Here is a 108,731-nt window from a genome sequence, read left to right as displayed (position 1 = left end):
AAGTTAGGTGTGAATTTAAAGTGGCAACACTCTGGTAAAATAGTTCCATGTGCTCTACTTGTTCCAGAATAACAATAGTCACATGTGGAATTATTTGGTAATGGATATAGCTGAATAGATATTTTGGAATATCTGAATAGATATGCTGGAGTATCTTTGTGTAAAGCAGTTGTTGGTGGTTTAAAGACAGGAAGAAATAGGATAGGACAAGGAAAGAAATCTGTGATGAAGCAGGGAGTGAGTGAAAAGAAATTAAAAATTTGCAAATTGTGGGGAGCTTTGAAGGAGCAGCTGGGGGGCTGCCCCGAGCCTGGGCCAACACTGTCCCTAGGAAATTGTTCTACCCTTGTAAAGCATAGAGACCAAGTGTTTTATAAGATTTTTTGTTCCCAATACAACTATTTTTAAAGTTCTGTGAATGAGAACTGCAACCTCCATGGCTAGGGAACTCCATTTAGTATTGCTGTTAGGGCGTAAGTCATCTTTTTAAAAGAAAGCAGCTTCTTTTTTGACACTTTGTGGCAAAATCCACATTAACAACCCCACTGAATGTCATCAATAATCCCATTCGTGTATCTTGAATCAAAACGATACTTCCAGTGATGTGATAAAAAAACTAAATTATTTCAAAAATTAAACACAGTGTAAAAATACAATAAATATTCCCATGGAAGGAAAGTAACCTTCTTCTGATTTCTCAGAATTAATTTCCATTGAATTCTCAATGCCCACTAGTAGGCATTAGCTGGTGTCATAAAAAATTGTTCTAGTTCCTGCTGACCTTGTTGGGAGCAGAATCAGAGCCTGGATTCGTGGATTTTAAAGAACAGAGCTGGATTCAGAGGTGAAAACTAAATGAACTGCTCCTCTGTATTCTAAGAACATGAAAACATGGTGCAACCCTATTACTCAGTGAGGATCTGTTCACTGGAAAATCACCAAGGGAATAATGAGGGGGGAAGAACAAGAGGAGGAGGAAAAGGTGAGAAGAAAAGAGAAAGAGGGCAAGAGAGAGCAAAAAGGAAAAGGGAATTTGCTTTTGATGTCACAGTTCTGTCAACTCATGCATTTTTCATGGGTACCAACTAGTGCTAAAATAATGCTGTGCTGACAACCCGAGCATGAAAAAAATCAGCCAAGTTCCCAAACATCATGATACTGGCTTAAAAATAATGAGATTTACAAAAATTTGAAACTCAAAGCTTTTCTTTCCCTTCTAATTTGTAAGCCTTTCGAGTTTGCATATTCAAGCTCTTCTCTCAAAGTTGAGATTTAGAAATGTAATTATTTTTAAGGAGACCTGAGGTTCAAATTTAATCACATCTGCTGAAGAGCAAGAGCTTAAAACAAAGCTAAGTGTTGCAAAATCTCACTGTAATCATAAGAGCTGGCAACACTAAATGTCATAACCATGGCATACTGTACAGTTTTGATGCAAAACGAACTAAAAATTACCAGATGTTAGATACAAGTGCATTAACTCAAGTTGCATTTGTGCCCTTTGCTAGAAAGTAATTAAAAACTGAAAGTGAAGCCAGCTGGCAAATGAAAATAAACTGGTAGGACTCAGGAGTTAACCTGTTTTGTAGCACAAGCTTCGTATTTTGTAAACTTAACTAGAAGAAGCGAGCATTAACATTTCTCAGTGCTTTTGATTAAAACCTGATCCCTTTTTAAACAAAGTGATTCATGGATTGGATGTAAACATTCTTTTAGATTTTAGTCACACAGGCTACAGCAGTGCCGATCGCTGCCTTTACTTGCAGAGGTAAAGAAAACAACCTGTGCACAGGTGCAGGAAACAGCACGGGACCTTTATTTGCAGGAACAGCATTTTAAGTCGTAAACCTGAACTATTTCGCTATCAGCCTTCAGACAGTATTCACTTCACTAGTTCTATGGAGTTTCTACAATTATTCTGTAGATTTTTCGTATAAGTGCTGGACCTTGCAATGATGAACTATAGATGTGGACTTTCTGTGGTTTTATGTCTTCAAGCTGGCTAGCACTCTTATGGACACGATTAAATTAACACCCCCGTTTTAATTACCAATGGCACTGTAAATGCATTAGTGTAAAAAAAAAAAAAGTGGTGAAAAATTAATGCACTAGTAAAACCATGTAGTGACATTTTCGGTGAACTGGAAAAAAATGAGGCAATGTTAAGGACATTGCCCACGTACAACCCCTACGCTCATCTTAATGATATATAATCTCACTTTCAGCAAAACATGTCCGTATGCCCCTGTACGCTCTGACAGCAGTATGCTCCTTGGCTTTTGGGCTGTAACTGAGAGAGAAACGTCTCCGGAATTGCACTGTCAAACGCCGAAAACGCGGTGGATCAGCCGAAGGGAATAGCCCTGCAGGAGACGCGCCTGCCCTTGCTCACAGGGCAGGTACTGAGGACAGTGGATCGCCCCGGGACCGAGCGGCTGGCGGTCTCCCAGGGACTGGTGGTCTCCCGGCGGCTCCCCGGCGCCGGTTTCGGAAGCGCTGGTAATACCGGTGGCAGGAGGCGCGGGCGGGCAGCGCCGCACGCCGCAGGCTCGGCGGCCCCTCCGTGCTGTGCTGTACCGTACCGGACCGGACCGGACCGTACGGTACCGCACCGCACCGCACCGCCCGCAACCCAGCCCGGCCCGGCCGGCAGCGCCGCGCGGAAAGAGCCGCCGTCCCCCCTGCGGTCAGCCGGCCTGGGCCCACCCCCCCGCACCGGAGATCTCCGGCTGATAATTCAAAAATGGAGGATGCGCCCTCTCAGCCATTAATTAATAATGTAGCTCGCTGTCTTCCTGTGTGACACACGCTGGAAGGCACCGAGCGGCCAATAAAGATGTAGGGGAGAGCAGGGGAAGGCTCCTCCCCGCAGCTCTTCCTGATTGAGGGCTTGAAGAAGTAGATCAAAAACTTCCCAGGAGCCGGGGGGGGCAGAGGAAAGGGGAGAAACGCGGCGAGGGGCACCGCGCTTCGCACCGGCCGAGCAGCAAGGGCAGCCTGCGGCCGCACCAGGTGGGCAGGAGGGGAGGGAGTCCCTCGCTGCGGCAGGCCGGAGGGCGGGCAGCCCCCCGCGCCGCGGCCGCGCTGTCCCGCGGCGCCCGGGACGAGGCGAGGCGAGGCGCGGGGCTGGAAGGGCGAGGACCCCCATTAGGCAGCGTCCCGGCAGGAAGGGAAGGAGGGAGATAAGTGGTCGGCGCTGCCCCTCCTGCGTGTTTGGTTTGCGGGGAGGAGGAGGAGGAGGAGGCGGCGGGGGAGTGGAAGTTGGTGTCCGGCCCGGCGTGTGTGGGTCGGAGGCGGGGGAAGGGGGTGACCCGGGGGCAGGGGACCCGCAGGAGACAAAGCGCGGCGGCGGCGGCCGGGGTATCCCCGAGCCGAGCACGTTGCGCGGCTGGGGCGGGGGGCGCCGCCTCCGCCCGCCGCTCGGCGTCATGGCCCCATTGTGAGGCAGAGGGAGGCGGAGGCGGGAGGAAGGATCCGCCGCTCGCTCCGCGCGCAGTCCCAGGCAGGCAGCGGCGTGTCAGGCACACAAAAGGCCGCCGTGCCGCCGCCGGCGCTTTCTCCCGCTCCTTCTCCGGCTCCCCCGGGGGGAGGGACACGCCGGGCCCGCTCCCTCCTCCCCGGGCCGGGGGGCGCCGCTGCCCGCACTCGCTCACTCCCTCCCTCCGTATTTTTTGTTTTTGTTTTTTTTTTTTTTTTTTTCCTTCTTCCCCCTCGAAGCGGGTCCCGGGGCAGGAAGAGAGCGCGGAGCGGGGCGATGCCGCTGCTGCACCGAAAGCCCTTCGTGAGGGAGAAGCCCCCCGCCGACCTTCGGCCGGACGAGCGCGTTTTCTACTGCAGGGTCACTAACGAGATCTTCAGGGACTACGAGTAAGAGACAACCTCCGTGTCTGTGTCCGTGTCTCCGTGTCCGTCCGTGTGTCCGTCCTGCCCCCCCCCCCCAGCCCAGGCCCGGCCCTTCGGCGGCGGCGGCGGGCCGGGAGCGGTTTAACCCCCGAACGGCTGACACCTGGGCGGGCGGGGAGGGGAGGGGATTCCCCGGCAGCGCCGCGGGGAGCCCTGCTGGGGGGGGGTGAGGGGGCGCGGCTGGCGCCGAGCCCGTGCCTTCCCTAGGGGGGTGGGGGGAGAGGGCGGATCTCTCGCCGGGGGCAGGGGGAATCCCTGCCCCTCCTCGGCGGGGGTATCCCGCGGCCCCCTCCCCTCGCGGGGAAGGAGGGGAGCCGGCCCCTTCCTCACCCCCCCCCGCACCGCTCCTTCCGCGGTGTCGCCCTCGCCCCTGTCCCCCTGCCCCCGCCGGGGAAGTGAAAGTTGCGCTGTGGGAGGCGGCGGGCGGTAACGAGCGTCTGCCGGGCCCGGGCTCTCCCCCTCCCCTCCGCCCCCGCCGGCAGCCGCGTGTCGGCGGCGGACGGCGCTAGGCCGCCTCGCGGAAGGGGCCTCGCCGGGCCCGGGTGCCGGCGGCGCAGCGGGGCCGCCCGCCCGGCATGTGCCGGCCGCCCTATTGTTGTGGTAGCGGCCGGGCGGGGGGCGCCGCCTGCGGAGCCCGTTGGGCTCGGCTCCCCGGCCGGCTCCCGCCGCGGTTAACCCCTTGTTGCCGGGCCGGGGTGTCGGAGCCGCCGCGCCGCCCAGGGCCGTGCTCGCCCCGCCTCCGCGGGGAGCCGCCGGCTGACCCGGTTGGAAATGGCTGGCGGGCCCTGCCGCCCGGCGGCCCGGCCGGGGCGGGAGCGCGGCCCGGGCGCGGAGGTCGCTGCACCTGTCCGGCGGGGCGCGGGTCCCGCAGCCGCAGCCCTCCCTTCCCGGCCGGGCGGCACCGCCGGAGGTGAAACGCGGCCTGAAACCGAGCGGGCACACCTGTCCCCTCAGGATCTCAGTTTCTCGTGAGGCTTTTCTCCCTCTTTCCGTCCCCCTTTATTTTTTTTCCTTTTTCTTTCCTTCTCCGTGTGTAGAAGGACCAATGGAAATTGTGAAATTGTCGTTAACCGTTGAAGGCATATTGCACGGGTAGTCCCGAACTTGCTGCCGCTTACTTTCTTGCTTGTAGGAACAATGGCCAGAAAGTATTTAGCGAGACGTTTTTCAAAAGCTGATAAATGTATGTGTGTTCACCCCCAGTCCGATCCAGCACCATCCCTGCCTACAAAAAGGCCCCCGCATCGAACTCTTTTTTTTTTTTAAAGACGTGCAGACTAATGAGATTAAATCTGAAATACTTTTCATTTGCAGCATATGAAATTAGAGCACACCTAAATCTTTTTCGTGTTTAGACTTGTTTTTTCTTACTCAAATACACTTCACCTAATAAAATTTTAAAGAAGTTGGATTAGGTAACTTTGGAGGGTAATGCCTTACTGTTTCCTGGACGATATACTCTGGGAGGGAAGTGGGGTGTTGAATATTTTGTTGGAAGCTTTGTAAGGAGTGTTTTCATTATAGGGCATATAAGAACCTAACGAGCAAGAGCTGACAGCCTCCTGTTTCTGTAGGAATTAAGTCCCCCTCCTCCAGCTTCCAGTATTTTGAAAGCTGCATTTCTGGTTACAATTATTATTATCACATAATTAGATGACTCTCATGTATTTGTTGACACTGCACTGAAACACGTTTCAGGTACGTGTAGTTTTGCTAAAATTTCAGCATGAAAAGTATCCTTTTAAAACATCTTTCTGCTTTCAAATGGTTTGGTGAATATTTTAAGTACTCTGACAGGCTTATTTACACTGCAGAGATGTTGTCACTAAGCATGAAAGACCAAATTCCATATTTAACCAAAGTTCGCGAATTAAGGGATAAATTTAGACTTGTGTTCACACAGGCGATCACTAGAAACGTCAGTGGGTGGTTAGCTCAGAGGTCAGGGCTTAGAATATGGTATTTGGGGAAAACTCTGCAGAAAACTCTGCTATGCTTGTTTTTTGTGTATGTGGGGTGTTTTTGCTTTTTGTTTTTGTGTGTGTTTGTTTTTTTAAATTTTCTTCTGGCTTCTTTGTTAGGTTGGGTAAAATTGGTGCTTTGGATTGAGAAGCTTAGTATTTTTTTTACTTCACAAGGTGTACTGGCACAGATGAGTAAATTTAGATTAATGTTAGTTGTTTGTGGCATAATCTACTGGAGAACATAGGGTCATCTTTCAGCAAGTTTTAAAGATGCTGATCTTTGTCTCTGCTGGTTGCAAAGTGATGCTTCAAATAGCTAATGTCTTCTGAAAACAACATTTCCTATTTCTTTGCCTAAGCAAGGGCAATTAGATTAATAGGGATAGGGAGGGCCCACTTTTTAAAAACTGTATTGACTCTTTCATGAAAGAAAACCATTTTCTAAATCAGGCTTCTCTGAGTCTACTTTTGCAATAGCAACTTTAATTTTTTGAAGGGAGAATTTAAAAATTATAGAGTCTGACTAGATTGAGGGCTGTATAGATACATATGGTAACCTGAATTCACCCCCTTCCTCAACTATATGAATGCTTTTAGTTACCACAAATGGTTAAGATTTAAGTTGTTTTCTTGTTTGTTTTTTGTTTGTGTGTTTTTTTTGTTTTGTTGTTTTTATTTTTTTTTTTTTACAGAGCACAGACTTAGTGTTGAAAAGCTTCTTTCACACCCATGGCAGCTTTAGTAGAGATGAATACAAATCATAGATTAGTATTACTCTTTTCTATATAAGAAATCATTATGCTAATGCAAGGAGAATTTGGCAAGACTAGTATTTGGTAAAGTGACTTTCCCGTTAAGAATGTATTTCCCTTTTAATCTGAAATACCATCGCATAATTTTGTAACCCTTTAAAAGGGGGTGCAGTGAGGTGGCAGTGTTCGATTGCATTTATCATGAGTAACAGGAACTGGGGGAACTGATGTTCTTCATGCTTGGTTGTAGTCCTGGTTAGAGGGACAGACCCAGGGACAGACCAACAAGAGTCTCTGGAGCCATAGTAGTAGCTGGAAAAGCAAGTACGGGGATGCATGAGATGCATGAGAAACACGTTAAAGCAGTGGGATGTTACCACCAGTCTTTGACACCTTGTCTGTGAAAGTTAATTGCTGATATAGATGTGCAATTAAAGCTACTATTAAAGTATGGGAAGTCTTGCTTGTGAAGACAGCCTGAAAAAGAAAATGATGAGTAGTATAGATACAGTGGTAGGAACGTTCCTCATTCTAAAACATGGGGGGGAGGGGGGGGAAGCAGTTTTGCATTTTCAAAACTTACTGAAACTTCTGTATAGATTGGCCCGTGGAATTCTTGGTTACAGTCAAAAAGAGATCTGTTCAAAAGGCTTTTTAAAGTGTCCTTAGTTAAATTAGGTGGATTTTTCTCTTTTGTTGAAGAGAAACTCATAACTTGAAATATATTCCTTAATGCATAATTAACTTGTAAATACTAAGGAATAAATGTCTCTTTCTCAGTTTTGTTTCTTTTGTGCATTATTTTGTAATATGTATTATTGACCACTTCTGGAGATGAGGCAGAGTACGAGAACGCTTTTGTGATCCAGAATGGCAGAGTTGGTCTTCTGTGATTACCCTCCTACCATAGACTGAATAGATTTATGTATTAGAGGCCCATAGGGGCTTTGGGATTAAAAATAACAATTATTACAGATTAGCCATGCCATAGATTTTTTCCCTGCCTTTTTTCCCTCTCTCTTCAAATCTTTTTTTCCCCTTTCTCTTCAAATTTCACTTGCTTAACATGACTTTCTCATATTCTACATTCTCTGATATAGAATTCTTCTCTCTTTAAAGAAAGAACACCCCCCAACTTGTTTTTAATAGATGCTAAGAAAATGAATGAAAGTAAATGGTTTGAAACAAACATGTTCTTGAAACACACTAAAAATACAGTAGATCTTGGACTCAATGGAAATACTTGGTTAGTTCAAGCAAAAGGCATCTGTCATTTCTAGGCTGGGTTTTTATATCCATTGCAAGTGCAGTCAGCATAGAGATTTTAAGTAATTTATTTCTAGCTTCTGTTAATGAACTGCCTCCTATCAAATACCTACCAAGTAGCAGTATTAAAATACTCCTCAATGATTAGCTGATAATTTTGCTGTTTACCTTACCTTGCATGGAAAACTAACTATATAATGTAAATGCAAAAAGACATCCAGCTGAGAAGTCAACATTAATTACTACTACAAAGGCAACTCAGTTTTTATTCCCAGCTCCTCGAGTAGTTGAGCTGATGTGGACATCTTCACCAGGGTGCTGCAGGTCTGTTTGAGTTCTTGCAGGCAGATGGGACCATGCAAGCGAGCCTTGTGGACGTGTTTTGTATGAACTTCCCTCTCCATGTTGTCAAGAGTTACAGAGATCTTGAACCAGTGAGGAAACCCCAAAGACTGTAATACCCTAGATAAAAACGTAGATAAGGCTTCAGATGTGACATAGCAGCAGATGCACTTGCTGTTGTGAATTTAAGTTGAATGTAGAATATGGTCAAGTGCATTATTACTCTTTATTTAAAGAGAAAGGGTATTGCTGCTGCTACCGTTCTCTTGGTTTGGTAGCTATTGTGTCTGCTCTTTGTAAATCTTTTTGTGATAACTGATGTGTACCAGAGAGAGACAGGGACAGAAAGAGTACTACAAACAACATCTACTGCTATACTGTTGGGATTTGGTTTTCTCCTCTCTCTCAAACCAAGTTAAAGTGAGATCATTAAAACATTGCAATAAAACTGTGTTAACAGACTAAGCCACAGATGGTTTTGATGTGCTATAGGTAATGACTAGCTAAAGACAAATAATGCTTTCAAAATTGAGTGTAACTTTTTTCACACGATTCTTTTGTCTTCCCTGTGGGTTCAGAGGGGAAAAATCCACACAAAACAAAAGAGAAAATGAGGGAGAATGAAACTGGATACACAAACTACTTTTGTATGCAAATGGAAAAATGTTTTCCTCAAATATGTTTCAGTTAAAGTAATCTTAGAATTTTGCACTTGTAATAATAATGGATTAAAAAATTTTAGAGGGGTGTGTTAGTTGGGGGGGTTTTTTAGTTGTGGGGTTTTTTCCCCCTGTAAGTTCAACGCTGTTGCTTTAAATAGCATGACTGTCCCGTGTCCCTCACAAAGAATAACAGCGGCTCTTAAAGGGACACTGTCAGCGTCAACCTCAGTCTCTCCCTCCGTCTCGGCTCTCTCCCCCCCCCCCCCCCCCCCGCCCCCTTTTACTTTCAAAATGTTTGAAAATTAAGTTCTGGTACATTTTTAAATAACTCTTAGGGTGGCTTTCTCTTTCCTGGCTGAAGATAATTATCCAGAACCTCTTTGGTAAGCAAGACAAAAAATTGTATATAAAGACACACAGCTGCATGAAGATTTGAGTGTTTCTTTATCCATTGAAGTCAGTAAGACTACTAAAAAATATTGTGAATTCAAACAGAAGTATTGAAATGTAGGGCAGGAAGAGATCTGACGAGATCATGTTTTACGTATTCTATCACCTGGGAGAAAAAAAAAAACAAAACAACACCCCCCAAAAAAACCAAAACAAAAAAACCCCACAGATTTCTGTCTAACCTGTTATTTAAAATGTTTAACTAACTATTCTATACCTTAAAGATACTGATTCACCATGCTTGACAGCAGGAAAAAAAAGTATTCTGTCCAATGCACAAAGAATGACTGACAGCCATCCGTTCTTCATATATTGAAGAATAATTTTTCATTCTCTCTCCTTTGTTCTCTCCTTTTCTTGTTTTAGAGTAAGCAAACCCAAATTATTCCTTATTACTTAGGAGTGTTAGACCCATGTACCATCAAATATATTAAGTAGATGCAGGTGATATAAAAATCTGGAATTTTGTAGCTATTAAATATTATTCAGATAATATATCTCTTCCTCTTCTGTCCTTTTCCCTTTCTCGCAGCTGATGTTCTTCCTAAAGCATCTTTCTCTGACTCAGAGGAATCCTGTGCTCATACAGAAAGGATTATCTGAGCAAGGACCCTCCATTGTCCTCAATCTGGAATTTCCATTTTCATTTACAAAATGTTATGGTTCATCTGTCCATCTGCAGTGAACATTGTTATCTGCATCAGTTTAACTGATGTACGTTTGTCAGCTTGAGTTTGTGGGGAGCCTGCACAAAAAAACTCAGAAGTGTGAACTGTACAATTCTCTAACCCCGTTAGTAGAAATTATTTGAACAGTTCTATCCTTTTAAAAATGAGAACACTGTGCAGCATAATTTTTTTTTAAAGGAATGAAACTTCAGTATAGGTGTATCATGTAGCCTGCAGTGTTCTGAAAGTATTGTGTGTCTGCCTTGAAATAGCTATGTTGAATTGATACAAGGCAAAACAAAACTCAGTTTGTCATGTTGTGTGTTGCATACTTATCAATACTAGTCCGTTAAGATTTTTTTAAAGGAAGGCAAATAAAAGTCACTGTCTGAACTGGGGCATATTGAAAGATTGCTCTGCTGTCTGATCCCTGATCCATAGTATATGGTATGTTTTAACATGGTTTTGTGAATAGCTACATCATCTACTTCATCTAGAAAGTGTTTTAACAAACTGCTGTTTTTCTGATACCTGTCAAAAATTGACATATACTGACTAATGAAGGCTCTTCTTTCTTGATTCCAATATAATAACTAGTAAGCAAGCAATAACAGCAATGTAATTTTAGCATTAATTGGAAATAGGGGGAAGGAGGAGAATCTATATTTGCTAATGGAACAAGGGAGGAGAAGAATCTGTAGGAAAGAATAGTTCAATGCTTTTTCTAAGAGCAATGCAAACAGTGAAGGCATAAAAACTGTTTAGAGAACTACTTGACATTAATTTTTTTTACCTCTCCCATCTTTTCATTTGTGAGCTAGGGTACTCAAAATCTGAAACTTATTCAAGTTTCAACATGTTTCTGTGATGTTAAGGTTATTTTATGTTTGTACAGTTTTAGACCCTCCTCTTGCAAATATTTGTGGAAATGTGGGGGGTGTGAGGAGGATATGACACCTATTAAACTCAATGTGATTATTCTTATGCATAAGGCTTCTTATACATGAATATTTGTTTGCAGCACTTCTAGGTCTTGATGTTGTTGCTGTAGTCTGTAGTGAGAGGAGACTTTAGTTTTACAATAGCAATTTACCATGGCATGGCTAAAAAGTGGTAAATAAGCCTTGATGATCTACAACCTGTACAGGAGTAGAGCTGCCTTTGCATTTCAGGCTTGTAAAAGAAATTTGTTTGCACCATTAATAGTGAGCAAATTGAAAATGTTAGTCAGAACTCAACCGTTTTCTTTCTCTCTCCCCCACCCTCTGTCTTTTCAGTGATTTTTTTGAACGCACCATTCTGTGCAACAGCCTTGTGTGGAGCTGTGCTGTCACAGGTAAACCAGGACTCACATATCAGGAAGCACTGGAATCAGAGAAGAAAGCCAGACATAATCTTCAAAGTTTTCCAGAGGCACTCATCATTCCAGTTCTCTACTTGGCCACCCTTACCCATCGCTCCCGACTTCACGAGATCTGTGATGAAATCTTTGCTTATGTCAAGGATCGGTATTTTGTTGGTGAAACAGTGGAAGTAGTTAGAAACAATGGTGCAAGGTGAGTATGTTTGAAAATAAATACGTATTTCTTTTTGTTTGGTGTGGGTGGTTTTTGTGTGTGCTTTTTTAAACCAAAAATCAGGATGATAATAAAAAGCATCACACCTCACTTTGGGTGTGTTTGATGGAGAAGTTAGAGATACAGTTACGGCTCCTCCCTACTTTAAGAGTAGGCTTCTATTGCTGGGCTTGGTATCTTGTTCCTTAGCTTAGAAGCAGCTGTGGAGGCAGGATAGTGCTCTCAGGCCTTGACACTGCAGTTTTTTGGTCCATGTGGTAGATTTGCAAAGGAATGTCAGTCCCCTTGTGTGAGAAAGGTGGGTTGTTTGTAGAATGAGATTTAATGAGAAACGAGGGGAAGCTATGAATTAAAAATCATATGAAAGTTTTGATGAAATTGTCCAGAATGTAATTCATCACATGGTGTTTTGTGTACTCAGAATGGTGGAACTATTGGAAGCTTAAAGAATCTATGACAGTTGGATTTTTGTTTTTTAGCTAGTGGCGAAAATTGTGACTGCTTTCTCAGAGAAGTTGGAAATTAATCATAAAATGTTTGTAATAGGTGATTATCTGGGGTTTAGTGTGATGGGGTTTTTTCCTACTCAGAGTTAGTGTTATGTTTACTCTCATACTGATGTATATATTGCAAGCATTTTTATTTTTATCTTAGACTGATTAAAAACTTGGAAGAATTTTGAGCTTCAGATGCTTTCTTTCTCATGTCATTGGTACATATGCTCTGTAGTATAAGTTGTTTTACAACATGTAGCTAGCTTGAGTCTTTAAAGCAGCTTCTGGTCCATGTTTTATCTAAATGAGTTTGCAGTTTCACCTAACTGAGGTTTAAAATGGGAAAGACTTAAACATGCTCAACTTGGAAGTACCTGCAGAATGTGTGCTAAAGCCTTTGTGGGTTCAGCTGTTGCTGGGTTTTTTTGTTGTTTGTTTGTGGGGTTGTTTTTGTTTTGCCTTTCAGGAGGAAGGTGCCAGCTTACACTGCAGAGTAGATGGGGCACAACCTATTGGCTTCTGTGGGTAGCCTGAGGTCTCGGCACGTAATCTGGTATACATATTGGGTGATAGGAGTGGGCTGGTTCAAAATGCTCATTAGAGAACATGGTTATTCTGTATGAGTTTTTTTAGTGGCCGATCCAGATCTTATTTAAAGCAAAGTTTGTACTACACCAGGAAGAAAAATCTGTTGATGTGCTGCAGGAGATAAGTTGTCAGGAAATTTGTATGAGTATGTACATAAGGTCAGTGCTTAATAGAAAAGCTTTCCATCTCTACCCTGCTCTATTCCTTTCAACAAGTAAGTCCCAGTATGCAAAGCCAGGACAAGAACAACTTCAGTAGAGTTGCTGCTTTCTGTACAGAAAACATATATCTGAAGTTTTTTTCTGTCTTATCTTTATACTTGTCTAATGACTAGACCCGGGTTACCACTAGTATTACAGTCATTTGACTCATTACATTCTCATTACATATATGACTTATTACTGTCATACAGAGAATAAGGTTTTTTTCTTCTTTTTTTTAAACTAGAAACCTGAATATTATGAACTGTCAGTGTAATTCAGCTGTTGGTTTCCATTTGCTCAATGAAATGCCTTTGTTTTCAATCTTTGACGATACTGTCAGTTTCCCAACTAACAGCAAAAAGAATGCTTTAGAAGAACGAACTTTTTCCCCCGAGAACAACCCTCCTGTCTTTCTCTTACTTTTCTAAACTCTTCACTAAAATATTTATGCATGTGCATCTTAGCTTTTCAAAGCTTAAATGAAAAGTACTTATATGCAATAAATACAAGTCTGTCTTGTTTCTTTGTCTTTTGAAATTCAGAATTCTTTTCACTTTTCTTTTTAGACCATCATAAATCAGTTTTTGTTTGCCCTAACAAAATGGTTTCTACTTACCATGTAAGTGAAATTCTGTTCAGATAAAGTTGTGATATGATTCTATCTCATGAAGATAGCACTATCATTATTTTTACCAGCCTTTAATTAAATCTTCTTGGTTATTCAAAATTGTGTTGAGATACATATCTAATGATTTTGTTTACTTTCCACTTTCACAGATCAATATATTAATAGGATTTAAGCTAAATTTCTTAAGCCTTTGGGGTGGGCTAGATAGCATTCAAAATACCGAAGATTCAGATAAAACCTATTTCTATTGAAAATGAACCTGCTAGAGATTGTATGTTTTAAAACTACATAAGTATCAATCTGTGTCTGGTAAAATGAAGCATGAAAAATTCACCTTAGCTGACTGTATGCCACTGGTTCTAGACAAATGTATAGCATAGAGCTAGTTCAGACCTTTAATACTAAATCTAGGAAACAGTGCAAATAACATGGTAATGCAGAGGGATTTTTATGCTTAGAGATACATAATTAAAGAATACAAAGTGGTGAGGCATAGTTATTCTTCTGCTCAATTAACAGTTGACTTTGACCTATATTTTGAGGTACTACATTGGGGATTAAGCATACCAACTCATGTTACTTGTAAATAACATGGCTGTTTAACAGAATGATTTGCGCGTTTGTCCTGTGCAGCTACGTTTTTGTGACCTTTTCTAGCAAAAATGGTCACAGTCCACCTATACTGTAATGGTATCCTATAAGACCAACAGAATTTGGCAGATCATGAAAACCCAGTTGTGTCATGGTGTTGTAAACTTCCACTGCATTTATGTATGAAGTTTTTTTGCATACATGATGGCAGCAGGATCGTTTGTTATCTGAGCTCTGCACATCATTTAATGCGAAGCCTACAACATAATGCATGTGTAACCAGGGGTTGCTCAAGTAATTTAAGTATTGATGTTTTATAGCTCCTAACTTTGCACGTGTAATATTCTTGTAGGATAGATTGCTTTGATGCAGCTTTCTAGATGTTGAACAAAGTAAATGGGAGGGAACCGAAGCACTAGAAGGGTTAGCATTTTGGCTTAATGTAAATGTTTTTATCTTGAGCATATGAAGTAGTCTATAGTACTGTAAGCAATGGACAGGTGATCTAGAAAGAGTAAGAGACCAAGTGCTTTGTGCAGAGGCTAGGCAGAAGATTATTTTCTTGAGACCAGTGGTTCTTGTATCCAACCTGTGTGTTCTGGTTGTTGCAGAATCTGATGCCCCATTGCTTTTTCGGATCTTATGTCGCTATCAGGCTCTTGTGGTTTCTAGCCTTCTGTTGTGCTGCTCAGTTTTGAATTTGGCTGCTTCCTCCTTGTTGCTGAGGTCTGGTAGGAGGAACTTGGAGAGTTTGGGAGACATTCTGTCTTCCTGTTGTTTCGGTATGTCTGGTGTCTTAACAGCCCTTATCAACCAGCAAGAAATTGCAGAGAAAGCCCCCCAGTCCTATGATGTGGCTTGTTCAGGCAGTCTCTGAAAGTGATGTGTGCAATTTGGTAATCTAGTAGAAGCAACAAGGAGATGGTTCTGCTTGTTCTTTAACTCTTTCAGACTATGTATTGATTAAAAATGGCCAGCTTTTTTGGTTTGTATGTGTCCAGCATTTCTGGCCAGACTGGGGCTGACTTTTCTCCAAAGTGGCAGCTGTGTATGCTTTAACACATGAGATACTTGGATTCCCAGTTGAAGAACTGTAGGAGTTGTGTAACAAAGTTTTCCTAGTACTGCCTTCATGAAAGACAAAATTATTATTTGAAACATCAGTCAGAAATATCATATAATATAGACAGAAAACTTAATCTCAAATTAAGTTTGTCTGAGTGGCCAAGGAATTGAAAACAGCTAACACTGTAAGTACTGTGATTTAGATGTCAGATTGCTGTTTATGGAAAGTAATTTATTGAAAAAGGCATGGAAATTATTTGAGATTTTGTTGGGGGGGGAAATTAGAGCAATATTTCATGTTAACCATGGTCAGTTAAGATGTAATATAAGCAGCTAATGTTTTAGCTCACACTTTATTGAAGCAGAGGAAAAACGTTGACCACATCACCGGAATTGCATCCTATATTTGTTCTTCAGAACTGAAAGTTTAAGACCTGTATGATACTAGTTGGCCTTTTGTTTTTCCACAAGGAATGGCATCTCCTGCAGTAACCTGTCCATTTGTTGCAGTCTTAGTACCATGTTGTATTATTGGTACTTAAAACCTGTGAAATTGATTTTCAACATCTGGGCATCTGAAGTCAGTTACCTGAAAGCTGGAACTGTGGTGTGGAAGGCCTACCTGAAATAACCTTAGTGAATGCCTCAGGCACACCAAATAAAACCTACAGCTGTGTAACTCACTCAGCTGTAGGACCTGTTCCTTTCTCCTTGAGGTCAGGAGTGTGGTGGTTTTTTTAATTCATTTGTCAGGAAAAAACTAGATTTAAAGCATGTGTCAACAACCAGTTGTGATTTATCATCAGTGTTCTGAGACTGGACGCTATCACAAGAAATAATGGCTGTCTTTATTAGGGTATACAAGTGAGCAGGGTGATAATTAGTTAATTAATCTGTAAGCTTGCAGCCTGACTTGAGCAGTGGAGAGATCTGAGGTTTTAGTTGGACAACTCTAGTAGCTCTTCAGCTCACCCTCCCCCGCCCTTAAAAATAGCTTATGTGGGGACAACCAGTTGTTGTCCAGCAATTAGTATGGAACTTAATTAAAAAGTCAACCACCTGCAGACTAAAAGAGATTGCTTAAAGGTAGTAAGAAGGAAGAAATCATACAGAATGTGGCAGATACAAAAAAGGAATGTCTTTTTTTTCATTGAATTTGACCACTAGATGACACCACTGCAAAAGAATACTTGTTTAATGTCTGTGAGCAGGCAACACCAGAATGCTTTAAGAGAACGTAGTATTTTTAAAATGAACCTATTTACAGAAGTAGTAGATGAAGTTCTCTGTTAGGAAGATTGCTGCATCTGATGACACATTAGGTATAGGTTGACATCCTTTCTCTGCTCTGAATGATCTGATGTTGACCATTGCCAAGCTGCAGGAAACAGATAATCATGGAGCAACCTTGTCTGTAAGTGAAACTTCTTTTTTTAACTCATCAATTGTTTGGCTGGTGTCCCAGCACTTTTTAGGACTGTTCGTAGTGGATTAACCACTGCATTAGGCCAATTAAAAGATTTGCATACTGTTTTCATCTCTGTAAGTCTTAACTGGGGCACAGGAAGCATGTTGCTGGCCATGACTATGCCTAGCTGATATGGAGTTGGGATGGCAGAAGGTAATCCTTGTAAGAGATAAGATTATAGCTAATTTTCCAAATTTTTCATTCAAAATGGCAACAAGGTATTACTTGCTTATACATGTATAGTTGTCTTCTGAGAACTAGGATAAGTTAATGTAAGACCACTAGGTAGTAAAAGGCAAAGTGTCTTCCATATTTAGACTTTAATGAGTTACAGTGAATTTAAATTATTTTCTAGTCCACCAACAAATTTTCCCCTTTGACATGTCAGCTTCAAAGCTGTCTGGATGCAGAGGCACTGGAGCTAATGTCTACAGAATCAGGAAGTTATAGCATGTTTTTGTAGTGGTAAGGCTTAAGCATAAGTTCCTGCATAGAAAGAAAATTTCCTACTGTATTTCGAAAGGTGAATTTGAATTCCAGTAGCAAAGTTAGTGTGGTGTTTGTGAAAGAGCATAGCTGACAGTACTGGAGAGCAGCTTACCTATTCATAGAGCAAGTACCGTTTGCATTCTTCCAGCATTGCCATTTAAGGATCAGTCATCTCCTGGCCTGGAAAAATCACGTTTCAGGAATTCACTTTCCACTGCCCTTAAGTCCTTTGGAATATAAATATATTTGTATTTGTTGACTAATATATTTGTATTTGACTAATGGAAGCTATGAGATTATGATATCTGGGAGAGAACCTGCAACTCCTTTCTTATAGATTGTTGAACAGCTGCTACAACTATTTTCGGGTGCTGCCAGTCTCTGTTAGTTCTCATTTCTGTGCACACTTTCTACTTTTATACCTATAAATTTAAAGGTATGGGTTTTGGTTTGCTTGTTTTATGATTTGGGGGTTTTTTTTAATCAGCACAATACTACAAACGGAAGGCTGGGCAGTCAAAATGATGCATATACTGGTGTTAGTGCTGTCCTAATTCCACAGGAGACAGCTGATGCAGCTACTGTGCATATAGGATTCTTTTGTCATAAGCAAAAATATGCTTCTTACTAGTTTCTTTGAAGCGTACAATCTTACCTATAACTTGACAGACAAATGAAGCTGCTAAAACTTGAAAACAGCAGTTCTTACCGTATTTCAGGAAGCCATTATGTGCATAAAACTTGTCTCTGTGTTGTGCGCTTTCGTTTGGTATGTGCATTAAACTGTACCAGTTAGCTTCGTAAAAGATGTCACTTATTCCTTCAGATCTTGTCTTGCTCTTATCTCTCTAATTACTTTCAAGCGTATGAGAACTGTTAGGACAAGGATATGTTACTGCACTTACCTGACATTTGTCAGCTTTTAGTAAGTTTTTAAGAAGTAAAACAGAATGAGGCTATAGCTTTTTGGTACTTCTTGGTACTTGCTACTATAGCTTCTTGTATTACTCTTTTGGGGTTTTCTGTGTTCAACTAACTTTACATACTATTAGAAAAGGTGTGCTTTTTTAATTTTGGCATTTGAAAAACTTTGCTTTCATTTGGGTGTCTGTTTTAAAATGAATTTCTTTTTGCTTCTGACTCACTGATCATTGTTTTCTTTATGTTGAAAGTTGGCCTGAAAGTATTGCAATATTCCCCCAGCCTTCTACATCCAAGGGATGGTTTTTGTCTGCTTATTGTAAAGCATACAAGAGGCACATTTATAACTCATATGGGCCTTCAAGGGATCTTGTCTTTTGACTTGGAATGAGGGCACAGCAGAGTGCCAGACTATTATTTCTATCACAGTAGTTAGCGCCAGCCAGATCAAAAGCTGTTGTGCATAACGCTCAACTGACGGGCAGTGAGAAGCAGTCTCTCCTCTCACAGCTTGTAACTCCAGTCTTGGTTGGATGTAAAGGTATACTTGGCATTTGAGAAGAACTTCTCTGAGTAAGTGAAAGTGCCAATAATTGCAGGGTCAAGGTTTCTGCTTGACATCCTGTGATGGCTGGTTTTGGCCCGTTACATAGTAGAGTGCAGCTTCTTCTCTTCTTCAAATAGTGTTCTTCTGCTTTAGCAGAGGTAGATGGAGATACCTGCTTGTCCTGCAAGTCGTAATAGCTTGTGTCCATGCTTTTGAGTTGCTCAGCTGAATGAAAGAGAAATTTGGCAAGTAAGTTATGCTTACCCTTTGTTCTGGGTTTTCCCGAATCACTGTCATCTTGGACTACTGGTGAGTTTGAAGCATGTACCATGTCTTACCCAACTACCTTGTTAGGTGTGTGGTTTTGCTGGAACAGACTTTTCTAGTATCCCAGTGTTCACTTCCCTAGATGTCACTTTTCAGTTAGGAAGGATAAACTACTGAAATCACTGAGCTACTCAAGAAATCATAGTGTCTCAGGGCCTCTAAATGAGGGAGGTCTTACTACTTCTTCTTCCTCCTCTGCTTTTGTCTGTGGCCGGTATTTGCCTCTTGCACATGCTCTAGTTCTCACCAGATCCTTCAGTGAGCCACTTGAAGTAGCTGATATGACACAAACTTACCCAGCTCTTCACATTGGGTTAGTTTTGGATTGTTTTTTTGTTTTGTCAGGTAATTGAATTCAATTTCATGGCAATCAATAAATGATACTGAGTGCCAGAGCTACAAAAAGCAAGGACTGCACCAAGTATGTGGCTGGAAGGAGGAATGGCAAGGGAAGATTTCCCCCTTTGGCAGTGTTGAACTAAGTCATCTCTGCATCTTGTGGAACGGCAGCCTGAGGCTGCAGGTGCAGTTTGCTTTTGTACACCTTCAGCCTGCCGCTTCCTTACCATTCTTCTGGGAGTGACAAGGTTCAGTCCAACCTTAAAGTTTTCTGCTAGTTATGTTAAGCTGCTCTTCAAAGCACAGCCCAGAATTGTTCTTCTAGAGAGGGACTGATGGAGTTGGGTTTCTGGAGAAACTCTGTCCTGTGCCACACTCCCCAGTCGGTGTCTCTTGCCTGTAGATTGCTGGAGTTAGTTATGTTCTTTCACTTGTGCACCTGACCAGCCCTACCCAAAATTCATGGAAATCAATGGAAGAACTCATTTTTTTTTTAATTTGAGAGAGGAGGAGATATGCACTGTTATTTTAAAAAAATTACATTGATGATATCTCCTCTGGATTTGTATTTAAAACTTTTGGGCTCCTGTGTTGTTCTTATCTTTCTTCAAAAAACCCCAGGTTTAATCATGGAAGCCCAGCACTTCTTGGAACCTTTCCCATAACATAAAAGACCTCAAAGAGCTTGGTTTCTGAGTGTAGCAAAAAATAAAGCTGTGAGGATAAAGGCCATCCTTGGGACAGGTCAGAGGACCTGTACCCTGTTGTTGATAGTAGCCTGTAGTGCAGAATGGTATGCAAAACTGTTTGAGTAGAGGGTAATCCTTTTGCAGGTTTACTGTTCTAGCTTTTGGCTGTCAGTGTCTGACCTAGAGTTGCTGGGACTATTGTGTAAAAGTTCATGATGGCTTTATTCTCAATTTATCTGATCCTTTTCTGAATACCTTTGGGATTCACCTAGTGTGGCTATAAGCTTCTTCACAGTATTTACTGTTATTTGAAGGAAGTGCTTCCTGACTGAGGGGGATATTAGGGTGAGTATTTACTTTAATGCTGCTGCCTTTTTAGATTGAGGTGCCCCCAGTTCTTATTTTATGGGAAATAGTGAGTGAGCATGGTTTGACTTTGACGTAAGCTCTGTAAAGATCTTAAGGTATCCTTTTTAGAAAGTATTTCAAGTAGTGTGCTTCATTTGAGTGTCTTGCTTTAGCTTTCAGCTCTGCTTTTTATGTGCCTTATGATATAAAGTAAGAGTTGTAATAAGTGAACTCAGGGAATGATTAGGTTATTGAGAAGAGCAGACCTTTGTTCACACTAGAGGCCGAGTGTGTTTGCCTCTTTTAGCCCAGGGAGTTGGCTGCCACTAGCCATGGCTTGACTGTAGCAAGGCTAAAAAATGTTGTCGTCTGTAGATTATTTCTTTAATGCCAGAAGGAATGGTTGCATCACTTTCTTTAATCTCCTGTCTATCAGTAACCATTCAATTTCATTGGGTTTGGCTTTTACTGAGCCAGGTAATGTGTGTTTCACTTGATTCCTTCCCCAAAGATTTCTGGTAGTGATTTGAATGAAGGCATAGAGGATGGAGAATCACTTGCTTTCTGTGATAGCTTATTCTGTTAGTGATTCTCCCTGTTTAATAATAAAAAGGGGAAAAAAAAGGCAGCTGTATTAGGGATTTTGCTACTTACAGCATCAAGTGTATAGAATATATAATTTCCATTCTTACAGAAGGAGATGTGATACCCTGTAAATTACAGGGCTGTCTGATGGATAAGCAGGTAAATGAAGTGTTGGTAAAATACTCGGTGACTAAATGTTCACGTCTTTTTGTCCAGGAGGATTGATTCGTGTGTGTGTGTTTCAGCCTCTTTGTCCTTTCGTGGCATTGGGTAGTGTAGGTTGCGATTTAGCTTTCATGTGTGTCTTTTACTGTGATTGCAAATTTAGCGTATATGCGCTCCCTCTAGTGGTCTTCAAATAGTAAACAAATTAGAAAAAGTGTCAATAGCCTTAAGCATTGGTGCTTTTGATTATTTTCCATTAGAAATTAATTTAAAAGTGTTTTTTAAATTGAATTGAACTCTCTAGGAAATATATTTTATACTCTGAAACAAAAATAATTCTACTAAGAAGTCTTTTTTAGCAGGCTATCTTTGTTGGATTTAAAAAAACCAGCCTACTAATACACATTCTGCCATGCAGTCAGCTCCATATTATTTAGTATGAAGGGGAGGCTGTGATGCTCCCAATATTGGAAAACCAAAATACTGTAGTGATAGACTTTTCTTGTAGGACTCAGCCGGCATCTGGTGCTGGGCCAGACCTTAAGCCTCGTTGGACTTGGACTTCTTTTGTGAACGGCCACTAGGCTCTGGCTCTGTTACATACTTCGGTGCTCTTGGTCCTTTACACAGAGTCTATTTAGATTTGCACAGTTAATTAGCTTGGGCTCCACTCACCAGGAAAATGTGTCTTCCAGCCCTGGACCAGCCGGCTTTGGAAACGGGGACCGGCTGCATTGGAACGGCAGCGTGCCTGCGGTCAGTGAGTCCAGCGGACTCAGGCTGCCTCCGCATGCAGGCAGCTCTGGTGTCCCTGTGGATAATGAAGCATTGATCATATTGTTGTCTTTAGGAATATATAAGGATGTTAATAGGTTGGGGTTTTTCTTAAACTATTTTTATATTTTTTTAAACAACATATCCCATTGGAGCATCCTGGAGCGCTCTCCCTGTTGGAGAGAGGCTTGGGGAGGACAGCTACAGGCACTAACTGTGTTACTGGTCCTAGCTAAATTCACAAGTGAATACGACCTAGGATATTTTAATATTTTCAACTTTTCTCTTTCTTCCCCCCTCTTTTTTTCCCCTCAATGTATGCAGATTTTGGATAGTACTGTCTGCTTGCAGAAAGAGGTGTTTAAGAAATATTTTGACATTGTTTCCTTTTTGCCAGTGTTCAGTTCAGATAGAAGAACACTTAGAATTTGTCTGTCATAAATTTGTTGGGGTTTTTTTGGTTTTTTGTTTTTAACTTAGGTGTGATGCCATGCTAATTCAAGCCCTGTGCTTCATGTATTCTCCATTTTATTCATTTCAAGTGACAGTGTTTGGTGCCCAGAGAAGAGAATTATTGCTTTTTTCCTCCCCCCATGCTTTGAGCTTTTAGGGGTAGTATGTGACAGCATCCATTGACTGCAATAGTTAATTTTCATGAAGCAGACAAGGCTTTAGGAGATTAAACTAAAAAATACGAACCACGGAATTCCAGAAAGGGGTGAAAGTTAGTGGTTAAGAACCAACTATAATACAGTTACCCAGCATGAAGTGTCGATTAATTATACTTTTAATATGTAGTTAATTCTGCCTTTTATAACTAGCATTCAGGATGGCAAAGGGATAGACTTGTTTTGTCAATTGTGTGCATGCCAGATGGAGCCTTAATATGTGTCAGCAGATAAATGGGCCATTATTAAGATTAGATGCATAATGATCATTTCAGCCTTGTTTATTTAGGTCATCAACAGCAGTGGAAGATGATCTCTTATAAGTAAAAATACTTTGGGATCTGAAAATCTTTTGCTTTTCTTAGACTGCTATCAAAATAAATGTAAAAGGTTTGGTCTCTAGTTTTCAAGTAACACATTAACTTTTAGTTTACTTAAGTAAGAACTGAAAAAAAATTCACAACCACAAGTAATTCTACCAGTGACTTGATTTGTTGTCCTGAATAGTGATAGTTGTGTAAGCAGATGAATTTGTTCACTTATTAGATGAAACTCATGAAATTAATATTTTACCTAGCATTTCAGTGCAAGGCTCTTAGCTATTTACTTATTTAGTAGACAATACAATGTTCAGTTATATATGTATTCTTAAAATAACATCTGCTACAACTTTAGACTCCTTGCACTAGTGAAACACTTTGACAGTAATAAATGTCTGTTTTATTTCAGGTTGCAGTGTAAGATTTTGGAAGTCATAGCTCCAGCCCATCACAACGGAATGGCAAACGGCCATGCCAGCAGCGCTGACGGAGACACAATTGTCATCAGTGACAGTGACGACTCAGAAACACACAATAGCTCTGCACAAAATGGGTAAATGATACTTTTACAGTATAAAGCATTTGGGCTGGGTAGAAATGAGACTAAAGCAGACTTGGCAGGGTCTGACTTGAAACAAATTATTTGGTCTGTATGGATCATGAGTGATCAGCCAGCTGAAGGTGACAAGCTGAATATTCACAGGTGCCAGTTGTGCTATGTGTAATCCACCAGAGAACTGTGTGTTATGAGAAATGGGGTACATACAGAATAGTCATTGTTAATCTGCTTGGAATGACAAGTGTTTCTGTTGAGAGATGGTGGAAGAGCCATACAAGCCTATCACAAGTCCTCTCTGTGCTGCTATAGCTTGGAAAATGCAGTGACGTTCTCCATTTCTACAATCTGGTACTACTTAGCACGATGTATTACTTGACTTCCATCATGGGGCTCAGAGTTGAGATTGCCTTATAATAAGAGGACATGCTCTTACTGGAACTCTCTGAAAAGTCTTTCCAGAGACTTAATGTGTTTGTGTCCAAAATATAAAAATGTACAAAGCTTTTGTCATTGTGCATGTGTCCATATAATTATACCGTTGTATTTCATGGATTTGATTATGATTTTAGGTGCAGTGAAACAGTGTGTGTCTTGTCTTAAGGAATTGCCTATAGGCTGGAGTAGCTTAATAAGACTGAATAAGAGAGCTTCTTGGCTATGACTGTGGTGTTTAATTTGGAGTATCCCTTTACCGATCAGTAATTGAGCTTATATATGCATCTTATCCTAGCAGTATAATGAGAAGAAAAACTTCTGTGCTTCACAAGTACAATGTTGATGAAAGAAGAGGGTTTGAAGTGGGCCCCAACCTTGTATCTAGCAACATACAGGCTTTACATGAACTGTCATTGATTTTGAGATGTCATGTGGATGCAGAAGTTATTCTCACTGATTGCTGCATGAGGACTTCCATGTCCTGACATGTCTTGAATAACTAGGGTGGGGCTCCTCACTTAGCTAAGAAAATAACATGGGATAAATAATTTTTAAAATTCTCTGCTGTCTCTTGAAGGCAGTGTCCAAGTTGTTCATGAAGAGGTCCTACATCTTTGAGAAAATAAATGCATTTTCTGCGTTCCACAAGGCATATGGCATTTGAAAGGAGGTTATTCTTGGAATAATGCAAGCATGCATAGAGCTGACTGGGACTGATCCCTTTCTATTGCTGTCACTTCCATGAATGCAGAGATGGGAGCAAGACGGAGACTTACACTCCCAGTCAGTCTGTAGTTCTCCCCAGCTGATTACTTATTTTGACAATGCAGAGAAGGGAAGGAAAATAATTTCTTTCTCTTAAAAAAGAGAAATCTTGTGAGAATATACAAATTTTTGAAGCACTATTCTGTGGCATACCTAACTAACATTTATGCTACAAGCTTAAATTGCAAACCTCTTACATCTTTAAAATGCTTACTGGAAGTTTGAAGCAAGTCTTTTTGTAACAAATGCAAGAGTGTAATAACACTCCAGTTAGTTTCTGGATATATTCTGGGTATATGCAAACTTGGAAAGTTTTATTTGCTGTACCTGTAAAACCTGTCTGAAAGTAAAGCATTGTTGTCAATTTTTGTGTATTGGCATCTAAGATTCCTTATACCCTTACTTACAACAATAAGCAATCTCACTGAACTGAATGAATTTGTTTTGCAGCCCTAATCCTTCAGGGACTATATTGTTGTTTCTGGAGAAACTTGGATGTGGAAAATATGGATGTTATTCACCTTGGGACCAGTGTCAAGTTGATATGTGCAGAACCACAGTTCTGCCTCTGTCTGCACACAAATCTCCAGGTTTTGAGACGCAGCCTTCGTGCAAAGCTGCAGTGCCGTTAAACAATGGTACAGCAGATGCTCAGTGTGTTTGTGAGAGAGGGGGAGGGGAGCACAGCACAGATTGATGGGCCATCTGCAAATATTTTTACTAAAGAATCTGTAAGGCTAGAGAATCTTAACTGAAAATAGATGTCATTAGAGATCCCAACCTTTCTCTGACCCCACTTCTGTCTGCGTGGGGCAGAAATAGCCACGCGTTCTGTACAAGTGTTCCTGCTGACCTTTTTTATTGTGTTCTGCAGTAAAAGCTGAGGTTGTTCAGGGAGAAAGAAGCCAGGATGCTCTTACTCCTGCACTCCCTCAGAAAAACAGGCTGCCCTGTAAGGCCTGGGTTGCGAAGCAAAAGGTAGCAGTCTTAGATCTTACTGTTGATGCTATGCCCTGGGACCCTCTGGTACCACTAGGATAGTGGTGGTCATAGAATAGCAGTGTTCATACCTTAAACTGCTAGGCTTAGGGGTAAGGTTGAACTCTTGCATTTGCTTTAGCACTCAGCAGCAGACTGGAGATTGCGGGGCTTGTACTGCCAAATATATACAGTACTAGCTGCAACTTAATTCATGGCATTCCTCCTGCCAGGGCTATAAGTAATGTGAACCATCAACCACACGAGAAATACTGGAAGAAAAATTTCTTCTTGGCTTGCTGGCTGGTTCGTGGCAGTAAACTTGGGTGTTTATTCAATTTGAAGTGAAGTATCATCTTTATTTTGGGGAAGGGTTAATTGTTTCTGCAAATTTTGGGATGCAAGCAGAGGTAACAAAGTTTTTGGAAATTATCCCAGTGGAACCTTACCATCCAGATTTTTTACCACCTTCAACCTAGTTTTCTGCCTCTATTTGAAGAAGAAATTACGAACAGGCTATTTCAAAAAGAGTGGTCATAGCTTGTCATTAAAGCTATACAATGTCTTCAGTAGAACAAATCTTTCCTCATCTTTAATTCTTATCTTTCCTCTCTCCTTTCTTCCTCTGTCATCCCTCCAGCCCCTGAATCTAATAATCATGATGGTAGGTCTTAGTCTACTTTATATTGTAAGGAAAGACCAAAGTACAAGATCAAATGCAGCTTAAAATCTTCATGAAAAGGTTCAAAGTCAGGATTTTGCTGTAAAGTGCTGCTGTCTTGTTCCTAGAGCGGTATAACCAGCATGCTGTTATCAGTCTTCATGTTGCTGTATTTCCATTTGAAGTTTTAGTCAGATTCCAGAAAATATTTGCAGTTCCAAATGGGCAGTTGTAATTGCTCAGTATAAAGTAGCTTGGCAGCAGCAACTCTCAAAGGTGTGCAGAGGCCAGCTTTTCTATCAGGATCAATATAATGACAGATTACCTCTGTGTAAGGCTTGCACTGGAGCATAAGGAGACCATAAATGATCATGTTATTTAGCAAGCATTCTTCAAGGGAGCTTTTCCCATTCCCAAACTTAGTCAAAGAGAAGAAAAGCCACTGCCTCTTTTTGGAAAAGGAGCACAGCATTCATTTTAGATGCATTCCTGATCCTCTAACCCTCAGTATTTTTCTATGCAATTCTTCTAGTTCTATTAATACCGCAAGATAAAGGTAGCTCCAGCAAGACTCAGACCGGATAATATAGATAGTCATGTCCTGGACGAGGTAACTCAGAAGGACAAGGTCTTAGAAGTTTCTTGGTGAAGCTACCTTAAGACCATGCAGTCTGAAAATAATACAGCAGGACTGTGAGCAGAAATTTATATCCAGGTCGTATGGTCACCGTGCCAAAGTAATGGAAGAGGTGCTGAGATTATTGTCTGGTAGTGGTTCAAAATAACCACATTCAAAAAATGCAAGACTGCCAGGTGCTAGGCACACTTACTTGAGTGCTGTAGAAACTAGTATAATAGGGGTGGGTCAGTTCCAGTTTTCACTGACTAAGTTACAAGATATTCTGTTATTCTTTCCTTGGGATCTGGTGGTCTGTCAGAGCTGTCCTGTGAAGACTTGCTGTAGGGGATCTCTGCTGCAAAATGGGTCTAACCTTTGCTAACTCTCATGTGTTTTATATAATGCTTTATAAGGTAAAATCTAACAAAAAATAATATTACTTTTATGCCAAAGCAATTAGATAATCTATGTAATTTTTAAAGCTTTCTATGCATACTGAATGACCTTTTTCTTCCTCTTCTGCGCTAAGCAAAATTTTGACTTTCAATTTGGATTTATGGAGGAAGATTTCAGGAATATATTAATTTCTTAGGATAATCATTGGAAACTCAGAAACTGTGCAGAAAAAACTTAGTGTGTTTGGAAATTAGGTTGGGGCTATTATATAAGATCCACTGAAGGTGAGAGAAGGATTTACTCAAACTAAAAAGTAAAGGTTAATGATACAAGAGTTAACCATTTGATTATTCTTGGAACCCTGCTTTCGATTACAGACAGTATCAGAGCTGAGAATCTATTAAAAATGTATAAATAAGTTAATATACTTTTGATATAACACTGGTGCTCTGCCTTTTATTTTGTATCTGAACATTATCTGTTTGGGTCCTTCTTTAGCTTGTTAGACTAAAGGACTGGAGACACAGGGGTGTATGGAGAGGGAACAAGTTTGTATTTGATACTATCCAGAAATGCCTAGCAACAGCCTTCATTACTTTAGCTTTCCTATCTTGAGACTGAAGATGACCATGGAAGGCCAAGTCATGGTATGACCAAAATATGAAGCCTCTTTTAACAAACTTAAAATTACAGGCAGAGATGTTAAAATCATGCCAGCGGGTATACTGAATGACTGTGTTTATACAGTTTATCTCTGTTTTGCTACTATGACTAGCTGGATGGGGTTTTTTTATTATTTTGCTTAAATTGGAGTTGGTCTGAGTGACAACTTCAGACTTTAACTTGAATAGCATCATGCAAGGCAGATGTTATATCATAGTGCTTATCTGTAGGTCCAGTAGATGTGTTGCTGTTTCCAAGTCTAAATCTTCTTTTCTGTCCCTTAATTTGTTTTTAACTATGTTGATCATTTAATCATTGTAAACAATTTTTCTCCAGAAATTTGCAAATCATTCTCATCTAAGCTGACACTAACTGTGGATAAGTACTGTTTCTTTTACACTTCATTTGTATTAATGTATTTATTATTAGGCATCTGAATGTTGCATTTCTTTGGACTTCTATTTCACAGAGTTAGTGGGGGGAAAAAATAAGAATTGGAGTAAATTTCCTATTCAACAACCTTGCAAAGTACAGTTCACTACATTTTGCATATGTTCTTCATAGGGGTAAAGAATAGCAAGTAGTATACTGATTTATTTTGTTTTGTCACAGACTCCACCTTTAAGCATTTTGTAAATGCCAGAAGGACCGACAGTGATGATGAAATGCATAGCTGTAAATCTCCTAGTTCATCCACATAACTTCTTCACCTTCCCTTACTGATGAAATAAGATGACGGTTGAATTCTTCCTGATAAAGCAATACGACTTTTGATTACAAATTACCACCCTAGGAGAAGTTAGTTCTGTTGTTTAATAGCAAAATGCAACATTATTTAAAGAAAATCTCAGTAGTTTAACTCTGTTCATGAAGTCTGTCTATAAATATACCACACTATTATATTGTCTATGGCAAAACCCCTCTCTCTGTTTTTTAAAGGAGTGAATTTTGTTTTGGTAGCGCACCAGACCTGGGTGGTTATTCTCCTAGGAAGAGGTGTAAGAAAACAGTTACTATTATGTTAAAACTGAAGAAATATTTTCCATGGGGGGGGGGGAAATCTAGTTCTCTGTAGCTGATAGCTGTAAAAGGGAAGTATACTTTGGGGAAAGAAACATGTAACTTGATAAGCATTTATTTTAAAGCGTAGTTGCATCGCCTTGTGATTCCTGTTATTTTCAGAATGTTGTTGGTGAGGGTGTCTTTTCTAAATTGGCGTTTCAGAAAAATATTCTACCTGTTTTTTTATTCATTTTGAGATGTGATCCGTAGCTCTGTGGCTACTATTTTTATTCATTTTATTTAACTCTTGTCTTTTGGACTTCTTCCTCATCATCTTTTTCTCTTTTTTCCTGCCTTCCTGTTGCCATCATGAGTACTGAGAGTATTAAGGAGACGATTTTCTAGGGGATAGGGATATGTCATTACTGGTCTCCCTCTTTGTTCTTCCTTCCCTTCTCATGTCTCATCTGCCTGCTAAGAAAACCAACATCCCTGATCCCTTTTCCTGTTCTGTGCAGGAACTGGCTTTGATGCATATCTAAATCTAGTGGCAGAAAAGCTGGCAGAAGTGAATAGGTTGTCTTTGGTACCAGTGGAAGTTACAGTCTGTATTAAATATGGCTGGGTATTTTCAAGAGATCCATTGTGTATGCATATAAATATAATAAATGTGTATAATATAAGTCTGATGTTTTGTGATTGTAGTTAACTTTTTAATTTTAAAAAAAAATTTTTAGGGAGAAGAAAGCCATAATTGATCCTTCTTTGTTCAAATACAAAGTCCAACCTATTAAAAAAGAACTATATGAAGCTGTTATCGTTAAAGCATCTCAACTAAGGTAAAAATTAGTATGTGAAAGTTAAAATTGTACTTTATAACTGTAGGAGTTGTGTAAGTCACTGTAAGATGTTTTTGATGTAAAATGGCATTTTAAAATAATATGTTAGAACTGCTAATTAGAGGCACTGGAACAAAATACTGTGTTTCACAGGCTTTTTGCAGCAAGGGTTCCAAGCTTTACTAGTATTAACACAGATACCAACTCCTTGCAAGTCTCTGTGCTGTTGTTGGCGCACAGATGAGACCTCCTGTTGCTTCTGATACCTGTGCCTACTGCTGTGACTGATGGAGGAGGTGATAAAAAGTTTGAGAACCCTATTCTATAATATTGATGAACTATTGGCATTGTGAGCTGTCTCTCTGCGTGGTACCATTACTGGTTTGAAATGTTGTAGCAGATGTTGGCAATCAGACTGCTTTACTGCTTTAAAATAGAAAGCTGCAAAGAGTTTTTGCTTCTTAAATAACATAATTTTGTCTTGAATTTAGTTAAAACTTTTTTTTTTTAGAGTAGGTTGTTCATCAAAACTTTATAAACTGGATACTTTGAAAAAAAAATATCAGTGATTTCAAGTAATTTAGTTCCAGCATGGGTAGAGATTAGTTTTTTCACTAACTACTCCTGTGTAGTTGGCTTTTTCCTTCCCATGAAGTACTGTGGGTTCCCTGGGATGCCAGGAAGCATTTAGAGCACACACTGTCATGTAGCGAGGAGTGCCACAGCCTGACCAAGCAGTGTGTGAATTCACCCCTCCTGCTTGTTGGCTTGAGACTTCTGTGCCTTACCTCCCCGTTTGAGAGACGTGAATCCTTCTTTCCTGCTGTCCTTGTTTGCTTGTTTGTTTTTACCCCCTTCTGAAACAATTGGACTTTAGTTTTATTTGGGGGTTTTAAAAGCTACTGTGATAGAAAGGAATGTTTGGAGGATCTAGCGGGGATGAACAGGCTATTGGAGTTTGTCTGTATGTGTGTATAAAAGATGACATACCAGGATCTTCAAAACAAAAATTACAGATGCATAAAACAACTGTTTAAGTATTACTTGGGTTTTGTTTTGTTCATAAGGAAATTTTCAACTGAGTTGGGGTTGCAAAGAACGGCTGTTAGTTACAATAGTAAGGGTGTAATTTCTAATAAAATGAGAAAAAGGTCAATCATATGATGATACATGTGTTCTTGCACATATTGTCAGCTGTACTTAAACAATAATTAAAGATGTTAGTTGATAATGCTACCTTTCTTTCCTAATACAGCCGGAGGAAACATCTCTTTTCTCGTGATAGACTTAAACTTTTTCTGAAACAACACTGTGAACCACATGATGGAGTCATTAAAACTAAGGTAAATAAGAAGGAATAATTAGTGGGATAGAATATTGACCCTACTCAGGCTTTTTTTTTATCTTCTCTACTAGCTGCTCAGAGCTTCTTTTTTAAACTACATCAAGTTTAGCTTTTTGTAAGTATAATATATTGAGTTAGTATTGGACTTTTCCAAAATAAAAGGATGAAAACTGCAACTTTTTCTGTAAAAACAGAGTTTTGTTAACCTTTGCTTGTAAACAAGATGGTAGTTTTTCTGTACATGAAGCAGAATTCAATTCATTAATTTCTTCTTTAGCTACCAGTTTAGAAAAGTCCCCAAAATAAAAACAGGAGCTTTTACCTAGAAAAACATTATTTACTAAAACATAATATATTTTTGCTTAGTCTAACACATGAGTTGTTTTCATTCTTCAAGGTACGCAGCTGGTATTTCTAAGTCAAATAAAAATTAACTTTTTCTGTTTTGGTACAGTAAGCTAATATTATTCTGTGGTAATGCTTTTAGCTGGAAAATATTTTATTATAGATTGAATTCAGTCTCCCATTCTTCAGTGAGACAGAAGTACCAAAGAGCTCTGGTAGCTGGAATGGGCTTTTGATGAGGCCTTAGATATTAAAGATGTTAAGATGCATATTTTTGTCATGTTATGTGGAGATATATGGTGAAACTTAGTACAAGTTCAGACTAAAGTTCACATCTTAGTCTGCGCAGGATGACTGAGAATTTCTGTTTCCTTGTGCTCAAGGAATTGAGCAGCTTTTCCCACACTTACCAAATAGGCAGCAATTTCCCTTGCCTTGCTTGCTGTGCCACAGGAGATCCTGGACTCTTTCACTGCGTATTGCAGCCTTGACCCTGAAATCCTTCTTATCTTCATCTTGTTTTTAGAAAGTAGCTTGTTTGTTTATTATGTCTTGTGTTTTGTGTGTGTGTTCAAGAGGAATCCTCACACAACTGTTTAACTGCTCGTTCTGCACAGGAAAGCTCTGAGATGAGAACATCAATGAGAGTCTTGCCTCTGAAAGTTGTGGAAAATAACAAAGGCAACTAATTTCTAAATAAGTTTGTAACTTTAAAGTCTGTCTCTTTAAAAGAAATGGTAATAGAAGAAGATAGAGCTGAAAGGGATAAACTACTCCCTCCCTTGGGCATGTTAGCAATCACGTCCTTGATGTGATAATGTGCTGGGTCTAGTGGTCTATTAGCGATGCTTTCTGGTGCCTCAGGAAAGTTGTTATGTTCTGTGTATGTGTGCATTTGTCATCTTCTCTTTGTTTGGGCTTTTTGTGGAGCATCTCCTTGTTCCCTTGCTGATTGCCTTGCATGTCAGCAGTTACGTGAACATGTCCTATTTGGAGTGTCTCCTTTGTATCCTCATCTGTATCACTTGATAAGGGCAGACTTCCTGAAGTCACCAGGCTGAGAAAGCAGACTTAAAAAGAAACTTTGACAATTCAGAATGAGAGAAGTCATAAATTTTCTCCTCCTCCAGAAATGTTTAAGTATGTGAAGAATTATGTGATTCTTCAGTAAATTAATTTTCCAGCTTTCTCTGTCAAAAGTCATTCTCAACACATTTCAGTAACTTTCTAGGAAGTTACTGAAGTAACTGTGGAAGACTGTGTCCAGCTGTGTTTGCTAAAAGGCATCTAAAGAAATAAAATATTACCAAATTAAGCCAAATTCTATTTTCAAATGTACGCTGCTTACATTATTATCCCCTTGGTGGATGAACTCTACAGTTACACTATTTCAGAGTTTTATTTCTTATCCTAAGCTAACCAGTTGTGAATCTAGTTACTTTTATTGTCCTTCTTTGTGAATTAATGATTCATTAATTAGCTTATATTTATGAAAAGGTAGGAATTTCACAATAAATACCTGTTTTCATCTTTCTTACTAAGGCAACATCAATTGCAAAATATAATCTCGCAGAACAAAATTTCTCCTGCTTCTTTCCCGATGACCCACCCACGTTTATCTTCAGTCCTGCAAGCAGACGGCGAGGTAGACCCCCAAAGAGGGCATCTACTAGTCTTGTAAGTAATAATACTTTAAATTCCAGGTGAAGACAGATCAGCGTAGTCTTTAAGTTCTTCCATTTTCTCTGAACTTTTCCAAACAGTTGGAATGCAAGGTTGACATTGTGCTTTTTTTCTTTGAGGATGAATTGCGGTATATTACGTAATTGCTATTGAAGTGGATTGCTTTATAGTTAAGCTGGTAAAAGGGACCATACTTGATATGTTATCTTCTTATTTTTATCTTTCTTATTTCTGTGATCCCACCAAGAAACTAGCTTTTCAGTGTGTTGTGAAGGCGCATAGAGTACTTGTCCCTTCTGGGAAGGATTAATAAATAATTTGCTAAAAACCTGTAATTTGTACTCTTAGATACAATTATGTCACTTGCCCTTAGATACAGTTATGTCACTTGCCTGTATTTAAACACAGCAAAGCTTAGTGCTCTATTTTATTTAAAAAGAAAGCTGGAAGAAAAAAGTTTGGGTCCTGTCCCCCCCCGTCCCCCCAGTTATTAGGCAGGATCTCTGAGTATTTAGTGTGTTTGTGGGAAACTCTTACAGCCTGTCTTTATTCTTGTTTTAGAGAACTGTTGAAAAATTGGGAATATCTGTTGCTGGTCATTTCACTGTAGATACTATGTTCTTTTTTTCCACTCCCCCTCCGAATTCTCTATCAGGACGACGAGATTGCAGCTAAACAAAATACCCAAGGAAACAAAAGTAAAGTAGCAAGGGAAAAGACAAGGTTCCAGAAGCAAAAAGAAGATATGCAGGCCATGGGTAAGTTGAGGTTTAGTCCTATGACTAGTAGAACCAGTTTTTGCAGGTCTGAGAGCAGGCCATCATTAGAGTATTTTTGGGGTTGTACCTTTCAAAGGGAAAATGTAGTAAGAGTGCACTGCCACAGCACTATTGCAAAGTGTTCCTTTCAGTGGTTAGAATGGTTGTTTCCTGGTTTGTTGTTTTTTTTTTAATTTATTTTATTAAACAGGGGAAATGTAGGAAGCTTGTGGTCCAGGTGTGTTGATTTCTATCTCAGATAAGTAAAGAGCAAAATAAATTTCTGTAGAAGTTTGGATTCTGAAGTCATGTATAAATTTTACCAGCTGAAGGTATATCAAAACATGAACATTCAGTGCAAATCAATCTGTTGTATAAGTAGAATCCGTAAATGGAAAAACTACCTCAAAATTTAAAAAACTGCAGTGCTTTCTAAACCTGTAATAATCCTTAAGGAAATCTTGAGTCTTTCTGAAGATGTCTATGCATAGATATTTAAGGTATGTCTAAATGTTCTGCAAGATTACTTACAGTATGTTTACAAATTTTTCTAATTAAAAGAGCACAGATCACTTAAGAGATTTTTATTTCGGGCTGATTGAATTATTTTGGCTTAGTTTTGACCTGTTTCTGATCTATTTAAACTTGATTTCAAACGAAGTGAGGGGACCTACCTACCTTTTGCATGGGTTTAACTAGATAAACTGGTGCATCTTCCTGAGGAGACAAAGCTCAGTCAAGGAGATGTTCTTCTGGATTGTAAGCACTGATGTCCTTCCTAAGGAAAGGCTTTCTGTGGAAATATTTCAGTGAACTTCTGGTTTCTACGTCTTTCCATTTTCCTCTTTCCTTTGCCTGTTTTCATTTTCATATAAAGTTTTAGGATGACAGGGACGTCTGGAAATTACCTAGTCCAACATCTGCTTAAATAACTGCAAAGTTGTCTGAGGCTGCTCAGGGCCTTTTCTTCAATATTAGATGGGGATACTAGGGTTTAATGGGCTCCACTAAACTTGTATGTCCACTTTTTTGCACAACTAGCATCTATTTGTTTATGTGCTGGAAATGACAGCATAGAACAAGGTAATCGCTGATCAACTTCGAAGTTGCTTCCTTTCTTGTGTGGTGTTAGTTACAGCTTCTAGAAGGCTAGTTAAGACACATTCTGGCTTAATTTTATCTTTGTGTTATCCTCTTGCACTCCAAAACCCAATGCCCTTGAAACATACAGTTTCAAACAATGAAAGAGCAATCAGCCTTAAAATAAGTTGTATAACATGGAGATCCAAATGTATTATTTGTATTTTCTGCCACCTCACTATAAAGCTGTCACAGCATGTTGATATTCAGACTTTGTAAATGCTTTCCGTTCTTTGTTGAGGACCCAAAATGATGATGAATGCATCAAATAAGTAATAATAATAAAAATACTGTGGTGTCACACTTGTTCTGTGTGTTCATTTTTGGCCCAATGTTGGCCCATGATTCTAAACTTTGTTTTTTTAAATGCAGTTCTCTAATTTGAAACTGGCAACACATTATATTGGTTGTTTGAAAAGTATGATCCCATCCATACAATGAGCTTAAAAGTACTGTCAAATATACTATATTTACAGGTAAAATGTTTAGATTAATAATATTTAATTGGAATGGCAATTACTGACATTCATAAAGTCTCTTATAAAGAGCTGCTACAGTACTTTACTAATGATGTGAAAAGGTAGCAAAATACCAAGTACCTTAAAAAATCAACCTTCTCAGTATGTAGAAGACTATGGGGGATCAGCTTCACTGCTTTTGTTTGCTAGGTGAGAGCCATTGCTGGTATGTGTAGTAGCTATCTGTAAAGGCAATCTAGCCCATTTTCAGAATTTTATAGGAAAATGTAATCAAAATATTTTTTTGAGTGCCATCCACTTGGTAATAGAATTAAGGATCTTCTTTCATTTTCTTCACTTGTGATTCTGGCTTTCTTTATTCAATTAAAATGGTAAGCCCCCTGACCTCCTTTTAGTTGTTAGCCTGTGTGGGGGTTGACAGACATTGTCTGTCCACAGAAGGTGGAAATTTGTATCCTGCTGTTCTTCTGCAGACAACTACAAAGAAATCTGGATCTCCTCAGGCTATAACATTTATTACCGATTAAAGTTCAGCTTAAACTGTATAACAGAAGTAAAACTTGCACAAAAGCCACTGAAATACTAAGTAGTTGTCAAATGTATTGACTCTTCAGTAATTCAGAAATAATTAAATATATTAAAGATCACTTATTTAAAGGTTTTTACTATCACAAATATTTCATGGTTATATGCCACACCTAGTTATGACATGCTTTTATTAAGCAGTCATTACTAAATACGTTGCTGTAATTGTATGCAGTTGGAATCAGTTCTCATCTTTGTATGTCACTTGATAGAAACCAATAAACAAGTAATAAATGTCTGTACACTCATAAAACCAGAGAAATTTGACTTTATTACAGTGATGACAGCCTTGTAAAACATGTATAATACTTAGGCTTAAAATTCTGATTCTCTAAAGACTTTCAAATGATTGAATTTCTGGTTGGCATAGAAAACAATTCAGTCTTCATAACAATATCTTTTTCATATGGTAATTATAAAAAGATCAGTCTATTTAGCACTGTTAAATAAAATTAACATTTTATAAAAGAAAAAATAACTTTTGGGTTTTTTTTTCCCCTTTATAGCTTTTGAAAAAGCTAAATTAAAACGAGAGAAGGCAAATGCTATAGAAGCTAAGAAAAAGGAGAAAGAAGATAAGGAAAAAAAGAGAGAAGAATTAAAGAAGATTGTGGAAGAAGAAAGGATGAAGAAGAAAGAAGAGAAAGAGAGACTCAAAATAGAAAAGGAAAAAGTAATGCATTTGCAGTATATGTGTTTCATATAGAACAGTAGAATGGCTTTCTAGTTTACTTGTTTCTTGGTTGCTATCTGCTTCAAGTTATTTTCCATTAACTGTTTTCAGTTCATAGAGATGTACTTTAGAAGAATAAGCACTTATAAGATATGAATATGGATTTGTAATTCTGGATAACATTCTTTATGGTATAAATTTTAGTTCACAAAAAGTTCGCTTTGAACTTACTTCTGAAGTAATGTGTGTGTGTGTGGGGGGGGTTGCCAATAATGCATGACTATTTGATTTGATGGTTGTCTTCTACTTAAGTGTTAAAGATGCTGTACTGCATCAGATTCACAGCATATTAAACGGTTGTGGGTTTCCTTGTGGTTTCTCTTTGGATGGAAATTGCTAAATAACTTTTTGTCACTTTAAATATGAAGAAATTATTTATTTCACTATGTTTTACTACAATCACATCCACTATCTATTTTGATAGTCCTTTTTTTGTGACAACTTTCATAAATACTCTTATTCTTAGATATTTTTTCCTCAGCCACTTCCATTAAAAAAAAAACCCACCCAAACAAACAAAAAACCCCCAAGAAAACCCCATGTCTAATCCAACAAAGTATCACCACAGTTTACTTATAAACATTTTTGCCAATATCTTCTTATACAAAATAAAATTTATTAGATTATTTAATTCTAATTAAATATGTTTTAGTTTTATTTTTCAGTGTGATTGAAATAGTAAGTGGTGCAGTTCTAGAAACTACAATAGGGTGATCTGACCATATTTTATATACAATTGTGTGACTCTCTCTTTCAGGAAAGAGAGAAGCTGCGTGAAGAAAAACGAAAATATGTGGAATACCTGAAACAGTGGAGTAAGCCTAGAGAAGATATGGAGTGTGATGATCTTAAGGTATGACTCAATTTGGAATAGCCCAAGCTCGTACTTTACAGGGTCCCCAAGCTAGATTCCCTAATGCAGAGGCAGACCTAGATCTGATCTGAATGCTAGAGGTTGTGAATTACCTGCAGCCATGTAATATTTCCCAGTCGCGATCCTAATAGGATCATCTGCATCTGCATTTTCACTCTCCAGAGAAACTTTTACAGGCTGTTCTCAGTCTTAATGTGGAACAGATGTATTTTTAAAGTGCTGATCTTACTGAGTGGAGGGTATTGAGTATACCTGACTTTTCTGTTAAATACACATGAGCTCACCTGGAATAAACCTGAGTTACTTAAAGGATTTGATTAATGAAGAAACCAAATTTTTGGCTGCAAAAGGTAGAAGGGGCATTAGCTTGTTACTCCCTGTGGCATTCTTTTGATTTAAACTAGCAGTATCCTTGCTTAACGAGCATCTTTCTGGATGATCCTGGAAACCTATAGAAAGTAACAAGAATTTACCTCCCAAAGAACTTAATGTTCTAAATGAGAATATAGTGTTGCTGTACATAACAGAAGATTGTCTAGTGTTATACATTTATGTACACTTTATTATGATTAATTTTGGCAGGGAATAGTGAAAGGAGGCAAAATTGTCAGAAACACAAGGACAGGGGTTTATTTGAGACACACAGGGAAACGTGACAGAAGCGCAAAGAGAACAAGTGAGAATAGAGGAGAATGTTAAACGAAGTGGTAGCACTGGTTGGGAGGAACGTGAGAACTGAATATATTTGCAAGGAGAGCTGTATAGGCCCTTGAAGATGAGAGTGAAAACGCTTAGCTCTGTATAGAAAGGGAGAACAAACTGAAGAAAGGGAAGAGCATTGTCAAACTGAGAGGAAGCTGTGCAAAACTATACTGCTATGTTTTAATTGGAAAAGAGAAAGGGAGGGGTGGGAAAGTAGTATCATCACTAGAGTGAAAATTGACAAGAATATGAATAAAGATGAGTTCAGGTGAGGAAGCAAGAAGAAAGATCTACCCATAGCCTGCTCTTCAAAAAAATTCCCTTCTCAGGAAATGTAAGAAATGCCTTACTGTGTTCTTCTGAAAGCATAGTACTTGGCATTCTTCTTGTTAATGTTTGTGAACTACCACCTTTGTGGAAAGGAGCCATTCTTCTGGAGATTTTTTGACTCTATCTGCTAAGAAACATTAAGTGAAGACAACTCTTGAAGAGTTACATGAAGATATTAATTTGAAAGTAAAATTTAGTGTTAGACGCTGTCATCTGTTATTTGGAGGTGGTGTCTCTGTTAAGTGGTCTTGTTACACGATTGCATCAGCTCGCTTTAAAATGTCTTCAGCTATCATAACTGCCTTACCAATGCAAAAACCCAAATACCAGAACACTCAGTCATTAGACATGATCTTGCATATCCTAGTATTAGATGGGTGTGTTTTTATGTGAATGTGTTGGGTTTTTGTTTGCTTGTCTTTGCAAGCAATAATGAGTAACTTGTTAAGAATATGTTTATTTTTGCTTGTCTGGACGGTTCCAGAAAACTTAAATTCAAAACTCTTGTGAAATAATAAAGGTTTAAAGGAAAAATCTTGACAGCCAGTGTTCTTAACTTGTAGTGGATTTGAGTTCCTTTAAACAAAGATACAAAATCATTCAACTTCATGAACATGAATAAAATTTTATCTCCAAAGATTTATGTCCAAGTTGCATGCTGTTCGGTTGTTAAAGTTAGTACTACCACAGATGTTACCATGATAATTGTGTGTCTTGCAGAACTATTTTTAGTAAAGTATAAAGAAACCCAACAGATATACTCATTAGAATCATAGTCTGTTTGGTTTTAATCACTTGTGTACTCTGCAGAAACCAAATACAATATTAAGTTGTCCCATTTGGATTGCAGGAACTTCCTGTTCCAATGCCAGTGAAGACAAGACTTCCTCCTGAGATCTTTGGTGATGCTCTGATGGTTTTGGAGTTTTTATATGCTTTTGGGGAACTTTTTGATCTTCAAGATGAATTTCCTGAAGGAGTGACTTTAGGCAAGTTGTCGTTTATATGGCAAGGTGCCCCAGTTTTGTGGTGTCCCTTCTCCTACCAAACAACCAAACATCTTAAGTGCACCCAAGTACCAGTGCTACAAAATTTTATGTGCAGGTTTAATATGTCAGTTCTTACACATGCATATCAATCCAGTTTTCTCTTCACAGTCAACTTCTACAGCGTTTATAAAATCAAAATTAACTTCAGTGTAGAAGCTGTTAATCTACTTATTAAAATGTCTACTTGTACTTTACTCTTGCAGCTATATATTAAGAAAATAATGTTGTTTTATCAGCACTCTTTCTGACACCATCACCTTAAGAATATTTGCAGTAAATTATGGAAAAGTAACTTGATTATCATACCTGAGGGGAAAAAAAAATGTTTTCATTCTTCAGTACATAACCATTTTCCAACTTTGTGGCAAAAGTGACGCTTCTTAAACTTTATTCACAGAAGTTTTAGAGGAAGCTCTTGTAGGAAATGACACTGAAGGCCCACTATGTGAATTGCTGTTTTTCTTCCTGACTGCCATCTTTCAGGCAATGGCCGAAGAGGAAGAGGAAGTGGCCAAAGATCAAATAGCTGATGCTGAGACCAAAGGTCAGATCCTTAATTTTACTGCTGAAAAACTGAAATTCCACTGGAATTAACTTTAAACTGCATGATTTATGGCATTCCTTTGTTTAACCTTGTCTTATTATGCGTGGATATTGTATGTGAATGGACTTGTTTTTTCTCTTTTATCTGAAACTAAAGCTTTAAACTGGGCATGGAGGGTGGGGTCTGGGGGCAATAGAGAAAAAGCAAGCTCATTGTTACTACGATTGTATCCAGCAAAGCATAATAAGCTTTTAACAGCACTGCTTGTGTTTTGGAGGTGAGGGAAACTTCTCTTCACCTTCCTCCTCTTCCTTCAGCACTGTTAGATGTTTCTCCTGAGGGTCAGGAAACAAGGCATTTTCCTAAATCTTCTCAAAGGTCTTTATCTGTAGCTATAAAGAAAAAAAATTATGGACCTAACTAGATTAAAAACTAAAGCTTCCCAGCATAACTATAATGGAGAATTCAATATTCGTTGTCCTTAAGACTTAGAAGTATGCATCCACAACTCCTAGTACTACCATGTCTCTGTTTTTCCAGTAAAGGATCTCGCAGTCACTTGGCCTTTGGCTTCACTCTAAGGCTGAAGTTGCCCACGTTTTCAGAGGTATTTGGTATACACTAACCACTGCTCAGAAGGAGTGCAGGCTTTGTTCCAAATTTATGTGGTCAGGGACATTATATATGTGTCTTCATCCTTAGTAGTCTGTTTCTATTCTGTGTTCAGGCAGCTTAGCAATTTGGTCCATGGTCTGTGAATGCTCTAAGCCTCATTCTGCAGACCGCTCTACCTGTAAGATCTTACTGATGCTACGCAGAGTGCTTTGCAAAGGGTTTCTCAATAACATAAACTTAAAGTGTTCTCTATATCCCCTTTGCACAGTTTTGGTTTTTAATGCCCTTGCAAGGTGCTTCCCCTCCCCCCCCCCCCCCCTTTTTTTTTTCAGCTCAGCTATTTATGAAGCCTTGCTGTGGATCAGGGAACTGATCTGACTACTTTGTTATGCTCATCAAGTACCTAGTGATGGTCTCTCAAACCAATATGTTGGTGTAACTGAGAAGGTAGAACGAAGCATCAGACTGGGAACCTTGAAAATATTTTTTAGATGTTACTGTTGCATATACCCTCTGTGTTTTGAATCTGAGGTCTAAGACTTCTCCCAATTCTTTTGCCTTCTGCCCTGCTTGGTGGAGAGGGAAGGCAACTGTTGCCACACTGCTGTTGTCCGGTATGTCCTGTGTTTATGGACTGCCAAATTTGCTGACTAGTTAAAGGAGAAGCTTTGACCCTTCCTGCTAGTCTTTTTTTCATTAGAGGTAGATAGGAACATACGAGCACTCCCTATTTGAGGTCAAGTGAATCCTGTGGTTCCCCCATAAGACAGATGCATGAGGTACAGGAAGGTTCCTTTAATTCCTCCATTGAAGACTGTGCATATTCTCATGCTTAAGATTTATGTCCAGTCTATAAAATGTCTTTATATAAACATGGGCACTATCTTCAGCAATAGAGGCTGCTCTTGTTAATTGAACAAAGTTACAGATTTGGTACAGTGTTAACAAATTCAGGCTGTATTTTAATAACTGTTGAATTTAGCAATTAAACTGTATCTTTTAACTACGGAGAGCATTGCTTGGGCAATATAAGCACAAGGATTCCATTATCAGGTAATCATAGAATAGTTGATTAGATTCTTTATTATTCATAGGACTGATCAGAAAAAATTTCATGTAACTTTCATATTTTAATTTGACTATATGGGGCTGGTAATTGTAAAAATCTGCTGTTTCACTTCTAGTTCAGCAGAGCTGTGGGCAGGGCATTTTATCTATTCTTTTACTTGCCTTTGAACTTCCATTTCTTGTCACTCTTGTTCAGACATCTTCTTTCTCATAAAAGAATTACATGTTCTCAGCTTTGTAATCCTGACTAACCAAACTAGTAGCAGTCATGTTTGCTCACTTAAATTCTGTACAGGCAGTATTTCTGCAACAGAAAACACCATGGGTGTGGGGTTTTGGTGTGTACAGTACTTTCTCAAGCCCTGTTACACATATACAGTGAGAGGGGAGGTGCAGAGGTTAATTTTGCAATGTCTGGGTGACGGTTTTCAAACAATATCAATCATCATACAAGACTCTGTTGTGGATTGCTTTTTATGTAGTCTTAGTTTGGATTTGTGGCTCTTTATTGACTTGGTGACTTTAACTGCTTAATGATTTGGACTTGAATAAAGTGAAATTTTTGAAACAGCATACAACACTGAAAAAAATCTGCCAACCCTCTGGAGAAATACCTGTAAGTGCTAAGGAAACTTTTGTCTAAGAAACTGGAATTTTGCTGTTTCTCCCTTTCACTGCCCTGCTTTCCTAGTCAGTTTGCTAATGTGTGATGCTCCTTATTAAGTGCAGATGCTTGGTTCGGTGAAACATGGTTTCTTTGTAATGCCTTAGTAATTGTATTTGTGCAGAACAGCAAGGCTGTATCTAAGTTACAGGTTAAAAGTATACAGTGAATAGTGATAACCAGTATCAAAATATGTGATTAGTTTGGATGGTCTTTCCTAAAAACAAAATAATGATAGGAAATAACAGTTCATGTGAGGGAATGAAATACAGGTGTTCTTGCATTGTTACTTGTTTTTGCTTTCAAGTGTGTTTATGGATTTGTTTTTGTTGCCTTTTACGTTGCCATTGTGCATGTTTCGTGCATTGTGGTTGCTTTAACAGCTTATATATAGGGAGAACAGCATATAGCATGTGGTGCATGTCCTTAGCTTTTAGTTGGATTCTTAGTTGCATTTAAAGCTATGTAAATTTTAATTTGGATGTTGAATTGAGTTTTGAATACATTGATGCTTTTGTAAATATCAGCCCTCTTTTTGCTTTGTCTGCAACTTTAAAAAAAACGGCTTGCTTTACTCCCCTCCACAGTATAAGTTTTAATTTGCACTAGAATAAAGTGTTTATTTCCTTAAAGATTTAACAGAGGCTTTGGATGAAGATGCAGACCCCACAAAATCTGCACTGTCTGCAGTTGCAACTTTGGCAGCTGCATGGCCCCAGTTACATCAGGGTATGTGTGGGTTTCACTTCTTGTTTTGTTACTGTTCTTATTTTGCTCTGTATTTTAAAGCACATTTTTTATATTTATATAAATTTAAATATCTATATAAAATAACTGTTCATTCTTCTCAACTGTAGGCTGCAATTTGAAAAACTTGGATCTTGATAGCTGCACTCTTTCTGAGATTCTCAGACTTCACATTCTAGCATCAGGCGCTGATGTAACATCAGCCAATGCAAAATACCGTTACCAGAAACGAGGAGGGTTTGATGCTACTGATGATGCTTGCATGGAGCTGAGATTAAGTAATCCTGGTCTCTTGAAGAAACTTTCAAGTACCTCAGTGTATGATTTGTTGCCAGGTAATAAAAGACAATAAATATTAGAGATGATTAGATGGCTCATCAAGTGATCGGTTTTGTAACTGCTTCACATCAATAAGGTCAAAATTCACTGTATCATAGAATAATTTAGGTTAGAAAGGACCTCTGGAGGTCAGCTAGACCAATGTCCACCTTCTATGCTTTGACCCCCACACGCAGGTCCCACCAGATCAGAGATTGCAGAGCTAGGCAGTCTCATTACTTCTGAGTAGGTTTTTTTAGATATCATTAAAAAAAGTTAGTTTTACTTGCAGAAGGGGATCTCTCTGCGAGAAGCATCTGAGCGTTTGATTCAGCCCCTACTTTTTATTGCTGTTCTGGTTTGGGTCTTTTGTTTGTTATTTAGAAATGGAGAAAAAAATTATTATCCACTGTTCTTTTATCTCCGTTTTGAAGATGATATTGCATTTTAGTTCTTCTTTCGGTGTTAAAAGTTGTTAATAAAGGCTCGCATCTCTGAGCAAAGCTGTTATTTCAGGAAATGCCTCTTTGCAAGTGCAGCTGGTGCACTACAAATGTTTGACCGTTCACTTTTTCTCAAGTTAGAACCAATCTTCAGTGTGGAGTGTGTAAGAGTAAGGTTTTATCTATCAGTTGTGTAATGAAATGTAAACATTGGTCTGAATTTTATTAGGAGAAAAGATGAAGATCCTTCATGCCCTCTGTGGGAAACTTCTGACTCTCGTCTCCACTCGGGATTTCATTGAGGACTCTGTTGATGTGTTACGACAGGCAAAACAGGAGTTCAGAGAATTAAAGGCAGAACAGCATCGCAAAGAACGAGAGGCAGCAGCAGCAAGGTAAAACTAGGATATGGAAAGCTAAATTTTGTTGCTACAAATCATTAATTCCTTGATTGCAAAAGGCATGTGAGAAACAATAGTAGTGTTTGTGTTTTATGCTGGTTTCTTGAGACCCTAGACAGAAGTCAAACTTAATTGTGCTAAGCATTGTGCTTTCCCATGTTACTGTTATTTTTTAGATGATGCTGTAGCATAAAAGAAAAAAGACGTGGCCAGATCAGATACTAGATTAATTGCAACTGGTTTTCTACATTCTCCTTACTATTAGGATACGTAAGAGGAAGGAAGAAAGGTTAAAAGAACAAGAGTTAAAAATGAAAGAGAAACAAGAAAAGCTGAAGGAAGAGGAACAAAGAAATCCTGCTGTAGAAGTATCTGTTGGGTATGATACATGGTATTATTGTGATAGATATGATAGAGCTCTTTTCAGTTATGTGGCCAGATCTTACAGATGTAGTTTTCATTGACTTGATCATGTACAAAGGTATATTTTAAGTATATAGCCCTTAATGTTGATTTTATTTTTCTTCCTAGTGTTCTAGAATTCCTTTATGAAAGTGATATTTTTAAAATCAACTTTTATTATACTCCTAATTCTATTGAAAGCTTGACAGTTCTACCTACTGACAAGAGAAACTTGCAAAAGCTAATTTGGTTGGGGTTTTTTTGCATTACTTTTTGTCTTGCATTGATTTCGTATCTATGAATATCTTCATCATAGACCATTCTAGTCTGTTTTCTAATTTGAGGAATTGGTCTGATCTGAGCTAGATAATACTGACCTCACATAACAGTTTATGAATCAAATTTAATAGCATTTTTTAAAAAAATGCTGTGCTATCCCAGGTGACTTCCATAAAATCAAGGTTTTTTTGTTCTATTAATAAAACTGTATGGTTTCAGGTGGTAAGATTCATGCACATGCAGCTGTATATGATTCCAGAAAAAAAGCAAAGTGTATATACAACATTATATCTTTACCTGCTTGAGGAAGGGAGTTAGTTAAATAAATCTGCTTGCAAAAGGTGAGCATGGGCCAAAGACAGATTTGTGCTACACTTTTGAAACTATAATTGAGAAAAAATAATAAAATAAATGTTATCCTGTAATGGTTGCATGTAGTTCCGTAGGTTTTTAATTATATTTGCTAGATGAGGGAAAAATGTGTAATAAGCACTTTATAAAACTGTATACATTTTGATGAGGAAACATTTTTTTAGTCATGAAAAAAATAATTCAGGTCAGTAGAACTACACTGAGATGTCTCCAAAAAGGATCTGATTTATTATAATGCTCTTCAAATGAGAGAGTGAATACCAAAGAGCAGGTTTTAGTCTTCAATATGGAATTTTCCATTTACGGTTCAGTGGGTTTCTTCTGGGTTTTAATATATTCTATGACTTAAAGTTTATTTTTAAAAAGTATTATAGGTCTCTTACTAGCTTAAGTACTTCTGAGAGGAAAATACTGTTTGTGTTGAAGAAGCTATATTCTGTTGTGTATTTTTTTCATTCCATCCAGCTTTTAATACGTGGTTGGTCAGTTAGTCACCTTTTGTTTATTTTGCTGTGTTAGGGAGGAGGAACGGGAAGACCTTGATACTAGTACAGAGAGCAAAGAAATTGAACGTAAAGAGCAAGACATGGACACAGTGACAGAGGATGAAGAAGAGCTGGGACCAAGCAAAAAACGAGGAAGAGGTAACGCTATAATGTATTTGTTCACTTGTGTGCATGTATGCACACACACACGCATGCATGCACCCGGGAAGTTCTTGGGTTCTGTAGTAAATTTTTATGAAGTATCATTCTTTCCTGTAAATTTTTAAAGGAAAAAAAAAACAAACCACCACCCAAACATTAAAATAATGGGCTATTAAGTGCATTGAGCTGGCCTGATGTAGTTCTAGTGGTCAGCTGTACGTTCTTTCACGATCCTGTTTCTTCTTGTCTTCCATACTTGCTGTCTGGATTCCTCTTTTGTCAAAAAAACCCCCAGGCTGTTATGAGTAGTGTACTCAGAGAGAGAGTTGTGGGAGTCTCATCTAATAGGGTATGATGTGGTTTTGATTCTTTTTATTAGGAAGCTGCAAAAACAACAGGTATTTTAAAAGAAAATGTTGTATTGAGTGGTTGGGTTTAGTTTGCCTTTGTTAATGAAGCAGCATGCCTTCTATACAAGAATGCAACCAGACATATCCCCAGATTTAATTTCCTCGGCAATGTGCTAGTAGGAGTAGGAGCTGTGGTGCAGTAAATGGCACAGCCTGCTATTTGTAACTAAACATAGATATCGCCACAGGAGGATGAATTGTGTTGATGGCTTTGGGCTGCTAGAGCATCTGTATCTTTCTCCCGTGAAGGCTTTGTGCTAGCATCTGTGCCAGTGCAAGTCCTGGATCATTGTGGACTTAAGGTTGCAAACTTCTATAGTTCTAACAGTACCTGGGAGAGAAATTCTGAGTCATTCAGTAATACAGGTTTGCATGTTTATTACAGCTTTATGATGGCAAAACAATGAGGTCTTAAACAGAATTTCAAGTTTGAATGCCCATGTTTGAAACTTTGTGCCCGGAGGGCAAACAAGTGTTGTTTAACTTCTACAATTGGAGAAACTGAAGGTCACACTGGAAATTGGTAGAAATTGAGTGCTGACAGCATCTTTCACCATTGCATGTGTTAATTACAAGATGTACTTTTCTAGATGACTATCAGGACCTGATTCTTTGGTAAACTAAGATGTGAACTGGAGTATTTTCAGCTGGTACAAATTGAGGGGAAAAAATAGTAGTGTATATATATTTTAAAAAATGGATAAAGTAATGTAGTGAGTTTGCAATAAAAGCTCTTATACAGGGATTCTGGTTTTGCTTGAGGTCTTTGGGGGGTTTAAGCTGATCATTTTGAGTATGATAAATTAAGCCCAAAACATAGTTTGTATTCAATAATGAAATTGCTAGAATTTTACTTTATCATTATAAGATACTTTTAAGTTCTTAAAATTAGGTTATTTTTTTATTGTGTTAAAAATGACAATGTCAGTAAATGAGACTTGGTCTGGTTTCTGCGAAGTGAAAGTACACTAAAGATGGCTTCCTCTTTATTGAGGGAAGGGGATTAATCACTTGAATTTTTCTTTAATAAAACTAGTATTGTTTCTTGGCTGAGCTGATGGTCCTTGACAGTGTAAGTTTAGGTAATCAGAAAGGGACAGAACCAAAACCCGCTCTTTACTTGAGTTTTTGGTTAAAGAAAGACTTTATAAGTGTCTTGCTATCATTCTTCTTCCTTTAACTTTTAGGAAGAAGAGGGCAAAATGGATATAAAGAATTTACAAGACAAGAAGAGACCACTTGTGAAAAGAGTGAACCTCTTACTGCTGAAGATGAGGAAGCTTTAAAACAGGAGCAACAAAAGAAAGAGAAGGAACTGTTAGAAAAGATTCAGAATGCAACAGCCTGCACAAATATCACCCCGTTAGGTCGTGACCGTCTGTACCGACGCTACTGGATTTTCCCCTCTGTTCCTGGATTGTTTATAGAAGAGGACTATTCTGGTCTCACAGAAGACATGTTGTTGCCTCGAACATCTTCCTTTCAGAATAGTGTACAGTCTTGCACAAATGAACCTCAGGTATTCAGTAAAACTGGAGAGTCTTTGAAATCCTCTGAATCTACCTCCAATATTGACCAAGATTCACACACCAGTGTTGTTGTAGAGGTGCCAAGGCCAGTATATAAACCAAACCGTTGGTGCTTTTACAATTCTCGGGAACAACTGGACCAACTCCTAGAGGCTCTCAATTCCCGAGGACATAGGGAGAGTGCCTTAAAAGAAACTCTTTTACAAGAGAAAAGTAGAATATATGAACAACTAAGCAGTTTTCCTGTGGAAAAATTCCATATTCCAGGTAAATGAAAGGTTCCTGATCTTAATTTGCTTCCACAGCTGTAATTTCTGTATAATATTCTAGAAACCTCTAATACTCATTTATTTGTAATCCCTAAGGAATAAGAATTATTCTTAAGCATTGTTTCACTCTATGGAAAACAGGTTTGGTTTTTTCCTTTCTTTTTTCTCCCCCCCCCCCCCCCCCGATGGATCTTTGTTGTGTTTTTCTGGTGTTTTATGCTAAAAAAAGAAATAAGTTTTCTGTTATTTCGCTGCTTAATAAAATGGGATCGGCTTTTAAACAAACATCTTCAGGAAGCAATTTGAGCTTTATTCCCCAGTTAATCTTTTTCCAAAGATTAATATCTGCTAAAGGTAAATCATAGTATTGATCATCTGATGTCCTCATTTCCACTATGATGAAAGGAGGCATAAGATACGACACTGGAGACAGAAACATTGCAAAGCGAGGCAATTACTATTACCTTGATTTGTTGAGTAGGACAAGTTCTTTCATAACATTATAATGCATGATATTATTCAAAAACCTTTACTGGCCTATTGTGAACAAGGCAATGACAGCGTATTGCAGGGTCATACTAAAAGCTTTGGGAGGAAAAAAACACTGTAGCTGTGTTGGTTATGTGGCTTAACATCAGTGAGTGGATTCTGTGATATTATTCTTTTCTATTTTTTTTTTTCCTTTTCCTTCTTTTGGCAGATGCTTGTTACAGGAGGAGGAGACATCTGCAGAACAGTATTGTTTTTATGGGTTTCAAAGCATAGGAGTGTACTTAAAACCGTCCTAGACCTAGGATTTAGGGTTTTTTCCCTTTTCTCCTAGCCAAGTATTTTGCCATTTATTGACAAGCCATTAGCTCCAATCACTGATAAAATTCTGCATACGCAAGCTTGCAGCTGGCTTGTTTGTGGTGGGTTGGTAGGTAGAGGATGTTACCAAAATGAAACTCTCTAGGGTAACGGTTAAGAAATTGCATTTTGTTTTGAATAATGTCAAATTACTGTGAGGATTTTGGTGTATCTGTATTGGGGCAAGGGAGAATTATTTGGAGCAGAGCAGAGTTCTGTTTTACTGGAGTGTGTATGCCAGGACATGCTGCGAACACGTCAGATACTACTAAATCCATAACTGATCTACCATTTCTTGTGGTGGGAACTAGCACAGGACAGAGTTTCTACATAGTAATTAAGCTTTATTTGGAGGCCTTATGGCTATGTTTGTGGTTTTTGGTGAGAAAAACCTCTATCATTTTCTGATGTATTTGTGTTTGTGGTTCCTTATTTTCCTAGTTGCTGCACCTTTATCTGTATTTTGTGTGTTGCTTCTGCCGTGAAGCAACTTGATTTGCCAGAGTCATAGGTCTTTCTTCTCTTTCTATGTTAGAATTGTAGAATAAGATTGATTTAAAAAAAAAAGACAGCTTTGAATGTCACTTTAATAGAGATCAAGAAGATTCAAAGGCAGTGGTTCAATACCAATGCCACCGCCTCTGTGTGATAAGCAGTGATAAGTGACCATGTAGCTCACTTTGGAGGGACCTTTACTGCAGTGGACTCCAGCTGCTGCCCTGTTGCCTTCACTCAAATGACTTGCAGGACAAGTGAGAACTACTCTGTGGTTCTCTTGTGCTGTAGACTGCCCTTCCTACCTTTTCCAATTCCCACTCAACAGAGCACGGAAATAAAATTGATGTGTGCTATTAGTTGATTTTATTCCAGTACCCGTTAAGTTTTTCTCATCAATTATTTGCAAGCCAATTGCTGCTCAAGAAAAAAGATCTCACTTCTTCTTTTTCTTTTAAACCAAAAAGGACGTTTCCCACATCCAGACATCAGAGTATGCTGGTACACGTTTTGAGAATATTTGCATAGTTACTTTCAGTTACAGGGAATTGTTTCTGCAATTGAGAGGGTCTTAGAAATTCATCCTGTACTTCCTTAACAACAGCTTTATGGTAATTTTTTATTAAATACCTGTAAGATCTTGCATATACCTCCTCACCACTGCACTCATAGGATTTAAGGTAAATCCTGTGAACAGAAACATTTGCCACCTATGCAGACTTGCAAGCACTAATTTAGGATCTGGGCATACTTTCAGCTCTTTCCTGTCGCTTTTGAGCTTTTGCATGAATTTTCAGTTCTCTTCATAAGAGGTTTTTGCTTGACAGCCTATCATCAGCTCTTCCCTTCTTTTTCACAAATTATCTTGCTGTTTTGTTCTCCCCCCCCCCCGCCTTTAATTAGAGGACACAGTCAGTCTAGTCTGTGCCTGTGTCATCTTATCTTTATCTGTTTGTTTTGTTTTAAAGTTAGGTTTTTAAAAGGGATTATATCTTGTTCTGTTAGTTTTTGCGATTGTCATTTGCATGTGCTTGTTTTAAATGTTGCCATGATAAAGATCCATGTAAGAAAGAAAACTGTGGAGTTCTCCTGTAAAGTAAGGGCCATCAAATATGAAAAATACTAGAAATGTGACTTTATTCTCTTTCTTGGTGTATTTTTTTTTCTCCTTGCACTTACAGCAGAGAGTTGTTGTTGATGATCTACTACTTTAGAAAGTATTTTAAGACAAAAGAATGACTTTTTAAATTGACAGGAATTTCTTATCCTGTGTGTTGGGATGAGCAGATGCTAATCTATAGGTCTTCCCTTAAAAGTATACTCTGCTTGGCTGGATCGGATGCCTTAGTTGGCATGGAGATGTTGGTGTTGGCAACTGTTGCTACAGGAAGGGAGTTTTGAACCTGTGTGTTTAGTTTGTTCTGCCCTGTACTGCTTTTATTCCCCCCACCAGCAGCTACTTTGCTCCTTAAAGTCCACTAACATGAAGTTACTTGGTGTTTTTGCAGACAAACCTCAAAGTGACATCAGACCTTCTTCAGGACGGGGAAGGATGCAGAATGCCCATGATGGATCTCACGTATCTGCAGAGAAGCAGCTTGAACTGAGACTTAGAGACTTTCTTTTGGACATTGAAGACAGAATCTACCAAGGAACATTGGGAGCTATTAAGGTATTTATGAATTGTAGAATACCTAGGAGCATGGTGGTGCCGTCGAGTCTGTAGCTTAAATGAGAACTCTTGCATGCTATGGGTTTTACTGAAAGCAAAATTAAGTGTAGAGGGTTATTGGCATTAAAAGTTTGTGGCCTTTGATTCTTGAGAAACTTCAAGTTTGTGTGTTTGCTTCAGGTTACAGACAGACAGTCTTGGAGAGCAGCCTTAGAACATGGGCGGTATGAGTTTCTGAATGATGAAAACAAAGAAAATGGTATAATTAAAACTGTGAATGAAGAATCTGAAGAAATGGAAACTGATGATCAAGATAAGTTTATTGCGAAAGACAGGTAAGAGCTATGGTTTAAATAATGGCTCTTCCCTGTGAGTTTCATAGCAGTGCTCTGGTTTTTTAACCTTCAAATTGTTTTTACCCTCAAATTCTTTGGAATGGTATTTTAAGATTTGAGTTGTAAAATGTGAGATTTTTGCATTGGTTTATATTTTCTAAATGGCACTGTTCTATTACTATATAAGACTAAGACATCAATTTTTACAACTTCTACTATTTGGATATTACACTGCTCAAAGTGAACATTACTTATCAAATAAGGAATACATGAATTAATTTTAAAATCATTTAAAATGCAGAGAAAAGTTCATCTGGCAATTTCTGTTTTGTTTTCCAGAGGAAAAAAATAAGGCACCCCCCCTTAAACCACAACACCAAAAAAAAAACCCCAACAAAAACAACCCAACACTTTGTGGAAAGAGTGGGAGTGTTTAAAAGGGAAAATGATAATAGTAACAAATTGCTGGTTGAACTGGCCATTGTACCTCTTCATGAGTCACAGTAAGAACCATCAGTGCAACAGGCCACGGTCTGGATTAACCTTTTAGCACTGCAGCAAAACAGAGATAAAATCTCATAACTTTATGAATGATGATCCTTCTGTAGAGCAAGCTGCAACACAGTAAAAGAGAGGAAACCTCAAATCATGTCGTGTTTCAACTGTACAAGTGTTTTGTTGTTTTTTGTTTGGTTTTTAAACAAATCTTTGAGACAGATGTGGGACTCTATATCAGTGTTTGTTGTAAATCAAACGAGAGGCTATAGAAACTGTGAAGATTTCTAAATATTTAATTCTCAGAAGTTACATACTTTTCAGAAATAAATATTTACCTTAATTTACTTAATACATATAAATTTGTATGTCTTGGTAGGATATGAATGTTGAAATATTTCAGGAAAAAAAGATTCATTGAAGGCGATCATTGTACTAACATACCATTTGCTTATGTATTCTGTGAGGTTTTCTTCAGTTAGACTTTTGTGAAAGCTTTATTTCTGGGTGGACTTTTTAATGCTGTGTTGGATGTAGGAATTTAAAGTTCTTTAAGGTTTCTCCCTTTTTATTTCAGTGTCCTGAATTAGTATTTTCTTATAAGACTGCCCTTTGGATCAGAGTTCTCTAGTTGCATGAATGACACCATTTACAGACACTTGCTTCCTGAAAACCACAACATAGAAATATTCCACTGTTTTAATTAAGAAGCTAAAATTTATCTGTCTCCAGTTACCTTGGCCACTTGCTCCATTGGCAACTCTCAGATCAGCTGCAGAAGCTTGTTGCTTCGTTTTTTTTTTTCCATTTGAATACTGACTCAGTCAAACTTTCTGAATAAAGTCTACTCTGATAAAGTCTTGCATATTAAAACAGAGACTATGGGATTCTGAAATCATGTGACAGATTGCTTTTGATGCTGGGCTTTTTATCCACCTCAGAGCGAGTGACATCTCATTAAGACCTTGGAGTTTGACTAATGAAATGTAAATAACTATGCAGCTTTTTTCTGTTTGCTTTCAGGCTCTCAAAATGTGTGTGACTGCAAAATATAATGAATAGCTTTTAAGAGTGAAAAAAGAACAGGGACAACCAAAGGCATTGCTTATTCACCAGAATAAAGCAGAATCCAGACAGTCTTAATTAGTTATTTTTATTTTTTTTAATAAACCCAAGTAGAAATTGAATTTTATTTTCATTAGTGTGAGTTGTTCTCCTACACTGTACTTAATATTTGTGGTTCAGGAAGATTAACTACACTTTGAAATGATTACTTAGTCTTCGGTCAAAGAAGGCTGTTTTATTGGAAAGCTCCCCCCCCCCCCTTTTTTTTCCTCTCCTTACATGCAGAGTTAGTATTTTAGAAGAATCCTCCAAGGATGAGAACATACAAGTTAACAATTCTTGATTTAACATTCTAAAATTACTTTCTGGTTTTATTTCATTTATCTTATTTTCAAAAATATTATTAATTTTGGGGATATATGTAGTTGAACTTCTGCAGATGGAAGTATTCTAAAAGGCCTCACCACTGGAAGGGTTTTCACTGAAGGATTATTGGGACTATACTCTTCACAGAAATACCTCATAAACAAGCTGATGGATGTTGCATCAAATCTTCTGGAAATCTCAATAATTGTATTTAAATTTGTCATCCACATTTCTTGAAATTTAGATGACACTGTTATCTAAAGATTATTTATCTAGATTAACTAGACGAACTGAGCAAACTTGAGAACTGAGATAATTAATCACACCTGTGCAATATCTGTCCATGTCCATAGTCCATGCATGTAAAGGAAGTTAAAATGAAAATCTACTGTGGATACAGACCTCTACAATTATCTATGGTGTTAAATTCAAAGTATGTTTAAAAGAATATAATACATTTCTATCCTAGACTTGTTGGGTTAAAAACTGAAGCTCCAAGTGCTGCATCAACAAGTACAAGTACTCCTCAGCCAGTTAATAACGTGGTCCACTACTTGGCATCTGCACTGCTTCAGATAGAACAAGGAATTGAGCGCAGGTTTCTCAAAGCACCTCTTGGTAAGCTTTCAGAATTGAAACTGTATGTCTCTAATTTTTTTTAAGATTTTGTAACAAACAACCCCAAAACCGCAAAAAAAACCCCACCCCAAACCTACCTGCTTCTTTTGTAAGACTGGATGCTTGAGAGGGACATGTTGGGGAAAAGAACAAATAACTAACCTATTGCTATGTACCATTGTAAAATTAAAAGATGTTAGATTGTCAGTTTACAAGGCCATAGATCATGAGGAAATATTAATATTTTTCTCATTATTCTGCATGTCCTGAATTACATGCATTAATTAACAGCATATTTTACTCTTAAATACATGCCTATTTAACCTGGATCATTTCAGTGATTTTGTTTATGTGGCCCTACAATTACACTGATGCATTGGGAGACAAATTGTACCCTTAGGCAGAAATGAGTGAGCTTTCTGGGGGAATACTGTGTAATTCAGCATTACTGTTGAGGCCAATGAATCATGCAACTATACCATGAGTTTCTTCTGTGTGGTGTTTAGGTTATAAAAAGGAGCATACATTTTTACACTGTTTCTGTGAAAGCAATAGAGGCCTGGTTTATCTGGATCACCTTGTTCAGCAATAACAGAATATTTACAGTGAAACATAGTGAAGATTACATTGCAAACTTTCAGATCCTCAGGTTTTGCATTTATGCTGTAAAACTTGGAAATAAAAGGTTGCAAGAAAAATTTGAACCAAAGCACTATTATAGCTTGACTTTAACATGTATTCCTTCCTTGAATTCCTCTGATGTGCTCTAGGGGTGAGAGAGGGGATCCAAAGTGCATAAAGTTACTTTGTTTTCCAGTCATCCCTTAGTTCTGGATTCCTTAGGATCCTTTTGCAATTCAGTACTGGGGTTTTGTCTTGGAGAAGTGTGTAAAGGTGGTTCATCCTTCCCGAGGCAGCTGTCTCAGCCAGGCTTGCCTTCTGGATGCCACACTGAGGACGAGCTGTGCTCAGCTGGACTGCTTTACTTCTCGCCCACGAGAGTGCAGCGTGGTTTACCAGCACGATGCATACCAGGGGTCCTCCAGAACACAAACTGCTTTACATCCGATTGAATGGATACTCTCCTCTGATAACGACTGCATACAAAATTCTTAGGCTCTGGTAGATTTTTGCTGCAGTAGTTTTAAGGTGAAAACGCAGGTTTTGGTGTTTTAACACTAGACATTAGTGCCCCATGGCACAGTTGACCTAAAACTGTTTCTGCATCTCAGCTGCTGCTGTGTGGAGTCTGGTGTCTGGGTATCAGTTGCCACTGAAGATGAGTTTGAGCTAGATTTGTGCCAGAGGCTCCAACACACAGGCATGGGTTCCCTCCCACAAGCTTTCATTATCAGTGTGATGACCTCTAGAAGATGGAAACGCACCAAATGACTGAGGTGAAAGGGGAGCGCATAGGAGTAGTTTAAACCGCAGCTGTTTAAAAGCTTTACGTGGCTAAGTGTTTGGTCAACTCAAGTATGTCTGCCCTTTCCAAGCCAGGCATGATACGGCTTATTTCCTGCTATGTGACTAGATTTACAACATGTGCATGGGACAGTTAATTGACAGTACATCTAGCATTTGTCATATTTACTTTGCATGTGCAGGTTGTAAATACATTGGTCAGTATATGCCTCCATTTCCAAACTCCCTCTGGGAGTATTTTGGCGCAGCATCTTGCTGGCAGCTGTAAGTTTACCGCAGTGTGCCCTTAAGGGAAGACTATGGCTATTAGTAAGTTACAATCATAGATTGGGCATCCTGAGTTAGAAGAAAAGGACTAAAAGAAGAAAAGTGTCCCTGAAGTATTGGAGAGAAAGTTTTTTAGCAATCCTCCTGTGTCTTTTTTTAAGTGGTCCCAACTCTGCCATAATCTAATGATGGTTCATGTTTTTGCCTGACCTTTTGATGATGGGGGGGGTTCCTGTTTGTTTTTAACTTGGGAATCCTGTTTTCCTTTAGATGTTTTGTACTGTGTGACAAAAAGTGTATAGGGAAAGCTATCTTATGTGATTTGCATGTCTTAAATCTCATATGTTCATTTACCATACTGTGCCTGTGCATCTCTTCTGCTCTGAAAAATGGTACCGCTGTAAGATTACTGTAATGTATAGAATAACCTACATAGCTGAGGGAGCAGGAAAGATTCCAGGACTACTCTGCTCTGGCTTACTGCCCTAACCATTAAGGGACAGTGTCAGGTTCCCTCTTCCTTGCTTTACCTTTGGTGCCAAGCATCTCATGTTTTCGATTGCGTAATGGGCCTCTTTTAGCAGGAGACGAGTCTGAATGAAGGCAAGATTTTAGTTTTGTCGCTAGTGAGCTCTTGGAGGAGCTGCAGCTTTGAGTGGCTCTGTAGTAAAGAAAGCTTAAAACACACACCTATTTGCCGATGACTTTCTGACCGCTAGGCCGTTAGTTATATGAAAGGTGCTCTGACTGGGGAACCTGGACGTGACGAAAAGGTGCAACTGCAAAGTGTCAAGGAAGCCTGTGTGTTTGAGAGGCATCTGGCAAACTTGGGCACTTTAGAGGTCAAGCAGCAGTTGTGGATGCAGCTTTTTCTGGATATAACTCTTCAATGTTTCAGACATGCTTAAAAAACCAAAAGTGTAAAGTTTGCATAATCTTATATTCAGTTTATGCTCCCCAGTTGGAAACAATGTCTTTGCATGCTACCACAGCAAGTTCTGTTTCTTAGTTTGCAACTTGCATATGTAACAGGCAAAGAAAAGTTTTCTACTTAGCTTGACAAGGAGGTGTTACTAAACCTTTTTATTAAAAGTGGACACTGCTTCTTGCTTGGGGACTGCCTTGCGCTGAGAGCTGTGATGCTCTTGTTCATTGACCCCTCTAGGAAGTGGCCAGCAGCACTCTGATGATAGAAATTATTTTTTAGTTTGTAACCACTGGGTTTTGGTTTGTGGGTATTTTGGTTTTGTTTGCCTGTTCTTAAATCACTGTGTCCATACACTCATTTTTTTTCTAATGGGGTATTTAAATAGTTGTTCCAACTATTTAATGGAACCATCCCCTAGACAAAATGCCTGCATATCTGTTTCTAATGTTAAACCTGACAAACCCAACTTTTTAGGCCGATTTAATTACCACTGCAGTAAAAACATTGGAAGTCAAGCAAGTGCTAGGCGTTCTGTTTTGGTAGCAGTACAGGGGAACGCTTTTGGTAAAAAAAGTACCCCTGCATTTCTGCTTAAAACCAAACTGAACGTGCTTTGTTTTTGCCATTATTTCGGTTGTGTTCACTGCGGAATTTCTTTCCCTCTCCCCCCGCCCTTCACTGTGCTCTGGCCCTATTAGGGAATGAAGGCATACTTAACAATTTTTAGTTTTCACTCTATTTACAGCTTCTAGTACTAAAGACAGCGCAGTGAAATTCACTGCAGTCACTGGCAAGTTTATCCCGGTGGCCTCCAGGGTGCAGAGCAGACAAAGGGACCCAGCACAGCAATAAAAGGACCAGCTGCTCCTCTCTGCTCCCTTTTTGTTCTCAGGCTCTATCAGGCTGCCAAGAGCCTCGCTGGTGATTCTGATAAGTTTAGAGTTGAGGTGCATACCAAATATTCGAGTGGAAGAGCAAGAAAAGACTGACACAGGAGATAGCAATGCAAAAAGAGATGCAGAAACCCCAGAAACAGCACCCTCTGCCTTGCAGAGCTGCTAGATGGCTGCTAATCTTCTGTTGTCTGGTGATTAAATGTAACATGACTTGAATTGTATGCCTTTCTTAATTATGAATTGTGGTTTAGAAATCCGTTCATTACACATTAGCTATGAAAATGTGGTTTTCTTCCTTCAGTCCAGCCCAAGGTAATGTTTGGGGAGAATCACAAAAAGGGGGGTGCAGCTTGCAGTACATGTTTTTCCTGCAAAAATTCTGAGTTAAGATGTAAAAAACGCTTATTTTTCTTTCTTCCTTTTTTTTTTTAAATAGCTGCTTGGAAACTCTGAATTGCTACTTCTCAGACAAAAAAATATGTTTGAGGGGGAAGAAATACAAGCAATTTTTATTGCAGATTTTGCTTCTTTGTTATTATAAATTACTTTTCCTTACATTTCAAAATACTTTGCAGTGGAGAAGTAGGTCTCATCATTCCTGTTACATAGATGTGAAAATTGAGGTATAAAATTATGAAGTGCTTTGGTTGCCCTGGAGTTCAGTGAGGCAGCCACAAAAAAACCCTGCCTTCTGCACTAGTGCAGGACTTCAGTCATTAAGCATCCTTCAGATTTCCATACGAAAGGTTGGATTCTAATTCATGGGAGCACCTTTGTGACTGATACTGGGAACCATTTACTTCCTTTTTAACTTGTGCCATGTACTTCTTGCGGGACAAAAAAAAAAAATACAGCTTTTTCGCTCCTTTTTGCTTGTCTTTGTTCCATTCCTTTCTTTCTAGATTTTGATTATTTTTGTTTCCTCTTCTCCCAAAGTTGTTTCCTTTTCTATTTATAATTGTCCTCCTCATAATAGCATCAGACATCTTCCAGCAGTGAACTGGGATAGGATTAGTATATATGCATGCTTTGTTCTCGTGCTTTCATTACTTCCCTGCGGAGTTTCATGAGCAGAGGCAGCGAAGGTGGAAGTGGGCTTTTTTTCTGATGAAGAATTTTTGTTTTCAAAGAAGGTACCTTGCATTTGCAGCAGATGAGGTTTACTATGGCTCTTACTTTCTGGGAGAGTAATTTCATCATTTTAATACTCAAGAACACTCCTGCACAAAAATATCTGAAGTACGTCGTTTCACATGGACAGACGAGCTAGTTCTCTTGGTCCTTGAGGGCTGTGCCCATAAACTGGCTATATTTTTGAGATGTTAGGAGGCTTGTGGTAGCATAGGCCAGGCAAGTTGCTTGCTGAGAGAGAAACCTGTGGTCAGTAAGCTGCTCCTATAGCCATTTGTACTGGAGATGGACAGAAAGGTGAGGGAGGGTAGGTTTAAGAGCTTTCAGTTTAAGCCTTCTGTTTGTAGTGGGAGTCAAAGTAAATGCTGGGATGTGCAATTCCTCCATGCACATTATTCTCTTACCCTTCCCTGCCTACCTTTTTCCACATGCACATGTTGGGAAACACTGTTCTAGTTACATTTTTAGACTACACAAGTAGGGATTATAAAAATTAATTAAAAAATAATCCGCTATGCTTCAAAAAGGTATTTGAAATAACTTTGTGAATTTAATGTTAGGTAATGCAGAAGATGATAAAAGGAACCACTGGGGGGATAAAAAGAGGAAGAGAGTGGAAGACAAGACTAGTCAGAGAGATGGTAAATTTTAAATGTTACTTGTATTGCTTACAATTAGAAAGTATTGAATATTTTCTCAGGTTTTCTTTTTTTTTTTTTAACTTTAATAATTTTGTAGTCAGTTCCTTACATTGAAGGAATTGTGATTATTGAAGCCAAAGCTTTAAACATGGGTAGTTAAACAAATGCAGCTCAAAGATTAAAATAAAATAAAATTTAAAAAAATTCCGTTTTCTGCAACCAGAGATAAAGAACTGTATTTTCTTTTTATCACTTCGGGACAGAAATCTGCATGTTCACATAATCTCCCCCCCCTGCTTTCTTTTAATGCCCCCATTTGTAGTTCAGTTTTGTGGGTGGGTTTTTTTTTGGGGGGGGGCGGGGGGGGAATGTGGTGTTGAAACTTCGCAGCATTGTACAACTGCATATCCTTTCTAGAAATACTAAAATGGAAAACCCTTCCCTGAACTCAATTAGCTATTGAAAGATGAGTGCATAGATCTGTCAAACAACTTCATTTGCATTGTAGCAAGGCTTGGAGGGCTTAGCTGACAGAGGGGTATCCCACTGCGCAATGTAGAGCTGCTCAGACACAAAGGAAGAGGCTGTTTCTCCCTCCAAGTTAACAATATAAATGAGAAAGATGATGGATGGAAGAAAAAATTGTTATTCTTATTTTACAAATTGAGATCTGAAACAGCGGGTGTCGTTTGGAGTGTTTCAGCAGCAGGACGTGCTGAAGCAGGTCGTGGTCAGTAATTTCTATCTCTATATTGCAACTGCCATTTTGCAGTGCAAGTATTTGTTGTGTGTGATGAACTATATTGGTGAACCAATCCAGGCTAGAAATAACTACCAAAAGAAGTAATGATGCTCGAGCTGCCATTGTCAGCAAAAGAAATGCTTGCCAAACTATATATACACTTAAGATAAGTGTCTTTGCCAGAGTTATAGTAGAAATCTGCAGCAGAACTGAGAACTGAAGTGGGTCTCATGTTAGATTCTAGTGTCCTGACAAGCAGTTATAATATTCTTCTTACTGAATTTTAAAAAATGCATTGAGAGATATACTGCAGTGCTGTGAAAAGGACCTTGTCCACTATCCTTAGTAAGACTGAACTTGAGACGGGAAACCTAAGGACCAAGTAATAGGAAATTTTAGGAAATCCAGATTTGTATTTCCAGTTCAGGAGTGGCTATATTTTATTTATGAAGCTGCATTGCCTGTTTATCCTCTGCCTTCTCCCATTGCTTCTCTTGTGCTGCTTGCTGCCAATGCAAATGTATGCAAGATTAGGCAAATCCTGGCAGCCAGCTGATGAGAAGGCAGAAGTGCCTTGCCAGGAGAGAAATTAGTCTCATTTTTGTTCTTTCATTGTATTTGTTATTAGATATTTTCTCTTCCTATTCCTGAGGAGAAAACATTTGGCAGACAGGTGGATCGTAGGCCATTCCTGTGCCCACTGTGACTAGTGCAGCAGGCAAGGTGGCATTTTATACTGGAGTGCATCATTAATCAGCTAGAGATCACACAGTAATAACTGGACTATCACTTTTAGAAGGGAAATCTGTGGACATTTCTATAATCAAAAGTACTGATGTATTGTCTCTTCCTCTCCTTAAACCTTTTTGCTTTAAAATGCAAGAAATAGCTTTCAACATTCATAAAGAAATTCCCTTCCTGCTCAGCAGCAGCAGTGCCGGGTGTAATTTATACCTTCTCATTCTCTAGCTCCTCAAACAGCTCACTTGCTTCTGTAATTCCCAGCTGCTCATTCCCATTTGGTACTGGCCCCCTCGCTATTCTGCGTGTGTATTTGCCTGGCCGCTTCAGTGGCCTGGGTTGCAAACCAAACCTGTTTGAAAATACAATATAACTTTCCACCCCTGCCCCCCCACTCCCCATTTATTTCTAACTTAATTAGGATCCCGGGTCTCACTTGGTTTGCCACTAGGTGTGTACCACAGATTCATGTGTGCTACATTGCTTATAAGTTATCAATAAACCAGTTATATTTCAGTTGGACCAGTCACCCAATCTGGTTAACCACACAGGTGTGCAGGTTCCTGTGAAGGTGGGGTGCAGGCAGGAATAAAGGCATTGATGCATGGGGAGAGGGCTGAAGAATGTCTGCTAGACTATACCGGGGCAGGGGCAAGTGCGGGTGAGAAGAGCCCTTTAAGCTGTTTTTTGACAGTGAAGTCTCTGTTTAATGCCAGGTACTTTCTTTAAATGTAAATATTTTGGGATTTCAAAATGTACATACAAGGGAAAGTAAATTGCGAGTGTGATTTTTTTTTTTTTTTTTTAATCTTAAGTAATCTTCATTTATAGTTTATAAATTGAATCATCAAATTGTTAGGTTTCCAGGTTGGCATCTGAGTAAGACTTTTATGTCTTAGTCATGTCGTGTGTATGTCAAGTTCTAAGTTGAATTGGTATTTAAGACTAAAATCTTACGGCTTCAGCAGCTTGGAAACTAAGGAAGAAATATTCAAGTATTGAAGAGATAAAACAAAGGTTATAATATTATCCCAGTTTATTACTGCTATCTGTTTGGAAGTCAGAGCCTTACCTCATAGTCTAGAATAACCTGGATGTTTGAAAAATAAGCTTGATCATCCTGCTTTTTCTTTTTTTTCTTTTTTTAATCCCCTTCTTTAATGGAAGATGCCAGTGATGGTGGACGATCCTATAAAACAGTTTTGGATCGCTGGAGAGAGTCGCTTCTTTCTTCTACCAGCTTGTCTCAAGTCTTCCTTCATTTGTCTACATTGGATCGAAGTGTCATCTGGTCAAAGTCCATCCTCAATGCTCGCTGTAAAGTGTGTCGAAAGAAAGGCGATGCAGAAAGCATGGTGCTGTGTGATGGCTGCGATCGAGGCTATCATACTTACTGTATCAGGCCCAAGCTCAAGGTACCTGAGGAAAAAGAATTGCTTCATATTCACACAAAACTTGAGTAGTTCTTATGACTTAATTGCATATTACTAATGCTTTTTTTTTTTTTCTTTGTTTCTAGGTCATTCCTGAAGGAGACTGGTTTTGTCCAGAGTGCCGACCAAAACAGCGCTCTAGACGCCTCTCCTCCAGACAGAGACCTTCTGTGGAAAGTGATGAAGAGACTGCTGAACGACTAGGAGGAGGGGAAGAAGAGGCAAACTATTATGAAATGGGACAAAGTGAGGAAGAGCATTATGAAGAAGAGCAAGATGAGGAGGATGAATCTCAAGAGGAAGAAGAGATAAGGTAAACAGAATCTGTTAAAGTGGTTTCCTACTGAAATATCATCTTGTTTACTAGATGGAGTAATTGTTCACATAAGGACATATCTTGAAAATCCAGTCTGAAAAAGATGTTTATTAAAAAAATTGCAGCTTGTTATGAATTTGTCTCTTACTGATGAGTTTAATGTTAACAAAAGTTAGGTCCATGGGACTTAGACTCACTTTTCAGGATGAAAATTCCAGCCTTGGATGTGTGGATGAGAGATGGCCATCAGAGTAGCAGTTCTGTACAGCTACGGTTTGAATATAAAGTGGTGAGAGTTTCGAACAGTAAAGATTTTCTGGAGAAAGCCTGGAGTTGTCTGTGTCCAGTTTTGAATTTTGGGGGACTAGATGCATACAGTAGGTATTGGAACGTTAGGGAAGACAAGGTCACTTGTCAGAGGCTATGTGACATTGGGAGGACTTGAGGACTTTTGCAGTAGCTGTTTTAAGAAAAACAAAACAAAACAAACCCCCAACACACTACCACCACCCTCAAGCCAACCAAACGCCCCCCCCTCCCCCCCCCAACAACTGAATAATCCAATGTGATAATTTTCAGTAAAGTGGTGGATTTGATACACATGCCAGGAGTGTAAAAGTTGAAGGAAACTTTCCTGATCTTGGAATATTTTTCTTCTTTTTGGTACAGTCTTTTGAACTGACTGAAGCAAGATTATTTGCAGCTCTGACAGTTGCGATTCAGTACTTGGAGAGAACTTGGATCTCCTTAAGAAGTGAATTTATCTCTGGGATCTCCTCTCCTGTAACGGAAGGAGAGTCTTGAGTATTAGTTATAAACCCTGACTAGAGCATAACTTTTATACTTAGTGGTTTAGCACTGTAGTTTATTTATGTAGCTGATAATATTGTTTAAAAATCCTAGTAGTTACAGTTGCTGTGAGAAATAAGTGATTTAAAGAATTTGATAGCTGGTGCTCCAATTAATGCATTTGTATTGCACAAGCTGCAAGGGTGATCAGAATTCTGAGCATTTCTTTAAAGTACTTGCTCCACATAATATTTCATTAAGAGACTTCAGAGCAGTATTTAAGATAATGGTAATTGGATGAGTGCATCAGCTTGAAAGCCAGCTGCTTACCAGTCCAACCTTAAATGGTTGGGTTTTTTACATACTGAATTAGAAAACTGAGGGAAAAGAGAGGAATGGAATTTTGGGATAAATAAACATAATTGTTCACTTTTTGTAGCCCATCAAAACAAGGAAGACCGCAGGTCAAATTTCCATTAAAAATGAGAGCAGCCAAACTCAACAATCCGTTCTCAAGTCGGAACAGCCAGCGTCAGGCAAGATATGCTTCTCGGAGTCAGCAAAACACACCTAAGCAAACTGAATCTCCATCTAAAGTTACCCGAAGGGGTTTAAGAAAGGTAAAATCAGCCCCTCCATCAGTGACAAAGCCTTCTTTAAGACTTAATAGCCGGACCACTCGTCAGAGCCAAAGTTCATTACAAGCAGATGTATTCGTGGAATTACTTGGTCCTCGAAGAAGACGAAGAGGAAGAAAGAATGCTGATAACACACTGGAAAACAGCCCTTCCAATTCTCTTGGCTTTAGAATCGTTGATACCGCAGACTCAAACGAACGGCTTAGGAAGTATCCAGTTTCTGCTTCAAAGCTTTCTCTTCCTGTTACTGAACCCAAGAGAAGAGGCAGGAAACGACAATCTACAGGTTAGAGAAATGCTTTTTGTCCAGAATGAAAACCATGTTCTATTCCTTGCTAAAATATTTGTGTGGTAGAGCAAGGAGACTAGAAGTGGTGGTTGAAGGCATTTTTACCACTTCCAACAAGACAGTTCCCTTCTTTTGCAGTGACAGAAGTGAGCCTTAACAAAAATTTCAGTCATTTAAAGAACAAATACTTAATTTGCCAAGGAGATTTATCATATCCATATTTGAAATTTCATATTTGCGCACACTATGGAGCAATTGCTAATAAGTGGTTAGAAAATGTGAAAGTGATATTTATGCCTTAACCCATGCAAATGTTTACTTATAGCTTTTATGGTTTTGTTTTATTAAAGAGTTAAACAGTGAAGAACACAGATGTAGGCAAGGTAGTGAAATTGGCAATACACATGTACAACAAGAAACTGCTACCAGAAGAAAAATGTCATCTATCTGGTATAGGGCTAGTAGTGTCCTTGCTTGTTAAGCTAATACCAAGTATTTGATGGTAGGGAAATACTTGGAAAGCTACAATAACCTTTCAAAAACAAAAAGGACCCAGTGTGAGACTGTCAAAGAGCTTGCACTCCAGTGTGGCAGCCTTGTATTCCGCACCATTTCTGTCCTTCACCATTGGGAGTTTCTGGGCTTATCCTCTAACTACCCTGCTGACTACTCTTGAAAGCAGATAAAACCACTCTCAATAGAGGTTTTGTGGAAGTAAAAGTTATGAGCAGGCAGCTTATTCTTGTTTTCTCTAATAAGGCTTTTCTTTAAGTGTTTAACAAAATGTTTTAAAATTGAAATCAGTGAAAAAATCCTTTCCAAAATTAATGCGATGAAGGAGAATGGAGGAGGAACCCAGCAAAGTCCTGGTGCTTAGTATCTTGTACGGCAAGAGAGATGTTTAGTGGTTAGTAACAAGGCTGTAGTATAGTTAATACCTGCAGCCAAACTACATGAGTCGTGCCCTCAAGCTACAGTTTTAGTACCCAAGAGTAATGGTGGTTTGCCTTTTTTAATTATTTTTTAAAATTTTATTTTACTTGTCAGGTTTTTATTTTATCTGGTGGGGTTGGGTTTGTTTTTTTTTTTTTTTCCCCAGAATCATCTCCTCAAACCTCATTGAACAGGAGAAGTTCAGGACGTCAAGGGGGAGTCCATGAACTCTCAGCTTTTGAACAACTCGTAGTGGAACTGGTACGACATGATGACAGCTGGCCTTTCATGAAACTGGTTTCCAAAATCCAGGTAACTGATAGAACTGTAGAGGGAATGATAATGGTTGAGAATACTGTTTGCTGCCAGTGAAACTTGGGATTTTATAGCATTGCCCAAACAGGGGGATACAGCTAAGCAATGGGATTCAGGAGAACTCTTGCATTTCAGCTCAGATATTTGGTGCCAGAAATAACTTTTCCAATTGACATGTTATTGGGAAGATTGTAAATATGCTTGCCATCAAGCATTTAAAAATGTGAAATGCTGTGATTTGGGGGGAAAAAAACCCAACACAAACACCCCCCCAAAAAAAAAGAAACCCTACAAAAAAACCAAAAAAAAACCCCAACCAGAGCACAGGACTGCTAAAGGTAAGCTTATGGTTATTAATTAATTAGTTTAATTCATCTTCAGTTTATGCAAAGGTATTTTGAGAACAGACCTGCAATAAAATAACAAGGTAGGAACAACTTCATGCTGATGTTAACTATAATGCAGTAAAAAGATGATTTCGTAGCTTAGTTCTTAATTTAATTTCCCTCTTGTTTAGATTTTAAAATACTTGATGGTAAAGTAGGTACCCAAAGTAAGCACTGCTTTAGAGGCTTGTATTACAATAAAAGTTCCCAAAGCACGTCTGCTCTTCTGCAGGCTGCACTGGCTTGTCAGTTGTAAGGCACTGCTGGAACTATCCTAGCCTAACAAAGTGCCTGTCCTCTCCAAGCCCTCTGGAGCAACTCTGCACAGACGTTCCTGCAGGATCTAGAGCTCGGTGTTTAAGTGCTCTATTAAAATTGACAGTGATAGCTGTTAAATGAAGACTTGAAACTCTGAATTCAGAGTCACAGATAGCTGGAAGGATTAATGTATCTGGACAAAAAGAGTGATGTACAAATATGAATGAAAGATGTATGTGCGGAGGAGGAGGAGAGGAATTTTGAATGAAACGGAGGCTAGAATCTGCCCACTAGAGTACAGGAGTTACACTGGAAAGTGCAAGAATCTGGTGAATGCAAGGAAGCTTCTTAAGGAGGGATGGAGAATTCAACTTAATTTTGATCCTGAAAAGAAACTGCTAGAATTCAGTGCATTCGGGTTTGCCTGAATCAGTCACTAAGGGATGGTCTCTGTATAGTTTGGAAAGAAAAATCCATACCTGAGTGACTGAAATTTTCTTCATCATGGTAGAAATTTTGGTTTAAACTTTGCTGCCTTTAAGACAATGTAAAGAATACATTGAATGATCAGTGCACATAAGCTAGAAAGAAGATCACCTTTCTTTTTAGTACTTATGTAAACAGCACTCCTAAATGGACAGGAATGAAAAATGTGTCACTCTAATTCTGTTTCTCTACTAATGCTTTCTCTAGGTTCATTTGCAGGTTGCACTTGATATAGTAAAGTTACAGGCCATAACCAAGAACTTGGTTTTAAAACATACATGATGGTGCATGTGGGTATCTTTTCTTGTAAAAAAAAAAAAAAAAAAAAAAAAAAAGTCAAATTTGGATCCGATATCTTTTTATTTCGCCCCCCTGCCCTACTTTGTGAGTGAGACAGAGTCACCCTAAGCTTGGTGCTTACCTGGAATTCAAAATCTGTGATCAAAATGATCAGTGCCCTTAAGGGTTAAGCAGTCCTTTTCCTCCCCTCACTTTTATCACATGAACACTGTTCTGAGTGGCTGTTTATCTCTGGTACTTGTGTGCTGCGTCCTACTTGCTACAGAAAGGTTCACTACCTTCTCTTCAACACAACTAAATGGAATCTCAGGATTTCATTTCTCTTGCAGGACTGCAAGATGGTGAATGGTAGTGGAGTAAAAATGGCCATTCCTCATTATTAAGGAGCTTTTAATATTGTAATATGTTACAGGAAAATGAAAAGTTTTAAATTCTTGGACATAATGTTTGCGCTTGACAGATGGGAATAGCTGGAACGCCATAATGCTTATCTGCTCATGCAATTTTCTTACAGTTGTTCACATGGTATTTAGGATTAGATTTATTCATTGAATTGCTAGCTAATGTTTGTTGTGGTCTGCTACTTTAATGATACAAACCATGGAAAAGCAATACCTGAAAACTAATATTCAGTTCAGGAAATGGAGGTGGTTGCTTGAGACTCCTCTGTTTATTTAAAAACAAAACCAAAATGCTTTCTGCTAATGCATGATTTGCTTAATTTTTTTACATAGGTAGAACTTTAAGCTTCCACTTATTTATCTATGAAACCTTTTTTTTTTTAAAGGTACCAGACTACTATGATATCATCAAAAAACCTATTGCCTTAAATATTATCCGTGAAAAAGTGAATAAATGTGAATATAAGTTAGCATGTAAGTATTATTTATTGAAAGAGGTAATGGACCCTGTTCTGTCTCTTTAAAATAAATTCTTGTCCTAAAATAGAGCTGTGTCAGAGGATTAGAAAGCTGCAATTGTGCTTGGTTTGGGATTTTGTGGTGTTTCTTGTTTTGTTTTTTTTTTGTTTGTTTGTTTTTGTTTTGTTTTTTAAAAGAGCATTTACTAATATTTTTTAAATAAGATTTGTTGAACATAGTTCTTTTACTACCAAAATACACGATGTACAGATAGATAAGAAATGAGCAGCTGAGAAACTGCTGGTAACTTCTCAAGCCTTTGTCAGTGAGTGACACTGAAATATTTAGAAAAGGTACTGTTGTTACTGCTTGAGACTTATTTCCTTTATTGATAATCAGAGCAATTTAAGAATGTTTACATGGTACTCCCCTAATATAATGATAGAAACTTGACACATGTAAAGACAATTTTGTGTTGCAACTCACTGTAGGATCACTGTACTAATTCAGTGGTCATACTGCTTTATCATACTGCTCTCTGATGACTTGAGACATGTTAAATTAATTTATTTACTTTTTATTTACTAGCGGAATTCATTGAAGACATTGAGCTGATGTTTTCAAACTGCTTTGAATACAACCCTCGTAACACAAGTGAAGCAAAAGCTGGAACTAGACTTCAAGCTTTCTTCCACATTCAGGCTCAAAAGCTTGGACTTCCAATTACATCTGGTAATGTGGACCACACCGCTCCCGCGGCAAAGAAGTCACGAATCTAACCTCTGCCTTCCAAAGGATTTTTGAGGGAATCTGTTATGTTCATTAAAATGAAATGTTAAATCACGCAGTCGTCATACCTGTATAAAGCAATAACAACTGTTTAACCACCTTGAAGTGTGGCCTGCACTATATTCTCAATGTAATATTAAGCACTCAGGAGAACGTAGGAAAGATTACCTTTGCTACAGTTTTATTCAGTGTCTAATAATTTTGATAGATGTACTGGATACAGTACTGGTTTACAGAGGTTTTGTACATTTTTAATACATTCATGTGTCCAAATATCTTCCAGAAGTACATTGTTTTTTCCTGCACCAAATGACCTTGTTTCATCCTCTAGATTTTGTAGGAGCTGTGGTATTGAGGGCTTTATCAACTCAGATAAAATCTTCTGCTGTAGCACAGTTGAAGAAACTGTGTGTATGTTTAAAACTTGTTTGAGCATATCTTCTCAACACTACACATGAATGAGTACAATTGCATATCTTTTAAGTACTGTACCAGTGCTGGCTGGAGGTATTCAGTCTGAGTTTATTAAGTAGATATTTATTTAGCATTCAAAGTAATTTGTGAATTTGTTTTGTATTTATAAAATTTGTACTTGGGGATTAAAAACAACAAAAAAGAGTTCCATAACTTTTTAAATTTTTTTCCAGTCTGGTGGGGTTTTTTTTTGTTTGTTTATTCCCCTCTAACTTGATGATCAATCAATAAATACCTTCCCCTGTCCCTGGCAGTTCTTCTAGCAATGAGTAAATTTACAGGACTGTACTATAAGTTTCTACGTACAACTTTGGAAGTGTACAAATAAAATGACACATTTTTCGAAGTATTTTGAGCTTCTGGCATTTCCTTTTGAGTTATACTGCTACACCATCTTCCCCACTAATTTACTGGGACAAGTTGCTGGAGAGAACACAGCAGAACTTGGTTTCAATGTGAGTACCTCAACCAGCATTTTTGGCAGCTGCAGCCAGTGTGATACCTGTTCTCTGAGTGATGCAAATGTTCATCAGTATGTAAGGAGTAATGTAAGAAGCATGTGTGTAACTCGTGCGATTCTTTAACTAGGATCTTTATTCTAACAGCGTAAAACCTCATAGCTTTGTTTAGCTGACCAGCAGCTTCTTTAAACTATCCTTCTATCCTTGATAGTTTTACTTTCAGTATTTATTACTTTAAATTTATTAAAATCAGTTTGAGTCAATAGCTTTAAACCCCTTTTAAAACCAGTTTTGCCCACCTGGAGGTATGCTGTACTCTGAGAAAACAGCGTGGAGCAGAAGTTTGGGGGTAGGAGTGAAGAGGGTAGGAAAAACTGAAACATGAGTTTTGCTGCTGCAGCAACTTTTCTCTGTGTTTGTGCTAGCTTATATTGTAGCATTAAGACCTGAATATGCTACAGGCCTCAACAATTACTTGCTCTCTAGTTGTGGGTTTTCTTTGCTGCTGTAGTGCTTACCTTGCCCTAGAGGTGGCAAGAGTGGGCATTCCCTTGAGCCTAGGGAATGGATGGCAATGGACAGTAGACAGATAAGTTTGAAGTTAGGGGTTTTTGGGGTTTGTTTTTTTTTTTTTTTTAAAAAAAAGTCTAAGAATGAGAACAGTGGGGGATATTGTTTAGCTATGTCTGTTAATACTTCAGTGCTTCTATGCAAGCTTTTCCTTGTTCAGAGCTGACATCTCTCTCCTGTCAAGATCAAAGATGCATTTCTTGTTCCCACCACAAAGAATGCTAAATACTGTAAGGAATGTCAGCAGCAGAAGACTTCCTTGCAGGGTGTAGGTTGTACTTGATATCCCTGCATCTGTCTAGTCCCAAGAGGATGTGAACATCCTGACTAGCAGGTTGCACAAACAGTTGTACCAAGTTCTTGTTCACATGAATAGTCCCCATTGACTTAAATGCGAATACTTGGGGGGGGGCACAGTGAGCTGAACAAGTCCATCTGTGGCAGATGCAATTTAAATTGTTACTGTCCCCAGCCTACTCCCAGCTGTTCATTCCTATTGCTCTTTCTCCAAGGTTCAAGGTCTCAATAGCTTCCCCTCAGCAACACAACTATAATTTTGAGTTTGGGTAGAGCGGGTGGGAACAGTTTAACCCAAATCTCTGCTTGTGATGGGTGGTGTTTGTATGCTTGTGCTATGAGTTATCCATTTGTCATTAAGTTTGCAAGCCTAAGGCCTCAGTTAAACATGCTGAAGGTGAAATACAGAAATGTGCCCACTTCTCCTTTGAGCAGCTGTGCTTAATGTATTCATGTATGCTGCATGTGCAGTGCTGATCTGGCTGTCCTTGGCTTTCGTGGTGCTCGCAGAGCATGAACCAAGCCCTCTATTCCTGGCAGTAGACTGCCTGAGTTGGTACTTTGATTGCAGCTTTTTCAAACTTCAGCGATGCTTTTTCTGAGTTATGTCAAGATGTCTTTTCATGGCTGTTTATTTCCCCCATGAATACCCCTGTGGAAAAAAGGGAATTGCTTCATATTTCCCTCCTTGTCTTAGGAGCTGAGATATTCATGTTCCTTGTCCACCTTTCTCCCAAAACAAATCTGTGTCTTACCGTCATCAGCTGTCCTATGTGCTGTTACCACCAGGGTAAGGGATGTGCAATATCTGCAGGGGCTCCAAGCCGAAGTTTCGCAAAGGTGCAGAAATTGATAAGGTCAACGGCTTCATCTCTGATTCAGAGGCCCTGACTAATCGGGCTGTACCAGACTGTTCAGGAGAACAGGCAGTAGGCTTCCTTGAGCTCGAAGTCCAGCATCTGTCCTCCAAGCAGCATTTTGACGGGATCCAACAGTGAAAGTCTCTCCCTTCTTGGTAGCTCCGATGTATCTTAGCTGCCCTGGCAGGTATCCAGACACTGCTATACCAGCTGTTTTTCCTGCTGTGCAAATTCTGCCCCTTTCATTCATGTCAGGGCTAGGAACTACTGAGTAACCACCCTAGGCAATTTCTCCTGATGCTTTTTGTACAGAAGTCTTTTGTAACTGTGGGGCCAGTTCTTTTGGAGGAATTGGGCTCCAACCCAAAGGACCCTCTCTTCCAGGAAATCTCAGCGTTTCCTCAAAGACAACTTGCTCAGCTCCTGGCCACCACAGACTGTCAAAGATTCAGAAGACAAATCCCTGCAGTGGCTGCTGTTACTGGAAGCTCTCCTTCCTATCCAAGCAGGATGAGGTCAGAAGGAGAAGGTCTGTTCAAATGCTGGATGTAGCTTTGTGTGGTGGTTGCAGTCAAGCTGATACTGGCTGTTCACGCTTGGGTGACAGCTAGCAGCACCGATGTAGCGAAGCTGTTGTGCCAGGTCCCTTCACCTGTATTAGGAGGCAGGTGATCCCCTTGACTGGCATATCCAGTGTCAGATTCACCGGCTGGAAGTTTAACTTCTGGAAGCCTTTAACGATGCTGGAAAGCTTGAGCTGCTTTGGTCTGGCAGACGGCGTGACAGATGTGAGCCAGCACTCTTCATTGTGAAGGGTTTGGGCTGGTGGCTCTTGTGTGCAGGGTGAAGTTTTAAGTATCATAGGAGAGAGCACATAAATGTTAGTATTAACAGTAAAGGAAGAAGATGTTAGCATACTCTTAGTAAATACGGGCATTAGAAACCAGCAAAAAGCAGCCGAAAACCAGCCTGAACTTGCAGGTGTAATTATAGGGAGGCAGAAATTGCCGGACCCTGAACAGCCCAACCTGATGCAGTGACTGGCTGCCATCTGCCCCCCCAGCCAGCCATCTCTGAAACTGTCATTCTCCAGAAGTGCAGATTCTGCGATGGACGTGTGCACGGAGCGGATCCCTGGCGACGCCAGAGCACACCAGAGTCCTGCCCAACATCATGTTGCTGCTGGAGGAGTAATCTAGTACTTTAGGATTTAGGAGATTACTTGTGTGCTTTATGATTTTTGAATTATTGATGTAACCACTGAATTAACCCTTACCCTGCAACAATCCTGTACCTTCTATCTGTTTGTATTCAAATAAATAATATCTAACACTAATCACGTTGCCTCTAGTGTGGATCATTATCATAACTGATTGCAACGATTCCAGCTAACACTTCTTGAGGCTACCAAGCACTATTTCTACTCTGCAAGAGCCTTCTCACTCTAAAAAAAATTGCCAGCGTCCAGATGACTGCAGGAAATGTGCGGCATTCGGCTCGGTTGCTGTAACTCCAGGACATCTCTCCCCTGCACGGCTAAACTGCCACCTTGATCTTCATGACAGTGACTTCTTGGTCTAGTTCTGCAGAGGCACTCCTTGTGCTTTACCCAGCTTGCTGTGAGAGGGTATTCTGTCTGAGATTTCTCAGCCTGCTACCATCGAGACCAACTGACGTCATCTTCCTCCCACCCTTCATCAGCAACCTATTTCCCTTAATTTGGTGCTTCCTTAAACAGTGCTCTATTAAAACTTTGCCTTTAAGTGCCTGATTGTATATATGTCAGTATCAGGCCTGTATAACAACCCCTCTTGGAGAATCTCCAGTTACCACCGATAAGAAAGTTTCCCATTTTGGGGCGCTCAGGTTTGAAGATGTTTGCATTAAGTCAAATGCAAAAGGTAAAATGACTGTGCTGCAAAACACAAAAATTTTACAAACTGGTAAGTAAAGCCATCACCTTGTTTCCCATCTGTTTCCTAACTGGGATGCTGAAGTAGCACCATCCCTAAAACATGTCTCTGTATTAGTGGATGTATGTGTATATACTTGTGCAAAGTTTTGTATTTTTAACTGCTGTAAGCCACCAACTATTAAAATAAAGGTTAGCATTCATGAACGTTGTACTTTTATGTCCTGAAAAGGTACATCTCCAGTACCTGGGAAAGTGCTGGTAAAACTGTGATTTACTCAGAGCAGAGTGGTGCTGGGAGCAAAGCCCAGCTTCCTCCTGCCTGCCCCGCTCCCAGCAGCATCCACCACTCTGAGCTTCAGCGACAATGTGCAGCTGCGTCTGCGTTTAAACTTGGTTTTACTTTTTAAGTAATCAAACAAATCTGTTCTGCTGTTGGTGAAACACTCCACCCTCAGCCATGCACCCGCAGATGCATTCTGGCAAACAGATACTTTTCCAAACCAATGCTTTTTAATATTTGCAGTGCACTAAAATGCTTGAACATCAATAGGAACTACACCTGAAATGGTTTCAGTGGCAGAAGGCCACAGGCTGCATATGTTTTCCAAAAAGTGCACTGAGGCTGACTTTGGGTTTGTTTCTCTACCATAATATATCAATTTTCTGAGTTTGTAGTGTTTCTTTTCTGGAAAATTGCTGAAACTAATTTTAAATTAATTTTTTTTAGGTGCAACTCCATCTTTAAAATTTTTTAGGTGTGAAAGAAGAAGGAAAAAACCCTTTTTTCTGGGCCTCCGAACACTGGGGCGTATCAGCCGTTGCCTTGCGAGAGGCTCTGGGTATGGCCGGAGGCTGGCCGGGGCGGGAGGTGCTCGGCCCCATGTGAGAGTCCTTCACCCTTTGCCAGAAGGGGGGAAGGCAGCAAGCGCCGGCCTGCGCCCTCCGCGCTGCTCGCAGAGTATATCCAGCTGTTCAGGTCACTCGCTTTTGATGATAGAAATGTTTGATTGGGCCAAGTTTCCTACAAGGATGTTACATGACAGCATACTCTCCAAAGCGCTGGCCGCTGCCCACAGAAGATCAGTTTTCACTTATTCTTCTCCGCAGTCGTTCACCTTTCCTTTCTTAGATTTGTTTCAGAGATCCACGAAAGAAAGGGTCTTTATTCTAGTGACGGAGTGCCACTGCGCTAGCATCGTGTCGCAGCCCAGAGTTACTCTGGCGCTGTGTACAGCCTGATTTAACAGTGCCGCATGGAGGAACTGAAAACAGCACGCTTGCACTATAACGTCCCTTGTAACAAGGCTGTCTCGTGGAGGATATTCCTGCTCTGCTAGTGTGACACACAGTCCAACTTGAGTTTTGTTGATCTGCTATTCTTAGTTTACCGATTTATTTAGGCTTTATATAGCTATTTCCTAGATTAACAGTCCTATAAGAACTTATATAATAATCTACGTTATTTTTCTTCTCCAAGCGCCTTACAGATGAAATTAGTTTGGAGAGTGAAGGACTTTGAAGAGACGGGTTGCGCTGCGGCTTGGCTGCTGTGAATCATGCGTTTGAAATGGCAGAAATGTGAGCCAGGATGCTGAAACATTTGCGTTTTGGATGGCAGTTCTGCATTCGATTCTGGGCAGCGTGGGGATTTGCCTGTGGGATCAGGGCTTCATAGCTGCCTTTCGTGAGCATTCCTGGGCAGATCCCACCACCGGAGTCACATGCTGGGCTCTGCAGCCCTGGCACCACTCGAGCGCGCTGCCGTCACCGCAGGACGCTTTCGCGCTGACCAACAGGTCCCGCAGTCCAGCAACGGTTATAAATATTCCTGTGCCCCAGTCATCCTAAAGCCCATCCTCAACCACCAGCAAGTGATCTCAACTCATGTATTTAGCATGTTAGGCTTAGTTAATGTTCTATTTTTAGATTGCTATCTGAAAAAGAAAAACGTAGCGGTTTTAAAAGGCAAGATCAACTTTTTAAGCAAGATACTTTGTGAGGGGGCTCCGCAATGCTTGAGTAGGTTTAGTCTGTGCATCTTTTGTTCCCATAGTTGTCCATCTTTGCTTCTAAGAGGTTTCTTAGAACCAGTCCTTGGGTTCAACCTTCATCAAACAGAATTTCCTTCCATTCAGATGCAATGCTACAAACTGAGTCCTAGGTCTGTCTGGAGCGATTTTAATAGCATTAAAACTTCAGAACCAAAAGCGTCTGTCCGCCTTTTTGTCTGGCCCTTGCGACTCCCAATCTAAACAGGCCATGTGAATTAATCTCCCCTGTCTTGGCACTTTTGTGATGGCTTCCTCCATCTCCCGGACAGGATTTGATCCTCTCCTGGTGACTATTTTTTGTATTGCAAAGACATCTCCTTAAATCAGACCTACAATGTCATAGAAGTGCTGATCATGATTAGAAACAGTCCATTTTCCAAGGACCTTATTCCAACGCGATGACATAACCCGGTAGGAGGGGAAGCACGGAGCGATGAAGGTTAGTAGCGGAATCAGGCCAAGGCTGCAAGACTTGGGATCAGTGCCCGAAATCTGTGTGCAATCTGTGTACAGTGCTGCTTTGCACTTGTTGAGCCACAGGGAAACACGGATTCCTTGTCCCACCAGGAACCCCGGCTGTCTCAGGGGGCCCACTTTTGGGGGGGCTCTTCTGTAAAGAAGAGCGTAACAAAGTTGAACCATTATATTCCTTACGTGCCAGCCAGCCCCAGCGTCTTGAAGGTCTGCATGCACCTATCCAGAAGGGAAAGAGCTTTCTGAAATTATTGCCACCTTTTCCTGGAGGTGCATCAGTTTAAATTGTGTCATCTGCTGAGATGTCTGACTGCATCCTAACTTTTGGCAGTCATCCTCCTGTGAGCCAGGCTGAAGCCGTTCGAGGAATTACCCCTTCCAGCTGTCCTGCTCCTCCGCTGAGAGGAGTCGCTGCTCTGTGGCCGAACAAGTTTTCAGAAACCTAAACAAGATGAAACCACTGTTAGGAAAGCTGTAGATGTGGACTTTATTTAGGTGACACTACTGCTGTCCTTACTCCTTCTTTGTGTAAGTTTTATTATATTTATGTACTAAATTCTACATACTGCGTGCAAGCGAAGAACCAACTGTTGAGCCACAGCACAGAGTAAGAAAACAGACCGCATTTTTATCTCCATTCTGATTTTAGAAAGAAACAATTTTGTTTCTGTGCTGCGACAAGTCTATTGAAATCCTAGTGTAAGAGGCAGCAGAATTTGACTTCCTAAGCTTGGAGGGAGAAACTTGGAGACTGCCAGCATAAGGACTATCACTCAATTTGTAAGACATGGGAGAAAGAGCAAAAATTGCTGAGTGGTGCTGAGGCCCATGCACAGCAAAAGGACATTGCAGCAGTAAGAGACATGGCTCGAGCGAGGCGTACGACAGTGCTGAACACCCACTGCAGTAACAGACAACTTTCTTCTGCTGGTAAAGGCAGGGAATTTTTGCCATAAACTTGAAGAGGTTAGCGAGGGGTGAAATTGCTATTGAAGAAGCACCTCCTGGGACCATCGCATTGATTAACATCCCCGCTAACCTTAGGCATCCCAGTTTTATAGCTCCACTAGAAATTCCTGACAGAAACCAGCAAAACTATTAATGGCACCTCCTCTGTGTTACTCGTATGCGTGTCCTTGAATAGTGCCGGGAGGGAGTATGAGGCTGTTGGATTCGCCTGCAGCTGTGAGTGGATGCCGTGGGCTGAGGGAAAGGCGCTTAAATAGGAACTTCCAGGCGTGACTTCCCCTGCGTTACGCTCCTCTGTGCAGCAGCTCCTCTGCTGCAGACGCAGACAGCAAGAATAATGTATTTCAAACTAAAAGTGGTGTACTTCAGCTGAAAACAAGCTGGCAGTACCAGAAAATGTTTCGGTTTGTCTTCACACCGGTTTTGCAGCCGGCGTGCTTTTAGTGTGAGAGATTTTCACTTTTAGGGGACTCCGCCATCAGCTCATTTTATAGGAAAAAGTAACATATATGAAACAGGAACACAAAGGGAATGGATTACCCAGAAGAGGTTTTTCCAGGTGATCGATACATCTAGCAAATTACGCCATTGCTTTTTGGCTGCTTGAAGAACATTTCTGGACTTTCATTTTATTATAATAATTAAATAATAAAATCTGTATCTTGTTTAGTGTTACAGCCTATTCTTCCAAAGCACTCTGGCAGCTCTTCCCCTAATCCACTTTCCCAGCGTATAGGTCAGCTATATACGCCTGGTTTTCTAAAGGTCACTTTGGCTCCCTTCTTGCCGTTTCACTGTAATAAGCATTATTCTGTGATGCACAGCAACTACCATGCTCCCAGAAAACGCTGCTGCTTTTTACATTTCCTCTCTTTTGACAGGATTTACCATATTGCATCCACGTCTGCTATATAGCCAGGGTTCTGCTTCACTGTACGTACAGACACGCGCGTCTCTCTGACACATCAGTAGTTGGAGATAACAGCCAACATCAAACTCCTCGAACCTAGTGTTGTCAGAGGATGCTTATCAAGAAGGAAAGTCTGACTTTGCTGTTTGCTTGAAACAGAGGCTTCACAAAAATAATCATTCTGCCGGACCTACATTTCCTTCCCTAACAGGAGGGGTGGTCTGAGGTTTAAAGCAGGGACAGGGATCCAAGCCTTCCTGGGTGACCCCGGGCAATCCATCGAACAGGACAGATAATACTCATCAGGCAGGGATACTTCATTAATAAGTTTAATAAAGAGCTTTGAGACCTTGGAATAAAAATGCTACAAGTGAAAAAAAAAACCCTGTCTTTACCATGGAAGTGAAAGTTGTCTGGGGAAAAAAAAAAAAAAAGAATAAATTGAGTAATTGATATAGTCAGTGGCTGAGCTTATGAATCCTTCCTTACCTGAGGTTATGCTGTAAATTTATCTCAGCTGTGAACAAGAGGCAGTGAGAAGAGAGACTTGGGAAGAAACTGCTCCTGGGAAAAATGCATTTTGGAGGGCATACAGGAATTTATGAAGGCCAGCAGGGTGAACAGTAGTTACTTTTTCTAGTGCTATAGATGTGCAAACCTTTGTGAATGTTGCATATGTGCTAATTCCTAAAAAGTCATGTTTATCTTCCGGCTTTATTAATAAGGCTGAGCGAATTTTCCCTGGCTTTAGGGGAATTTTTTGGTTCCGTTTAGCCATTTTTCCGCCATTAGTTTCCACATCTCTCCCATAGGAGGAACTTTCACTTCCTTTTTTGTTACGTTTAAATACCATCCCTGGCATGACGTCACTACCAGACGTAACATTTTAATTAATCTCCCTTTCCGTGTCCGCTGGCCAACGGCAGGCCCGCGGCCGCCCGGCGTTACGACTCACCGGCAGGTCCCCCCAGCACGGCGCCGGGAGAGGGGGCAGCAGTCCGCCCTGCCCGGCCCCGCACGGCAGCTGCCTGCCGCGCCCTGCCCGGCCCCGCACGGCAGCTGCCTGCCGCCCCGCGGGCACCCGCGCCGGGGCTGCCGCTGCTCCCGCCCGCCGGCAGCCGGCGTGCGGGGAGCCCGGCCCGGGCAGGCGGGCGGCTGAAGAGCTTTCCGAGGGGAAAAACCGCAACGAAACAAACCAGCCGAGCCGGGGGCTCTTCTTCAGCCACGCCGCCGCACGGTCAGCAAAGCCGCTCCGCTCGGCAGGGAAAGGGGCTGCTCGAGCCAACCGGAGTATCCCGGCAGCCAGGCCGGCGCCGCAGCTCGAGGAAGCCTCTCCCCTCCGCTCAGAGCCGGCTCTCCTCGCTGCAGCGGCAGGGTGGCAGGGGAGGGCTCCCGCAGCCCTGGGCGGCGGCTGGGGAAGGCGGCTGGCCGGCGGGCGGCACCCCGGGGCCGCGCTGGGGCTGCCGAGCGCGGCGGCGGCCCGGGCCGTGACTCAGCCGGAGGCGCGGCCTGGCAGGGGCGGCCGCGGGGGTGACGCAAGGGGCCCGGCTCGCTGCCGGCCCGGCGGCGGGCAGAGGCCACAGGCACGGCCCGCCGCCTCGCCCGTCCGCGCCCCCGCCCGAGCCACCAGGAAGCTGACTGACAGCTCGGAGCCCCGGCGGGATTTTGGGACCGCAGCGGGGGACGAGGCCGCTTAAACCAGCAGAAGTGACCCTGCCAAGGAAGGCGGAGCTGGAGCTTCCGGCAGGGGGAAATCCAGCCTCCGGGCCCGGCGGCCGGGCTTGCCGGCGACCGGCGCTCCGCAGCAGCCGCGCACCCCGGCCCCCGCTGCCCCCCGCTGCCCCCCGCTGCCCCCCGCTGCCCCCCGCTGCCCCCCGGCCCTCGCTTGCGGGCTCTCGGGCTTAGCGCACACGGCAGACACCGCAGGTCTTGCTGACCCGCAGCCAAATCGTGCTAGGAGCCACCACGTACAGCCAGATATACTCGCCGTATAATTGTTTAAAATAAATGTATCCGCAGTGGAAGTGAAAGACATAAAAGCTCGGTGTTTGCCTTTCACTGGGGTTTTCTCTAATACTCTCTTACGTTACAAGAAGTTAGGCTTTATCCGGCATTCTTTGCACTCCCACTGAAAATCCAGAATTGTTGGAGGGAAACTGGACGTTTTCCAGAGGTACGCAAGAAAGCAAAGGGGGAAAGGAAGTGCCCTGGGCAACAGATCTCATCAAATGCAGCTTCCTATGGATTTCTCTCTCTTGGCTGATCAATTTTTTTAACTGAACAGTATCAAGACTTTCTGTTATTTCAGGGTACACCTACGCAAGTGCCTCTGCCTTCCCTTTGTAGTCTTCTTCCTGAAGGTAATCCGGCTACACCATAAGAGATCTGATGTCTCCTAGCAGAAACCAACAAGTTCCTGAGTTGAACTGGAGTCATACAGCCCCACTTTCCTCTATCTCAAATGAATTTATTTTATGAAACTTAATTACTTAATTAAGGATCTTAATTACTTTTGTGACCTCTATCCTTCTGCCAGATTCAACTCAAATGAGCTAAGAAGTTAAAAAGTCACTGGGACAAGGACTGGCCCAGGTGAGAGAGGGGATGCCCGAGGAGGGCAAGCAGAGGCCTTGCTTCCGCGGGAAATGAGGCTGAAATAGTAACGTTGAGTTTAGTGACGCTGACAGAGAAGCAAAGGGGATGTACAGGATACAAAAAGAAAGGACTATGATTTCATAGAGAGCTTCAGTGCATAAGGCAACTTAGTCCACAATAATCACTTCGCACTAATGAGCATCCAGGAGTTGAATCCAAACAAACAGTGCCTTCTGCTTCACAGTGAGTCATTTCTTCCATCCGCCGAGGGTGAGGGGAGGCTTGGAGGGCTTCCTCAGAGGCATGTGCTCCGCATAGGGTATCATTCACAAAGCTTTTAGTGCTGGTGCTGCTGGGCTCTCTGAATCATAGGGCTATTTTGGTGGTGCCTGGTGGGATGCAGGTCTTGTGGCACAAGGGTAGTGAAACTCGATGCTTCCTGAGTGCAGCGAGATGCCAAGGTGGGGAACCAGCTTTGTCTGAGTGTGCTCCAGCAGTAAGATTTGCTTGGTCATTGTTGCTCTTGGCTGGATACCGGCCATTTCTGTGGCCTCCAAGGTCTCTATCACAAGTTATTTCTCTGATCGCCGCAGTCACCGGGAGTCCATCGTTCATTTTCTTGAAAATGAGAAGGCCCTTTCTGTTTACCTGTGACCTGTTTTTCACCCCTGAGAAATGCTCTCCGATTCTGGTAAACTCATTTCTTTCTCAGAGATTTCTATAAAGTCATAAAATACTCCTTCTTCAGCCCTTGCTTCTTCTGTACTCTGACAACTGCCAGGTGCCGGTCAGTGATGTGCAGCAGCAGCCCTGGGTGCCTCAGGTATGCACCTTGTGAGGTGAAGAGAATAACAAGCGTTTCTGTTTCATTATTCAGTTTCCATGGTAGTAAAGATGGAGGGTGAGTCATGCACAGTTTTGGAGTTGTCATCCCTGGAGCATCTACCCGGCTGAGCAACTCTGGAGCTGGTAAATCTTTCCTGGAGCATCTACCTGGATGTGCAACTCTGGAGCTGGTAACTCTTTCTCCATCTTTTGTTTTATGAGCCTGGGATGTGCAGTGCAGAGGCCCTGCGTGGGTGGCTGAGGGTGCACTGCAAGGGCACGAGATTAGGGCACTCGCACACAGCAGTTTCATGGTATTGTACAAGCATTAGAAGAAGCCTGCTGAGCCCACGGCAGTGACTGTGGTCACTGGCACTGGAGGATGTACTGCACACATACATGGCTACATCTGCTTACACAGGCAAAGGAACCCCCATGCTGCTATTTGCCACAGTGGCTTCCCAACATTGTGTATGGCTGCAAGGACGCAGACCTCCGTTTGGGACACTGAGAAGGGCATGTGTCACTCACAGCATGCCATGACATGCTGCAGCGTCATGCATTAAACCATCCTGATGATGAGGATCTGAAACCGCTTAAGTCCACTCCAGTCCATGAAGCTGCGCAGGAGCAGCAGATGCCCAGAAATGGGCATCTCTCAAGACATTCCCGTGGACTTACGTTGGTTTAAGCCAACCATATAAATGTGTCTTGAGAGTTAGCCGGGTTAGGATTTGTGCTATTAATTCCCATAACAATTTTCACCTATCCTAACTCGTTACTTGTTTGATCAAAAAGCAGCACATCTTGTATTTGAAAACTGAATTGGGTAATGGCTGACTCTTTCAATGCAAATATGGAGTAAAGGTGCTCCTTCCTGGGTCCCACGTTGCTGGCACTGAACAGGCAGTAAGAGTAAATGAGTGGCCATCAGCTGGAAAAATTTGAGTCCAATAGACTTGCTGTTCTCAGCTCAGTGGCGGTGGGGAGTCCTGAATGTGTGGCTGTAAGGAGCTGAGGGGTAACATAGCTCCAGGTTAGTGATTTCCAGGTTGATGGGCCAAATTTTAAATATTGACGAATGCAATCCAGTCTTGAATTCTTGCATACAGAGAGGGCAGGATGTAACTCAAAAAGGAGATTGGGACATACTGGCTCATCTGGTCAACATTGTGGTCTATAGTAATGGAGGAAGGGGAAAAAATCCCACATCCCTCACGCAATGCAGTAGGAATGTATATATATATGTATGTGCATACATACATGCATGGTGACAAACGCTAGTTTGCTGGTTTCCCCAAGGTACTATTAGCAATTCAGGTGTTTTAGGGAGAGACAGCTGACCGGCCACAACGCAGGCTGGGTGCTCACACGTCCGGCTGTTTGAGATCCTGCATGTTTAGGATCTCATGGTTTTTAGACACGAGTTCAGGGAGCAGAGCACCGCACAGTACTGACAATCCTCTTGTCCGTTTGGATGGGCTAGAGATAAAATGTTCCGTGTTTGGTGTCCTGTGCCTGAAGCCCTGTCCAGCTCAGTACGGACGAGTGAAACACCCTCTGGAGGGTTATCCTTCCGTGTTTTCCTGTACATCATCTTCCCATCTTTTAATGCTGCTCTTCCCGCCTTAGGCGTTGTGTCCTGCCCCATCGTCTGAGCAATTCTTTCAAAAACACAGAAGGTGCTGTCTCGGTGCCAGGCCCCCCGGGCCTTTCCCTGCAGAGACCGAGGGCAGCCGCGGCAGCAGCGCAGCTGGGGGGCGGCAGAGGGGACAAGGAGTGGTGGCACACAGCAACGAGAAAATGCCCCTATGCCGGCTTGTCAGGTGTGTGCAGACAGACAGCGCTTGGCCACGAGGCGTGACCAGGGGGGCGATGCCAAAATCGTGACTTTAGAGCAGCAGAAAGCACCTTGGCAAAGGGAGCAGCACTGGGCAGGAGGGGCAGGGCAGGGCAGGGAGCAGCCGCGCTCCGGGCAGTCGTGGCTGGCTCCAGAAGGAGCCGTGCCGCCACCGTGCCCCGACCTGACGCGACTACCGGCTGCCTGTGCTCCGCGCCCGGCTGCGGGACTGCATCGCCCCCTCAACAGCCAGCGACCCGCCGGGGTAGGCCTGGGCCCGGCCAAGGCGGGGACGCCGCGGGCTGCGAGGCCGAGGCGGCCGCCCGGGCGCTGCCAGCCGCACCCGCGGGCAGCGGCGGCGCCTCACCGCGCCGCGCGGGCGGCCGGGCCCCGCCGGCGGGCGGCGGGAGGGCAGCGGGGCTCGGCCGCCTGCAGGCCCGGCCCGGCCCTGCCCTGCCCCGCGGGGGGCGGCCCGGCGCGGCGCGGCCCGGCCCGGCCCGGCGGCACGTGGTGGCGGCGCGGCCCATGTGACCGGCCCTCCCCGGCCGCCGCGGCTCATCCCCCGCCCGGCCTGAGTCCCCGCCCGCCTCGCCCCCAGCGCAGCGCAGCGCTCTCCTGCGTGCAGCAGCCCCGCACCGCAGGCAGCCGCCGCCGCCGCCCCGGGACCCGGCGCCATGGTAAGGGCGGCGCGGCGCGGCGCGGCCGAGCGCGGAGGGCGGCGGGGGAGGCTCGCGGGGACGGGGGCAGCGCGGCCCGGCCGGGCCGAGCCGAGCTGAGCAGGCCCGGCGCGGCCCGGCCCGCGGCCTCTGGCGGCCATTTTAGTCTAATTTTAGCCGGGTGCGGGGGGAAGGGGCGGTGGGAGCGGCCGCGGGGCAGGAGCGGGCGGCGGGGCGGGCCGCGGCGGCCGCGGCGGGGCCGGGGCCGGCGGCCGGCGGCCGGCGGGTGGGGCCGGCCGGGCGGCGCGGCGCAGCGCTCCCTGCGGCATCGCCCGGGCGTGCGAGCGCCCGGCTGTGCGTGTGAGGGGCGGGGGGCCGGCCGCCGCCGGCGGGCGCGGGGAGAGGGGCTCCCGGCGCGGCCCCCCCCGGGGGAGCCGCTGCTGCGGCCCGCCCGGGGCCCGGGCCCGAGGGGTGTCCCCGGCCGGCGGGGGAGCGGGGCGGCCGGGAGCGATCGTCTGGAGCCGCCGGGGCCGGAGCGAGGGTGGCCGAGAGCAGGGCTGGAGGACGCGGGGCGGCCGGACGCCCGTTCCCCGGGGGCGGACGCCGTCCCCGCGAACAAAGCAGGAAAGGGGGCAGGCGGGCTCCCTCGGGGACAAAGCCGGCGGCTCCCAGCGAGCCGTGCACCTGCCTTCCCCGAAGAGCCTGCTCCGGCAGCGCCCGCCTCTTCAGATGCAATTGTTGGAGCGAGAGCAAGGGCGCTGCGGATGGGCTTAGCTCGCTCGCTCGCGGTGGGGTTTGCTAGATTGCTTTCTTTTTGCCGTGAGCTCCCCGTGTGCCCTGTCAGTGTTTTGTTTTCTTGCTGTTTTAGGCTCCGGGTTTTGAACGACTTGCGAGCCTCATGGGGAGCTGTAGACATTGTAACTGGTATTTTTGTGTGAAGGAAGAGCAGTCAAATAATACTCGTGCGGCAGCACGAAGTAGAATTCAGGAGTTTTTAAAGCGCGGTGTTGAAGCTGACACAATGCAGAAAACATTTCTGCTGCTTGTAGAGCCTTACATCACCCAACAGAATGAGAGTCATGACAGTACTGGATGTGAGCTGCTGCTGTGGCATTTGTTCCGCTAAAAAACCCCCCAAAACCGAACAAAATACCCACCCCCCATCCCAACCCAAAGCTACAAACTCCTCTCCTGTGTTCATTTCTGGCCCCCCCGCTCTCCTCCTCCCCCTGAATAAGCCAAATGCATGATAAGGTAATGGAAAACTGCATGAGTAGTACGGTTGTGTGCCTAGTTGTATAAAACTGCTATCCAGAATCACAGCTGAAGATGCTGAGATCTGCAATGAGAGATTACAGAATTTACACCTCCCTTATCTCTTCTGCTCCAATCCTGCAAAGATTACTAAATTCATAGTGTGTTCAGGTTGAGTATAGTATTTTTATTCTTACAGGGGCAGGCAGACTTCTTTATCTAGCACTGAGGGCTATCATCTTTTCTAGTGAGTGTTAATTTTTGCTGCTAAAATGATTCCTTTGATCTCATTTTACAGGCTTCTGGAGTAACAGTGAATGATGAAGTCATAAAGGTTTTTAATGACATGAAAGTAAGGAAATCTTCAACCCCAGAAGAGATTAAAAAAAGAAAGAAAGCCGTTCTCTTCTGCTTAAGTGATGACAAAAAACAAATAATTGTAGAGGAGTCAAAGCAGATATTGGTTGGTGACATTGGAGATACTGTGGAGGACCCCTATACAGCGTTTGTGAAGTTGCTACCTTTGAATGATTGCCGATACGCTTTGTATGATGCCACATATGAGACAAAGGAATCTAAGAAAGAAGACCTGGTATTTATATTCTGGTGTGTAAAAGCAAAGCTTGCTGTTACAATTGAATATTCTGGAGTTAACACTGGATGACTGAATAACTGTTTTGTTGTGGTTTTCTTCTTTCCTTTAAAGGGCTCCCGAAAGTGCACCTTTAAAAAGCAAGATGATCTACGCAAGCTCTAAAGATGCCATTAAAAAGAAATTTACAGGTACAGACCTAAAAATGTTCCGCTCATTAATTATAATGGCGTTCAAATGTTGAGGTTCTCACAAGTACGCTGTTGCCTGTCTGTCTTTCAGGTATTAAACATGAGTGGCAAGTAAATGGTTTGGATGATATTAAGGACCGTTCAACACTTGGAGAGAAATTGGGAGGCAACGTGGTAGTTTCACTTGAAGGAAAACCCTTATAAAAAGACAGACAAGTGCCGTCTGGATCTAAGGAGCTTCCATTTCTGCAGCTCGTTCAATTGGAATAGTATTAGTCTCCCCATCCCCTTCCCTCCTCAAAAAATAAGTCCCTTGCCTAATGCCCCTGAAGGAGATGTCATTGTTAAGCAGTCTACCAGTGATTGCCATTAGACTGTTTAATCCTGGTAGTTTTATGTAGGATCCAAGGAATGCTTTCACGTCATACTCTTAGCCAAAACTGACGTTGCAGGCATTCCTTGCAACATGTACAATGAATGTGATAGTTAATGTGAATAGTCTAGCAGACAGCAAAGGGTAAGCTAATTGAATGCCTTGAAAGTATTGTCCACTGGTCAGATGGTAGACTCTATACAGTATTACCTACAGTTGCACTTGATTGCAGTTCCATGAGGCTCTTGTGCATTCATACACCTCACCTGCCTTGACAAGCCTATTTTTGTGACATGGCAGCACACAACACTATGCATTTAAAGCACTTTTTTGTAATATGTTTGACCTGCCCCCCCCCCCCAAAGGAATGCCAATTAAGTTGCTGTAACTGTGTCATCAGATTATTGTAGTACCTCAGTTTCATTCCTGTTACATGCATATCTTTATAAATGAAGTAGCTGTTACGATGCCTTTTGTTTTCCATTGAATGTACACTACTGAACAGGCGTAGAAGTTATGTTTACCATGTGAGTCTTGAAACACTAAAGTTTTGTAAAACATCAGTCATGGTGGCAATTTCTGTATTAAAAAGAGCCTTAAATGGAACATTGTTTTTTGAGATCAAAAACTGGCCACGTTGCAATAAAACTTGTGGCTTATTACAGAATGTTGCCTTGTTTTCATTGGAAAATATAGTTTTTAAGTATGTTTAATTTAAGCATATTTCAAATAACTTAACTTCTGTGGAAAGTATTGTAAAGATAAGCAATCGTTAATCTCATCTTAAATAATGCAGATTTTTCATTCCTAATCATGATTTAGGCACTGCTTTACAATACTTTGTGGCTCTGTTCTGATCATTCGATTAAAGGACCTGATCCTAGTTTACCATTAAAGTAAAGAAGCTACCACTGCTAGAGACCGTTAGTTCCATGAAGCACTTGTGTCAGAAACGTAAAAATATGACGTAATTAACCACACAGTGTGTTTCGTACCTGAATGTTCTTAAAGTTCTACATGTCAGAGTAAAACCTTGCACAAAATCTTACAGCTTTTTTGGTAAGATGATGTGCAATGACAGATGATATGCAAATATGGATCCGTTAAATAATTTTTGTTTCTTGAGTGTTGCAGTTAAGACGGACTCGGTACAAGAAATAGCCTAAATGAACTGTTCTACTTGTTAGCTTCTATGTAAATAGAACTGGAAAGTGTTTGCCACTACCGAGGCTTGCATCGGGGACATGTTTTGGCTGGGAGCCAAATAATGCTCTCCTTATAGAGAATTTGATCTGCTCTGTGTGAGCAATCCTCCGTTAGCCAGAGCTATTTATGGCAAACACATGCTTTTGTATCTTGTCATCGTTATCCACAAATGGCAAAACTGGACATGATTCTCCTGGTATGCATAAAGGAGCGCTGTTAGGCAGCCACTCGCAGCTGAACTGTACATGCTGCTAGAAGGAATGCTCTTTATCATTACCTTCTTTTAAAAAGTTGGTGGAGTAGAACTGTGGAGCTTTTAAATACGGGCCCTTTACGTTCAGTCTGTAGCCCTTTTTCAACAAGGAAGCAGATAATAATCACAATTATTTTTTTTTTTTTAAATAGTTGAAATAACCTAGTGGTACTGTGTTTAGGCTCTCTTGTCCTGTAGAACTTTAAGACTTTGTTTCAGGCTTCTGGCTATCCCTATGACTTGCACACCTCATTGTGTTAGCTGTTCTATGTAGACTAAACTTTACTAGAATTTAACTAAAAAGGCATGATGACCACTGACTTACTAAGTGTATTAATGAGTCTTGGTTTTGTTCTACAAAACTCCTTTCAGGTACCTTTTAAGGTTGAGAAGTAACTGATGGTATGCATGTTGTCTAGATAAAAAAAAAATCTTTTTATTCCTCAAAATAGTCTCTTTATTTCTGATTATTCATGTTGTGTGCAAAGCCCAGTTTAATGTAAAGATCTACTTTGTGCTTTATGTTTGACTTGAGTTCAGTACAGTATAATGAAATGATCTTTTAACTGATTTTCACAAGGTATAAATTGTTTCTTTAGAAAAAGCCAAAACTGAAAATGTTAAATTTTAATAAACCATTTGAATTTCATTTTAGACAGTAAACTTTTTTAAGCAGTACTGTGTTTAACTTTATTGTTTGTCTCTGCTGCAAACAGTCTGGAAAGATGTCTGTGGCTAAGTTGAATATTAAAGGTTACTTTTTTTTTTTTTTTTTTAAATTAGCTTAGGTGTATATTCACTCAGTCCAAGTAGATATAAAATTGAAGCACAAACTGTATTTATGTAAGATTCCTACCAAAACAAGTTTTGGATCCAAAAGGATCAGCCTGCCTTCAGTTTGTTCTTGAAATGACTGACTGACTGATGCGAGGTCCAATTCAGATGGCTTGCTTTTAAAAAAAAAAAAAACACAAACCAATAAAGTGCTACAGAACTGTTACTGTTTGAATTGTAAAACAAATGAGAGACAGCTGGCATCTGTTCCAAAATGGTTTGTCAGCTGTTGTTTTCTGTCATTATGCAAAATGGTGAGGGCCTCATTGTGATCGAGAAGTGGAGGCAAATCCTCTCAAGTTGACTATCGTCTGTGTATCTCCGTGTAGACGTGACTTTTGGGTATCTTGGCTTCAGTTATTTTATTGATAAAGAAATGTTAAATAAAATTTTCATGAGAGTAGCTTGTGCAGAAATGGCATTTTTCTTCTAAAAAAAGACTTCAAAACCAGCAGTTGTTTTGTTTGATTTGGTGAATTCTGGAAGAGGTATAGACATACGGGTTTGATTTCTCTGAAAAGGGAAATCGGTCCAAGACTAGTGTGAGTAGGTGAGGTTTATGCTTGTGGCGATTTTAGAAATGCAGAGCTTAAATTCATACGGACTTGAGTGTAAGAATCACTCCTAGTCAGACCACGAAATGGATTTTGAGTACGTTCAGTTGAAACCCCAAGTGTTTCTCTAAGTGGAAGAGTCGTCTTCTGCTGTACCATTCCCTCAGAACGAGTGATGGAATACAGAAATTGCCACAATTTGATAATAAGCTTTAGTCTCTTATGCCAATTCCAGTATAAACCAAATTCTCATGTCTGCCTATTTTTTATAAACTTCTGTAAGTTCCCCTTAGTTTGTGGTGGCGAGTTAATGATTGTAGAGTGAAAACACGGCACTAATGGTGGATGAAAGATCATCAATGTAGCACCTGTCTATAAGTATTGAATTTCTTTGAAATATTTCTGATTTTGAAAACCTGGTATAAATAAAATTAATTTAAATGTCTTCAGATGTTGAGTATGTTTGTGTGCTAGGCAGCACCTATGCTAGTCACTTTGCTGTGGTCTGTAGATTGGGAGCAGCCCAGACACCGTGAAAGGAGAGATCGTGGAGTAAATGCGTGGAGTATGTGCATTTTTGTAACGGGTTTCACCTACAGCCCATTCAGTTCAATACCCAGCTGTAGCAAAAGCCAGCACCGGTGGCTCTGGAGATAGGTATAAAGAAGTTTTTAGTGGGTTGGTGCTGGATAACCTTTTTCTTGTGTTGCGTCCCAGCTCATAGGTTCAGAAAATTAGGTGTCTTTTTTAAAAAGGTAGCAAAAAGTATGTTTACACTGACAAGTCATTTTTAATACTCGGAAGAAAGTGAGCTGATGCGGTGTGAAAAAGGTGACTCCATGAAGAATGAGCAAAATATTATCCTTTTGGTATCGGTGGTATCTCTCCTGTTAATGTAAAATTTCTTGGATCTAGGAATAGCTTAACTGGAAGAGAGTTGATTTTGTAAACAAAGCTGTCAAGAAACAGCTTCACTGGATTCTGTGGAGAAGACAGGCTTTTATGCTGTAGATTAACAATCTACGTTAATCTGTAGATTAACATCTAGTGTTTACCTAACATAAGCTTTCTTTGTGGCTGTGGGGTACGTATATGAGAACATGCATTAAAAATGAGTGAAAGGTCTCTTTATGAAATTAAGTATCTTTATACAAATTACTGCTGAGTTAAAAAATGTTCTGTTCTTACTATATTCATATCCAGTGCTTGATACCCTGTTGAATTCGGGTATTTCTCTGCCTCACCCCCCATGATGCTCAATCTACAATAGCCCCCATACATCTTACCATTCCTTGCATTGCTTATCGCTGCCATCTACTAATAATATCTGAAAAAAAACCAAAAGTGAAAAAATGAAGCCTTTCATAGGAAATTCAACCTGGTAACATAATTTATGTTGTTTATTTGATGATATGATAGAATTTTCCTTTTATATTGTAAGGTTTACGGCAAAAATGTGTGCTATTTGGAGGCACTGAAAGTAATTTTGATATTGTCCTAATATCTCATTGTAGGTTAATATTTCTGTGGTCAGCTTTACTTTGTAGTTTCTTTTTCAATCATTAGTTTTCTAAGTAACTTGAAGGTGCTGCTGATTATTTTTAAAAGTTTCTAAATGTGAATTCAGATGATAAAAAAAATTACCAACTTCATTTTCCCACTGTTAGCTTAATTTTTATTCTTGTGTGAACAGGCTTAGGAATGTGTCTGTAGCTGTAATCATGCCTTCTCCTCTTCCACCTCTTTATTTTTAAAAACAGCTGTGTCACTGCAAATCCCTACCATCTGCCCACCATCTTCTGTAAAGCTTTACAGACAATCTCCACTTGTACCTTTTAGTATCTATTTTTCCCCTCTCTTGTTTGTGATTGTAGGGATTTGATTTAGAAAAACTAAATGGTGTAATATTATGCTCCTCAAAAGCTTTTCTATTATGCAGAAAGTTAAAAGCATCAGTTACTCTCTGGTGAGCACAGCTGCAGGGTATACATTGGCTTGAAAAAAGATGGGATTTTGAGAACTGGTTTAGAGAGCCTTATTTGTGTCTGCTTCCTCTTAGTGGCAGCACTGCTTTCATCTGTGACCTTCTATTAAGGCTACTGTGAGAGCTAAGCTTTTCTTCCATTTTAGCTGTTTCAACAGAAAATTGAATGTGCATGTAGCAAACACGGTGCAGAGAAGCAGAGGAAGGTTTAGAAGAAGCAGTTTTTCATAGAGACCTGTACATCTGAGGGGGGAAAAAAAGGGTTGCAGAACAGGATTTGTTTCCTTTTAATTTCAGCATGAACTTGCAACTGTAAAGACGGAGCTTATGTTATCTTTTGCTCTGCCTGAACATACTGATTCCACAGTCTGAACTGTCTCGATGCTTTTAAGCAATGAAATGTGAACAAACATACAGCTCTGTATTGGTGAAATTTGTTTTACTCCTATAGATATGAAGCCACGCTATAATGGGGCTTTTGGTTAGCGATATCATATAGGTGGTGCACCTAAGCCACATTTGAACAACCCTTTAAAAATGTGTGGTTTTTTTATTATACCAAATACAATAATTAAGCTGTTACACTGGGAGTGAGGATGATCTGGTGTAGTTCTTAATTAGGTGACTGCAAGTGACAAATATAATTCATGGTCATATTTTAGAATCTTAGCCCTGTTATTTAAGTGTGACTTAGACATGAAACACTTCCTGGTCCACAGAATTCATTGCCTGCATAAATTCTTTTAAGAAGCAGTAGCATAATTTTAGCTCTTCGTTGACTATACCAATGCAGAATCTGTCACTTGAAGATTTTTATTCTTCTGCTTAGGTGAATTCCCTTTGTAGTGCTGCATTATTTCTCTGCATCCACACTTCAAAATCAGTTCCCAGAACTCTCCTTCCAAGTAACGAGAATTCCTAAACAATATTTATTCTGCGTGACTAAAGTAGAAAGGCATCTTGTAGAATGCCCATAGGAAACAAATGCATGGCATTAGCCTACGTGGCCACTGAACATGTTTGGCCCTGTGTGCCATCTCTGACTGTTGGGTTATCCTGATGAGAACGTCAGCCCGTTCAGGTTTGTGTTCAACAGCCCAACCCAGAAAATTTGTGGAAACAGAAAAGAATTATCTTAATTTTTCTCAGATAAAAGACTTCACAAGCTGGCTGAATGCCTTGTTCACTGGTAAGGCTGAACGAAACAGCTATCAAGGTCACAGTGATAACCACTTTTTAAAAGCTTTTTTTTACCTGTTCTGACAAAAACACCTGGCTTTAATTCTAGCCAGTTTTATAGATTTACTTCGACAGGTGCAATGGTTGGAAGTATCTTCAGGACAAGCTATATTTAGATATATAACCTCTTGATAATTCTGGTAGTTGCTTTGGTCTCATTATTATTTTAATTCAGTCACTTCAACTCCATTACAACTTTAACTGCCTGGAGTTCAGCATGCCAATATAATGCTCACAACACAGCATAAACAACATTTAAAAGTCATCCATGTCAAAATTAGTAATAATTTAAATCAATTTTATTTCTATAGCCTCGTCTCAGTTTTGCAAGGAGGACAACAACTCTCTTAAAAGTCAAGTGGTCTTCCAGTGAGCTCCTGACTGAACACCTGCCATAGAGCTTCATGATAGGGTTGGAGAAGTGTTGGAGCATTCACATAGAGCAGTTTGCTTTGCTTTCTTGCATAGCTGGATACATTTCCTGTCCTGGGATATGTTGAGGTTACTGTGGCATCAATGTCTAAAGCATTTCACCTCCTTTTTCATTCTGAATAGAATGGACAGACTGCAATTATAGCTTTTTCTTATGGTAAAACAACCAACCATCTCAGCTATGAATTTTATTTTTTCCTGATTGCCAGAAGGGAGAAAAGAATGCTTCTCATAGGACTGTGCAGCATAAGGCCAAAATACAGCACTGGAATTACATGCGGGCATCATAATTGTTTTCAGCTATGTGGCTCTTGTAGCAGGTACAAAACGTGATCTTGTCAAACTTGAGTTGTGCATGTGTCTTGGTAGACTCCAGGAAAGAGCTGTGGTGAGACTCTGAGTACCTGGCACTCTAGCTCTGCCCCTGCAACATCTCTGTAACATCACGAGGCTATGCCTCCTCTAGAATTTCTCTTTCAGGAATCATAGTTGCTGCGCTACCCTACTTCAGAAGTCAGAGTGACTGACAGCTCAAGACATCTTCAGGAACACTGGGACTGCTGTTGCTCTAATAGTGAAATACAAAGTCGAGGTATTTCCAGTGACAGCTTTGTGCACACCAGATTCAAGAAGCATCTGGCTCTGTGTTTATCTGCAGTTATCCTGTGCACAAAGTAGTAATGATACGTAAAGATATATTTAACACCGATAGTAATTCAGAATCTTACTTTAATTTAACAGCTGTTTGCTTTGGAAAATAGTGAGGATAAGATTTTTCCAAAGGCTTGCTAATTAATATCCAGGAAATGGAATAACATATTTTAATGTTTGTGCTTTAAATATTATTTGTCTAGATATTTAAGGAACCTGGAATTTCCTGCTTTTACCTCTTCTTTTTTTTTAGAAATGGAATTTTAACTTTAGAAATTTAGAATTTAGAAATGTTAATAACCAGTCTTTCTGCTGTAATAGCAAGCTGTGGGAAGATTAGAAGAGTTATTTCTCTTTGCATCAGCATCTTACGTTGTGTGCAAATACAGATCGTCTCAGTTTCTTCTTAAAATAGTCTTTGGATCACATTCGGTGGTTAACAGACAAGAACATAGGATTTTTGTAAGTCACATTTTACAGTGTTAATATGAACATGCACATGTTTTTGTGCTATGAGATGAAAACTTTTAATTACCAACGGGTATATTTGGGGGAAAAGATTAGTAGCTTTTTAAAGCTGCTATTTTTCTCTGCTAACAAGTTTTTTATGCTGTAAGTTGCCCATGAAGTTCTGTTCTTTCTGTTTTGTTAGTTGGCTTTGGTGTTCTCGCTTTCCCCACACTACATTGTGTTTCAGTCTAATATGGACTGGATTAAATTGTTATCAAAGGAAGGAGGTATTATGAACATAAAATATACAGTTAATGTAGGAAAGAGTAAACTGTTTGCTTGACCCAGTTTTATGGAGCTATTTCCTTCTACAGGGATGGGATCACAGTTAAGGAAAAGGGACGAATGGGTTTGCTGAGAGTATTTAGGAGCACTCAGTGGGAATGAGATTATTATTGTAGTGCTTAATCCAGAAATAATCATAGACCATCTCATCAACCTTGCACCAGCATTTGAGAGAGATGAATATTCTAGCTACTTTATGATATTAGTCTGAGATCATTTTCCATTGTTATAAACTTGGAACTCTCCAGATAAGTACAGAATAGAATATTTATACCTGTGATGGATGTTTCCATGTTTTCACATATGTTATGTTTTTAAAAGATGATCCATAACTAGTGGAAATGTAGTTCTTTAACATCTTTTACTGGGCTGAAAATTAAAGTGAAGGTTATAGAAGCAACCAGTTCACTTAATCTATTTTGGGGAATTGCTATAATGTTATCAGGCTTGCTTTTCCACCTGTGGGGCACAGTGTGAAAGAGCGCATAGAAAGGGTGTTGTGGTGACATAGTACCTGTTATCACTGACGTTAAATGCATTTAAGGGTAGTGAAGTTACAAGGCATGCTGTACGTATAAGGAATAAAAAAAATATTCTCAGATGAGAATTTGTCATTTTCATAGACAGTATCATTTTGTTCCCTTTGAACAGGTATAAGTGTCCCGCTGTGTCTTTGTTTCCTTAAAGAGGAAAATGTCAAAATTGAGCCTTTCCCCTCCCTTTGACTTGCTTTCTGTGTCCCTTCTCCTCCAAAGCATTTTCCCCCCTCTGGCCTACATGCAGAAATTGCTCACCTTGCTCCCTCTATTCCTCCCATTTATCTCAGTTACCTCAGGTTCACCTCCTCTCATCACCACCCTTTTCGCTCCCTGCTAGCTCCAGTTCTCCTCTGGTCCTGTTCCCTCATATTAGCAGTGTGCTTTAGTCTTTATCATAAATATAGAGCAAACAAGAAAAAAAACCCCCACCACTTTTGATCCATTTACCGGTTTCTCTTGTTAAAAATATGTAACCTTATGAGGAAATTGTTCGAAAAGTAAACTTGGCTATAGTTTACCAAAGTGGCAAACAGTTTGAAATAATCTCTCGAGATGTTTGAACAGTTCCATTCTGTCCATGGGATTTAACTCTGAAATCCAGACTCCGCCATTTAGATGGGGAATTGCCATATTGGGTTATTTTATGCTTTCCTCAGTGCCAGAGGCCTGAACTATCCTTTTTCGCAATTATTAAAGCATCTGGTTTCAGCTGTTAAATTCCACAAAAGTGGTAAGTACTTAGTGTGGGGAGACGCTATGGATGCATGAATTTATGGTATATTGAAAACTGGAGTGGTAGAAATAGTGTGAAATAATCAACATAGAAACCTGAAAGTTAGTTGCACGGCTCATTGGTTCACAGTCAAATGCACTGCTTCATAGTCAAATCAAGAAAATCTCAGCATTATAAAATGTACAGAAAACTGCTACAAGGAGTAAAGGCCATATTACAACCTTACATGTTCAAAAAATAAAAACGGTTCAGTAAATCATGAAGTAGCCTTTTGTATAATCAGAAGTTATATTAATATAATATCTTTTAAGACTTCTCATCTGCTTCCTTTTCTGAAACCTTGTATTATGCTTATTCGTCTCCTTGGGCTTTTCTCTGCAGCCACAAGCACTAGAAACTGGCAGCACTGCAGTGAGGATTTATTTCCTTTCCCTGATCTTAAAAAGAAAAAAAGTCTGATGAAGAGATATATGCGGTAGGGCCATCTGAGGGTGCTGTTTGACAACATAGTGAAGGCAATCTAATGACACGTGTGGGATGAGGGGGGATTCCTGCAGAACCTGGGCTGAATGTTCCCCCTCTTTTCTACTGGTGTTTATACCTGCCTGACCAGGCACTGAATTTAGGAATCTACACTTCTCACTCATTTTGGAAAGGTTATTTTTTTGCTTGTTTAGGGAGGCACAATGCCTGAAATGTTTCAGATGTTTCCGAGAATTGCCTCGGTCTTGGTAGTTCAGTACATGGTATGCAGGGTGTCTGTGGAGGAGATAAACTTCGTGTTCATGACAGCCACCGTGCTCCTGCGTGTTGCTCTGTGCATTTCCAGGCGACTCCAGGCTATTGTATTACGTACATTTTGTACAGTAAGTCCAGCTCTTCCAGGAAGAATTGGACATTCTCTGTCCGTATATTACACAGCAGATATGTACACTCACAATATATTTAACATAGATCAGAAGCATCAGATGTTTGGGTCTCTGGTAGGTAGTGAATGGTTCTGACATAGTCATATGCGCCTCTGCTGGCAAATCTTCGGCAAAAATCTGGAAAGCCCAATGATCACTTGCATCTCAGCTTCTTGTCATGTATGTACTTTAAACCGCATATTCTTCAGTACTTTGACTCCTGTACATACATACAGCAGTGGTGAAATTCGGTCCATCAAATCTCAGCTGCTGATAATGTCGCACAAGACATATGTAAGGGGATTTTAATGTTTAACTTAAGGTGAAACTTGGAGTTACACTACATCAGACATGCATGCCTGACTCCAGCTCTTGCTTCCTCTCTTCACTCCTTTTAACAGTGTTCTGGCCACCCTTCCCCCATGAAGATCCGTGATATGAATTAACTGAATTCCTCAGATTCTGAAGTCCTGACTACGAGCTTCTCGGAGACTGGGAGTCCTGCCATGCCATAGTATTCCTAAGGGTGTAGGCAAGCATGCTCCATGTATGGCACGTCACAGAGCTTTGAATACCCAAGGGCCAGCACTTCTAGAGAGTTTGGGTTTTGCTTTGTTAATTTAGTTAGTAAGACAAACTTTGTTTGCTCAACTCAGCTTTCTGTTAGCATTCCAGTTGAATTGTATCTAGTGGTGTTTTGAGTGGAAAAGAAAATTATGAGTTTACTACAGACTAGTTAGAAAACAAGAGTAATAGGCAAAATAGCCTATCTGATGTGTATTTGGAATTCAACCAGTGTGTGCATGTGCTAAGTATATATGAAGTTGGGGTTTTTTTTGTCAGGATTGATGTAATCCAGGCATAATCAGGGGTAGCTCCATTAAAATCAGTGGAAGTTAGAAAGGCTTATTACGAGTTCATTAGTGCCTGCAATCATTAGAACAGTATGGTGTGATGTTAATGGCAGCAGGGGAATGCTCTGGGTGTACAGTATATGAAGACAAATATTTTACCAGCATTAGGCGTATTTCAGAGCATGCGTCACAGATTTGCAGCTTTAGACAACAAAGATAATATAGTCCAGACTGAAATGTGATGGATCTCAATACATACAAGAAATGCAGCCATGATTCTTTTAATCAAAAGGTTATTTTAAGTATGCATTATTAATATAACCTAATAGTGCTCACTTTTTAAATGCACGAAATGCAATGATAAATGCTGTTCTTTTATCATGTGGCCATTTATATCTATTACGAACTTCTTGGATCAGCAGCCATGTACTGTCTCCTTGTGTTCTGTATGTGCGCAGAAGCGCACCTCATTTTTGTGAATTTAAGTTCTGAAAACAGCACTGACATCAAGGCCCATTTGTAAGGCAGAAGCTGTGCTCTCCTGTCTCCCCGCTGGCCCAGTGTAGTACTTTAAATGTGACTAGCACTGGATTCAGCACAAACATTGCACAGCCCAGTCTTATTGCCATATTAATTAGAAAATGGGTGAGTCCCCTCCATTTTTTATACAAAACCGTAAGAAAAAACATTAGAAAATCCGCCCATTATGGAAGAAGCCTGAATTCACCTCTCTCTCGACTAGCTATGGTTCTAATTCACACGTTAGTGCCCTAACCAGGTCTGTGGACTCCAGTCTCTGTTTGGACTGCAGGTTAGGGGTTTCACTGGTATTCCTGTGTCAGCCTGGCCTGATGGCCACGACTCATCCTGTGACACTGCCAAGGTACAAACGTCACCCTCTCAAGTGCTTTAACACACAGTCACCCTCACACTGAATGCAGCAGAACTTTGCATCTTGAAGGACACGGGTTACTGGTTAGGGTCCTGTTTGCCTGGTTTCTGCCTCCAGAACTGTGCAAATGTTTTGTATGAAGAAGTCACTAGTTAGTGATTAGGGAGCAGACATCTAGAAATCAGACGTGGTGATGTCTGTATCTTTGTGGTGATGATGTATCATCACATCCAGCTCACTTTGCACTTCGTAGATTCAGCTCTTAGAGATTATAACATGAACATCTTCACATCTAACACATGCCTTACTCATGTTATTTGTCTGTTTAGTACTTCTCTTTAATAAGCCTGGTGGGTTTTTTTGAAGAATCGGATTCAGTTGTCAGAAGAATTCTTTATTTATTTTCATGGCATAACATCACTGCGTTTAATTTACTTCCTCCAGAAATCATCTCCTGATCACTGGCTGTGATCAGAGGTGAATGTGTTTTTCTCAGCTTAAGCTCCAATGATGAGATGCCAAGAAATATTTCCACGCACTCACAGTCTGGGAAGCAAGAGAGGTGTCCCTGTAAGCTACTTCTGTAAAAATCAACTCCTGCTGCAAAGACAGCACTACCCATGCTGCCAGGGCTTGCAGAGTGGCCTCACTGAACAGGCCAAAGCTATTTTGTTCACTTCTTCCCACGTGGGAATTGTTTGGTCTTGTGCATTGCTGAAGCATGGGGCTGCCACAGCCAAAGGAACACAGACGTCCCCTACGCATATTCCGGCCATATGATGTTCCACAGTACCTGAAATGTCTGCGAGTCTGATCACAAAGCTCCAAACCTGCAGGAAGCAGATGTGGTACAGGTCAGGTCAGGTCTCTCCATGCTGTGCATGTGAGAGTTTGCACATCATTTTTCTATGCAAATCCAGCTGACAGGGAATGCAGAACCTGATGCCACCCATGGGGCTTTCATTCCAACCACTTGCTATTGCCAGCTATCAAGCCATATAGCCCCCCTCCCTTTTTTTTCCTCAAATTTAGCAAGTTCACCTTAGAACTAGTTAATTTTTTTCTTTCCACTACTATGATGGAGATGATGTTCCAGAATCCTGCTTTGATGTTTTGAAGCATTATTTTAATTCCAGCCTAAATATATTCTTGGGCATTTTATTTTGTACCTGTATTGTTCTTTACTTTGAATGGCCTTCCCTTTCCCTTTTTTTGTCCCCTGATGCTATATTCTCTTCTTTGATTCGTTCACACCAAGATATTTCCGGTAAGATACCCTTCTTCATCCCCTTAATTGTCCTAGCAGCACCTCTTGGTACCTGGTCCAGTTTGAATCTATCTTCCCTGAACATGTTTGACCAGGCCTTATCACTACGTGTTACGAAGATATTAACGCATTCCTTTCTCTGCATTGCAGGATCCTATGCCTTAAAGGCTGATATATATCATGTGACTGATACATCTATTTCTTTCTCCTCCTCTGCTCTTTCCTCATGCTTATAGAAATTTCTTTTGGCCCCTAAGATCATAACTTTGCATTATTCACTACGAAATTCCACACTATTTCTGTTACTGCGGTCCTCAAGGTCATGAGGGTCTCCCTGCATGATACTCCAGTCCTCGTCTGTATCAGTAGTACCTTCCACTTCTGTGTTGCCAGCAGATTTCATGAGCTCATGTACTTCTTTTTTTTTGTGCCAAGGTCATTAATGAGAAGATTAAATAAGATTGTTCCCAGGGTGAATCTAGGAAACTCCATTAATAATTCCCCTTTCTCCTGACAGAAAACTCCTCTTCAGTCAGTTCCTTATATGCTTTACAGTTCATATGTTAGTCTTGATTTTCATCTTAATTAATGTTATACAAAATACATTCAGGAGTCCAGCAAGATTAGGTCTAGTGTGTATCTCTGTAAAAAAACAGGCAATCATTTTATCAAATAAATATATCAAACAAGTCTAGAATAATTTATCAATGATACGTGGGTATTTTTATCCCACTTCCATATCCCTTTTTATCTTTTATTACATTTCCCTTCCAAATGTGTCATAAAATCCTGATCATTATTCAGCTCAGACATACATGCTTTGGCAGCTGCCTAGTTCACTTATTCCCTTTCTTGAATATATCTAAAAATTAATATTAAGAAATTTGTATCTCACTTTTATTGTTAATAAATTAAGCCCCAAATATTTGGAACTTCATTCAAAATAAAAATGCTAAGAATTAGAATAAATTAAGTGATTTTTCAAATATTCTATAAATAATTATAAAACAGTGTCTCAAAAATGTACAAAAGAGGAGAAATATAAAAACAGTGAAACAGCTATAAACTTTATTGTGGGTGGCATTCACAAATTCTATAAGCATCATTTAGCCAACTTTCAACAATGGGCCATGCTGTTATCTTACTGTGGAGCCCTACATGATAGCGTTGTTGCCTGATATGAATCAATAGCTGGCAGCACTTCAGACTAAGCTGTGACATGGCACATCCTTAAAATAAATTTCAGCATTGATGTGTTTTAGATTCAGAACCAGATGTGAACTGCAGGTGACCCAAGGAGGAGGGGGTTAGAAGAACTGCTAGAATGCTAGAAGTGGACTTGAGCTGAAAATGTGTAAATTTAACACAGAGCCTTACTGAACCTGACTGAACCTTACTTGCTCTTGTTATTTGCTTTAGCTCATCACAGAGATAACGCATGTCACACACAATCACATCTCAAGCAGCCAAAACACTTTATGATTCATGTGGAAGTCAGAGCCCCGTGTACCTTAGGGCACTGGTTCAGAATCGTTGCAGAGGGAAGAGCATCACCTAATGAATCGCCAGTATGACACTTTTTGCTGTCCTTTCCCATAAGTTTGTCCCTCAGGTACCGACTTGGTGTAACTCAATTCTGTTGTGCTTGCAGGATTTGAAACAGTATTCTACAACTACAGCACACTGGGGTGCTTTATGGAGCAGAAATTAATGTACATTCTAAGATAAAGTAGTCATGATTAAGCAAAAGTCTTAGCTGTTGGTGGCTCAGAGCTGATTTTGTGACTGTATGACTGGGAGACAGGATTACATGAAGTCCAGAGCTAAGAAAGGTCAGCCCAGACTGGAGGGGGAATCCATTGCCAGGACGTATTACTGGAACTCCTCAGCCTTCAGTGCTACAGTTGGGTGATTGTATGGAGATGTGAAATAATACAGCAAAGAAACTTTTTTTCCATGAGATGTGAAAGGCAAAATTTAACCTAAAACTTTTATTTGGTGCATTTGCAATTGGGCTTTACGAGGGTGCCTACCTTTGTCCTAAAGCACTGATTCTCTGGGTGGGGAGATTTCAAAGTGCAAATTCCAAGAATAGCATTGCCTTAAATGGTGGGAAATGAGCTGCACTGCAGGTTTGGTAAATCTGAAGGTTTTGTTCAGCCACTGAGTCATAGCTGCCCCCTCAAGTGAGAAATAACAAAAGGCATTTTTTTTGAGAAGGTGGGACTAGAGCAAAATATAATGATCTGAAACTGTATGGGTCCTTTGTGTTTTATAAAAGAAGCAGAGGTAAAAGATTTCTCATTGTAGAGTATTATCAAATGACTAGAGCCAATAAATTGTACATAATGATCTTGACTTCATGTAATCAGCAAAGCTCCATTGACTTTAATGGAAAAATATTGATTTGCACTAGCAGAAGAGCTGAGTGGAAGGAGGTGCATTTCTGACTGTCTTGCTCATGTGGGTAATCTCCCTGAAATAATTCTCAAAAATAAAATTATTAATGGTCTGTGTTTCTTTTGTAGCTCCATTCTGCAGGTCCTTATACTTTCAGTGCAAAGCTGTCTTTAACAGCCCTAGTGCACAAAGTGCAAGGAACCCACTCCAGAAGAGGGTCTGAATGTATTCCTTTTTTTTCGCTGGCCTGGATGAGGATGCCTCACCAGTCCTGAGGCACAGCTCCCTGCTCCACTCCTGCTATGTACTGCTTTGTGAACTTGTACAGTGTCTACCACTGGGGCAGAGAGCTAACAGGGAGGCCTGGGGACTCAACAGCAATGAACAGGACACTGAACCCCCTGCCTTTTGCATGGAGTCAAATGCTGCCCTGATAGAAGAATTTTTGGTGCCCATGTTGTTCCATCTGTCAGCAGGATTTGGCCCTACATGTGACAGTTGCTGTGATAATTGTGGACAGATCTGAACACAGCAGTTACGATAACACAGCTGACCTTCCCAAACCCAAACTAATGTTCTGGATTTGTTTTTGTACCTTGGGAAGGAGAGAGCTTGATCCCAGTGGGAGGACCAGAAGCATTTCCTAGGCTGGTTCCCATCGCTCAGTTGCCGTTCGCAGAGCCGCCCATGTGGCCCAGCATTCCCTTTGGCCATCTGTAAAATGCTCAGTGAGGCTGGTTCACCTGTTCACCATCAGATCCACCCACTCAGATGCAAAAATCCGTAAGTCAAAAGGCATGGGTGTGGGAAAAGAAAAAAACAAAGCCAAAGCACCAGTGCTTTCCTTTCTTCCCTCCACCATACATTGACCAGCTGGGACAAAAAGCATCCATAACACTGCTCGGTTCTTCTCTGAAGACCTGATCCTGTAACAGTGCTCAGGTCTTCTCTGAAGAGCTGATCCTGGACCTGCTTGTCACTATTACAAGTATCTCTCTTTCTCACCACATGCAGTACAGATCAGTGTCTCAAATACCAAACGCTTCAGTTCCCCACATTGCAACACAAGGCTTGTTTGCTCTCAAATAAAGAATTACAGTTCTAATTTCTGCCTACAAAGATATAACCTCTCATAGTATCATATTATCTTTGCCTTGACCGCGGGACTATTGCAACTCAATAAAGTGCTAATGGAGATCCAAATGCTATTCCATTAGCCTTCATTCCAGATTATAGCCTGGCCTGGTCAGCATCATAAAGTTGTGCTGGCTAGAGGCTGATGGACAAGTGCTTTTATTATCTGCCGCCACACATGCTTTGTGCAGAACTCGGTGGTGATGCAAGCTACCAATTTCGGCTGAGACAGGCTCAGTGCGTTTGCCCGACGGCACGTCCTGTCCATCAGTGAAAACCACCACACTACTCTAAAACAACATAGCAGGAGCCACGTGAATTTTTCCTGGTGTGCCCAGTGGGTTTTCACAGCAGGGTGCTTTATTGTAATGTACCTGTGGGCTCATCTTTGCTGAAGTGCAGGTTGAACTAATCTATTAGTAATGCCACAAGAGGTTTCCTGATTGGTTTAAGCCCATCTAAAGCTGGCTTTAGATTGCTGAAAAGTGGGGTGCTACCCTTCACACCCTCCCTATGTTCCTATCATGCTGGCTCAGGTGAGCCGGCTGGAAGCTGATCCTGCAAGAAAAGCAGGTAAATTGGGTCAGGTCCCTCATCCGTCTGCCCCTGGGGCTGCCCTGAGGGAGTGCTGGGGCAGCAGAGGGAGTAGGGGGACAGGGGGAGGCGCGACTTCCCCTCCAGCAGCAGCATGGCCTTTGATGGGCTTAATCCAAACTGCGCTCTGTGGTTGTTTCACGTTCGGCATCTCCAGATCCAGAGAGATGGTGTGATGAACCAGACAGAACTGGCCTGTCTGGAAGCATGGGCTGCAGCTGAAGTGCTGGCGGTCACACTGTGGGAATGAGTTATTCAGTGCAGCTATTACGATTGCCCTGCACATCTTGGCTGTTTTGCAGTGAGCACCATCAGTCAAGTCAAGCTGTTTCAGGAGATGTTAACTCAAAAGCAGACAGCTGGAAGTAAAACTGCAGTGAAGCCTAACAGTGAGTGCTCTGTGCAGCTGCATCTTAACCCCTGCCTCTTATTGCAACTGGCTATCCAACACAATTTAAAATTAACAAGCATCTGCATCTCCATAGCTCTTAAGTCAGGAAAAGAGAACCAAGAGGGTGATATGCTTGGCCAGCCAATGTCTATGTGGCCCGATTTTTTTTTTTTTTCAGTCCTAAGGCCTCTGGCTCTGAAGATACTATATAGAAAGTAACACATTTGCATGCAGCAAAGAATTATTTTTTTTTTGGCTGGACCACAGGGCAAGCAGGCATTTGAGACTGTGAATAGGATGTGCCTTAGGGTGGCTGCTCCCATGCAGCTGTGCTGTAATATGAGTGTCACAATAGATTCACCTGGAGACAGAAGCAGCTTTGGTTTTGAGTCAGACATCATCATGTTTGAAGAGCTGCCCCTGGCCATTAAATAATGCCTCAGCTGATTGTTGTTTTAATGCTGGTTGATGGCATCTATCAAACTCAGCTTTTTCTCTGATAAACGTATATCAGAAATAACGTGGGTTTTTTTTTTTTCCTTGGCTTATCTTTGATCATTTTGAATGAGACCCCTTTGGTCAGAAAGTCTTTAGGATGCTGGTCAGGCAGGGCTCACCTGATATGTGTAGGAAAACAAAGGACACCGGTTATTGTTTGGCAAGCTTGTGAATGTTGCCTCAAGCAGACCAGGTTAGCGGTCATCACATTCTCTCACGCTGCAAGTGATGCTCTAATACTACTGGCATTCATAGGATGCGCTAGGAGACATCCAAGGTTTTCAGGGGAGAACTCAGAAGAGTGTGGCTACCTGCCAGACATGAAAGAGGGCAACAATGAAATTCAAGTGAGCAAGAAGGCAGTGAGGAGCACATTAGGAGAACAAAAGACTGAATGTAAGACTGAGAGTAAGAAGAGACAAAAATGGAATGAGCTGGGACTGATTACAGAGAGGACCTGAAGGCTTGGGAGTGAGGGGAGAGGTGTCTTTTTGCAATAAGCTGGAGAGAACAGACAGTTGCCCTCAGGCAAGACTAGAGGAAATCGGGGCATGGAATGGGGTGGTCTAGCAAAGAGAAAGGCAGAGACAGTTTGGAAGGGGAATAAGAGATTAGGAAGGAAAAATGCTAAATATTAAAAAAGAGGGGAACATAATGAAAAGCAAACAAAAAAGTATTGGGAGAAAAGGAAATAAGATAACAGGGAGCAAAAGACAAAGAATAATCACTAATAGTCCCCAACAATAGGTATCTACTGAATTAGGCAGAAAGTGTCATTCAGTCTGTTCTGGCAAAATACACAGCATTGTGCAGTCCTTCCTGATGCCCATTATTGTACCAGTGACAAGACATGACAAGAGCTGCTTTGTCTGCCCCGCCTGGTGCTGCCCTGCTGGGGCAGAGCTGGCCTTTGAGGAATGACGTGTATGAGGTCAGTGTTAGCAAATCTGCTTTCTATCCTTCTTGGTCACACTTTCATCAACAAGGCCTTATTTATACTGAGGGTTTTTTTCTGAATTTATTTTACTATTCCCTAGCCCTGACAAGAATCATCAGTGCTAGCCCCGATGAAAGCACTACTGTAAATGGCCTTCTGGTATTTTTACCTCAGACTCGTCAACATCTGACGTGAAAAGAGTAATAAAACTGCTTCGGAGAAGTCTCCCATAACGCTCCTACCATTACAGTTACTGATTGATAGAGTTAAGACTCTGTGAAGCTGACATCCCAAAGCATTCCTATTGCCCTCCACAACCCAGGGATTAAACCAGGCAGCTCTAAAATGAAAAAACTGAGAAGCAACATGGGAAAAGAATCTCCCTGGTTTCAGCTGTGATGTCAACAAAAAGGTTTTTCTGCTTCTGTTATAATAATAAATTCTGTTACAATAAGTTAAAGAATTTTGTCCCGTTACTTGGTGCGAGTAAAACCCTTAGTCTGGAGCAAAGGTGAAGCCAGAAATTCTGGCTTTCTCTTAAAGAAAGACATATTAAGAATTGGAAAGAGTGACAAAAAAGGATTCTCTCAGAATATTCTCTGAAGTGCTCCATGTTTCAGCTGGTTTATAAAGGAGAAGAGACCGGAGCTTAGGAAGAGAGATGAGTTCAATGGCTTTAAATCCAGAGAAGGCAGCTGAAACACTGATCAGGCTGTGATTTTATTTATAAACATTTCTATGCATCCCTGTGTGCCAGGGAAGGAGAGAGCTTCTTTATAGGCTCTTTCCTAGGCAATCCTATAGGAGCTACGGGAGATACAGTCTCCTTGTGCACCCCTTTGCAATGAAGTATTTGTGTAGAGCAATGATTGCCTACAATCTGTTATAGAAATACGACGATTAGGTTAATAACAGTATGCAATCCAAAGAAGAAAAAAACCCTTCAAAATAGCTCAGAATAAGTGATTCTTACCTCTGTTTCCTGGATAATATGTTCTGCCCCTTACAGCTTCTTGGCATTAGTTCATGGCACTGGTGAAAAATGAGGCTTTCGATAGTTCAACTTTCTGCATCAGTGTAGCTGTATACGGGCGTTAAGTCATTCATGGCAGACAAAGACAGAATGTGTCTATAATGCCATGTAAATGAATTTTAAAAAGGCAAAAAGAAAAAATCTGATTCTTTCTTAGGGAAGAAGTGTGCTGAATTGCATTACAATGTATATGCATACGTATAGTCAGCATCTGGCACAAGGAGGCCAGGATTTTTAAAACTGCGGAGTGAGCCTTTTCAGGGTCCCTGCAGTCTGAATAGAAACCCACACATCCTTATTATTTGCATATGGCCCCATTATGCTTCGGAATTCACAGAAGTCTATTCCACACTGAGAAACAGATTTTTTTTTTTTAATGGAAATTATTCTTCTTCAGAGTGGCTAGATGTTACTAGGCACATACTGTACTAAGCTATATTTTGCTTTCTTCTCTAGAATATTATACAGGTTTTTCCCTCTCTGTTCTTTTAATCCTACAGCTCACATCCTCTTCGTGTTCCTAAAGGAATATGATCAGTTTGATAGTAATTTTTTGCTGTAAAGTGATCTATCTCCGTAACAGGTAAAAAGCCTCTGTTGCTAACTGAGCTTTTTAGACTGGTTTTATAATAAGATTTTGAAGCCTTTTTCTCCTTCAGCATTAATCTTCTGAAAACATTACAGTTAAAAGCTCTAGTTTTCCACAGAAATAAAAGGTAAATATTGATTCGTCTTTTAAAAATGTAATTATCTGCTCTGCCACAAAAAAAGCCTTGGAACATAGCCTTAATGGTATGGTTCCTTAATATAGTTTCAGTTAGCAGCAGTAGAGAACACTTAAATTAAGTATGCAAGGGAATAAAATATTTTCATCTCAAAGATGAAACGAAAGGAGGAATCAGTCTGGCACTGAGATACAAGAAAGCTGGTCTTGATGACCACAGTTTGTCTGCAAGATGTATTTGAGCTCCACATGAACAATACATGAGGTTGTTTGAAGGAACCCGAGAGTAATGGGGTTTAGAGAGGGAAGTCGAGAGACTTCTCAAAAGAGGAAAAGTGCATGAAGAATAGTTCCTCACACTTTTCAAAAATATGTATCAGCTAATGAAATATCAGAACTACAGCACTTGCATACATCAGATGTTTGCGTTCATTGAATCACTCCATGATTAGCCATACAGTACAGGTAGTACTATATGACATGATGCCATGGAGTGGAAAGCCTTTAGATCTCTGCAGTGATTCCCTGATAAAAGCCAAAGATTTCTTAAATTGTGTGGCTTCTAGGTTTCCAGGGATATCGCACTCAAACACAAAGGAAATGTTATTGGTTGGGTAAACCTCGGCCGAAAAGCATTCCTAAAAATACGCATATAGCACCACCTACTGACACTATGAGTCTTTGCAGGGGAATGTTTTTAAAAAATCTAAAGACTGATGGGTTACAATACTGCAGCAGTTTTCCCCTAATTGGCGCACGATCGGTCCCTCTTTCTACTTATGGCTCTGTAAACTCAGAATAATGATGATCCTTGCCTTAAGAGTTTAGCAGCTAAAAATGAGACAAAATACAACACAGCAGCCAAAAAGAAAGAATGAGGGCAAAAGGGAGGAAAAAATGAGACAAAAAATGAGTAGCTGAGTGAGTCAGACCGTGTCCTGGAGCAAAAGTGAGATGTTGTTGGTAAAGGGAATAATTTCTCAAGATGTCATTTGAGAGCCCCAAGACTTTCTTCTGGCTTCAGACTCCCGCGTCCTCCTCTGGGCCATCCATACAGCTTATCAGAGTCAATGCAACTCACCCGCCAAAACAGTTTTCCCTTCCTTTGTCCCATGTAATTTTTCTGCTGGTGGGACAGGTTGACTGGAGTCAGGGCCCGCTGAAGACCAGAGCTGGTGTGAAGTAGGCAGCCAGGTGTGTGGAGAAGGGGGGGAGGAATGCGATGGTACCAAATGGCTGTCAGATTGCCTCAGTTACAACGTGCAGTTTCATTCTTGCTGGGTTATATTTAGTTCATTGACCTGGTTTATTATTGTTATGTAGACATAGAGGAGAGTGTGCAAACAGCCAAGATGGAAACTCCTCAGGTGGGGTGAGCTTGGCTGTCAAAGGAAACTGAATGTGATCCTGCAGCCTCAGAGCAGGCTTATTAAACTGAGTCTGGACTCTTCCTTAAAACTTAAACCTCTTCTGAGCACTGAGAAGAGGTAGTGCTCTTCTCCCACCTACTAGCTCGGATGTCCCCATGGCATATATGATCTGTCTCTCAGCTGCTGAAGCAGAACCAGCATGCAGGAAGCATTGCTCTGCCAGCAGGGAGGAGCACGGGGACAAAAGTAGGGCAAGACATGGAGCTGGGATTTGATCAAGGCAGGATGAAAGATTAGTATCAG

At 40.8% G+C, this 108,731-nt stretch overlaps 2 protein-coding genes across 3 annotated transcripts; both read left to right on the top strand.

Moving 5' to 3' along the window:
- The first annotated feature begins 2,863 nt into the window (after positions 1-2,863).
- BAZ1A (bromodomain adjacent to zinc finger domain 1A) lies at positions 2,864-69,722 on the top strand. 2 transcript variants are annotated; one of them, XM_072865321.1, is made up of 28 exons: positions 2,864-3,012; positions 3,718-3,867; positions 11,285-11,563; positions 23,203-23,346; positions 29,609-29,710; positions 30,966-31,053; positions 32,943-33,077; positions 33,739-33,841; positions 36,552-36,718; positions 37,536-37,631; positions 39,535-39,673; positions 40,131-40,277; positions 43,258-43,353; positions 43,482-43,706; positions 44,362-44,527; positions 44,799-44,912; positions 46,106-46,230; positions 47,831-48,439; positions 51,294-51,457; positions 51,638-51,792; positions 54,188-54,336; positions 59,544-59,624; positions 62,275-62,522; positions 62,627-62,853; positions 64,085-64,569; positions 65,672-65,817; positions 68,038-68,125; positions 68,699-69,722. In XM_072865321.1, the coding sequence occupies exons 2-28, from the start codon at positions 3,755-3,757 to the stop codon at positions 68,887-68,889; spliced, it is 4,782 nt and encodes a 1,593-aa protein (XP_072721422.1). In that variant the 5' UTR covers positions 2,864-3,012; positions 3,718-3,754; the 3' UTR covers positions 68,890-69,722. The 2 variants fall into 2 exon arrangements, with proteins under 2 accessions (XP_072721422.1, XP_072721423.1); XM_072865322.1 differs by lacking the exon at positions 59,544-59,624.
- Positions 69,723-83,660: 13,938 nt separating this feature from the next.
- Positions 83,661-89,498, top strand: CFL2 (cofilin 2). The gene is made up of 4 exons (XM_072865323.1): positions 83,661-83,817; positions 85,349-85,656; positions 85,757-85,833; positions 85,925-89,498. The coding sequence occupies exons 1-4, from the start codon at positions 83,815-83,817 to the stop codon at positions 86,035-86,037; spliced, it is 501 nt and encodes a 166-aa protein (XP_072721424.1). The 5' UTR covers positions 83,661-83,814; the 3' UTR covers positions 86,038-89,498.
- Positions 89,499-108,731: the final 19,233 nt, after the last annotated feature.

The sequence above is a fragment of the Ciconia boyciana genome, chromosome 6, assembly GCF_034638445.1.
Source record: "Ciconia boyciana chromosome 6, ASM3463844v1, whole genome shotgun sequence".
NCBI lineage: Eukaryota > Metazoa > Chordata > Aves > Ciconiiformes > Ciconiidae > Ciconia > Ciconia boyciana.
The sequence above is the reverse complement of the archived record's forward strand: the minus strand, read 5'-3'. Positions and strand labels throughout refer to the sequence as shown.

What these genes read in the sequence shown, in the direction of transcription:
- CFL2 (XM_072865323.1), top strand. An exon ending in GACCTGGTATTTATATTCTG is followed by an intron (nt 85,657 to 85,756) that starts GTGTGTAAAAGC and finishes TTTCCTTTAAAG; the next exon opens with GGCTCCCGAAAGTGCACCTT. An exon ending in CATTAAAAAGAAATTTACAG is followed by an intron (nt 85,834 to 85,924) that starts GTACAGACCTAA and finishes TCTGTCTTTCAG; the next exon opens with GTATTAAACATGAGTGGCAA.
- BAZ1A (XM_072865321.1), top strand. Translation starts at nt 3,755, where the DNA reads ATGCCGCTGCTGCACCGAAAGCCCTTCGTGAGGGAGAAGCCCCCCGCC. An exon ending in GTTAAAGCATCTCAACTAAG is followed by an intron (nt 29,711 to 30,965) that starts GTAAAAATTAGT and finishes TTCCTAATACAG; the next exon opens with CCGGAGGAAACATCTCTTTT. An exon ending in AGCTGATGCTGAGACCAAAG is followed by an intron (nt 40,278 to 43,257) that starts GTCAGATCCTTA and finishes ATTTCCTTAAAG; the next exon opens with ATTTAACAGAGGCTTTGGAT.